This window comes from Epinephelus lanceolatus, chromosome 16 (assembly GCF_041903045.1).
Source record: "Epinephelus lanceolatus isolate andai-2023 chromosome 16, ASM4190304v1, whole genome shotgun sequence".
NCBI classification, from domain to species: Eukaryota; Metazoa; Chordata; class Actinopteri; order Perciformes; family Serranidae; genus Epinephelus; species Epinephelus lanceolatus.
This window is the reverse complement of record NC_135749.1, coordinates 8581948-8726126: the sequence shown is the minus strand read 5'-3', so window position 1 is coordinate 8726126 and position 144179 is coordinate 8581948. Positions and strand designations below refer to the sequence as shown.

The 144179-nt window shown below is 41.3% G+C and overlaps 4 protein-coding genes and 3 long non-coding RNA genes across 8 annotated transcripts in view; 3 read left to right on the top strand and 4 right to left on the bottom strand.

Moving 5' to 3' along the window:
* The window catches only part of LOC144467318 (uncharacterized), a 47168-nt gene extending 26516 nt beyond the window's left edge, over nucleotides 1–20652 (top strand). Inside the window, exons 2-3 of the long non-coding RNA XR_013493587.1 lie at nucleotides 13527–13591; nucleotides 19678–20652. This is a non-coding gene — a long non-coding RNA (uncharacterized LOC144467318). The remainder of the gene's footprint in view (nucleotides 1–13526; nucleotides 13592–19677) is intronic.
* Nucleotides 12166–15883, bottom strand: edn2 (endothelin 2). Its single transcript, XM_033636599.2, has 5 exons — nucleotides 15688–15883; nucleotides 14631–14784; nucleotides 14373–14486; nucleotides 13671–13754; nucleotides 12166–13566 (listed from the first exon to the last, which is right to left on the bottom strand). Exons 1-5 carry the CDS (start codon nucleotides 15752–15754, stop codon nucleotides 13467–13469), a joined length of 519 nt encoding a protein of 172 aa, XP_033492490.1. The 5' UTR covers nucleotides 15755–15883; the 3' UTR covers nucleotides 12166–13466.
* An 11460-nt stretch (nucleotides 20653–32112) lies between the features above and the next one.
* LOC117250329 (uncharacterized) lies at nucleotides 32113–33263 on the bottom strand. The gene is made up of 3 exons (XR_004501081.2): nucleotides 33194–33263; nucleotides 32907–33053; nucleotides 32113–32669 (listed from the first exon to the last, which is right to left on the bottom strand). It is a non-coding gene; the product is annotated as an uncharacterized LOC117250329 (long non-coding RNA).
* Nucleotides 33264–36973: 3710 nt separating this feature from the next.
* On the bottom strand, nucleotides 36974–86692 carry hivep3a (HIVEP zinc finger 3a). Of its 2 annotated transcripts, none has more exons than XM_078175700.1 (7): nucleotides 86561–86692; nucleotides 51939–56155; nucleotides 49399–49577; nucleotides 47117–47286; nucleotides 46946–47020; nucleotides 41506–42119; nucleotides 36974–38328 (listed from the first exon to the last, which is right to left on the bottom strand). In XM_078175700.1, the coding sequence occupies exons 2-7, from the start codon at nucleotides 55773–55775 to the stop codon at nucleotides 37798–37800; spliced, it is 5406 nt and encodes a 1801-aa protein (XP_078031826.1). In that variant the 5' UTR covers nucleotides 55776–56155; nucleotides 86561–86692; the 3' UTR covers nucleotides 36974–37797. The 2 variants fall into 2 exon arrangements, with proteins under 2 accessions (XP_078031826.1, XP_078031825.1); XM_078175699.1 differs by lacking the exon at nucleotides 86561–86692 and adding an exon at nucleotides 62925–63088.
* A 4242-nt stretch (nucleotides 86693–90934) lies between these two features.
* On the bottom strand, nucleotides 90935–99115 carry serinc2 (serine incorporator 2). Its single transcript, XM_033636265.2, has 10 exons — nucleotides 98983–99115; nucleotides 95596–95757; nucleotides 95055–95242; nucleotides 94825–94904; nucleotides 94174–94311; nucleotides 93740–93909; nucleotides 93397–93487; nucleotides 93115–93277; nucleotides 91821–92030; nucleotides 90935–91732 (listed from the first exon to the last, which is right to left on the bottom strand). Exons 1-10 carry the CDS (start codon nucleotides 99019–99021, stop codon nucleotides 91594–91596), a joined length of 1380 nt encoding a protein of 459 aa, XP_033492156.1. The 5' UTR covers nucleotides 99022–99115; the 3' UTR covers nucleotides 90935–91593.
* Nucleotides 99116–102864: 3749 nt separating this feature from the next.
* pkib (protein kinase (cAMP-dependent, catalytic) inhibitor beta) lies at nucleotides 102865–133212 on the top strand. The gene is made up of 3 exons (XM_033636425.2): nucleotides 102865–103113; nucleotides 129335–129488; nucleotides 131296–133212. Exons 2-3 carry the CDS (start codon nucleotides 129347–129349, stop codon nucleotides 131376–131378), a joined length of 225 nt encoding a protein of 74 aa, XP_033492316.1. The 5' UTR covers nucleotides 102865–103113; nucleotides 129335–129346; the 3' UTR covers nucleotides 131379–133212.
* A 3859-nt stretch (nucleotides 133213–137071) lies between these two features.
* LOC144467376 (uncharacterized) lies at nucleotides 137072–138533 on the top strand. Its single transcript, XR_013493614.1, has 2 exons — nucleotides 137072–137648; nucleotides 137794–138533. It is a non-coding gene; the product is annotated as an uncharacterized LOC144467376 (long non-coding RNA).
* The last annotated feature ends 5646 nt before the right edge of the window (nucleotides 138534–144179 follow it).

Below are 144179 nucleotides of genomic sequence, written 5' to 3'. Positions count from 1 at the left end.
TGTTTGTTCCAAGCAGTTTTTGGAAATAACTGAACCTTTATTAAAAGTGAAAGAATATATTTGTAAGCCATGTTTAAAGGTTCATGTCATCAGTAGAAACCAGAGGGCATGAGACAGACTGACAGGGTAGAGAAGCGGCAAAGTTTTGAGAGACACTATAATGCATAATAGCAATAATACAGAATAACGCTGCTTGTGTTACAGTTTTAATTTAGCCTTTGGGAAACTGGACTTTCAGACTATGTCGAAATCAAATGGGAAAAACAACTTCACAGAGCGTGCTTTGACCTACTTTTACATATCCTAACCAAGCTAATCTTTCTTCATATTATTAGCTCATTAGTGTATCTCTATCATGGATTTGTCAGGAATGATGTCACTCTGATATCCAGGTTCATACCTTTAAAAACACCACCCTCGCAGATTGAGCTGATAAGTTGATCAAAAGCAGGAATGGCAAACATAGAAAATAAAGGCCTTTGCACATCAAGTCCGTATTTTTAGTCCGGAAATGACGTAAGTCTAAAGATAAATATAACCTCTCATTGCGTCAATCCTTTTGACTCCCCAACTTTTGTTTGTCATTTAAGTTTTCGTAACTGATTCTGTTTTCTACAGCCTAGAGATTTGTTTGACTACGAACCTGTTTAGAAATGTGGTGTAACCTGCGGGACACATACATCTGCAATAAAAGAGAAGAAAATGGCGCATAGCATGTCTGTGGAGACAGAGGGGGATGACAGCTCAGCCCCTTCAGGTAGCTGTGGTGTCCAATGCATGATGTGGGCAGAGAGTGGTGACAGCCAGTGAAGTACCTTCAGTGAATAGAAGAAAGAGAGCAAGCGTGTCTTTCTATTTTGTCTCGAATTCAAATTCTCGCCACCTATAAAACAGCCCCCTGGCGACCCTTAACAGGATAAGTGGTTACGGAAAATGAATGAATAAGGAAATATGCACTTGGTGTGCAAAGGCATTTACTTGGTTACACCTAAAAAGCATACAGTCAATTTTCCTAAATAACAATGTATAGATGAAAGTAATTCATCTTAATCACCACTTAAGTGGCAGTGTGTTTTTCTGCCCTCTGCCTGTATTTTTTGATTTCCTTCTTATTTTGCTGTGTTCAGACATTCCTGGGTCATTCATAAAAAGGTAGTGACCAAGGACTGCACGCAGTACGCATCCAAGAGGAAGCTATGGAAATTGTGGATATAGCGATGTCAAGCCCCAAAACAAGAGTGACGCCTGAGTCAAGCAGGAGTCCATTCATTCCTGTAAGAACCTCTGTGATTTCGAATGTGTTTGCAAATGTCCTCATTCAGTTTGTTTTTTTTTACAGTCCAGGATATGTGTCAATGACCTAGAGAAAATTAAACTCTTGCCGGTGGTTAGCTTAGCTTGTTAGAGCTTCGGTTTTTCCATCTTACAACAAATTTAATGTTCCTAAATAGTACAGCAGGTTGTGTGTACATACCATAGATGTGTTAAGAGACGTAGACACAGCGTTAAAGGCAGGACCCCATTCATCTCTATGAAAGTTGCACATGAAGCCAAAAAAAAGCTCTATTTCTGTGGTACGTTATGACTGCAGTGCTGCTTCTGCATCACTGGGCCCATAGAGCAACCGCACTAAGGACTTATGCAGGCTGACGCGGCTACTTACAGTTAGTGCTCCACTAATTTGAATGGGAATAAAATATTTTAATCCTGTGGCCCTTCTAGACTTTACAAACATTATCAGAAGTCATTTCACGGGGGTTGTGATGCTCAAAAAATGTATCCTGATTTACGGACATCTCTTTCCCAATGTAAGTCTATGAGAAAAGGTCTTTTTGGGCCCAATGGCATAACGTGGCAGGTACAGGAGTTGTAATTCCACTGTATGGCCACTACGAAAATTGGCTTCAGAGTCCGGCACACTTCTTGAGGACCTGGTACACACCAGTAGTGTAGGCAGGATGGGCCGAGTTTGAATGTTGTGTTTACAACCAGTGACTGACAATCCTGCATACTGTACCTTTAAGAGGCTCTGCTGGGATGATATGAATCAATATGCAAAACAGTTCACTTGAAGTAAAAACTATTTCCGTCAAACGATCTATGACCATCACTTCTATTTTTGACAGTCACTTCTGTTTGACCTTTTTAGGATGACGCTCTGTACTAAGTAAGTATCAGATGACAAAGAGCATATCTTCTGAAGAATGGTAAGAAGGTTAATCTCTTCCAACGGGCAAACAAACGCTGCTTTGTTAGATGAGGTGTGAGGTGAGGTCTGTGGAGGTTTAGGTCTGCAGGAGTGTGAGCTTCTCCAGCAAATCAACAAGCACTGCATGCCTGTTGCCCCATTTCAGAATGATTAATGGGCAGATACGCTGCGTCATATTGATCCTACGCTCACTCGCTGTCCCTGTCGCTGGAAGTGGTGGGAGGGTGCAAAAGATTTATGGCCCACATAATGGTTGAAATAGGTGAGGAAGCACTTAATAAACAACCAAGTGGATACCCCACATGGAGAAGAATGAGGGTAGAAATTCTTCTTGCATGACTTCCGCATGTTTGTCTGCCTGTGCAGGTGGATATGCAAAACAGTTCCATTTTGGAGATTGTCTGTGCAGATGACATAATTATGAGTCAATTTCCTCTTGATTTTGAATACCAAACACATTAAACAACTCTGAATGCAGGACAGTCCCTTTTTAACAGGGAAACAGTGTATGATGCTAAAGTCACCTGACCTTTGTTCTATTTAAACAACTTTTAATCAGACAGCTGTCGTCCTGACTGATAGCGAAGAGTTTTCTTGGAGTGAATTTCAATGTTCTCTGAAGTCTTTCAAAGAAAGCAGTTGCTGTTTCACAGATTTTTTCTTGACTGACTTTTTCATAAAGACTGGGGAAGCTGCAAATCAGTGTGAGCTGTCACGACGTTCCAAAACTCACATGCATTCAGTCATGGGTGGAATGGGTGTTCAGCTTCAGCCGTTGATAGTCATAACACTGTGTGAGTTTAGTGTGCTGTTATTTCACCATGACTGATGTTTCCACTCTATTTTCAATATTGCCTCCTATCACCTTTATAAAAATTTTAAACATTTTTTACAGACCTGACTATGATTTACCTCCATTATACAGTCTGGACAGTGTCTGTCTAGATCATACTCAAAAATTGCACAATTTAACAATGCAAGTTGGCATTTAATTAATTTCATGTCTCCACTATGAATGTATTAGGCCAGTGGGTTTCAAACTTTTAGTACCCAAGGCACACAAAAGGGCAAGCTGAAATCTGAAGGCACAACTGTATTTACATCCGTGCGCAACAGCTTCTATAACGTGTGTTATCACTTTCATCACGACATAAGACAATAGAAATAAGAATAAGATCCGCTAGCTACATGTCCTGAATATGCTGTGAAAAAGTCTGGTCTCTGTAGGGTGCCCAAGCTCCGCAAATGGCAACAAAAACATTTTGGTCAAGGCTGCACCAACCAGCCAGCGCGAGACCAGCAAAAGCAAGCACACACACGTGAACGCGGTGCACAGAGAGGCAGTTAGAGCTACAGGCTACAATGAGGCTAAAAACAGCGTTCAAATGACGTTTTTCCAAACAACTTTTTATGTCGGGGCTTCAGGACACTTGGGTCACTACGGACGAGCAGTATGGAGATATTTTGTGGTTTCAATTATGTGTTTTTGGACGTTTGAATCTGGGGTGCCGTAAGCCTCCATTAGGTGGAGTTGTGTTGCTACCCCCTCTCCCCTTGGATCTCCGGAAGTGTTGTGAGGACTCTAAAACTTCACCTGATCCTCCATCGGCATGAGGGTGAGTAGATACTGGGTGAATTTTCATGTTGGGTGCACTATCCCTTGAACAGGTGTGTAAATCCAGGGTAACTAGCAGCTATCGCTCATTCATTACAGAGTCACGGAGGACGAGGGGGGAGCTAGCTCCGTTGTGTTTGATAACGTTGAATGTAAACAGAAGTGACGTCACCCAACGGTGCTTAGCGTGCCTTTAATGAGGAGAACTATCAATTATTCTGCTCTTAAAAGCAATAAGTTGTCCAAACATTATAGAAATATATTTAAAGAAATCCCTGACAACAAATGAATTACCTTTTTTTTTGTATGCAAACTTTTTTATTTATCTATTTTTTTTTATTGATTTACTTCTTAAATTCTGTTTAAGATTTCTTCCTTTCATTTTATTAACTAATCTTAACCACTCTTGTATTTAATTTTACAAAAACCTTGATAATCTAATGCTGAATATGTTATCAGCACTGTTTCTTGGAGCCCTCATGTGGAGTTTGCATGTTGTCCCTGTGTCAGCGCGGGTTTTCTCCAGGTACTCCAGCTTCCTCCCACAGTCCAAAGACATGCAGGTTAATTGGTGACTCTAAATTGCCCATGGCTGTGAATGTGAGTGTGAATGGTTGGTTCGACATCCCATTGTTCCAACCATATTGAACACATTGTTCTGAAGTCCGTTCCGAAATCATCATGATGTGGTTAAGGTCTGGCTAGGTTTAGGCACAAAAACCACTTGGTTAGGGTTAGGAAAAGATCATGGTGTGGGTTAAAATGAAAAAGAAAGTGACAAACACATAAGCTGTGAGCCTGCTCCGCCTCAAGCCTTTCCCAGCTGACCCAGAGCCGCGCACCATACACCCGCCGTGAGCTGTTCGGCACCGCGGACAGTCGGACTAATGGGATGTTGGACCAATGGGCTGTTGGACCAATGACATGGACCCGAATGGTTGTCTGTCTCTATGTGTCAGCCCTGTGATAGACTGGTGACCTCTCCAGGGTGAACCCCTTCACCCCTAACAGGATTAGCAGTTATGGAAAATGAATGAATAAATGAATGAACTGTATCTTGTTTTGGTCCTGATATGTTAGATAAAGTTTGCACACAGCTACTGTATGCTTGTTCACTACATTCATGTTAAGATCATGCAAACGAGTACACACAGCCTTTGTCCGTAGTGTCCCAGTGGACGTGCATATTAATACTGTCCTTCTGCCCTTGCTGACACCGATCTGCCACAATCCATCACGTATTCACCTGCTGCATTTTACCTATCTGATTGCAGATGGACATCGTCAGGTGCCTGAATGGACAATTAAGATTTGGATCAGCAGTGTCGCACAGACAACTGGCTGTTCACAGACTTGCATAGGTTGTTTATTGTTGCAATGTGATCAGCTATCACTGTATCTGGTGTACGTGTGCCCGCACACAGAAGAAGATGCGATGACAATCTAGAGTATAATGTGAAGAATGCCGTCCAGTACAGGCATGCTGATGAGCTGTATTAAGAAGAAGATGTCTGGAGAAAGTATGTCTGGTGGTCTGGGGCCATTTCTGCTAGAAAAATGACAGACAGGTCATTTCCCTGCAGAAACACTGACCACACAGACTGTTACATATACATAGTGTACACTGTTAAATACTGAGTGATTAGATGGCTGCTGCTTAATGAGGCTCACCTTTCAGCTTGGTGAGGAAGCATCCAGGAATGCCTGCTATTCAAAACAGCTATGTCACTGTTTATTCACTGGACTGTGAGCCAGTTCTTTGAAGTCATGACACTAAAGAATGAGTTACCCATTTATGCAGTGAAACAGCATCTCCTTCTCTCCCTGACCAAGCCTGCTTCCTTCCTGCAGGACTCGGCTGTTTGATTATGACTAGACTTCATGTTTTGGTATCAGCAGGCATGTTCGAACCGGCGGTGCTGATAGGCCAGTCTGTCCCCAGTCTGTCCCCGAGCTGCTCTGGTCCCAGCAAACAAAACCAGGAAGATGAGGAATGTACCGACGCCGGCTTTTACTGTAATCACAGCGAGTTGGGACAGGAACAGTACAGCAGCAAGTGAAAAACAAAAACAGTTTATGTGTTGCAACGTTTTATAGTGTACAAGTAATGTCATTACACAAATCGTCAAATGCTTTTGGTTTTATTTGTAGTAGCGCAAGTTCTAACATCAAATCCAAATCCAACAAAAAATGATGATGCCAGTGATCTGAGCCCCCCCATCCCTATTTTCTGAGGGGAGGGGACTCTGTTTTTGGGAGAGCCACGAGGGCGCCCCCTCCCCTCGTGGCCCAATTGTTGAAAAACATGCGCTAAAGTGCCCTCCTGGGAGCCAAAATGCACGCTAAAGTGCCCTCTTGGCAGCCAAAATGCCCTCCTGGGAGCCAAAACGTGCACTAAAGTGCCCTCTTGGCAGCCAAAGTGCCCTCCTGGGAGCCAAAACGCACGCTAAGGTGTCCTCTTGGGAGCCAAAACACGCTAAAGTGCCCTCCTGGGAGCCAAAACATGCACTAAAGTGCCCTCTTGGCAGCCAAAATGCCCTCCTGGGAGCCATAACACACGCTAAATTGCCCTCTTGGCAGCCAAAGTGCCCTCCTGGGAGACAAAATGCGCGCTAAAGTGCCCTCCTGGTTGGCAAAACACACTAAACTGCCTTTTTGGGTGGAAAAAACACACTAAACTGCCCGCTTGGGTGGTAAAAACATTACTGTTGCAATGACTTTTATGTTGGGCCCTTTTTTGATCTATATTGAGCCAGAACTATATCTCACAGAGCCAGTTTGGATTATCTGGTGCTAATATGGTGTTAAAATGCACTAGAATACAGGAAATGGCATCTACTTAATTGAAAATTTTCTGGGGGAGGACCCCCAGACCCCCCCCACAGATTTATTTCCTTCATACATCCATGTCTCTGTGTGTTCTTCACAGTCCAATGTTGAATTTACACAGTTCTTGTGGATGTTGATCCTAACTACAAACTAACTTGAGTAGTCTGTCTAGTTAGTCTGTTTTAAGGCTATATAATATGCCATTTGTGTAACATATAAACATGTCTAAAGTACCCCTCGAAAACATGCAGAACTTAGTGCCCTCTTCAGTGGCGAGAACGCGCTGTATGTGCCCTTTTTTTTCTTTTCGCCCCTGCCCTTCAAAAAGTCTGTGCAAGCCACTGTATAGTCTACATCAGTGGCTCCCAACTGGTGGGGCTGAAGTCATTCTGAATGGACCGCAAGTGACTTGTCAAGCATGTCAAGTTTGTAAAAAACACACTTTATTTTTAAGTACAGTGAATGTCAAGCGCAGAGCTTTCATTTTTAAATGTTGTTTCCTGCTGTAGAGTGCGTGACTGATGGACAGCTACTTGACAGAGACAGCAAACTAGCTCAACGACATGTCCAAACACAAGTATGATGCTGAATGTATTAAACCGTGGACCTCGAACCAGAACACTGACATTATATAGCCATCTTTTCACTTTTTAATACATTTGAAAGTAATAAAATGGAGAGACAGGACAGTATTTGATTTTACCTACTCACAACAGTTGAGCAATGGCTTTTGCCGGGGTATGGTAACACAAGTTGGACAAACCACAATCAGAACTGCAGTTCAGCTATGGGTGTATTACCAAACAGGGCCGCCCAGGCCCAGGGGCCCAAATGCTCAGGGGACCCCTAAGCCAGAGTCTTTGTGAAGCTGCTGTTACTAACTTTGCATTTCTTGTCAGAGGGCTCAGTCATCATGTCAATAACAGAGGCCACAGAGTTCTATTCCCACAGTTTATCAACAGGACTTTAGAGGGGCTGAGTTCTCTCTGGGCCCTTCAACTCTGTCGGGACAAACAACAGCATGTTGTACCTGCCCTAGGGGGGATAGGGGGGCCTTTTACATGTCACAGGGACTCATTGTGTCATAATCTGTGTATGAGTACATTGTTATACTAGAATAACTAGTACTAGTAGTCTACATAATGGCACTTTGTTAAGTCTATTTATGATTCTGATTCCATTTGCTAATGATTATTTTGGACTGCTATGTGCAGCTGCCTGCTGTCCTGTGAAAATGCAGCAGAAGTTCAATGGACTTCTTTACCTTCTTTATTGATGAGGAAAATCTGATCTAATATCATCTCATGTATTTTTAATGTCAAAGCTGTCAAACTACCTCACATCTCTTCTTCTATAAAACCTTGTAACTATAGCACATGGTCCAATAACTTCATAACCTCAGATTTTCCATGTGTACACACATTTAAATAGAATGAATTACAGACTGTCCTGCAGCGACATTCATTCATTTCTCTTGGTGTTTTTAAAGCTTTATTATCTGATGTTTTCTTTGTGGTTGGCTGGACGTGGGGCTGTCTGATTATGATGGTTTCTTGTTCTCAGGTCTTTCTTAAAAGAGAGATTTCATTGTCTGTGAGACAAAGTTTTCAAAACAAAAGATTTACAACCCCTCATTATCCCAGTAACTTTCATACAACCCCTATAAGACATTTTATCTCTAAATGCACAGCGAGTACAATGCCCTAACCTAAATGTATAAGCGTATAAACAACAGGCAGGAGCCCAGTGAGTCTTACACAAACATTATAATCACATAATCATGATTTACCATCGGCCAGCATGTCGGGGAGAAGAAAAATGAGGGCAACAACGTGGAATAAGGACTAAAACAAAGCACAACAATGGAGCTAGTGCTATGACAACAGGGTGATTAAGGTTGCAATCTCAATTCCACATTCAGGTCATATCAGTTCCCTGAGCAAACAGCAGTCATGCTCCTGTTTTTCCTTTTGTTTCTTTTCCTCTCCCGGTTCTCTCCTGTGCTTAAGGAATTCGGGAGGAATGCAGAAAAAGCATCCTGTTTTCATTCCACACTCTTAGTCAGCTATTCACACTCCGTGGCATATGCTGGGGGGGGGGGGGGGTCTGCGAGTTCTTAACTGACGTCAGGGTAAATAACCATGATGTCACTACACAGGGTAATGAGACACAGGTGCACATTATTACCATATGGCCTAGTTTGCTTTTGCATCCTGCAATACTTCCTCTCCCACACAAACACAAGCCAATTTCATTGCACAAAAAACACAAACAAAAACATACTAACCTGTGATTGACTCTGAATGGTGCTAATGCATGACTTATTGTTATCTGCCATTCCATTAACACTTGACCTACAACCTGGGATGTCCTGTAGATAATTGAAAGTCTCCAACATCCTCTATAATAAACACACTCTGAGCTCACGTCCCTCTTACAGAACAGCCAATCTAAAGTAAACATCATTGTATGGAGCGACAAGAGCACAGACTCAACATGATAATCACCTCACGTTCCATTATGGACAAAGATATGCTATGTGTAGCGACTACATACTTCATCAGCTTTCTGTGTCACAGACACACCTGATTTTTCTTCTGCACAGTCGGGCTAAAGTGAACGCTTTAAAGAGTTCAAGTCATTTACTGACTGCAACATGCATCAGGAGGCTGTGACCATTTCAATCTTCTTTAATTTGATCTTGATATAGAGAGAGTTATACCGTCAATCCACTGATTTAATTCTGCATAGTACCTCCGTTCATACTAAAGGTACACTTATGGCGGTTTTGCAGGATGCTCTTTATATTCTCGAGTTCAGCTATGCCTAAATGCGTAGACTGGTTTCTTTTTGAACCCGTTTTATATCTCTGTTGTCTTTTCCAGCGGCATTATGCAACTGTCCACAGAAACCTAGCTCCAGGACATCATGTAATGCAAGTCCTTGGAAATCAAGTAAGGAGAGAAGCTGCACCTTTGGGACTTGTTAACACACTGGGTGAATTTACCAAGAGCAGTTTCACACCTGTAGATTGGTTCACAGTGACTTTTTACAAAGAACCACCTGTAAACATGAAGTCGCACGGACTGAAATGTAACTCAGGCTACTGTCGTCCTGCATGATCAAAAGATCAGGATCACTGTGGGGACGTCAGATTCTGGTGACAGGCAACATGTCATGCAGCACAGGTGTGTTCAGGCAGATACTGTAGCAAAGCACATTTTCAACTCTGGTAATTTGGGAGAATTTGACTGCTGCACTGTTTGTCTTTATCCACCCCAAACTACCAATGTACAGCAGCATTGCAGAGGGTTATTACTGTACAGGTTGTTGCCATGCAGTGTTCGTACATAAGCCTACAAAAAGTAATGCACCAGAATTTGCATATTACCCATGTAATCTGGAAAGCTGTAGTATAAAGTGCAAAAGTTCATGTTAGGAGGCAACACAGGACCTTCGCCAGGAGATCAGTGTTTGTGTCTCATGTGAAAGCAAGTGAAGTTATTTTATGGTACGTTATCACGTTATGGTAAATGCATTACATTACGTACATAACATGACAATGCCCAACCATGTCTCTTTTTCTAAACCTAACAAACAGAATTTTACTTGCCCGATCCTAACCTTTGTAACTTTGCTTAAAAGCCAACCACATTTCTTTTCCTAAACCTAACCTATGGAACTTTACTTTCCTAAACCTAACCTATGTAACCTTTATGTTAAGTTTGTAATGTGACAACCCAACCACATTTCTTTTCCTAAACCTAACCTATGGAACTTTACTTTCCTAAACCTAACCTATGTAACCTTTATGTTAAGTTTGTAATGTGACAACCCAACCTCATTTCTTTTCCTAAACCTAACCTATGGAACTTTACTTTCCTAAACCTAACATATGTAACCTTTATGTTAAGTTTGTAATGTGACAACCCAACCACATTTCTTTTCCTAAACCTAACCTATGGAACTTTACTTTCCTAAACCTAACCTATGTAACCTTTATGTTAAGTTTGTAATGTGACAACCCAACCTCATTTCTTTTCCTAAACCTAACCCATGTAACTTTACATTAAGTATGTAACATTACAATCTCCAACCACATTTTTTTCCTAAACCTAACCTATGTGTCCTTTATGTTAAATACATAATGTGCCAACACCCAACCACCTAAAGCTAACCTATGCTAACCTAACCTTACTTTCCTAAATCTAACCCATGTATCTTTACATTAAGTATGTAACGTGACAATGCCAGCCACATTTCTTTTCCTAATCCTAAACTACATTGTTTTACTTTCATAAAACTAACCTACATAACTTTACATTAAGTACGTAACTAATGACGCCTAACCATGTTTCTTTTTCTAAACCTAATATATGTAATTTAAAGTTAAATTCATAATTTACTAATTTGTGGGGGGCTAATTTATGAAATATCACACAAAACATTTTATAAGGATTTGTTATACCATGGGGTTGGTGTATCATGCTCTTTTTAATGGACTTAATTAGCTGTCAAAGTACACAGAGTAGGACACAAGTCCAACACACTGCAGTTTAAAGTGTCCTTCACTTTTCACTTTCATGTGCTGATGTGCAGATTTATTACAATGGTTACCAAATGATCTGCATGACTATAGGTTAAATGGTTTGTACACATTGCTTATATGAGATAATTTCCTGAAGAGTTCAGAAAGTACATTTTATAATAGTTCAGCTTTTGAAATCATGTGAAAATCAAATTTAAACTGTCACAAAATCCTGTGGTTGGGCCGTTTGTTTTAAGACCACAAACAAACCAAGACCAGTCTTTTCAAGAGCTCTTGGTGTTGTTGTTTGATCTGCTCCAGAGTTTGTTTCACTCAAACCAGACAGATTTGTTGTCAATCTACCATAATGTGAGGCTTTTTGGTGAGCATCAGGAGACCTGTTCATAAATAATTCCATAATTTATATATACTTGCAAGAATAATCTCAAGGAAAGTGAATGAAACCTCAACCAACATTAAATAAAGGTAGACAACTATTAACCAGCTCTTGAAAAATGGAAAATAACTTTTTTTTCTGTAAATGATTTACTGGCTTTGCTGAAAGATCTCTGATTTCACTGTCAGATTTTCTGCACTGGTCATGTTGATAGGTCGTCAATAGACAGTTTGAAAAGCAATTTTCTTCATTTTCAATTTCCTACCTGATAAAACAAGAAGAGAAGTTTTGGATATAATTCATAGACTGAAATCCTCCACTGCAGATCAATATTGGGCCTTTTTCACAATCCAGTCAGTTTCCTCTTGTATTGTCATGTCTTACAGTTGATAAAAGTGGTGTCACACCCAGATACTTATCGAAGTTATTCTTTTGTTTAAGTCCGGGCAAGCCTTAAGTTCCTAACAAACAGGGCCATCAAACAAAAGAACATAGACAGATGGTGAGTAAGCAATTTGTAGGTGTGTGATTGTGACTTCAGTGAGTGACAGCAATTAGTTATAACTCAAATAATGACATCATCATTCTGTTACATAATATTTTCTTGCATTTTTATTTTCTCACACAAAATTCAGTGCATCAAACAATTATAAATACATCTCTGAATAAGTTAGAGAATAAATAAATTGTTCTATTTACAATTCAGCATTTAACAGTAAACTTCTAAGCCAGTAAACTATCCATCGTTTACAGCACTGAGATATTTGAGGGTGAATATTTTCTGAAACACGGCAGATGGAGTGAAAGGAAGAAGAAAAAAGTGCAGGCCACAGATAAATAGATTGCAAATAGCTGCATAACACAAGTCGAGGGTCGTCGTGTCCTAGTGGCTAATTACAGAAGAATTAAGAGAACATTAGTCAGGGGAGAAAAACAATTGTTGGATTTTTTTGGCACGCTGCACATCATTGAAACCTTCTGGCTTATCTTCAATCAAAACATTAAACAGGAGCTATGCAATAAACACTCCTGCCAACACAATAGACCTACTGTTGTTGTTATGCATGGAGCGAGTTGACTGTATGTGTGTGTGTGCAATGGACCTTGTATAAAGCTAATTGTTTGTGGGATGAATCCCAAAGAGATGACCTTCATTACACTAAGGCTGTGTGGGCCAAGCGTGATCGAGCTGCCATTTTCAAGTACTGCCTGATCATTAAAAAGCAATTTGCTTCTTTGTCCTAAACACTAGGCAGGACAGCAGATTCTAGCTCTGATACAGAGGAATATTAAACTGAACCAAAGGTCTACAATGACACAATAGTTTCAAGGACATATGAGTAAACATTGACAAAGAATTTCCAACTAAATACAGAGTTGATGTGACTGTGGAATATGTGATGATCCTATAATCCTCAGTGAAGGTGAGTTGTGGGTTTAAAACTGTCCATTCAGACGAGTCATAAGAGTTATGTCCACAGAAACCAAGACTGGCAGATCAGAGACCGGTCATTGTAAACTTTCTTGATTTTGGTCCACAAAAGGATGGATAAAAGTTTCCATGTTCTTGGCTACAGTTGATCCTTCCTTGGTATCTGTTTAGTTCAAAGAGAGTTCAAGAAATGACTTTAAATGTCTCCACCCAACATTGTTCCTGCTTTAAGGCTTCTGGCTTGGTGAGCTGCCGGTCCTCTGATGCTTTGTTGATCAAATGCTTGACCGACTGCCTCTTTTGCCTTCCAACCTTTCACCTCTGCAGCCCTAGAGTTGTTATGACTTTTGACACAATTCGCAACCTTGGTTGGCATTGAATGTAGCTGGAGGAGTCAGTAACCCATGGAGGTTGAATCCATTGAGGTTGAACCACTTCTGGCATTCACTTAGTCCTCTACCTCCTTGTTAAGCTCCTCAGCCTGTTTACTCCACTCAGTTTCTCATGTGTTGACAGAATCTCCTGTGCGATCGCAGTGTTGGACTTGACCACAGATCTGCAGAGAGAACAAAAGAAAACGGGTAAGAGATGCTTCACGTCTGAGAAATGACCGTCAACCTGCACAATATACATTTAAAGGTTAAATTAATCTCCATGTACCTGAGAGAGGCCAGCAATTTATTGCTGTTTGTGCTTGCAGATTCTACCGATAGGCCCACAGCAGTTGAACTTGGAATCTCTGAGCTGTGGAGTGAAACAACAACAGCATTAAAACAAGGACATAACCCTTTCAATGCCTCAGGAGTAAAACCTCTACAGATGGAGGATATTGTCTGGCATTATTATGTCCATTGAAGCAAAAGTAGTTCAGGGTCAACTAAGCAATTTCCTTGGAATTCCAAACTAATATATCTTTAGATGCCTGATGGGCAGAAATGTAGGGCGTGCCTTTTCTAAATACCACCAAGGATAACATCTAGAGATGGTGACTAGTCCATACAGGTGTTTTCAAAGACGCAACAAAAGTTCCCTCGAGCAAAAGCAGAAATCTAAACTTTCCAAAAATAACTGCACTGCCAATAAACTGTTGTGATTTCTCTTAAGGCCAACAGGGAAATGCGGGCCATTCTTTGCGCTTTGACTACTACCCCTATACTGGTGTAACATTATCGCACACTGGATCATTTCGCCTCCTCTCTGACTCGGCATCACCCGACTGTTGAGGCTCGTCACACATGGCTGACAGTGGAAGAAGACACAGAAAATTCTTTGATACTATCTGGCAAAGTAGGGTATGTGATGGGACAGCCTTGCTTTGCTGTAGATCAAGGTAGAAGGAAGAAGCAAGGTAGGGGCACTCACCTTTTGTGGCAGAAGCCGGAGCAGGTTTTATCGGCTGGGTTGAGGCATTCACACCGTTCAGTGGAACGGCGGCGGCGCGACAGGGTACTTCCAAGGCCGTAAGGAAGGAGTTTACTGTAAAGGAAAAATGAAGCATTTTAGGACAGTCATAATGGAGTTAGTTAGGATCAGGTGGTTAGGGGTTAGGTTTTACTCAGTCTCTTGGTCTAATAGCAAATGCAGTTCTCTAAGTGTGTCCAAAGTGCTCTGCAGCCTCACCTTGGTGTGTTGACCCAGATAATATCCAGGTGGCAGAAGTAGATGCACTCTTTATCATCCCAGTTGTAACAGGAGCAGCGTTTGGTCCTGACTCTGTGTGGATGTGGAGCCTGAGCTGGCAGCTCAGCCTGCTCTGATAAGGGGAGTCCACAACCTAGAAAAACACAAAGGATCCCGAGATTAAAAAGCGCCAACTAATGCTTTGCAGTATGACTGTGCAGTTCATGACTATCACATGTAAACACATAGAGATCTAGTTGGCGGGTTAACACCTACTTGTGCGGTTAGAAAAATAAGATTGTGATTAATGTTGGACAATATTCATTATATTATACATCTAGGGACTCAATCCAAGTCAAACAGTCATGCTGTAAGTGCTTGTATCAATAATGCTGTGATATCAATGTGATTACTTTTCAATTAAGTTGGGTGACTTATCAAAGGGAAATATTCTCTGGAAGGGTGAACCCAGCTCTTGTATTGTTCTTTCTGTGGTGACTGGCAGAAAGTCAAAGGCTGCTGCTGGCTTCATACCAGCATCTTCCTCTTTTCCTCATCTAATTTGTGCTGTTTTACTATATTGTATCATTGCTTATTTTGGTAAACCTTTATCCCTTATCCAAAAACCTTTATCTAAACCAGCCAGATTGTCAACATTGGCAGGGAGAACACACATCAAACAGGGGGTTTGGGGGTCCTCCACCAGTGAATTTTGAGCATCAAAGAATTTCTTGCACTGTGGTGAATTTTTTTGCTGCAATTTGTCCCTTTTCTGCATCAATTGATAATGTAATTGTCATCAATTCTGCCAAAATAAAAGTCCTCTGCTACTTTAATGTTTTTATCAGGGGAGACAATGTACATGTTCTAAATGTTTAAAATCTACACCTATGAAACCAGCCAAGAAGAAACTCATAATTCATTACATGCAGAGCCAAAAGGAATATATTATGAAATCAAATTAATACATTTTTACAAGCTCTCGCCCCCACAAAAATCTGCACAAGTATTTAAATTAAATAATAAAATTCCAAGAAACCCAAAAATTCTTACTCACCCTCTTGCAGAGCCATGCAGATCACAAAAAAAGCCAGTGTCTTGCACATGAAGGAAGCCATCATCATGTAGCGCCTGATGTCCTGATGTGTAAAAGCAGCAGCAGTCAGTTGACACACTTCAAGAGGTGCAGCCGAGTCTTTACAGATGTGTGAGTTGAGGCTGGAGAGCAGCAACAGGTGCTTTGTGTTCACGTTCCTGCCAGGACATCTACTTATACCCCCCCTGTGAGTGATATCATGATGGCCCCTCCTACCTCTGTGTACTCGTCACAGCAGTGTTGTTACACAATACGCACATACTCCACCTGCCCTCCTCACATTCCAGAAGTGACCTTTACATGCAGTGCTGTCAGCGCCCCCAACAGGCCAAGAAATGCAGGGAGAACATGTCAGGGATCAAATGCTGAGAGTTTTACAGGTTGTGGATTTTCCCCTAAAGGACTTTGTATTTTGCTGGCATTCAGTATATTTCAGTGGAAGTTTCATACCTAAAACAATAGTATTTAGTGTTTTTCCTTTAGAGGTTCATTTGCCAGACGTCCCTAAAAAGCACAGGGATCATCACTGGACATTAAACCTAAACTAAGAATGTACTGTACTAAGACTGACACTGACACTGACATATCAGACTAGAAGTAGTATGTGGTTTAAATTCAATGTCCTGAAAGTAAGTCCTGAAAGAAATACACAGATCTCTTTCTTGTAACAGAGATTTTTTATATCAGTGGAAATTTCTAGGGAAATAAAGGTAAAATTAAAAAGGAAATAAAATGAAAAAATAGCAAAATCGCAAGGTAAAAATCAACAGTACAGTGTAAAATCCTACATTTACAATCGTACTTACAAATATACATTAACAAAAGTAAAAGTAATTACAGAATGTCGTCATGGAAAGACATCAAATACTATGACTTTTTTTCATGATTTTGAATGACATACTATACTATGACGTTTTTGATGATTTTGGACGACATACTATACTATGACATTTTGTCATGATTTTGGACGACATACTATGACTTTTTTTTCACGATTTTGGACGATATACTATACTATAACGTTTTGTCATGATTTTGGACGACATGTTTTACTATGACGTTTTGTCATGATCTTGGACGACTTTTTTTCTTGATTTTAGATGACATACTATACTATGACTTTTTTCACAATTTTGGACGACCTATTATACTATACTATGACTTTTTCATGATTTTGAACGACATACTGTACTTTGATGTTTTTTCATGATTTTGATTGACATACTATACTATGACATTTTTTCATAATTTTGGACGACATAGTATACTGTAACATTTTTTCATTAGTTTGGACGACATACTATACCATGACCTCTCCATGATTTTGGACGACATACTATACTATGACATTTTTTCATGATTTTGAATGACATACTATACTATGACGTTTTTTCATAATTTTGGACGACATAGTATCCTGTGACATTTTTTCATTAGTTTGGACGACATACTATACTATGACCTCTTCATGATTTTCAACGACATACTATACTGTGACATTTTTTCATGATTTTGAATGACATACTATACTATACTATGACCTCTTTTCATGATTTTGGACAACATACTATACTTTGACTTTTTTTTTCATGATTTTGGACAACATACTATACTGCGACTTTTTTTTTTCTTGATTTTGAACGATATACTATACTATGATTTCTTTTCATGATTTTGGATGACATACTATGACGTTTTTTCTTGATTTTGAAGGATATACTATGACTTCTTTTTATGATTTTGTATGACATACTATACTATGACGTTTTTTCATGATTTTGAATGACAAACTACACTATGACTTTTTTTCATGATTTTGAATGACATACTATATACTATGACTTTTTTTTCATGATTTTGTACGACATACTATACTATGACGTTTTGTCATGATTTTGAACGACATACGATACTATGACTTTATTTCATAATTTTGGACGACATACTATACTGTGACATTTTTTCATGATTTTGGACGACAAACTATACTATGACGTTTTTTCATGATTTTGAATGACATACTATACTGTGACATTTTTTCATGATTTTGGACGACAAACTATACTATGATGTTTTTTCATGATTTTGAATGACATACTATACTATGACGTTTTTTCATGATTTTGAATGACATACTATACTGTGACATTTTTTCATGATTTTGGACGACAAACTATACTATGACTTTTTTTCATGATTTTGAACGACATACTATACTATGACTTTTTTTCATGATTTTGAACGACATACTATACTATGACGTGTTTTCATGATTTTAGAAGACATACTACACTGACTTTTTTCATGATTTTAAATGACATACTATACTATGACTTTATTTCAGAATTTTGGACAACATACTATACTGTGACATTTTTTCATGATTTTGGACAACATACTATACTATGACTTTTTTTCAGAATTTTGGTCGACATACTATGACTTTTTTTCACGATTTTGGACGATATACTATACTATGACGTTTTGTCATGATTTTGGACGACATGCTTTACTATGACGTTTTGTCATGATCTTGGACGACTTTTTTTTTATTTTAGACGACATACTATACTATGACATTTTTTTCTTGATTTTAGATGACATACTATATTATGACATTTTTTTCATGATTTTGAACGACATGCTATACTATGACGTTTTGTCATGATTTTGGACGACATGCTTTACTATGACGTTTTGTCATGATCTTGGACGACTTTTTTTATTTTAGACGACATACTATACTATGACATTTTTTTCTTGATTTTAGATGACATACTATATTATGACATTTTTTTCATGATTTTGAACGACATGCTATACTATGACATTTTGTCATGATTTTGGACGACATGCTTTACTATGACGTTTTGTCATGATCTTGGACGACTTTTTTTATTTTAGACGACATACTATACTATGACATTTTTTTCTTGATTTTTGACGACATGCTATACTATGACTTTTTTTTCATGATTTTGAACAACATACTATACAATGACGTTTTTTCATGATTTTGGATGACATACTATACTATGACTTTTTTCACGATTTTGGACGACCTATTATACTATGATGGGTTTTTTTTTTCATGATTTTGGATGACATACTATACTATGACTTTTTCATGATTTTGGACGACATACTATACTATGACTTTTTTTCTTGATTTTGAATGACTGACTATACTATGACTTTTTTTCATGATTTTCAACAACATACTGTACTATGACGTTTTTTCATAATTTTGGACGACATGCTATACTATGACTTTTTTTCATGATTTTTAACGACATACTATACCATGACCTCTTTTCATGATTTTGGACAACATACTATACTTTGACTTTTTTTTTCATGAGTTTGAACGATATACTATACTATGACTTCTTTTTATGATTTTGTATGACATACTATACTATGACTTTTTTCATGATTTTAAATGACATACTACACTATGAAATTTTTTCATGATTTTGGACGACATACTATACTATGACTTTTTTTCATGACTTTGGACGACATACTATACTATGACGTTTTTTCATGATTTTGAACAACAAACTATACTATGACTTTTTTCATGATTTTGAATGACATATTATACTGTGACTGTATTTCTTGATTTTGGACGACATACTATACTATGACGTTTTTCCATGACTTTTGAAGACATACTATACTATGACTTTTTTTCATGATTTTGAACAACATACTATACTATGGTGGGGTTTTTTTTAGTAGGGGCTCGGCATAAGTTCAATCAGGAGGACTTTCTTTGTGCTCATTCATTCACAACTCTCTCCATCCCACTCCTACTGCTTCCTTTTATCAGTTGACTATGTTTGTTCACTCCTTTATTTACTCAATCAAACCTTGCCACGATTTGTGAGTGCCATTCAGGGTGCTACTGGAAAATCTTAAATCTGCTCTCTCTTCTGCTGCTGTCAGCCATCATTTTAGGCAGAATCATCGTGCCCTCCTCCACTACGTTGACCTCCAGCCATTGTATCCAGTCCAGGACAAGCTCAACAAAGGCTCATTCCTCTACTCATCCAGATGATCAGCACTTCTCCATCTTCCTCTCATCTCATCTTCACCACCTCTACCACCACCAGCCTCTTGACCCTGGGGGGGGGGGGGGGGTCCAGATTCAGCTATGGATTCCTTACCCTCCTTAAATCACACTATCTCTACGGGGGTCTAATCGCCAAAGACTTTTTTACAGTTTGCATTCTGATGTGCACGTTAATAAATATTCTATGTACTATAAAAACATGTCTCTCCTGATTGAATTAGAATATGACGTTTTTTCATGATTTTGACGACATACTATACTATGACGTTTTTTTCACGATTTTGGACGACATACTTTACTATGATGTTTTTTCATGATTTTGGATGACAAACTATAGTGTGACTTTTGTTCATGATTTTGGACAACATGCTATACCATGACGTTTTCTTCATGATTTTGAACTACATACTGTTTATTTTTTATAATTTAGGACAACATACTATACTATGACTTTTTGTTTTCATAATTTTGGGTGATGTAATGAGGCTCGGCATAAGTTCAATCAGGAAGACTTTCTTTGTGCTCATTCATTCACAACTCTCCATCCCACTCCCACTGCTTCCTTTTATCAGTTGACTATGTTTGTTCACCCCTTTACTTACTCAATCAAACCTTGTCACGATTTGTGAGTGCCATTCAGGGTGCTACTGCAAAATCTTAAATCTGCTCTCTCTTCTGCTGCTGTCAGCGATCATTTTAGGCAGAATCATCGTGCCCTCCTCCACTCCGTTAACCTCCAGCCATTGTATCCAAAGTCCAGGACAAGCTCAACAAAGGCTCATTCCTCTACTCATCCAGATGATCAGCACTTCTCCATCTTCCTCTCATTTCATCTTCACCACCTCTACCACCACCAGTGTCTTGACCCTGGGGGGGGGGGGGGGGGGGGGGTCCAGATTCAGCTATGGATTCCTTACCCTTCATAAATCATACCATCTCTACGGGGTCTAATCGCCAAAGACATTTTACAGATTGCATTCTGATGTGCACGTTAATAAATATTCTGTTTACTATAAAAACGTGTCTCTCCTGATTGAACTACAATAGCACGTTTTTCATGGTTTTGGACGACATACTATACTATGACTTTTTTTCATGATTTTGAATGACATACTATACTATGACTTTTTTTCATGGTTTTGGACGACATACTATACTATGACTTTTTTTTCATGATTTTGAATGACATACTATACTATGACTTTTTTTCAGAAATTTGGATGACATGCTATACTGTGACGTTTATTCATGATTTTGAACGACATTCTATACAATGACTTTTTTTACATGATTTTGAACGACATACTATACTATGACTTTTTTTCATGATTTTTGAGGACATACTATCCTAAGACGTTTTTTCATGATTTTAGAAGACATGATACTATAACTTTTCTTCATGTTTATGACCCACATACGATGCTATGACTTTTATTTTTTATTTAGAATTTTGGATGACATACTATACTTTGATGTTTTTTCATGATTTTGGAAGACATACTATGCTATGACTTTTGTCGTCCAAAATCATGAAAAAAAGTCATAGTATAGTATGTCGTCCAAAATCATGAAAAAAAGTCATAGTATAGTATGTCATTTAAAATCATGAAAAAACATCATAGTATGTCGTTTAAAATCATGAAAAACATCATAGTATAGTATGTCATTTAAAATCATGAAAAAACGTCATAGTATAGTATGTCATTTAAAATCATGAAAAAACGTCACAGTATATTATGTCGTCGAAAATCATGACACTGTCAAAGTATAGTATGTCATTTAAAATCATGAAAAAGACGTCATAGTATAGTATGTTGTTCAAAATCATGAAAAAACGTCACAGTATAGTATGTTGTTCAAAATCATCAAAAAACGTCATAGTGTGTCGTCGAAAATCATGAAAAAACGTCATAGTATAGTATGTCGTCGAAAATCATGACAAAATGTCACAGTATAGTATGCGTCCAAAATTATGAAAAAACGTCATAGTATAGTATGTCGTCCAAAATCATGAAAAAATGTCACAGTATAGTATGTCGTTCAAAATCATGAAAAAAGGTCATAGTCGTTGAAAATCATGAAAAAACCTCATAGTATAGTATGTCGTCCAAAATTATGACGAAATGTCATAGTATAGTATGTCGTCCAAAATTATGAAAAAACGTCACAGTATAGTATGTCGTCCAAAGTCATGAAAAAAAGTCATATTATAGTATGTCATCCAAAATCATGAAAAAATGTCATAGTATAGTATGTCATTTAAAATCATTAAAAAAAGTCATAGTATAGTGTGTCGTCGAAAATCATGACAAAATGTCACAGTATAATATGTTGTTCAAAATCATGAAAAAACGTCATAGTATAGTATGTCGTTGAAAATCATTAAAAAATGTCATAGTATAGTATGTCATCCAAAATCATGAAAACACGTCATAGTATAGTATGTTGTCCAAAATCATGAAAAAATGTTATAGTATAGCATGTCATTCAAAATATGTCGTTCAAAATCATGAAAAAAAGTCACAGTATAGTTTGTCATTCAAAATCATGAAAAAAGTCATAGTGTGTCGTCGAAAATCATGAAAAAACGTCATAGTATAGTATGTCATTTAAAATCATGAAAAAAAGTCATAGTATAGTATGTTGTTCAAAATCATGAAAAGACGTCATAGTATAGTATGTCGTCGAAAATCATGACAAAATGTCACAGTATAGTATGTCGTCCAAAATTATGAAAAAACGTCATAGTATAGTATGTCACTCAAAATCATGAAAAAATGTCATAGTATATTACGTTGTTCAAAATCATGACAACACGTCATAGTATAGTATGTCGTCCAAAATCATGAAAAAATGTCATAGTATAGTATGTCGTTCAAAATCATGAAAACACGTCATAGTATAGTATGTCATTCAAAATCATGAAAAAAGGTCATAGTATAGTATGTCGTCCAAAATCATGAAAAAATGTCATAGTATAGTATGTCATTTAAAATCATTAAAAAAAGTCATAGTATAGTGTGTCGTCGAAAATCATGACAAAATGTCACAGTATAGCATGTCGTCCAAAATCATGAAAAAACGTCATAGTATAGCATGTTGTCGAAAATCATGACAAAATGTCACAGTATAGTATGTTGTTCAAAATCATGAAAAAACGTCATAGTATAGTATGTCGTTGAAAATCATTAAAAAATGTCATAGTATAGTATGTCATTCAAAATCATAAAAAAATAGTCATTGTATAGTGTGTCATCCAAAATCATGAAAACACGTCATAGTATAGTATGTTGTCCAAAATCATGAAAAAATGTTATAGTATAGCATGTCATTCAAAATATGTCGTTCAAAATCATGAAAAAAAGTCACAGTATAGTTTGTCATTCAAAATCATGAAAAAAGTCATAGTGTGTCGTCGAAAATCATGAAAAAACGTCATAGTATAGTATGTCATTTAAAATCGTGAAAAAACATCATAGTACAGTATGTTATTGAAAATCATGAAAAAAAGTTATAGTATAGTATGACATCAATATACATCCTGTATTAGTAGATTCATATTTTGGATTTAGAATCTGAATCTGCAATGTAACTACTGACTGATATTGTCGAATAAAATTAGTGGAGTAAAAGTACAATATTAGCTTCCTAAATGTAGTGGAGTCCAAGTATTAGGGAGCATAAAGTGAAAATACTTGAGTACAAGTACAAGCACCTTGAAACTGTGCTTAACGTACAGTGCTTGAGTACATGTACTTACTGTATCACCACTGATTAGGACATAGACAAAAACTGAGTGCAGTAACAACAGTGATTATATAAGTAGTATGATGTCCAAGTTGAGTTTTGTGTGAGCGTATGTTTTTGTCTGCCTGTTTGTAGATCTGTAAGCAAAAGATTGTGAAACAAAAAGTGGCAAAAAATGAGGTAACAGAAAAAAGAAAGAAGAAGAAATGAAACACCGAGCTTCTTTAACCACATATTTTACTCAGACGCTTATCATGTCTTAATGGTTCTCTCTCCTGTGACTCGGAAGACAGCTGAGTAAAATATCACTGTTTCCAGCAGCCCTTCAGTCACCAAACATGGTTGCTTTCAGTGACCTGTTGCTGCATTTCCAGCGGGGATACCATCACAAAAAACGGTTGAAGTCTCCTGCCAGGATTGTGGCCCTGAGACCAGATATTTTAAGCTACAACATGATCTTCAAGTGGTTTATTTGCCTCCACCTCGCCACACATTGACCACAACAATGTCGAAACATAAAGAAATGTCAAGTTCCAGCATATCTGTTACATAATGATGTACATATGTAAGGTATTCATGGTTTCCAGAAACATAAAATGCCAATATTTATTCTGCAACAAATCTGCGATTTCAAGTATTCATGAAATGTGAAGGATACGTATTTAAAATGATGACATTCTTCCTTCCTTTATTCACCAGCAGGAGCTTCAAGAAATTATAACTACTGACAAATACATTAAAGAACACTTATCTTTATCTGCTTGCAGCTACATCCTACTGTATTTATTATTCATTCACTGTCTTTACCTCATACATTTTAAATAGGAAATCGAAACAATCAGTTTTCATTTATCCTGACTGATGAAAAGGCGGCCTGTCGTGCAGAGTAATAAGTACAGGGTGGCAGCAGATGATTGTCACAGAGACAGGAGGTTATGTGAGGCCATGACATGCCTTCTTTTCTTTTCCAGCAGCGGATGAGGCTGGAGGCGGCAGAGGAAGAGATGAGCAGTGGCAGTAGAAACAGATGGAGGGCTTGCATGTGCCGCACGGCTGATATGGGGATGATGAAGTCAAGGAGAGCTGTCAGCACCCCACACAGGAAAAGTGAGGTCATGGCACAATCATCGCTCACGCCCCTATACTGTCACACAAACAATATCCCAGCACGTAATGTGTTTTGACCTTCATAAAGAGATACGCAGCCACCTGCCACATCAGCTTTCTGTAAGCTACACACATAAACCACCATGCGTATAGTGCGATGACACACACAGTCACACTGTATCTGTCAGTTTACGCTGCCTATCTCTTACCAGAGACAAAAACAGACATCATGGATTTGACCACAGCTTGACTGCATAAACGGGTACAGTGTGTCATGCAAACACCCTCAGGTATTCTCTGCTATCAGCTATAGAATAGGTTATATAATCCAAATCCACAGGTATGCACATTCATAAGGAGCTAATGAAGTATGTGAATCTGATAACTGGATACCACAGGGAAGAATGGATGGATTAGGATGAACTTGGAATGAGACTCAGACAAAGACACGGTCGATGCAAAGAGCAAACCTGACAGCCACATATTATGTCACAATACAGGCAACCCAGCAGACATGTTTAAAGACTTCATATCAGGGCAATCAGTCAGGAGACAAAACAAAAGTGAATCTGTTTCAAATGTTTCTGTTTCATACTCTATGATGCAGGTGCAACTTCCTTTTTATGGAATTTCCCACTTTTCTCTTGAAAATTTAACAATGACATCTAAATATAGCCCGTCATTCCTATCAGTTATTTATGTTGATTATAAAAAGCCCCTTTTTTCAAATTTTCACTTTAGTATTACTTGTATTACAGGTCCAGTGTGCGAGATTTAGGGAAGTTTATTGTATCTAGCAGTGAGGACTGCAGATTGCAACCAGCTGCAACCAGTGTTCTTTGTTTAGGAGGTTTTTACCAGGAGCCTGGAGTGATTCTTATATTCTCCAAAAAGGGATAGCCTATTCACAGTTTATTAATTTAAAAAAAACAAAACAAAACATTTTTACATTTCATGTCATACGGCCTATCACCTTTTGCTTTAAATTTTGCTGAACCTCAGTACCTCAGTAGCAGTGGCTTGTCTTGGAGCTAAGCTAGCTATGGATTCCAGATCAAGAAAAAAGTATTGGGAGGACAATAAAAAAATTTAACAGTGCATGGATATATTTATTTCCATTTACCACCAACTCTTCAAAGTTACAGCACCAAACAATCATAAGTAGCCCACTGCAGTAGCCACATTGTGGTAAAACACATTAATAAAAGCTCATTTAGACCTTAGATTATAAGGCTCAGGTGTGTTATGTGGCTCCAGGCAGATTATTTAAGAGCTTTATTGGCCAAAAAATGGTTCTATTGATAGTAAAGGTTGCTGAGCCCTACACTAAACTCTACACACTGGACCTTTAAGCACCGCTAGAATCTAAACCCTTTAAAATTCTATGAGTAAAGTTACTGTTTTCTCATCTGGTAAAATGAGCCATGACATTGATGAGGAAAACTTTCCTTATCGTTTTCCCTGTAGTGTACAACAATCAGTATTCAGAGTAAAAAACATTGTGCTCCATAGAAAAGTCAGTTCTATTGAAAAAATAAAATCCTCTGGAAGTTCAGGAGTTTCTATGAATTTTCTATGGGTCAGTTTTTAGTATAATGAAATGGATTAGTGTGACACACTCCCTACCATAAATGGTTTTAAATCCAACCAATAACAGAAACCAGACCAAAAAAGGCGCTAAAAAACAGGAAGGAGTTTTAAAGGCCATTCAACTGAAGAACGGAAACAAATATTAAGGAATTCTACATCAGAGCTTCAGCAGGAACACAGAGGACAGAGAGAATCACCGCCACAGACAGGAAAACAACACTGCTGACACATACGTATGTATGGTCATGGATTATAGGGGTCAAGTGGTCGGGGGAAATGCCAAAAGGATGTCACAATGCAGAAAGACTGGCATCTGACCAACTATTTGTTACAGTGATGAAGAAAAAAACTCATCTAAAGCAAATATTTGTGCAGCGGTGCAGACTGGAGGAATGGGCTCCATCTAAAGGAACCCCTTCCCCTGCTGCTCTCTGCAGACAAGGCAGCAGACAAACACGGTGACTCTGCAGTCGCAGTGTAAAAAATGTGCCCTTATCTATTTCTCACCTCCGGCTGCTGCTGAGGGCGACGGAGGAATGTGCGGCGACGCGATGATAAACAAATAGAGGAACCACGATTGCAGAATCCTTTGAAATTCCTCTAGGATGAGATTAAACGCACAAGCTATGACACAATAACACACAAACACATTCAGGACACAGTGGACGGGTTAAAAATGTGCATGCTAAGGCCATTGTGAGGTTAGAAATGCGTTCTGCCACTCTGAGAGTGTGGTGCTCTGAATGTACCATTCGTTATTCAGAGCACCACACTCTCAGAGTGGCAGAACGCATTCTGGGCACTCTGTCTGTGAAGACGGAGCAGCAGAACGCAGAGCAGAGTGAATGTTTGATTAACTTGAACCGTTGGTTCATTCATGTAGAAATATAACGCTCCGTTTCTTCGACCAACAGAGCGCTTATTTTAGTGTAGAATGTCAGACTGAATTTATGAATGCACCATGTCAGGTCACTCACTCTCCGGGACAAAGAGTATTATTGGAAAAAGTGAACACTGACCAACGGGACCAGACTGGCCGACCTGTATGCTCCCACTCATTGGATGGATGATGTTACAGGAAGTCAGTCTTACAGCCAATTTCCACCAGATGCGTGTTGGTTGCGTCTCCGCTCCGGCACGGCAGCAGAGCCGATAGGATTCCATTCTAGTCAATGTGTGTGTCTCCACCGGCTGCGGCTGTGCTGCGTTCCGGCTCCGTCACAGCTGCGGCACTCCGGAGCCCTCCGCAACAGATACGCAGGACTTCTATTTTTGCTGGACGCCGGAGCACAACGCAGCAATTCAGCACAGAACAGATCGTGCAGGGCAGGAAGTCGTGCACAGAAACACAATAAAACATCCAGTTAATTTTCAAAATAAAATACATAGTGTTCACGGCGGATCATATTTCCCTGCACTACACCTTAAAAACTACATAATGGGCAGAGGCAGGCCTGAAGTCAACAGGTCAGAGGTTTTCAGACGTCATTTCACCCCGTTAACACCATGGACGAGGAGATATTAATCATGGCAGTGCACCGAGATGTCTTCCGGCGGAGCTGCACCGCACCGCACAGCAAACGCAGCCGGTGGGTATTGACGGACAGCGGAGCACGCAGCGGATAACCAGCGCTGCCGTTCTGCAACGGACATGCATCCAGTGAAAATCCGGCGTTACATGGGGGACGATACTTGTATGGTTTCCTCCAGTTTGTTTTGCAATCAAAGCTAACGTTGGCTAATGTGCTAAAAAGTTAGCATTACATACATATTCCTCTTAATCCCTCCCCAGTTTCTGATGAGGTGGACCTGATAATCCTTAATACACATAACATTATTCATCCCTACAACAGGAAATACTTTTTCCCTAACCTGATATGAAGTGTGCGCTGCACATGTGAGCATTTTTGATGATGGCCTCCGTCCAGTCCTTTCATCTTATCACATTTAACCATAGTTTTTGATGACGGGCAGTGGCGGCTGGTTTTGAGCCAAGACTCCTTCTATTCTGGCTCCCAATAACACAACAAGAACACATCTTAAGACTCCTATGTAGCCTACAGCCCTGTGGGGGAGAGTCGTGTTTTGCCTCCAGCTAACAAACTGATGTCATTGTGGCATTGGCTCTAAAAAGGTCTATTGAGGTTTGGGCAAAAAAAAAAAAGGAAAAGGCGGCTGGCTGTATGATGCACATTTAGACACAGGGAGCCACTGGAGACGGGCGAAAGAGCAGCATGTGGCTCTGGAGAAACAGGTTGCCTACCCCACCATAGCCTATGTAGGTTAACAGCACTGAGCATCCAAACAGGTTTGTGTTCGTTTTTCCTACGGGGGGAAATATAACAACACATTTTCTACAGTATATGAGATCAGTAGGATTCATTCATCTTGGCTTTCCTTTAATCATTACCACCGTCAGGAATGTGACACCACATCAGACAAAAATGCAAACATGTCATCCTTCTTCCTTATGGGTAAAGAAAAAATGTGTGGAAGACAGGAGGCAAAGTTGGCAACTGCTGGTGGAGTGTGACGTAAGAGAAAGGCAGGGAACAGTGACTGTCTCACACACACATGACCCCTATATGAGTGAGGCGGACAATATGTGCCAAACCCCTGATGGAGGCTTTGATGGCAGCATCAGACAGAAACTACCAAACTAAATACACTGAGACAGTTTCAGTGTAATTGACATGAGTGATGAGGGCGTCTGCAACGAGCGGTCACCGTCTGATACCAGTCAGACCAATTAAGGTAGAACATAGCTGATGGAAACTCTGAGTCATGTGATGAGTTTGTTCAGTGATATGATGATTAAGAAAAGTGTTGAACTGAAACATCTGTGTTCTATATTAATCCAACCAACACTAGAAGAAGGAGAAGAAGATCACATTTTTTCACTATGTTGTCATGTACACACAGGCCCCAAGTACACACACATGTACCCAACCCTCAAAGGTTTATAAGACACCATTACAATGACGTTGCAGTATCGATGAGAAGTACATGCTATTTTACAACTAAGTCCAGAAACAAAATACTCTGTCTTCTATCTCAGACCCGGCGAAGAAATTCAGCTACAAAAAAGGTCCCTCTCTGAAACAAAACTCAAATTCTTCATGATCATCCAACCAAAATAAATCAACATAGATAGAGATCATTTTACTGAAAAGTACATTCTTTAAGTCGTCATATACGGGACAGTACAACAGGAAGTGAACCTCATTCTCAGCTTCACCTAAATTACACAACAAACAAGTTCTGTCCTCCTCTGAGGCGGCGTTACACCCTCCAGTCTCTGAGGCTAATGGTGACGTTCCTGAGCACAGCTGTGCACATAGGTTCCACACTGCACCTGTTCTTTATGAGACAATAAGTCAGTAGCAAACATGCGAAACATTCCCTCCTGCTCTCCTGATGTTTGGAGGTTCCCATCCTGTATCTCCACTAATGGCCAGAAGTGTAGTAAATGTATGGACACCCAGGAAGGATCGAATCGTTTTATAATGCATTGTGTTATAACTTGGATGTTCTCGGACACCCCAAACACCAGAGGCATCGTCACACACAGGACACACACATGAATGACAGAGTTGTGTGTAAGTATGAAATCCTAAATTGCCTCACGGTTTAACTTTCAACACTGACAGTCTCTGTAAATGACATGCTCGTCCGGCGTCATACAGCGTATATTTGTCATTTGAGGAAAAGGACAACCAGCACATTTGAAGAACGATGAATCACCTAACATGTTTAACCACAACACATGAAAACAAGATTGGAACTCAAAATCTTAAACATACCGGTGTTACTTTACCCAAAACGTGCGCTAAAGTGCCCTCTTGGGAGCCAAAACGTGCGCTAAAGTGTCCTCTTGGGAGCCAAAACGTGCGCTAAAATGTCCTTTTTGGAGCCAAAACGTGCGCTAAAGTGCCCTCTTGGCAGCCAAAATGCCCTCTTGGGAGCCAAAACACACGCTAAAGTGCCCTCTTGGGAGCCAAAACGCGTGCTAAAGTGCCCTCTTTGGAGCCAAAACGTGCGCTAAAGTGCCCTCTTGGCAGCCAAAATGCCCTCTTGGGAGCCAAAACACACGCTAAAGTGCCCTCTTGGGAGCCAAAACACGTGCTAAAGTGCCCTCTTTGGAGCCAAAACGTGCGCTAAAGTGTCCTCTTGGCAGCCAAAACGTGCGCTAAAGTGCCCTCTTGGCAGCCAAAATGCCCTCTTGGGAGCCAAAACACACGCTAAAGTGCCCTCCTGGGAGCCAAAACGCGTGCTAAAGTGCCCTCTTTGGAGCCAAAACGTGCGCTAAAGTGCCCTCTTGGGAGCCAAAACGTGCGCTAAAGTGTCCTCTTGGGAGCCAAAACACACGCTAAAGTGCCCTCTTGGCTGGTTAAAACATGATAAACTGCCCTCTTGGGTGGTAAAAAGCCAAACTATATCTCACAGAACCAGTTTGGATTATCTTGTGCTAATATGGTGTTAAAATGCACTAGAATACAGGAAATGGCATCTACTTAATTGAAAATTTTCTGGGGGAGGACCCCCAGACCCCCCCAGGGATTTATATCTTTCATACATCCATGTCTCTGTGTGTTCTTCACAGTCCAACGTTGAATCTACACAGTTCTTGTGGATGTTGATCCTAACTACAAACTAACTTGAGTAGTCTGTCTAGTTAGTCTGTTTTAAGGCTATATAATGTGCCATTTGTTTAACATATAAACATGTCTAAAGTACCCTCGAAAACACGCAGAACTTAGGGCCCTCTTCAGCGGCGAGAACGCGCTGTATGTGCCCTTTTTTTCCTTTTCGCCCCTGCCCTTCAAAAACTCTGTGCACGCCACTGCTGCCCTGCAAGCTTGCTGTGTTTACATGGCAACTCGCGCGAGACTCGAGAACTAGCACCACCACTAGCCATCAGCTAGTCTCGCACAAGTTGAGAAATGATGCTATAAAAGTGGAATAAATTACGTTATCCTGTTATCCTCCGATACCCCGAACAAGTTTTGTGGATTAAAAAGCTACACTGGACGTCTTGTCAACATGAGGGTCAGTAAGTACTGTCTGTATTTTCTTTCTAAAGTGGCCATTTCCTTTAAGCCTGAAATTGATATGAGTTGATCAGAATTTGCTATATTTATTATTTATTAGAAAACTATTTACATACAACAATCTCAGAATTGAGCTTCAGGTAATTTTTGATCAAAATCAGTGTTTATTAGCACTTTTGCAAGAGGAAACGTTGGAGCCAAATGCCGTAACATTTCATATCTTTCCAGATATTTTCAGTGTTTTATTTGTTTTGTACCTGACATTTTAACAGACGTCTGACTCTGGATCGTAACAGAGGACACATGTGTGACAAAGGAAGTCTAAAACTGTGTATCAGAATGCAGAGATTACTGCAAAAACAAAACATTTGTACAAAACTTCCAGCCTACATCTGCACCCTCCTGTGTCTCAGCTCTGCTAGTTATTGGCTACACTCCTCCAGGTGGTTGCTTTTAATGTACCCCGGGTTTTAACAGATCTGGGGAAAACTGCATTCTCCTACTGTGCACCTTGGACAATCTCCAAAAAGATCTGAAATTAGAAACACTAATATCCATTGATGAATTTAAGGGCATCATAAAGAACGTGGTGACAGAGACATGCTTGTTTTTTTGTACTATATATCGTATTTGTTGCTACCTCGGCCAGGTCTCTCTTGTAAAAGATATTTTCAATCTTAATGGGTCTTCCTGGTTTAATAAAGGTTAAATAAATAAATAATCTGATCATGGAGAAATTTGGCTGTAAAATATAAAAACAGGACCCCATGCATAAATAAAGGAGACACTCATTTTTGGTTTACCCCCATCGACAAAGCTTTAATATGCCCCTGAACTTCTGCTGACTCACATCGTGTTGAAATTGCCACTGTGGTTTTAATATAAATGGAGGAACATGCTGCAGAAAATGAAGGTGATGCATAATTTAGTTGTGCATTCTTAAGAATATTTCAGGAACAAGAAGAGAAACTGAAAGTGATCCATTTCTTTTTCAAATTTAACCAACTTGTGGCGACAGAAATCATGTTTATGTTCATCAGCGTTATTTTTTCTGCTTCTCACTAACAACAACATCAGATTTTGTTGAGATATTGTTGTTGTCAGTGACCTGTTCAAGTGTTACCATGGCACTGTCGGGTCATCCTGCTTTTCCAAATCCCGTTTGGTTCCTACAGGTGACAGGAATCCCCTATTCATTGAAGTTTGTTTCGTTTTACACCAAGAGGATGACATTTCCCCAAAATCTTCTCTTCTGGTGAACCTTATCACAGCCTTTCTCCTCTGGAAATACGTCATAACATTTAGTTAATAATTGGCAGTAATCACATTGCTGTGGGAGTCTTTGGCTGTTATTCGTGTTGCTGTGGAGCCTGATCCAACACACAGATAGACAATGGTCTGCAGAGTGTTGTAAAGAGGAAGAGTACTCATACAACAATAAGTGAATCATAGGTGTAGATATAAAACAGTCTCTGTTTATCTTGGTTTGTATCTGTGGGCTTTGAAACTATGTGAAAGTTCCCTTTATCTGATTATCCCTGCTATATGTGTGTCATGTCCTCCTGGATGATTTATTCCAGGAGAGGTTTCAGTGCATGCTCCAATACCTTCAGTGTGTGACGTCATCCCTTTCAGTAAACAGGCAGTGATAGCCAATGTGGACATTAAGCTGCTTCGTGCTGCCACCCAGTGGTCACATGTGACACCTTCAGGTCTGGGAAACAAAGACAAGCTGCCTGTGCACCAAACCAGCACTGGGGAGAGGGGGAAGAGAAATGTCATGCACAACATGATGAAAATAAATAGATAAATAAATAAATAAAGGCTATGAAACAGATTTTTAAAATAAAATTTCCATTCTGGGAAGTGGAATTTCAACATGAAGTCGTCTTACTACAGCCACAGGGTGGGACCATTCATCACCACAGTGTCTGGAAGTTCTCTTTCTGTATTCTTTCATCTGCCTGAAATTAAATTGTAAAGAGCAGAAAAAAAGACAAAAATACAATTCTGTAAACAACCCTGAAAGAAATAATGTTAATGTTAATCCTGTAGGTGCAGTGAATATGTCCAACTAAACAGGGAGCTCTTACTAAATGCTAAAAATGCATTTTTCTCTTTAAAGTGTCAAATCTATGGAAAAAATATTTTTTTAGCATGTTGGAAGTTTGGTTTTATTCACCAACTTGTAGAAAAGATTTCCACACTTACATCTATGCAGTGTTTTACTTTATTCTTGAGCAACCTGTGGATCTGGAGCCACATGTGTCCTCAACGGTTTGTCAATAAAAAGAAAATAAATGTTATTTTTTAACATCTTTATTTTTCATACATCATTGTTCGAGGACTGAAGTCATTTTACATTCTCCAACTGTAAAAGTATATATATTAATTAAAAAAACACATTAGCATTTCTTCAAATAAAATGTGCATCATATGTCTATGACCTGGTGCCTTTTCCTCTAAATTTTGCTGAACCCTACTGGCGATGGCTCGTCTTGAGTCTCCCTAGCAAGGCTAACTATGGATTACAGATCCATGAAAGGAAGACAGAGAATTTGTGTGCTTTTCCCGCCCAACACTGCAAAGTTAAAGTAGCAAATAATCATGAATAGCCCACTGCAGAGGAGCCATCTTGTGGTAAAAGATATTAGGGAATGCTCATTTGGAGCCATTGGTAATGTTGATACCTTCATTATAAGGCAAAATATGCTTTGCAGCTCGACACAGATATTTTTTTCCTTTTTTTGGCCAAAAATAGCTCTTTTAATTGTAAAGGTTGCCGACCCCTGTATTAGACCTTCATCAGGGCGTACCCAAGTACTAACATTTTGTGTTGCTCAAAGCATTGAAAATTACATTTAAAAGAAATTCAACAGCAGCATCTCTTTGTTTTTAATTCACACAGCACACTGTGAAAAGTTTTTATAGACTTTTTCTTTGGTAGAAATTAGTTTCAGTGTCTTCTGTCAGTTACTGAAGTGACCAAACACTAAAGCAGCAAGTTATGGGCGACTGTCTTCATGTCACTGGTGTGTACAGATCAGGGATCAGCAACTTTTATTATTAAAAGAGCCATTTTTGTCCAAAAAAAGCAAGACAACAGAACAACAACAACAAAAACTGTGTGGAGCTGCAGAGCTTATTTGAGCCTTCTAATGAAAGTATCTAAATGAGCCTATCAACACTACCAATGGCTCCACTGAGCATTCATTAATATCTTTTACCACAAGGTGGCTCCTCTGCAGTGGGCTACTCATGATAATTTGCTACTTTAACTTTGCAGTGTTGGGCGGGGAAAGCAAACAAATCTGTCAGCACACTATTTTTTTTTAATTTGGAATCGATAGTTAGCCTCGCTAGGGAGACTCCAGACGAGCAGCGGCCATTAAGGTTTGGCAAAATTTAGAGGAAAAGGCGTCAGGGTGTAGACGAATGACACATTTTAGTTTAAGAAATGTTAAAACATTTTTTCAGTTGAAAGCTTTTACAATTTATATATATATATATATATATATATATATATATATATATATATATATATATATATATAAAGTACTGTTGAATACCTTCAGAATGTCTCACTCTCACTTTCTGTATTTTTAATAAGTGGATTTCTGGGTGTATGGCTCTTTAACCCTTTGAAACCTGGAGCAACATCACTTTTCTTGCGCTGCTTTCAGATGCCTTTCTCAAGTATTTAAACCTTTGAACCCTGAACACATAGGTGTGAATTCTTTCAAAAAATATGCGAAAAAAGGCAATGAGTAACTTGGTAGGAAATGTCCCACAAATTGCAAAAAAAAAATATAATTTAATTTGAAAATTATTTTAAAAAATAGGGAAAAAAGGAAACAAAAGTCAGGGGAAAACTATATTTATAATTATTTTTATCACATTTTGAAATTATGTTAGAGCATTATTGTAATTTTTAAGCACCCTTTCCATGTCATTTTATTTTTTAAAAAAAAAAAAGTTTTTTACTTCACTTAACTTTGCTTTTTTTGCTTTTTTTAAACTAATTTTCCTGTTTTAATTTATTCTTTCTTTGTTTGTTGCCTTCTTCCCATGTTTTTAAAAGAAATCAAGCTACTTTGCTAAGGTTTCAAAGGGTTAACCCTGTAAGGCCCACAGCTGCAAAATTATATACATTACTTTTTCTTAATTTTTTTATTATTATTATTTTACCACGTTGACACAGACAGTGGGTCCTATTGTTTATCCTTATGGCGCCAGTAAAGAGAGCTGTCTTTATTGGTCTGGCCCATTGGCCATGAACTCACACAACCTGCAAACTTTCCTTCATGTTCATTCCTCTGTTTAACTGAACTGGATTTGTCGAGATTATTTATTTTATTTCATTTTTGTGTGTGATCATAACAATGCCTAAAACATGACAGAGTTTAGTTGTGGAACACATTTATCGAATTTGTCTGTTGTAATTCTGCATACCTGAGTCAGAGTCAAAACAGCATGTGCACCTCACACATTACACGGGGATATTGCACCTCTCACATGTTCACATATGGACAAATACAGTAATACAAATATCCTTCTGAGACCCTGTGTCCATATGAGCACATCACATTTTGGGTTTGCTGCACCCGATTCTCCATGCTGCTTAACTTAACACCTGTTGTCCTCGTTCATGGACACTTTCTTATGCCATCTAGTGGTTATGAGAGCACAATACACTAATCCATGTAAAAAAAAAACTGCCAAGTCAGTCTGCAGCCGACCCCAACAAAAGTGGACAATGTCCAAAACCTGATCACATTTAATGGGTGAAACTTGTTTATTTATGATTATCAATGTCTGTAGATGTTGATATGGCAACAAATTTTAGCAACAGTAACAAGTTAAGACCTGTTAATTAGGAAGTACTTTACGGACAGTGGGACTTTATTGTCGTCACATTTGAGGATATTTCGTTTTTTTACTTATTGAGTCCTACTGATCCCAAATAGCTAAGAGAAATTAAAAATGTTTACCAAAAAGCAGCTCAGGTCTCAGGAAGATATACTTTCTTTGATGAAACACTATAACTAAGTTGTTTCTCTGTTAAAATTTTGAGTTTAGACCAGAATTGAATAATTAAATAAGTTATCTCTGGTTGCAGCATTTGAAACTATCTGTATTTTATTCATTAAACAAAATAAATGTGTGAAAGGCAGAAACAGGTTCTGGATGTTCTGGATTTTTTGGGGGATGCTTGTTGCATTGCTCAGGGACAGGTGCGAATGCTCCTGAACGTGGGGATGCTGTACTGGTTTAAATATCAGTATTTTTCAAGGTATTGTCTCGTATTTAGAAACTCCAGTATTACAATGAAACTAGTGAACACCTACACTTACAGTTTTTCATCCACTACTTTGAAGAGCAGAGGTGTCAATGAGCTACAGAGGTCACTGCTCCGGGTAGACTGATTGGTCCATGTCATCTTCTTCTTTCACAGAACTTAACAGTTATGGTTGTATCGCCGCCTGTTGGTTCAGCATGCTCTTGACAATACTTCAATTATGTTTTAATTTGAATTGAGATGTTTTTTATGGACAAGAACGAAGAAGGATAAAGTACCTGTATCTGTGCGGACTGTGATCCTCGTACTTTCAGCCTCCACTTCTACTGGCAAAGAAGAACAGTGATTAACTCACAAACCACACACAGAACACAGTTTTAATATAAATCTGTAAAAATGAGAAGTTTAATGGTAAACATGAAAATGACAGAGTGATTGTATCATTTATAAAAGCAACAACACAAAAATACATGTATCTGTTTATGAAAAAAAACTGTACCGTAGCTACCATGTACGTGAAACAGGTTTCCTCTGGATATCAAATTATTTGTCAGTGCACTCCAAATGTCTTGATCTGAAACTTCTTTTCCTGAAGACATTAGAAAAGGAGGTGATCGTAACCCTGCTTCTTTGAACACAAACAAAGACGACAACAACAACAAAAACAACCTGACAAATCATAATAACAACAACAATAATAATAATAATAATAATAATAATAATCACAGCCTTTAAGAAGAATGACATTTCAAACCACAATCTTGACATAAAATTGCACTTCAAAATACTGGTCGGGATGAATAAATATTTGTAGTACCTTTCTATATCCATTTTGGTAATACAGTACATTAACACAGCAATAGTATATTAGAGCTGTAGAAGGGTTAATAGGGAAACTGATTAAAACTTTGTCTATTTTCATTCCAGCTGCTTTTGCATATAGTACAGAATTTGCATAATAGCACATAAATAAATCAACACCGATGACATCAAACAAGAGGGTAAAAAAAGATTTACAAAACATACTGCATATCTAACATAGTGTCTATATATATATTGTTCATATAATTACATAATAGCGTCATTCAGAAGCGGTGCTCAAGTGCTCTTGCCTTTCGTACTCCATCTCCGAACCAGCGCTGTTTTAACAACACTCTGGTTTCAGTCTTTTGCACTGTCCCTTCAGGCTCTCCCTCCTATCAGAGTTGTGTCTGGGAGGAAGGAGCCTTTTTTTGGCCTTGGGTGGTCTCGGGGCAAACACCCCTCTCTGTAATATGTGCGTCTGTGTCGACCTCCGGATGCCTCATCTCTGTCCTGGGACTCGACTGGAAGCACCCTCGAGTGTTTCTGTGTGATAAAGCGTCCGATCGGCTGCTCCCGGACGCTCCCTCTGATGCCTCGGGCTCCTGTGGGCTGGCTCGACTGCCGGGCGACGTCTCTTTGAGAGTATCCTGGCGCTGCAGCAGAGGAAACCTCCCCTTTGGAGCGTCACTCAGTCTCCAGGATGTCCCTGCGGGGCTGGATGTGGCTGCGATGGGGCTGCTCACCAGGCTGTACATAGGGAGGGTGGACCTGGGCTGAATCATGTGAATCCCCCCGATGGGAATCAGGAGATTCGGGGCCCTGCCTGGCTGCTGGGAGTGCAGAGGGAGGTGACTTAGGAGGTTGTGGGCTCCCCGAGGGCGTGTGGGATGTGGGCTGATGTGGGTCAGACCAACCTCATCCACAGACTACAACAAAACAGATTAAATTAAAGTTGAATGGTTCTGCTGGAGAAATTAGGTCACTACAGCAGCAAAATGAATAGAATACAGTAAAGACAAGACAGAAGGTCAATGAGGCAGATTTAAAGTGCTGTAGCAAACAACGACCATAACTGTTGATGGTGTCGATCAATAGCAATGACTCAACGGTTACTTGGCCTTGGTGCTGAGAAAACAACTTTTAAAAGCAGAGTTCTGGCGAGATGCTGCGAGTTAGCGACCAGACATTTTGTCTCTGGAGGATTAAAGAGCCTTGTTCCTAAGCAATACATGCGCATCTCAAGAAGTTTAGCCAATATGTTAAATTGTGACTTGATATTTCTTTTGGGAGTAATTAGCGAAGAGCTAGCATCTTTATTATCTTTCAACCTGGACCCTATGCTCCCATGTGTTTTGAAACTGGTCCAACATTGAGACAGAAGGCCGCAGCTAGCAGGGACAAAACAGGCTGTAATGTCATCCCTGCACCGTCGATTTACGTCCATTAAAAGTGTTCGTTTTTGCCACTGACAGGCTCAGATTGTTGATAGAAGTGTCTTACAACATTACAGAAAGGACCCTACAGAGAAATTAAATGCATTTCTGTTCTTTTCACTTGTTCCGGTCTGTTTTGTATCTCAGTCTTGCTAACAAGATGTTCTGAAATCTCACGAGAGGTGACTTGCTGCAGGAAGACGACAGTGGAATCGTTAGTGAGAGTTGGAGAGAGAAGTGCTGGTAAAAGTCTGTTGTGTTGGAGCACAGATAACATATTTTACTCTTACCTAAAAGATTTTTAGTGTCATGGCAGAATATTTAGCTGATTTCAGCAAAGAGAAAAAGTCTGCAAGGTGTTTGAACGAGACTTCTCCTTTAACTTAATTTTGATTTAACACAGTAACAAACAGACCAGATTCTGACGGGTCTTAAAGGATGGAGCGGAGCAAAGTAAAAACAAACTATGATGTCAGGCAATATTGAGAGGATATGTCGATTTAAAACAGCCTCGATAGCAACTTTTTCTTACTCCTCACTGCTCAACTCAACAGTTTGAAAACAGCCTTAGTCCTGCCTGTGATGCTGATTGGCTACCTGAGTCCCACCACAGCTCTCATTGGTGTTTTTTAATTTCAACCAAGAAACTGTTTCATGTCACAATGTGTGATGAATCAGTCAACTTGAACTCAGTGGAGTGGGTGGATTCAAAGATCTGACTAGACTGTGGTCTATCAACTGAATTTAGACGCCCCGTGCCGCCATCTCCTGGAGCTCCCCCGCCTGTCTGTCAGCCAAAATCTGCAGTATCATCGATGATACATGACACGTTCTGCGTCGATATTTAACTAGGTGTGTGTCACACTGTGGTGACACACACCTAGTTAAATAATGACAAAGTATCCCTTTCAGTACCTGGGATTTGTTGTTTTGTTTTGGTTCTTTATCGTGGTATTAAATTGGGTATCAAGAATTGTGGAATTTCACTGGTATTGGTATCGTATCGCGACATGCCTACGTTACAGTACTAAGCCCTGTTTCCACCAAACATTTTCAGTATGGTACCTTTGGATCCAACAGTAACCCTTCAGACATGGTACCTAGACCCTAGTGTTTCCACTGCAAACAGTCCTCTTAACTGTGGGCGGGGTTGTTGTCACTCACTGCTCCATCCAGCACTCGCTGTATTTCCTCATCAGCGGTGACACAGATGCAAGTCTGCACCTCGTTTATCGTCCACAGAACGAGGCTGCACGCCAACATAAAACAGGCTGCAGTGAGATGGGATATTTAAAAATAGCTGTTTTATGCATTTAGTCCTTCTCAGGCAAGATCAGGGGTTTAGTGTTGCTGTAGCCCACAAGAACAAAGGTCCATGACATTTTTTTTCCTCCACTCATTACTTAAAGTGTTTGTCATCCAAGCAAAACAATAAAAACTAAAGTAAATTATTTTTCTCAAACTACAGCTGCTGTGAGAGGCAGCAAAACATCATTTACTTTTAAAGTTATAGTTCATTCATATATGTTAAACTTGCCGTGGTGTGAACAGTTACATGAGCCTCAAAACCAGACACAACTCAGCCCTGAGCAGAGTGACCGTCCTCTACTGACCAATCAGACTGCAGTGTTCACAGCTCCACCTTTTAGTACCACATCTGTGTGCTAGGTACCCCAACAGAGGGGGGACCAAACATGGGGACGGTTCTGTTGGTACCATCCACAACTTTTCACAATGGAAACAGAAAAAATGCACACTGGATCGAACTGGACTGAAACATAGTGCTTGGTGGAAACGGGGGTTTATAATGGTGCAAAATAATATTGAAGCAATCAAATTACTAAAAATACACATTCATATAGTATATGTACCAATCAAATATTTAGGTATATAAAAATGGCTCCCCTTACCAAATACAGCCAGTTTGCAGGTGTAGCTGACATGTAAACAAAAATGTCTATGTGTGCAGATGTGAAAAACAACCCTGTGGAGAATCTACTCCTATGAGCCCTATAAGTGTGAGGAGGAAGTGGTGAGGTTACACCATAACATAACCACAGGTTTGGAGTCGACATGTTTTTTTTATTTGATGAGGGTGAACTGAGATATTCACCCGAGGTGTTTTCGTCGTCGACATGTGGTTCCAATCTCTGGTATTTAATGATTGACCAGCTTCTCGTTTTATCAGCGGCTGCCCAGGGAAAACATGTTGTGTCTATTTGGGAGCTCTCCTGCATTATTTTAAGGTCCGGAGCTGCAGGCATCGGTTTGAGTGATATAAAACAAGAGAGATGCCTTTCCTTCCTTTTCCAATAAATATGCGACTTTAAAATAACCTCATATGTACCAGCCTATCTATATTTGTTCTAGATGTTGACTTACTGGGATTTAACTGAGCCACACAAGATTAGCTTTGTGAGCCAAAAGCTGATTTATTTAAAACTGCCGGCTAAACTAACAGAGATGGATCAAGTCACAGGTGAGTGAAGACTGCGGTTTGAACAAAAGCCATGGTTTAACCAGCGATAATTATACACGCGACAAAAAGAGAGCATCATGACAGGTTCAGAATATGGAAAAACAACAATGGTTGGGTTACGCTCTGTGTAGAAAACTAATGAAGATGTTATGTCACAATGTTTTTTTGAGAGAAAAGCTGAAGTGACTCACCCGTCTAGCAGCAGATGGTCGGTCTCTTGGGTGAAAACAGGCTTGACAATGAGCAGAGGTGTCTGCCAGGGATCCTGGAGGCCCAGAGGACTCTGATCCATGGGACTGGACTATTACAGGAGAAAGACCTCTAACAGGGGAGACTGGTCTCAGAGCAGAGGTGGAGACGTGACAACTAGATGGGGAGGGGGAGGACGGGGGAGCAGGGGACTGGCAAGGCCTGGGTGATGGGCTGTGAGCTGGGGACGGCTCCCTCTGTGAAATCAGGGGTTGAGTACTTGGAGAATGGCAGACTCGGGAGGATGCCGATGATGAAGCGTCAAAGCGTCTGCGGGCAAACAGAGCCCTCCTGACGCTGGCTGAGCTCCTCTGGGTAGAGTCCTTGGGGGGAAGCTGGACGGATCGGCTGGGTTCAGGTTCCATCGGCAGGCCTCCTGGACGAGGTTCCTCACTATCAGAAGTGGTAGTGTGAGAGCTTTTAGCCACCTCGGACCTGTTGTCGTCAACACGTTTGCCATCTTTGTCCCCTGCATTGTCATCTTTGTCTTGTCTGAGATCTGAGTACTGAAGATCTTTTTGTTTATCTGGGGGAACTGGACGTTCTTCACAGACTCCTAGGACAGAAAAAAAATCTCCTTTCAACACATTTTCTAACCAACTCCATTCTTTAGTTAAAAAACGTCAATATCAAACCCCACATATTCTCAAGATCTATGAGTAAGACAGCAGTGGGAGACTGATTTAGACAGGATGATGAGTGGGATGAAGTTTTCGACAGAATCCACTCCTCCTCCATCTGCACCCGTAACAGACTTATTCAGCTAAGCCCATTCACTGAATACACTGGACCAAGGTTGGGCTGTCTGAAATCAAACCTCACGTCGGCCTCCTATGAGATAGATGCAAGCAGGATCCAGCTTCACTGAAACACGTTTTGGGTTTGTGCCACATTAATTACCTCCTTGAAGTCAGTTTTTTAACACTGCCCCCATCCCCACTCATTGCTCTCCTTGGCCTCTCACCCAAAAAGTATTCCACTCTCTAACTCCCACAAAGATGCCTTGGTCTTCTCCATCCTGATCGCCAAATAGATGATTCTCATAGGCTGGACGTCCACTTTACTGCCTTTCGTATAAACTGGATGAGGAATTTAATGAGTTGCTTGCATCTTGAAAAGATTAGGTATACACGACAAAACAAGGCAGAGAAATTTCAATTTATTCTGGACCCATTATCTCCATCTTCTTTTCCTACTCCTCTGCCTTTTGTTTTATTTTGTTTTGTCGTGTCAGTGGCGCCCCCAGAAATCTGAGGTGTCTTGAGGTGACAAACAAAAACCAAAAGCCATGGTTGGATTTCAGAAATTGTATTGTGCTCTTCAAGTATAAAGGCTAGTTGAAAACTATGTCAATATTTAGCATTAGGCGCACTGATAAATTTAAGTCCTCACTGCACCAATATGTAGACATGAAACTATATAGGTGTAAGTGTGCTGGGTTGTGTCCAGTTATTACCAGCCGAGTACATTTTTATTCTGGGTGTAACGTATAAGAGCCTCTCCCATGTTTCTCATGGCAACCCTTCTCCCACATATCTTCAATCTTGGACGCCTAAGATCTTGATATGCTGCTGACCAATATTTACATTTCTATTCAAACAAGTGTGAAATGTTTAAGCTCATTCAAAGTGGCAAAGTATGTAAGCCAACAGAATTACTGCACTGTTTGAGGCTATTAATCAACTCAAAGTCTGTGAGCAAGAAAATTCACGTGGCTCAAGTTACAGCAGTGAATATCACTGTGAGTGGGCACCAGTAAAAGGACTGCTTGTGATCTTGTAACCAATGAATAAGTAAATACAGTCCCAGCTCTAGAAAAAGGATAATTAAATGTTCTGTATGTGACATTCAGAGGTATAGGTATAGATACAGATAAAGATACAGTGCAGTAATGACGTCTTAAGCAGACTACGGTTCTCTAGTTTCTCGGCGCGGCGCAGGGTGGCGCAGGGTGGTGAACCCCGCGCAGAGCTAGTTTCGAGCAGCGCAACCCGAGGCGCGCTTAGTTTGGCAGTTTAGCAGACCGAGGTGCGCTGAGATGGGTGTAGCAGCGCAGCAGGGGGAGGTGTCGACAGATCCAGCTTGGCGCAGTGACAGTTTCATGCCAAAAGGCTTCGCCAAAGGTGCGCTAAAAGCTCGCCAGCTGAAACCAGGTCTACTGTCAGCACAGGCAGAGCACAGCCGGTGTAAGCCAAAGTTTGGCTGACTGGCGGACAGTGTGCACACGTCACCAAAACCTCAGTTTCCAGAATGTCAGGCACATTAACGATGCAATAAATACCCCAAAACCACTATTCAATGCAACTATCTGCAATCAGCACATAAATGTATCTCTATATCGACTGTCCCGTCACATCTGATGTCAGATCAAAGGGGATTGGCACCGTTTGGCACGTTTGACACGCGTAATGGAAACCCAACTTGATTTGATTAACACAGCTACAAACTAATGAGTTCACATCCCTCTCAGCCAACCACAAACAACCACAGCATCAGATAGGGAGTATACAGTACAGGCCAAAAGTTTGGACACACCTTCTCATTCAATGCGTTTTCTTTATTTTCATGACTATTTACATTGTAGATTCTCACTGAAGGTATCAAAACTATGAATGAACACATGTGGAGTTATGTACTTAACAAAAAAAGGTGAAATAACTGAAAACATGTTTTATATTCTAGTTTCTTCAAAATAGCCACCCTTTGCTCTGATTACTGCTTTGCACACTCTTGGCATTCTCTCCATGAGCTTCAAGAGGTAGTCACCTGAAATGGTTTCCACTTCACAGGTGTGCCTTATCAGGGTTAATTAGTGGAATTTCTTGCTTTATCAATGGGGTTGGGACCATCAGTTGTGTTGTGCAAAAGTCAGGTTAATACACAGCCGACAGCCCTATTGGACAACTGTTAAAATTCATATTATGGCAAGAACCAATCAGCTAACTAAAGAAAAACGAGTGGCCATCATTACTTTAAGAAATGAAGGTCAGTCAGTCCGGAAAATTGCAAAAACTTTAAATGTGTCCCCAAGTGGAGTCGCAAAAACCATCAAGCGCTACAACGAAACTGGCACACATGAGGACCGACCCAGGAAAGGAAGACCAAGAGTCACCTCTGCTTCTGAGGATAAGTTCATCCGAGTCACCAGCCTCAGAAATGGCAAGTTAACAGCAGCTCAGATCAGAGACCAGATGAATGCCACACAGAGTTCTAGCAGCAGACCCATCTCTAGAACAACTGTTAAGAGGAGACTGCGCGAATCAGGCCTTCATGGTCAAATAGCTGCTAGGAAACCACTGCTAAGGAGAGGCAACAAGCAGAAGAGATTTGTTTGGGCCAAGAAACACAAGGAATGGACATTAGACCAGTGGAAATCTGATGAGTCCAAATTTGAGATCTTTGGTTCCAACCGCCGTGTCTTTGTGAGACGCAGAAAAGGTGAACGGATGGATTCCACATGCCTGGTTCCCACTGTGAAGCATGGAGGAGGAGGTGTGATGGTGTGGGGGTGTTTTGCTGGTGACACTGTTGGGGATTTATTCAAAATTGAAGGCACACTGAACCAGCATGGCTACCACAGCATCCTGCAGCGACATGCCATCCCATCCGGTTTGCGTTTAGTTGGACGATCATTTATTTTTCAACAGGACAATGACCCCAAACACACCTCCAGGCTGTGTAAGGGATATTTGACCAAGAAGGAGAGTGATGGAGTGCTGCGGCAGATGACCTGGCCTCCACAGTCACCGGACCTGAACCCAATCCAGATGGTTTGGGGTGAGCTGGACCGCAGAGTGAAGGCAAAGGGGCCAACAAGTGCTAAACACCTCTGGGAACTCCTTCAAGACTGTTGGAAAACCATTTCAGGTGACTACCTCTTGAAGCTCATGGAGAGAATGCCAAGAGTGTGCAAAGCAGTAATCAGAGCAAAGGGTGGCTATTTTGAAGAAACTAGAATATAAAACATGTTTTCAGTTATTTCACCTTTTTTTGTTAAGTACATAACTCCACATGTGTTCATTCATAGTTTTGATGCCTTCAGTGAGAATCTACAATGTAAATAGTCATGAAAATAAAGAAAACGCATTGAATGAGAAGGTGTGTCCAAACTTTTGGCCTGTACTGTATATTCAGCATCTGTCATCTTAGAAAAGTCAAAAGAAAAGAAACAGAGTGAGACTGCGAGAGAGAAAGAGAGAGCGCGCGCGCACGAGAGAAACGCAACATTGATTTACAATTGTGGTGACCTCCTCCCAGGCTACCTTTGCATCATCAGTCTGTGGAGGTCTGCTCGCAGTTCCGTATATTCGGACACTGCACCTGGTTTCCCCCCAGTAACAGTTAGCACTGTTAGCTGTTAGCATGTTAAGAACTGTGCTCAGGCAGCTCGTACGCTCTAAATTTTGCATAAAACCCCTGAAGTCCAACTGAAATCAATCTATCAACGAACCAAGGTATAACACAACCTTTTCTGAAATGTCCACAATCAAAGATAAGGACTTATTAGCCAGAAAGCTAACATGCTATGAAGTTAACGTGGATGCTAATGATGAGCTAATAAGCCAAAACTAGCACAACAAAGAGAGCATAAGACATGTAATTTACAAGGTAGCTTGGTATTAGAAACAAAAACAAAAGGTAGTTTGATTTCAGTTGGACTTAAATATTCAGTGAACATGTTTTAACAATAATTTTGTAAGTTTTTAGTTTTCAAAACGAGCAGCGGCAGAGAAAAAAAGAATAATAGTACATCCAATCCAAAAACACAGCCCAGTCACAAGGAGAAAATGTTGGCTTTGTAGATTTCTGCAAACCACGGACACTCTACATTTTTCATATATGTCATATTAACGTCTCTCAACTGACGTAGTATATGGGCTGACTTTGTCACCTGGAGGTGGAGGGAATGGAGGATGATGTGCCACCTTGGCGAAATGCCTGCCAAGCTGCAGACCACTGTTTGAGGCCAACAAACGACACAACTGGTTGTTTCTTAGAGAGTCATTGCTGCGTTTCCAGCAGTTTTTATCCACCAAACATGGGTGTATTTTCACTGTGCTACCAGGGGGGATAGTGCCACGTTTTTACAGACATAGCTGTGTTTTCTGCTGGGACTGTGCGACCAAAGGTGGGCATTTTAAGCCATAACATGATCCTGTCCAAACCCTAGCCAAGTTGTTTTTGTGCCTAAACCTAACGTGTTATTGAAAAGTAAAGTTTCAATCTATTATCTACATAACGTACAAATGTAACATATCCTTGCTTTGCAGAAATGTACCCTACCAACAGTTATTCTGGCGACTGGGTTGCAAAGAAACCCATCAGCACTGGCACTTTTAGCTGCATAAAAACAACCTCATAAAAATAAATAACATAACATACCCTCCTCTGTGCCATCTGGGTAACAACAGGTGTCTTTTCCATGTGCCTCAGATCTCAGGTGTTCGATGAGGCTTCCTATAAAATATGAAACAAAGGCTGAGCTCATAATGGATGCAGAGTTAAGACAGACCTCATAAACTCACAAACAAACAAACAAAATCCTCTCCTTACCTTTGGCTTTAAGAGAAAGGTTACACTGTTTGCAGTTATATGGTGGGGGTTCTGTGATGTGACGGGTGCATTTCTGCAGTGTACTGGTATTCTTTGGGTGGAATCCACAGTCCTCACATTGGCACTTGCCTCCACCTACACCATGTGTGATAGCATGCTTCCCGTTTGATCTGTAGGTGTGAAGAAAGCAAGAGGTTTCAGTTTCGTCCTCAGAGCTTTCCCCTGTCAGTTGTCTATTGATGCTGCTCCTCTTGGGATGATAGTCACAATCAATATGAGTGTAACTGGAGCTGACAGACAGGCTGCAGGCCCTTTAGCACCTGTAAGCAGCTTTTTAGTGCCTGTATTTATCCAGTGTAAGTGCGCTATCTGTTTGGCCTTAACTACACAGTGAACTCACACAGTGAACTCACACTGTGGCAGCTGGGCCCGGGGTCCACCCCTCCATGTACACTGAGGGTCCCTCAGCGAGGCACCCACTTCAGCTTCATGAAAGCAGCTTTCATAAGCCAAAACCAGACCCCCACCCTCCCACTGCCTTGTAACCCCATCACAGCTCACACCACCACCGAGTCCAAACAAGGGGGAGCCTACGATGTGGCCCAAGGTCCAGGGTCTGCTGCAGTCGGGCCAATAAAAACAGTCTGAAGAGGGAGGGAAACCCTGGCCCAGACCAGCTGCTGCTCCAAATAAGCATGAAAAAACACAGAAAGTGAAAACACATTCCTACGACAAACAATCATTCTGATTATAATCGGCTCTTTTTTCTATTTTCACTACAGGCTTCACGGCTGGATAAACTCGGCAGGTATCATAAACGGTGGTTTTTAGTCTTGAAAACTTTCAAGTTAATGAAAGAGAAACAGTTTTTCCGTCATGCTACGACACTATACCTCATATACTACACTATAAATCAGCCATATTCACTGGCTTTTCATGCAACACCTATTCACACCCAAGATTTAAGGCTAGGTGCCCTTGCCTTCCCCCTCTGCAACAACAACAAAAAAAAGGCAATGTTCGACTAGTTTGCAGCCTCAGTTTGGTCTTTTTGTCCCACAGACAGACTGAACAGACAGCGAGGGAGAAAGCGAGCAGGCGTGAGGATGACTCACTCTTTTAGGAAGGCTGTGAGGAGCGTCAACATGAGTCACAACAGGGATTTGTTCACAGACACACTCCCAAACCAAAAAGAGACACACAGATGGCACCTCTCTGCACTCGCCTGCATCGCAGCAGTGTTTATTTCTGATGGGTATCAGAAGTACTGAGCGTGTCTGGTTTAACCTTGGTGCAAATTAATTTGAGAAGACGTGTGCGTGTGCAGACAAAGCAATAACAGAACTGTGTCCACATGAATTCACACCATACATGTTTGCATAATGCCTTTTACTTAACTTGAGGGTCGGCCATTGAATTAAATTTGCTCGAATAACAAAAAAGGCGAGAGATATACAGCGAGGGGTCCTGAACTGTGAGTCTGGGGCAAAAAGCACAAAGTAGAGCAGGCTGTGTTGGCCATAAATAGTTTGAACACATTGTTAGGTCCATTTCAGTGAGAGTTATTATCTGGCAATACAGCATTAAGCAGAAGTATGGTTGCTATGGTTACTTGCGTTTTAAGATACCATTAAATGTACTGTACTGCAAACTGATTTAGAGCGGTGGTTAAACTGTAGGTTGGGTGTTTATTAGAGGTGTTATGTTATACAGATTTAAAAGACACAGCCAGCCAATCAGAGGCAAGTATTTTCTACAGCAATGAAAGAAAAAATAAGACTTTTGCCCATTTACAGTGACGGACTGTGTTCAGTTACATCATCATCTTTCTTTTACACAGCTTGTCTGCATCTACCCAATCCCATTCAGTATGGCTCCCTTTAAATGACCGATGTTATGTATGTGCACGTATGTTCAGTATATCTTCCGCTCATTCCATTAGTGTCAGTGTAAGAGTATGAACTTGCTGTCGCTCCATGTGAGTGGCTGTGACGGTCTGTGTAAATGAATCTCCGCAAGCGCAAAGGAAGCTAGGTAGTTTCCTGGCTTCAGCCCCTCAACAGACGGGCTCTGTTGGTGCAGACGGCCAACCCTTGGCCCCTCCAACATGGTGGACAGACCAACGGTTTCCACAACATACCACAATATGTGACGTAAGCCCTCAACACTGTTAGTTATGACTGACTTAACACTGTAAATATAGACAGCATGTCATCAGTAACCCTAATGTCATTTAATTTTGCATCTTGCATAGTGCTGAGCTGTCACTAGTTCATACTCACCCTCTCTCAGAGATCCAAACTTCAGGAGGGTGCTTATTCCTGGAGCACGACTGCGCTTCCTCCTCATTCTTCTTCTCTTCCTCCCTCTCCTCTTTTCTGTCTGACCCGTTGTTGTCTGCTGACTGCTGTCCCTTCCTCGTTCCCTCGTGGTCCCTGCAGTACGACTGGCTGTTGTAGACCTACACCCGAAAGAGACATGGGCAAATTCACCAACTCTGCTCCAGCATGCCCAGGGAGACAAAAGTTGGGAAGTCTCATTGAACGTTGTGTTTGATAGCATTTGTTAAAGCACATATACTGTTTGCCTTTTGGTGTCATCACTGTAAAGATTGTTATAATCGTGTCATCAACATGAATTTAGTGCTGAGAAAAGTCAGCAAAGTATCTTCCCTGCCTTTCTGGGGACTGAGGCTCCGAGATACAGTCTTGCAATGCTAATCCCCAGTTTGCTGCACTGTCTATACTCACCAGAGGAAGAAGCAAAGAGGCTTACTATGCTAACCTACCAACTATGTAAACTATGCCAAGGATACCCCTGAAACTTGAATTTAGGCTGGGTGGCACCAATGAGGATTCATTTTTAAACCGAATTAAATAGTAGTTTAACTTAAATAATGTTGCATCAAACTTGGGAGCTATCTTACAATGAAGATGGATCCAATTTAAACCTCTCCTTATAGATGAGATAAGTTTTTACTCGAAACCTAGATCAAATTTAATTCTGTTGCACCAAAACTTTAACCTCCAATTTAAAATGTGATCAAGTATGAACTTTAAACCTACACTTGAGGAGGTTTACCTCTAAAATGGCTGCCTTTTGGACACCGACTAAGCAAAATAATCTAGTTCCATAAGGGAAGCTAAGAAATCGACTCAACCCAACTGAGTTTTATATTGCTGCTGTATTCCTCTCAAGATTCTAGTTCAGCAAGGAAACTGTTGCGGAGCTAAACAGGAAGAGTGGACCAACTGTTCAACATGGCAGTGAAGGACAGAAAAGTTAAAACTGTCTGCCAGTTGCTGCCAGGCAGACTCTTTTTCCTTGCTGTGCTGTTATCCATTTTTTAAAAATCTTCTATCATTTGGCCATTAAATTTTTCGCACAGGAGAAGAAATTAGAGCCTCTCTGATGAGCCATCATGAGTAACGTTAGGCAAGCTAACTGACTTTTTAGCTAGCTGGCAAACAACGTAACATTCTGTTAAGGAATACAGCCTAATGTTAACTATTTTTGAACAGACCGAATCACTGTGATGCTAACATCACTTCCGGGTAGACAACTGGCAATTTAATTTCAGAGATATGTGACATTGGCTAACTTGTTCATTTCATCTGTCATTTTCACTGTAACTGTAGCATTTACAGATATATAGTTAAACACGGTCGTCCGACCTGCTGATGTTTCTGCTGTGCTTATTTTAGGTGCTATGTTGCTTTGCTAACATTGATGAAATCTAAGCAACGTACTGCTGTGGACAGAGGCCACCTAAAAACCCTCACCTAAGAACAAATCAATATCTGTTTAAGTGTATGCTATACTTAGAATATTTTCTCCACATTACCTCGCACCTTAAACCTTAATGAAGTCTGGTGTCTTTGAGATAACGGCTTTAGTTCCCCATCAGGAAGGGCTGTTTGTTGGCAAGGTGAAGGGGTACTTTACCTTACCGTCTATACTTTAATATACTTTAAATACTTTAAATATAGCTTACACTTATATAGATAGTGATTTTAAAGTGGGCCTTTTTAGGTAGCTAAAGACAAACCAGTTGAGATGGCTTTTGCCCAGCACCTTTTAATTTTGTGTACGTGACACGCAGTGTAAGGAAGGTTACTTTTGAAATACAATTGGTTACAGATTAGTAGTTACTCTGTTAAAAATGGAATAAGTAATATACTATTTTAATTGCTTCAAAGTAATGTAACGTGATTAGTTTTTGAATACTTTTATAACGAATGTTTTAAATTGGGCAATGAATGTGAAAAGTTCTAGCAACATCAGTGCAAAAGCACTCGAATTTGTTCAAATGGCTTTGCTGATCTGCGTTGTCCTAAACATGCCAAAAGAAGAGATTTCTGCTCGATGAAGTAACTGTAACTGATTACAATTAAATTTATTTTGTAATTTAATTACCTCATTTCATTTAATGTTACTCTCCAACACTGATGACTCGGGGATTTTCTACTCGGAAGTTATTGTAAACAAACATTGTGACCTGGACTGGAAACCTGGATCTACTCAATTTAAAATCTAGTTTTGTTAAACTCTGATTACAGCTAATCTTAAATTAAACCAATCCTTTTTGGTGGAACCCAGCCTCAGGGTCTATAGAATAACTTAACCTTGGGCACCAATCATCTAAATGCTGTATCTTGGTTTCAAATATGCCTGTCATCCTTTACTGCAGATCATCTACCCTCTTTCAGATGTCCACATCCATTTACATTTTGATTGGTATAATAATTGTGAAATTCCTGGAAATTCTCGTGTACATTTTTATATAGATTGAATTGTAATTAGTGGTTAGTGCTGTAATTACCTCAGTGGAGCATGGTCTTTTTTCGTCCTCGTGCTCCATCGACTCAGTTGTCCTGACTGTCATGGGGGATATAGTGTAGATGGAGGGACTGAGCCTCTGCTTGCAGTGCAGCAGAGAGAGAGCTGTCTTGCTTGAGAGGCCAGGTGGGTTGGGGTCATAGCCGCTCGTGGACCACGATGAATACACTGAGGGCTTCTGTTCGTCCAGAGTAGAAGGGTTTGGTTTAATGTAGTTCAAATAGCACCAGCTATTACAGGTGCTGGGCAGCAGACTGGGGTATGATGGTCCAACATGTGTGATGGGAGAACAAACACTGGGTAGACATGACTGAGTCTCCCTTTTGAGTTCCTGATTGCATGGGTCCACTGATGCCTTGTCAACACATCCCACCTCCCTCTCCCCTTCCTCTTTGACTCGTTTCTGCTGCTGCTGTGACTCAGGCAGGAGCTCTATGCTGTTTGAAGGGGAGAGCATGCGCTTGTTGCCCCCTGAGCCTGATATCCTCAGGCCATCGTCAGACCACGACTGATAGTCTGGACCCATGCTCCTATGGTTTCTGTAATCAGCTGTTGGGATACTTATATTGTGTGACACAGCATCGACTGCCTCCTGGGGCCTGGGGGAGGTGGACTGGGAGAATGTGGTGTATATGGCACATGCTAGGGTGAGGGTGTCTGTTTGGAGGCGCACTGCTACTGCTGGAGATGTGGCTGGCCTCAGTAATTCCAGACTGGAAGTGATGTGAGGGACAGAGTGCTGGATGTGGGAGTGACTCACTCGAACCTCTGGATATTCATCATGCAGTAAGGGAATCTCTAGCTTCAGCCCTGTAGACATGGGGAGGTAGTGAGCTCTGGCTGCCCCTGATGGTCCGTGTGTAGGATAGGGCTGTGATGCCTGAGAAGGCGGCTGCTCTGTATGTGAGGCCTCCTCTTTTACAGGATCTACGGATGTGGCTTCTGTGCTGCCTGTTAACTGAATATTTTGACTGAGTTTCCACTGAGAAAAGATCTCTTTGCACTGTAATCTCACTGGATTACGCAAGACCATGTCACCTGATGAAGGAGAAGCAGGGGACCTGCTGCAGTACACAGAAGTCGGGCTTGCTTGAGAAGATGTGGTGGAGCTGACATGTTCGGGACTACGTCTCGGTATGGTACACTGTCGCTCCTCTTCCTCTTCATCTGGATCTTTTATAGCGGTGTGTCTCATAAGGAGACATTTTCTTCTTTCCCTCCAGCCAACTGCAGTGCGCTCTGGGGACAGGCAACTGTAGTCAAAAGACTTACTGCGGGTCTCAGCCAATAGGACGCTTGGTTGTGGGTCATGAGACGCCTGTTCAGATGCTGAGCGCCTCATCTCTCTGTGCTGATGCACCCCAGGCACCGTCAACATGTGAGGAGCTCTTGATCTCCTCAGTGGTGTTGATCCTGCTATCTCCATGTCTGGTCTGTTGGACTCTTCAAAGGATGTGGAGCGACTGGATGCGTAAGATGCGCTACTGTCCTGACTAGGGCTGCGGGGCAGGGATACAGAATCAAAACTGGATTCCCCAGAGGACTGGGCTACCTCAGCTAGACGCAAGCGCTTCTTCTTTGGAGGAAGCTTTTCAATGGGGAGTTGGGCCAGAGAAGGGCTTCTCTGTGGCCACTGAAACTCATCAGGTTTCTCTGAATGTTTGGCGGTGGATATTGACTCTATTGAGGTTGTCGTGCTCATGTTGGAGTCCTCTGTGACCAGTATTTCTGGAACCTGCACACTGTGTTGACGGACCAGCTTTCGAGTTGTTAGTTTTGTCGACTGTTGGGGTTGTTTCTGAGGCACTAGTTGATATTCTTCATGAGGTGGAGAGGTTTTTGTCGCCTCAGTGCCTTGACTCTCATTGCATAAAGATTCTTGTTTTTCAAATGAACTAGTATGTTGAATTACTGAACAGGTCTGTAGTGTCGGTCTTCTGGGGCCCTCATAAACGACACTGCTTTCATCTTTACACTGTCCTGATAAGAGGGCAGGAGAGGGTAATGAAGGAGAAGAGGGGTCATCAAATTCAAAACTCTCTTCTTTCCTTCTTTTACGCATTGCTGAAGCTCCTGCTCTGACTGCGTGGTTAATTAGCTGTGAGCACCCTGTTTGACTAATTACCACCTCATTTCTGGGATGATGTGCTAGGCACAGACTTTGCTTGTGTTTCTTATAACCTTCCCAATCTTTGCATCCAGTACCACATGCCTCACACTCATATGGCTGCGGTTGGCTTTGTTTGGGGTCAGGCACGGTGGTAACGCTGTCAGGGTAAAGTGAATGGGAACCCTCATGTTCCTCTTCTGTGAGTTCGGCACCAAGTGGGATTTCAATAGCTGGCTGCCGTCTTAGCATCCCAAAACGACGGGCCTGCGTTTCAGAAGGCTTTCGTTCATCAAAGGACTGAGTTAAGCGAAATTTACTGAGGCCGCCACTGGAAGTGTCAAATGAACTAGCTGCAGACGGCATTGAGTGACTTCTCACCAAAGGGGCAGTGGATGTTTGGCCAGCTGGCTGCTCCACATTTAAGGATGGATGGTGAAATTTTTCACATGGAACTCCCATGGTGATGGAGCCACTGTTTTTGTAGCCCAGATCTCCGGCTTTGGGGCTGTGAATAAGCGTTTCTTTCATAGATGAACTCTTTTGAGACTCTGAACTATTTTTCCTGGAGAGTGAGAATCTCCTTGGCTTTACACTGTCAATTTTACTGGTGTCCACCACTGCTTCATTGATAGTGATAAGTTTGGTGATATGGTCGATGACCTGCTTCTTGGGGACTGTGAATGGGATGCTTTTGTCCTCCTGACCAGAGGGCTGCTGGTTATGGTGTCGAGACATCCTCTGTAGGTGTCCGAGACGCCCATACTTGCCGAGGATGATCTCTGCATAGCTTTTGGCACTTGTGTTCGGGGGGCTGTCCTGTGACTGCTCTGTACTTTCAGAGCGAGAGAAATAGCCTGATTCTGTACTGCCTTTACTCCCTAAAATTAGAGATGAGGTCTTTTCATCAGACAAGTCTCGAGGACCATGTTTTCCTCGACTCAGACGCAAGGCCAGTCTCTTTTTAACTGCGTAGGAGTCATCGTTTCCTCCAGTGCAGTCTTTGGCCCTGTCTGTTTCGTGACTCTTGATTAAGGCTACACTGCCTTGTCTTTCTGTAAGGGAAGATGCTGATGATTGCTGTCTGGTTTCATCTTCTGACTCAGTGACTTGCTCCTCTAAAGATCTCGGCTCTCCTAAAGCCAGACCTGCCTTCACCCTGTGGGTGTGTGATTTGCGGTGTTTGTACAAGTTACTCTTGGTCTTAAAAGAGAAGCCACATGGGGCGCAGGGATAAGGTCTTTCACCTGTGTGGGAGCGAATATGTTTCTGCAGGACACTGGGCTTTGCACAGGCGCGGCCACAGTAAGTGCAGACATATTTGCCCGGTCTCTGAGGCTTACGCTCCCGTTTCTGTTTTGGGGTGCCCTCCTGGGATTCTGGTTTAGACTGGGTGGGGCCACCTGCTGAGGAAGGTGGGGCTCCTGGTGACAAACTCGAAACTGTGGTTGCGGTTTCATGTTTCTGTTCGAGCGCTGTATCTGAGTCAATGCTCTGCCGCTGGTGCCTGAGACGTTTACGTTCAGGATGCTGTCTTCTGGACTGTTTGGGTTGCTGTTGTGTGCCATGGGGCTTCGGTGAGCCAGTTTGCTGTTGCCGACGGGGCTGGGAGGGAGACTTAGGCTGCGGGCCTCGGTGAGGTGACTCTGGTTGACAATGTTCTTGACCTCCGGACTGCTCCCCAGTCGTCAGGCGACTATGCAAGGCCTCCATAAAATGGAAGGACAGCCTCAGGTAGACACGTGGGATGCGTCTGCCTGTGCCAGGCTACAGAGTTCAAGCCAAATCATTAACTGAATAAAGGGTTTAATGTAAGTGAATTCTATCAAATTATATCCACTTTAGTTGGCTTCATCATTTTCACTTGTTTTGCTTAAACTTTATTGCTTGAAAGCAAAATGATGCCATCAAATGTCAAATGGCGGCATCAAAGAATTCAGCTGTGATATGTCATGTGCTGTGGAGGAAGTCCTGTGCAACGCTGACCTAAAGTATCCCATCATGAAGCACTCAGCCAGCCTTGCTGCCACACAGTCTGACGCTCAGTTGACTCAGCTCAGTATATGATTCTTCTGTCTTCTCAACATGAAGATCTGTGAAGACAAACAACTCATTATATAAAATAGTGCATACAATTCAACACAGATGACCTCCGACCCTCCACTTGCCAAATATAGATATTTATGTTTCATGTGTTACATAATCGCTGTATGTGTCATAACATTCAGCTTTCACTTTCCCGCGGCTGCTGAATGCTGTTGAATTAGAATGGTTTATGTAATATTTTTGTATAAAAATATATCAGCATGCAGCACACAGAAATGATGATTCTGCTAACATTCCCAGAGAGCGGCACTATGTCCAATGACTGTGACAGGAACATTTCAATGACAGCATAATCTGAAACTGTCGAGGTGTTCAATGATTTTTAATCAACCGTGCATTGTTATTTCAGAGCTGTGGACCACAATATTTTTCTGTTGGGCTGCTTCAGATATCCCACCCACTCTAGTAAAATGAGTCAAAGCAAGAAAAAAAAAAACATGCCCCATGAAGAGTTTGTCATTTTCAGAAGGAGAAACAAGGTAGGGGGGAGTTACTCACATTAAAATTTGTTGTCATAAAAGCACCTTTTTCTTTTTTGGTCTTAATGAAATTGCTTTGCATTAAATTTTCTTTCCATAATTAATTACACTGGAATTAAGTGAAAGACTGTGGCATGTGAACCTGGCAATGTGTCACAGAATGCTCTAATTAATGCCGCATGTTTGACATGTTGTGTCCTCACATATCAGACCACACTTCCTTCAAAATGATGATCATCAGACAGTGCTGCAGCACAGTGCTGCCACATTAAATTATTAAGTGGATGGTTGCTTCATTACTTTACAGCGCATCGCATAGGTCGTTTTAGCTGTGATTTTAAATACTTAAAAAAAAAAAAAGCCAAGCCAAATGAAGGAATGATGGCTGTTAGCTGTGAGTACATACACAAGGTGACTCAGTGGAGGCACTGAAGAGAACTCCCAATGTTTTTTTGTGCCAGCATACTGAAACAGTAAACAAGGCATCCCACGCACTGACCAGCTGGTTTCTACACCCACGTTCTGGTGGAAGACGGCAAAGCTGCTGGATTCCGTCCAAATTACTGATAACAGGTTGATAACCATCTTTGGTTTAACTTGTGGGAAGAGTATACATGCCAGTCTTGGATGACTATAAAACCAACATTACTTTTCTGCACATCAAAAAACAGGTTTATTATAAAGGTATATTATCTCTGTACTTTGCTGAGGACCATTCAGACGCCTAAATGTCTTGAATTTAGACTAGGAAGCGCTAAATGTAGGTCAGACAGGTAGTGTAACTGGACTAAGAGCTTTTGGAGGAGAGTCAGAGACTCAGTCGTCTCACTGAAAATAACGCCTCAGAGTTCAGACTGTGAGACGTTCAGAGCCCCCGCACACTCTGCATGAGGGTGACAATGACTGGAGTGAAATAAATTTCAGATGGAGCACTTGCAGTACAGAACTAGCACCTTAAACCGACTGACATTTTTTAAATCACGCAATGCATCTGCTCATTTACACTTGCAGGTGTCGTACTTGTTCTTCAGTCAATTTAAGACTGTTCATTTGCACCTTTCAGGGTGTTAATGAACCTGGCGGGCAAGTTTTTCTCTTCAACCCTTCTCTCCACACGGATTCTGTTTTCCCCCTCTCTTTGGCTGTCAGCCTCAGTGATTCTCTCTAGGTGAACTGTTGCAAGGCTCTGCTAGAAAACACACATCTGGATGTAATGTTTTCAGAGCCGAAGTCAGACAGATGTTTGTTAGGGCAAAATGCTATATATTTACTAAGAACTGAAAACCAACATCCTTCTATCACAACAGTCTATCAAAAACCAATATATCTCTCCTTAAAGCTTCCGTATGCCACATGTAGCGCATTAATATAGCAGCAAACCACTATTTGCTCTGGAGAGATTTAGTGAAGTAATGGCATCCTAAGCAGAAAATGAAGTCATGCTATCCCTGTGTGTGTTGTAATCCTATCTTCTCTGTGGTTTGTTGTGGTAAGCCGGGCCAGTTGTTAATCTTAGCGCACATGTGGATCCCTCTGGCTGGGTAATTGCCACCTCTTTATACTGCGTTCATATGGCGGTTACCGTTGATATTGGGACATCATTGTCGCAGAAGAGTAGTACTCTCTGCAGTTTGCTCCTGATTAACAGCGTTACCCCTCTCGGTGCTGTTAGTTACTTAGCATTGTTTATGGAGTTAGCACCATTAGCTGCTAGCCACCAGCTCAGCCACCTCCATGTTGAGAACTGTGTCCAGACAACTCATTTACCCTGAACTTCACACCCCTTAAAATAGAAATTCGAGCTGCACTAGGGATGTCTTTTAACCACCAGTATTTTTGAGTGGTTACACATATTTGTCTAAAGGTTAATTTTGCTATTGTTCAGTTCAGTGCACAGCACATCAACCTGGTCTTGGGGGAGCAAGCTAGCGACATTGCTCATTCGGCGCTGCTAATGTCGTCTGGATCCAACAGTGTGGCTATGTAAGCATCATGCCCCCCCCAATCTCCCCCAGGCCAGCCCAGTAAGAAGGTGGCTCAATTTTGAGCCGCAAACCCCCTTTAGCATTGTTTACTATGTTATCACTAGCCATGTTTCCATCAGCCTGTTTAGATGCGCATCTAGAAGTATCGCATTGGAAAATTATGATGGAAACTCCCAAAATTCGAATTAAAATCCCCTGATTCGCACAAACTAAAATACGCTCACTTTAGCCGGGTTTTGGTTGATTCGAAAAAATGTTGATTTGCAAAATGGGGGATGGAAACAGTTATGTTCGAATTAAGTCTGACGTAGCGCACCTCTCTCCATGGTGATATCCACACTCCGGGTCGGGAAGGCGGTAATGCATTTACAAGCTGGTTGCCAACCGCCAGAAAATGTAGAGGAAGAAGAATGCGAGACTTGTTTTGTTTCCGGTTCTGCGGAAAACTCGCGTGAGTTCGTAGTTTTCACCAAAGTCCATACATTTAATGGAAACACACAGGATTCATATTTCTTTTAATGCGCATTTCCCAATGATTCAAATCACTTTTGGATGGAAACATAGCTACTGTTAGCTGTGTTATTACAGTTGGCAGTGTCAGTGTGGCTAGTGGTGCTAACATAGTTAACAATGCTAAAGGCGTTTAAGTGGCTCAAAATGACATTGCTTACTCAACAGTATTACATGGGGGAAAAACCAAAGGGTGGCCAACACATTTCCGCAACAACGGCATCCTGCCACCGGGACACACTGTTAATAATGGTAATCACTGAATGAGTGGTATCGCTAGGTAGCTCCTACCCAACCCAGGTGATGTGAAGTGTAGAACGGCCAAGGCTAATGTAGCTAACCAGTAAGGCACTTCAAAATGCAGCACTAGTGCTCACTGGGTTAATGGGGTGCTGGACTTAAAGGAAAGGCCTGTTGTATTTTACATTATTTTGTATTTCGTTTTTCTTTAAAATTAACCAGCGAGTTACCTTTTAATAGGTGTCCAGCTATCGAAAGCAAAATTAACATCCCTAAGCTGCACATGAAAAAAAAAAAGTCGTGTCAATTCTTTTGTGGCTCTCGAAGGAGTTGCACAAAACGTGATAACTTGCCTCTCAAGCTGTAAAATGAGTCACTCGAGTAAGCGTCAGTTGGGTCTGAGGATTAAAAGATCGAAAATTCAAAAATTGGGGTGTGGTGTTAGAAAGAAGTGAGCTTACCAAACCTCCATAGTCCGCTCATTTGTACTTGAGACTAGCAGCCCAGAGCTACATTACATTAGCTGCAACTAGCATAACACACACAAATCTTTGCCCACACTGTCAGCAGTCAAGCTGCATTGTGGATAATGTATGCACCAGGTTTGGGCAAGAATGAAGAATGCATGAAATAAAAAGACGATATCTATCTAAGAGTGCAAAGCCAAGTGGGTGGAGCACAACATCCTTTCCAAAAAAACAATAGGTCTTTTCTCAGCAGACATTCTGACACAACATATACAATTAATGGCTTTGTGTTGTTTATGTGTTCCAGTAAGTCACACCAGTGAGTCAGTGTGAACAATACCAGGTTCATGAAACTGGCACCCCTCAATGTAATGCAGCCATCATTATTGCTACTAATCATGCCTGGGCTTTTCCTGCAAATGTCTGCCATGAACAACAGCCCATCACAGCCTATAGAGCGTACAGTGAGGGGAAAGTTGATTGGTTCTCCATAAGGCATTAGGCAGTGATATAAGTGATTTGTGCAATATAAATTAATGCATATCCCAAAAATCTGTATAACCTACACAATTTAGAAGTAATTTTCTGATGTATTTACAGTGTTGGGATGCAGTTACAGTTACAATCTGCAGAGTGAGCTAAAAATCTGCAGGTACTGAAACACAACACCTCAAGCTGAGTTAAAAAAACAAAACAAAACAAAAAAAACCAACTCATATAAATTTGTGAAATGCTGCATCCATTCACACACCACACAGAAAGAAAATATTGTATAAATGGCTTTTTAAAAATCTTGTCAATTTCCTCCTCTCACACTAATGGGCACCCAGCGGTGGTTCCTATGGTAACGGCCCTAAACCATGTGGTAGCAGATGGAAGGAGAGCTGGAGGGCTAAATTTATCTTCCAGCATCCTCACTGACTACAGAGAGAGGGAGAGAGCGAGGCAGGCGAAGGTGCCTCCCTCCTCGAAGCTACGGTCTTTTTGGAGGAAAAAAAATCAATACTTTGGGAGTCTTAAATTCGTACTACACTGCTACTCCTCCATTCTGTCAGGAGGAACCAGAAAGGGAAATGCACACACGGGGGATGACAAAGACCATTGGACCAGTATCCATGAAAAAATAAGCTACATTATTTCAAACAACTGAACCAAATACAATTTTAAACCTTTCTATTGTTAAGCTTTACCTAAAAAGGCAACATCTTAAAGTGGAAATAGACTAGTTTTGTGCTTTAACTTATTATTATGAAGTACATGTTGATTGCATAATGCAATAGCTACAGAATAATGACACCATCTTTGTTAAGACTGGTTTCCTATTAGCCTTTCTTTTAATATGCAATTCAGTCTGCCACCACGTATGATCTCGTGGGAAATGAAGACTTGATTTGTGGCACAAAGTAGGGCTGCACAATATGCAAAAAATTGATATGTGATATTGATATGTATCGCGATTTTAGTGGGAATTATACCGGAATGTAATGGTCACTGAAAAAAAAAAATGTAAAAGTGATGACGATGTGATTTTTGCTGAGGTCTGTACCAAACAAGCTTGATCCCTTACGCATGATTTGTCGGCCAGAAAATTAACATAATGATATGTTGTGACATATTTTGGTATTGCGATTTTGATAACCAGTGCAGCCCTGACACAAAGAAACCACTGTGAAACTAAAACAGGACGAGGACAGCACTTTTGTTTTCCGCACTGGCTATCAGTGGCTACTCTCATTTACCACACAGTATGAAAGTAAGTTCTTTGCAGTTACTTTCTCGAGTCACGAAAATGGCAGATGGTGAAACAACTTAAGTAACTGTGGAAGATTGCTAGGCTCTAAGGAAAATAAAAAGCGATCTGATTGTTTTTGCGACAGTGGCAAATACTGGATATGGATACTGGCTTAATTATAGGTCACTCAAAGGTCTGGTGTGTATGATTTCATAGGAATTAGAGGTGAGATTGTAGAACTGAAACTTCTGTGTGCAAAGTGTTGGCGATGTGCAAACGTAAAAATGCTAACAGGACTATCTAAAGCCAGTGTTTGGTTTCACCATGTGGGCTACTCTAAAACAGCATGGTGTACTTTGTGGAAGAGGAGCCACTCCGTATGTATATATAAACAGCTCATACTAAGGTAATGAAAACCCAACAATTCTTATTTTCATGATTACACACTAAGGAAAACATAGTTATGAATATTATATACAATTTCTGCCAAAAGATGGTCTAAAATCCTACAAACTGGACCTTTAATAAGTGGTTTCTAAAATTAGTTTCCAATAAAAAAAAAAAAAAAAAAAAATCACCCTCAAAGCATCCGCATGTTGAGGCAAAAATTAGGAATTTCATTGACAATATTATGATGAAACGCAACGCAAACAGAAGCCAACATGAACTTCATCTTGCAGACTCAAGCAACACATGCCCTCATCTGTTGTTGTTTCCAACACAATGTCAGCTGAGCTTTAGCAATGCCGTCGAGTCAGAAGGCGCAGCTTCATCAGCAGCCTGATAGCGGCGCTCTCCGGGGACGGAGGAGAGCCCTCAGGGATCCAGTGCACACACAGCCGTTCCTCTGTGTGCGTGTGTGTACGTGCACCTCGAGAGTGCTCCCCAGTCCACAGGGGGACATGCCAAGCATAGGAGGTTGGATGCACAACACAGGGAGCTCATTCACTCCCAGTCTGAGCTGTGAGCTTTAATACATGCACAGCCCACGGACCACTCACTATATGCACTCTCCCTCTCCTTCATTCACACACAGACACACACACACACACACACACACACACACACACACGCAAACACCCTCACTGCAGAAGCTGCACTGTCTGCATATGTTTAAAACGGCAAAAATATTCATCTCATCTCAAATGTCTCCGTTTGCTCTGATTCCACAAATGATTCTTGCTTTTCCACACCTCTCACCGGCTCATTGATAGAACAGCCTTTTGCAATAACAAAGACCTGAATGGAGAAAATCCCCCAGCCCTCACGTCATGTCAGTCACACCACCACACACGCGTCAAAATCACTGCAGATGACAGAAAGCATATGAATGGCTTTTTTACCTGGTAGCAGGTGGTGTTGTCCTCCGATTGTGAATGACTGGAAACGAGGAGAGCGGAGAGAGCCAGAGGGAGGTGAAGGGAAGGAGAGAGAGAGAGACAGAAAGGATGAATGAGAGTGACGGTGAGGAGAGAGGGGTAATCGAGTCTCCGCTCTACGTGCACTGGGCTGACAAACAGGTAGCTGAGTATATTATGCGTATGAATGAGGAGGAGGGGACACTTTCTCCTTGTCTATCTCCACCTCTTTCATACACCCCCCCCAAGTGTCTCTCTTTCAGGTCAAAGTGAAGTAGCAGCTCCTTATTTGGAAGTTGACGTAAGCTTGTGTTTCTTTTGGCAGCGATCTCGGGCTGCACAGCTGGCAGAGCGGTGAGAGGTAGAGGGGCAGGGTGAGTGGTTGGTGTTTTAATTTGACCGGGAAAAGGGGGCGGAGGGGGTTACTTCATATTTTTAAAACACAGTTTCCCCATTCAGGTCTCACTTTCCAGCATAGGTGGACAGCTATTGCTGCTGCATTTTGAGAAAACCCTGGAAAATTTGAAAACATATAAGGACCTGAATGGGGGGAGGAAAAAAAAAACGCTGCACAGGGATACAGTTTTTAAGAGCAGCTCTGGAGAATGTCCACACACCACAGCACGGCGTTCATGCTCCTGCCAGGGGTCCGGCTGAAATGAGTCCAGGCAGCTCTGACATCACTCTCCGCTCTTTTATGCCATGGGTTTCCCCCCCCTCCGCCAACTGACTTTTTTCAGCAGGCTGAAAGCTTGCAGACATGTGGAGCATTGAGGGAATACCAGCCGGTGGGATAAAGGCAGGCGGTCAGCCGCTCATCTGGAAAAGGGGAAGCTAAGAGGGGAATGGAAGAGAGCCCAGGGTGTCCATCCTGCACCAGGCAACAGAGAGTCCTTGTGAGAAGGGCTCCAAATTTGAAAATGGTACATGACGGCTAGCTCCCATACTGACATGTCTGGATTAAGGCTGCTGACGGACAATTTGATTTGACTTTTTCTTTCAAACACACCCAAAACTAAATGTGCTGCCAACCATCTTACACACAACCCAGACAATCTGGACACTGACTGGGGAAAACAGGGGTTGTTTATGTTCTACAGAACTGATGAGGGAAAGTAGGAACAGGTGAGCAGGTGGGTGGGAAAGGTCAGATAATGGGAATGGCGGGAAAGGCTGGACGTGAGAGTCAGGTGACTAAGACAGGCGGAAAAGTCAGAAAAAAGTGGTGGACACGTAGAGATTGAGTTCAATTGTCCACCCTTCAGACTTGTGGAGAGATGGCATACTTAGCCCCCATGGACTTCAGTTGGATGCACTGTGACGAGTTCACTGTCATCACATGAAGTCTGCGAGGGTGGAGACTGCATACCGCTGATGAAAGCATGGAAATGTTCCAGCGACAACTACAGCCCTGTACACAGTGGTCGTTGCTGTCATATTCCTATAGTGGGGATGTCAGTTTTGGCTAATGTTTGCGTTCAGTAGCCCGACACCATTAGCCAGTAGCTAATCGGTTGATTTTTAAGAAAAACAAAAAACAAAAAATCGTGAAATACAAAAGGCCTTTCCTTTTAGTCCAGTGCTACACTGACTCAACTAGCTGTAGTGCCACATTTTAAAGCACTATCCATTTAGAGGTGGGGAAATGGTCTGATGGGAGCAAGCTAGTGGTGCTGCTCATTCTGTCATTTCCGCTAATAACGCTGTGCCCACCCACCAGACTCCTCCCATATAGCCTTGGTGAATAAGTGGCTTCTTTTTGAGCTGCAAAACCTCTTTAGTGTGGTTAACTCTGTTAGCACCACTAGCTGTGTTGACACCGCTAACAACACTAACAGGACTAATAGAAGCTAACAATGCTGAAGGCGTTTTGTGGCCCAAAATTAAGCTGCTTACTCACTGGGGCAGTTTTGTTTGGTTCGGTCTGGGGCTGCAACTGGTGGTTTTTAATTATTGATTAATTGTCTTGTATTGTCGCAATTAATCAATCATTTGAATACCAGAAAAGAAAAATTGCCATAAATATTTCCTGAAGCCAACAGTGACATCTTCAAATGCTGTTTTGTCCAACCAATAGCCCAAAACCAAAAGGTAGCTCACCTTGCATGGCAGCTGGATTCTCGCGATATTACTCGAGAATCACAGGATATCGAGATCACATGAAAATCCGTCTTGACAGGCTTCGAGTAATGTCTTTGTGTCTGACCACTTATTAACATCCTGTGAGGAGCAACTGGCAGCTACAGCACGGTTAAGGTGTGTGTGATGACACAGAAAAGTGACTGTTCGTTCAAAACAACAATGATTGCTCTTTAGCATAGACACTAGACCAAATTTAGAGGGGAAAAATTCACCAATAGTTGATATGGCAGTAATATATATTAAATTTTTGAGCTGGAGTTACAATAGATCTTTTCCTTGTGGATTGTTCACCAATATGACCATGCAAAAGTTCTTAGAAGGCTATGTTCATACTAACTTTTTTAGAGAGCAAATGAACAAATGGCTGAATTTGCTAGAGACCTGGCTTATCTTTGCTTTGCACATATTGCAGACAACTATATATGCCAATACAAATATACCTTTGATAGGCCCATATTAATCCGGCTCTAACTGAAAGATAAGTGAAGTATTCTTTATTGGAAAAGGTGTTGACGCTCTTCAGTGATGACGACAGCAATAGAGAGCTGGGTCATCCAGTCACCTGCCAAGTACTTTTTAAGTGCCTGCCCCTTTCCAAATAGTTTCCAGTGACAGATTCTGTCAGGTTAAGACTGCCTGACCAGTTTAGGATTTGCCCAGCAAATCCTCATAAATGAGAAGCTGGAAACCTGACAGTTGTTTTCATTTTTGCTTGAAATAATTGAAGAACAGTTGACAGTGCTGTGGTAGAAATTCACATACATTACAAACTCAGTTCTGGGTGGTCAAAATTTGCATTAGTGTACAATAATTCCCCCCCCCAAAAAATATGATTATACTGGAATGTTGAATTATTTGGTATTTGGCAACACCTGGCAACTCTACTTCCCACCGTGGGTGGTAAAATCATCCCACATTGGATTTGACTGTCTGTTCTTACATTTGATATAAGAACAAAAATAAACATGGTTAAGAGCTGGGACTAGAGAGAAATACCCATCATATCAGAGGTAGGGTTAGGTACTGAAAACTGAATTTGAACTTGTTCTGTAAGAAGTATTTCACTGCTGGGAAGATGTCTTTTCATAAAACTGGGCTGTCTATGCAGAAGAAGATGCAAATACTTTTGAAATGGGTGCTACATAACTAGAGGAAAAGGACACTGGCATTCGCTTTGCTCAACAGGTAGAAAACCCATAACTACCAGAAGGCACTTTACCACACCGGAGCATTAAATGCTCCTGCTGGTGGGTGGTAATGTGAGTTGGTTTTGACCAGCTAGTCCAAAAAACAATATGGTGGAGGGCTGGTAACAAATTATCTTGTATTACAGTTAATTACAGTTATACTTATAAACTTTGTGTCCGTGGTGGCAGGCGTTTAAAAATGAGGAAGTACATTTAGAGCCAGCAAAAATCATTCGGATGGTGCATTTGCGAACTCAAGCTGCCAAATAATCCTCTGGAAAGAAGGAGGGGACTTCACCACAGTTCGTTTGTTGTGAAACAAAGCTGGTTATCCCTTTAATATATAAAACATATTCTGAGAATCCTGAGAATCACTCTTAACTGTTGAATTTTGGGCTGACTGCATGTCTGTCTATGTATGTCCTTGTGAACACATCAACACGCATGTATATTAACACCTGCAATCGTTATTTTAAGGGATTTTTTTTTTTTTATAAATAACATCATACACACCTTGCTGTTATGATAGATTACTGTTTATTGAGGCCTAAATCTTCTGAAAATAAAAGTGGTTTTTGCTTTCAACATATTTTAGTTTGTTGTCATATTATTTGACTATGACATGAGGACTAATATTGGCTCAGTAAATCCACCTTACTCCACTTGTCAGCCTTTCTGGAGGTGACAGAGCTGCCAGTGTTGAGCTCTTTCACAGGGTAGGTTTGCCTCGGTGCAGCTGGGGCTCGTCTGGATGGCCTTGTCACAGTGTGAACATCATGCTACCAAACACGTTTCCTCAATAGGAATATCTCTTTTTGTTTGGAATGTAGGGCGGTGAAGGGATGGAAACAAAAAGATAAGGTCTCACAATAATGTCTACTCTTTCCCAAACCGCACAGTGTGAATTCATTTTGAACCTCAAGCTATACAATACATTAACATTTAGCAGTGGCTGAATAAAAATGATGGGCTATTTTTAAAGATGCAGATGCAGAGGGTAAATCTGCCTAATTTCACTTCAGCCACCATTTTATTTACAGAATAGCATTTATTCTGCTTCTAAAGCAGAGATAAACCTGTGGTGGAGAAGAAAGGGTCTTTCAAGGGAAAAAGCACACACTAATGCTTTGCTGAAATTAAAAAGGTTTTTGTATACTGTGAAATTGCAACATGAGAAAGGCATGCGTTTATGTAAAAAAAAAAAAAAAAGAAAGAAAAATAATTTATGGGTGGTCACACATAAAGCAGGTCAAGCACCCTACCTCTCTCAACACAATGCTTTAAAGTAAAGCCTTGTGTTTTCATTTTGCATCGTCCATCTCATCAATCACATAATCTCTAATAGTGATCTACTTTACACCAGACTTCAGCAGGACAAGGCAGCGACAGATAACCTTCAGACTAACAGAGCGCAGGATTCAAGTAAAAGCCTGGAGGCAAATCAGGCTGTTAATGCCTCTGGCTGGATGGAGAAACACTAAATACATGCTCATGTGCTGTTTGTTGTACTACTCGTGCATGGCTGTGATAAACGCAAAAAGGGCCCGGTTTGTAGTGAATGTCTGAGGAGGCAAAAGGATGTTTAATCTGCACCTCCCAGGACTTGAAATCAGACTTTGGGCATCAATAGCAAGTTGTTGTCAAGTTGAGCTACCTCACCAGTGTGGAATATAAAGGTGAGAGCTGCACATGTATTAACAGGCAGGTAGTGTCAAAAACTTTACAGAGATTTACTGGTGCTTAAGGCCCAGATCATACAGAAAGGTGGAGGCGGCTTTTTGTAATTGTTTTTAATGAGAATGAAGCTTTTTGCTCTTGGTTTTTGCACTGCCACACATCCATGTTTTGGCCCTTTAGATACCTTCCATTATTGCTGGAGCATTCTGAACTCAAGTTGAAAAAACTTCAGAAGAGCGCCCCACATCATCTCCGCTATTTTTCCATTGTCCAAACAGATGATTTGAGAGCTGTGCCTCCTGTGTTGGTCACAACCACAAGTTTAGCTACCGTAGAAAGCAAAAGCGTTATCCTCTTCCTATTTTTGACGCACGTCCTTTGTGCTGACTGATCTTTGATTAACTCCTGACTAACTTGTAGCCAGGGATAACCTCCATCAAACTGCAGGAGGACAGCAGTGACTGGTCATTATCTGATTTGACCTAAAAGGCCAACATTGGCAAACACATATATCTCTCCAACCCTGGTTGGTTTGTGGTGGAGTCTCAGCAGCAGCATCCAAGCTTCCGTTCTGGTTGTATGGTGGAGGGGGACAGTGCTGGCTCCATCCTGCTGTGTCACAGAGGGAGTTTCTGGGCACTGAGCCACCTGTCAGAGGAGAGAAAACACAGGCAGTGTCCTCCTCAGCTTCCCAGCTGTCCAGGGCTTCACGTATGGCCCTTAAACACCACAGAGACAGCCAAATCTGTCACCGCCGCTGCCTCCCACAGTACAGGGTGGTCTTTACCAACTCAGCCTGTAGTGCTTAATGACCTCTGAAATGCATTATCACTGTCTGTTGAAAAGTTGGAGCTGCATGTGTGATGTCGAATACATCCATAGGAGTGCAGACTGTAGGTTCAGGGTATAGACAGCAAAGCAGAAGGGAGCCTTTTTATGTACCGTGTGTGTACCTGGCTATAAAAATAACAGTGTCTGGATCTAGAAGGTTGAGTATGCGTGTGTGCATAATATGTGTGGAAACCCAGCCAATAACTCCCAACAAATAACCAGAACCACAGGTCCCCTTGCCTCCCTCCAGACGCCCAGCCACAGACAGACCAGAGACCCCCCCTCCACCATACAGCCAGAACGGAATAGATACCCGTCTCAACCTCAAGCTGGCCTGATAGCCACAGAAAACAGCAGTGTGACCAACACATGGTAGGCTGTGCTGCCGCAATTTAAAGAGTCCACAGAGAGAAATAGCCATCTGAGCTCTAAAAAGTATCTGGAAAAAAAGAGGCTCTGCTTGCTGGACGAGCTGACTGTCCAACAGTAGACCATGTTGACAGATGTTGTGCAGAGCTCCGCTGTGGTGGGGCGGTGCTGGTTCAAACCCTACTACCAAATGTTCCAATAACATACTAATTCCATGTATGTACAAATGTACCTTTATGGACCAAAGAGGCCTGTGTGTGCACAAGGCGCGATAATTAAGATTTTTACTGTGCACCACAGCACTGTAACCGGCCCACTGCCTTTTAACACACTCCCAATTCTACATACCATGCTTCAAAATACATTTTCATTTGTCAAGTCATTTATTAGGTTTCTGTTTTCTTGATTTTTTTCTCGTCACAGCCAGGATTTTATTTGTGGTCCTAACGAAACGGAAAATGAAACCCTTAAGTACACGCTAACGTGACAGTAGGACTGTCAAAAAAAATTTGGAAGTTCAAAATATATTCAAATATATATTTTTTTATAAGTTTGAACCTAAATTTGATAATTCAAATATCATTAATAATTAATTAATACTGTTAATAATGTTGTATATCATGGCGAATCATGCTCATACACAAAACGTTCATTTCGGACCCCTATAGGCCTACGTCAATCAAGCGCGCCAACTTTGGGGGATCAAACCAAAAACATTCATTATTATATATTAGTAGGAACGGTGAAAATAGCGACAGTTGAGGGGGAGGAGGAGTTGATCCCATTAGCGAGCAGCAGAAGTTCTGTGTGGGATTTCTTTGGATTCGTGTCTGTCAATGGCAAAGCGGATAAAAGCCATGTTAAATGCAAGCTTCGCAAAGCACCCTCGCTTTCACAAACTAGTGCATCTGTGTGATGACGAGGAGCAGATTGTCTAGAGTAATGTTCAGGCGGAGATGGCTCGCGCACAAGCCGGGCCAGAGAGGGACGCAGAGACGGAGGGAGAGGCATCAACGGAGGAGCCCGCTGCGCCAACGCCACCCACTGCGCTGTCCGCGATGTGTGACCAGTTCGGGGAGACATACAGAGTGTTGCACCTGCTGCCTCTCTGCAGCTTTTTTTTTTTTTTCTTTTTTTGTAAAAAAATAAATAAATAAATAAAATAAGAAATAATAATAATAGTAATAAATTTGAATATTATTCAAACTCTACAAAATAAATTCGAAAATATTCTAACTCAATTTCATGGTGCTTTTGACAGCCCTACGTAACAGTGACCTGAAACAGGAAATGGCTAGACATGGATTGATGATGACAGCACTTCAGGTATCACTGTTCCCATTGAAGAAATAGTCTGGTACATTACCCCCCAAATTAAACAGACAGAATTTATCGTGTTTATTGGCAAGTCTACTGAGTGCTGGTACACCTTTAGACAGAGCCAGGTCTTAACAAATATCTGCATATTTATGCCCAACCTGTAGACAACAGGACAACACTTAGTCACTGAAAGCATTCTGGTTTCCGTTTGTAGTCTGAGTGGTTTGACCAGTCAAGTTTCAGCAAAAGGTAAACACTATGTGTGGAGAGACGAAATGCACTGGCCGAAATGTAGTCTTTGAACCAATCGACTATTGTCATGATGACGATTTAGCTTTATATTCGCTTTTATTAAAGGTATGTGCATTTATATGCAAATATCTGTTTATAGAGATTTGCCGAAATAACCGGCACAGAGAAGACAAACTCGTGGCCACAAAATCCTCTTGCTACACTGGAGCTCACAAAATCTTGGTCCTTGCCCCCAAAACATGTTTCTGCCAGACTGATAGCTGGGTTCTAAGCAAGCCCCTTGAACTTTTACATAGTGGCCCAATGTGGAATTTCAATGTCTGTGCCTTTCACATGATGCTGTGAGACCCAAAAAACATTTTCACATAGACTTAAATGGTAAAAGAGAAGTCTATAATTCAGTGGATACATTTTTTTAGGCATCACAAGTCCTGGGAAATGACTTCACTTCCAATTTAATCCATTCAGTCCGATCACATTTCTAAAGTCTACATGAGCAAATACACAAATAAATCTTTTTATCCGAATTCAAAAGAGCAGGAGGCTAAAACGCAAGTTAGCCACCCAGCCGACGGAAGTTTGCTCAGTTGCGGTAAGTCTCTAGTACTTGTTCTAGGGATCCACGAGGTGGAAGATCCAGGTGTCAATCGACAACCTGATCAACTCTATGAGGAGGAGATGTGACGCACTGCATGAGGCCAATAGTGGTCACACCAGATACTCACAGATTCTCTGGGGTATCTGTGATCAAAAATGCATTTCTGTAGCACCAATCAAGATAAAACTGAAAATTTGAAAGTGGCCTTTTATTGTGACCATCCCAAGACACACCTGTGTAGAAATGATTGGATTGGATTTTAACAAGTTTGCAACCAAAATTTAAGAGAAATTAGTCTTTAGAGTGCATAAAAAAGTCATCAATCTTTAGCCATTTGTGAAATATGGGAGCAAAAACAAAAGTGTCGCATTTAACATTTTGTTCCGTATCTTCATTATGTTGTTTGATTTTGTTTCAGGGCTGAGCAGCGGTTTGTCCTGTCAAACTGTGAAACATTAACAGCCAAAGTGGACACTGAGAGCTGTCAACACAATCAACTAAGAATAGCTCATATATTCCAATGTGAATGTCAAGACGTTTGTTTTCTGCTCACTTGTGCAGGAACTTTTTGCCAAGTGTTAAAGCATAAACGTGTAGTAATTACCACCTCCTAATTGCTGTTTCAGCATATGTGGCAGTTATTTCATCAAGTTTGACCATTGTTTATATTAGATCATCTGAGTGTTGGTGACACATAAGCAGTACTGCCATTGCATCATAGTTTGTAAACAAAGCAAAGTCTGAGAACTGCAAACTAATCGTCTGCCAGTGAATCTGTGACCAGTTGTCTGATGTGACTCAGAGTTCTAACATTAATGTGCATTTCATTTTTACTGATGCCTTTAGGAGCATTAATGTTACTGGATGTATTTTATTTTAAATCACATGCCTTAGTGTCAGTAATAAGCACTGATAAATGCTCCATTATCCTTGTCAACATTTACAGGAAGCTCATGTGCACGGACAGATGTGCAGCATGGACCACCAAAGTGTTGAGCAATCTCTTTACAGTTTCAGTCAATCATGCTCCGCATACTGATCTGCACGGGTGGTCCACCACCAAAGCCCTATTTTGAGCCAGGAAAAACCCTGCTTACAGGCCGCGGGAAGCTGTGCCAGACACTGGCTGATGTTCCTGCAGTCCCTTGGTCAGCATCGCAGGCCGATAAAAGTCGATACTTCTTGGCCTTAAATTATACAGCAGGGGAAAGGATTTGAATCACGAAACACATACTGTACCTGTGACTTCCAAATAGGGACACAGTTTACGATGATCATTGTAAAATTGCTATTAAAGCCAGTGTATCTAAATACTGGAAACTCCATTTCTGCTATTTAAAGGATAGTTAGGTTTTTTGAAGTGGGGTTGTACTACTTATCCATAGACAGTATTGGAGTTTGGAGAAGCAGGCTGAAGTCAAAGATGGAAGCTACGCAATCTACTGCTATGAAGGGGTTAGCAACAAAACATATTATAGCCATGTAAAAAAAAAATCGATGTCTGTTAAGTGTACGCTATATTTAGACAATTTCCAGTGCTTCCAGTGCTGTCAGACAGTGATCCAACATTAAAATGAAGCAGTTATATCACTCAAAAAGCCAGACTCTAAGCCAGACTCCATTGAGAAAAACAGTGATTTAACATTGCTGAACACAGGAGCTGCTGGTCTACCTCTGCCTTGAGCAGTTATTCTGTTTCTGCTATTGTTTTACTTCGCCATTTAAACGGGTTAGTCTGGATTCACAAGAGTCACACAATTACACTGACTAACTAACTGGTCAAAGCAGCGGTAGACCAGCAGCTCCCTTGTTCAGTGAGCTAAAATTACTGTTTTTGTCAATCGAGTCTGGTTGCTTTGACGAGAGCATAGATGGGGAACTGAAGTCGTCAACAGCTTCCCCATCAGAACAGGCTGTCTGACGAAGATGCAAAGCAGTAAAAATACTCTTAATATATCGTACACTTAAGCCCTTTTTACACTGCCAGATTTTCGGCGAATGTTGAGCCGTTTTGCAGGCAAGCTACGAGCGTTTAGACACACAGAGCCGGATTGGCGAGTTGATCCGAGGTGCCCAATTTTCTGCCGCGTAGGGTAGACATATTGGTGGAACCTTTTTGGTTCAAAGAGAACAAGGCGCCCTTCCGCCACGGGAGGGGCTGTTGATGACTTGTGGGAGGAGCTGTTGATGACACCACATGTGTGAGCCACTGGCGGTGGATAAACAGGAAACAGCTGATAGTAGGAATGAGCAGCTAGTAGCAAGAGGGAAACGCAAACCTGACAGACACTATAAAGATGAGCAACTGGGGAGACAAGGAATTGCGCGCCCTCCTTGTCCTCGCAAACAAAGAGGCCATTAACCGTCAGATGACGAAGACGGTGAAGAACGGGCCAACTTACGAGAGAATCGCCGAAGGACTGACCAGCCGCGGCTTCCCTCGGAATACGTCACTGAGCTACACGTTTTGTTACTTGCTCACGTCCCCCATTGCCACGAAAAAGGCAAATTCTGTATGAACAAAAGTAGGTAGGCGGCATTTTGCTGCACTCCCTGATTTTGTTTTTATACTGCCAATGCTGAAAGAAGACTGATTGGGCTTTCCTGCAAATTTGCACAATTCCTATTTAAAAAGGGCTTTTAACTGATATAGATGTTTTAGGGTGAGAACTGTTTTAACGGGGCTAAAATTAGATTTGTTGCTGACCCCTCCACAGCAGTAGATGGATTAGCTTCTGTATCATACTTCAGCCTGCTTCTCCAAATTATGGGCGTGCCGACTGACATCGACTGTATGTAATACCCTAACTATGGATAATTGCCCTATACAACCCCTCTTCAAAAAATCCAAAATAGTGGAAACAGTAAAAATAGTGTTAAATTGATATTTACAGACTCACTGACAGCAGGTTCATTTACAGAAATGTAGGGAACACGTATATTTAGAGCAGCAGCAGCCAAATCAGGAACAAGGAAAGAGGCACAAAGAGCCATAGAATGGGAGGCATTGTGTGAGCAAAGAGTAAGCAAGTTAAAAATATTTGGAGGAAATGCTAAATATAGGACAAATGACCGGCCACTTACTATATTTGTCCCGACATCTAAGTTAGGCGAGTGTTTGTGGTTTCAGGGAGTGAGTGTGGGTTTCGGTAAGGCTGCTGACTGAAACTGTGACACTGTTTGTATACACTCATCGCCATCATGATGACAAAGATGTTTTTCTAAAGGTTACACCTGCAGTCAAATGAATAGCCAGCATCACGTACGACTGTGTAAATCAATATCTCTGGAGACAGAAGGAAAACAAGATTCACATGACCTGGTTGCATGAGGAATTGCACCTGCCTACATTTTCTAAAGTAAAAAAATAAACCTCCGTGTGATTCTTACAAAAGCAAAAATTTCTCAAAGTATCTATTACATTTCCCTAGGTGTGTACTTGGCTATCATAATAGCAAACACTTTGTTTGTTAATCCACTTTAAAATGTAAGAGATATTGATTTTATTTTAGGAATGACTGGAACAACAATCAAACATGGGTGTATCGCAACTATGATGAAGCTGCTGCAATTAGTGGATTAATCAATGAGTCAATTAATTAAAAATTCATCAGCAACTATTTTGCTAATCACCACATTTATTAGTTCCAGCTTTTTAACGTGGGTATTGGCTGCTTTTCTTTGTCATTTCATTAAACCAGTGCTGCTGTGCTACTCTTAATGGTTGAAGGGGCGAAGTGTGACAAAATGAGAGCAGACGAAAAGTGCGAATGCCAAAGAGGAATTGGTGCCTAAAAAACATGCATATTTTACTCCTATCTTACAGTGATTTCCTACATTGAAACATGCAGGTGTGATTTCATAGAAAGCATCTTTAGGATTCCTCGCCCCTGATGAGAGCTCTGGAAAGAAGTTAATAAGTGGACCTTGAGCTGGGAGTGTTTTGTCCAACTATTTTCTAGGTCAAGGATGAATTTCCGGGCTTAACTTTTAGCCAACATGGATGAGAATGCTGCCAAGTTGCCACGTCAGCACATCCATCTCCACAACAACTGAGCAAACTCCATCTGCTGATGAAGGCTGTGAGGTGCTGGATGACACCTCAGGAAGTTGCTTTTAAGTGGCGACAAGTCAGAAATGAACTGCTATCAAAACACAAAAACCTTTCTATGATTTAAATTGGGACCAATCTGGTTGAAGGATAAAGCGTGTTAGACTGAATCTACATGTCAGATTAAACATATAATGACAGTGTTATGGCTTTGGGAAGAAGAGGCAGTGGTTTAGGTCGGGGTGCCATAAAGAGGCTTCAAACCAAATCACTACCAATATCAGAGCAGTGAGAGTGCATCAGTGCATGAAAAGAGCCAGGGAGAAAAGTGAAATCAGGAAGCTAATGGAAACCAGTGAATAGCTGATAACAACCACATGCAAAGTCTTCACAGGAGCTTGAACGTGTTCAGCGGGCAGTAACTCTGCATGATGTGATATAACTCAGATGGATCAATACTAACGCTGTTGAGCCTGATGCATCTGGCTGGGCTGTGCGCTGGGTTAAGCAGGATACAGAGTACAAAACAGTACATCCCAACCTGCTTTTATTTCAAGCAACAAAAAAAAGCATGCCAACTTTTGTGGCAAACACAGCTCGGATAAAACCATCCGAATACAATGAGCCTCTTTTTTTTTTTTTTTCCTTGAGCCGGGCTGTAAATGCAAACCAATCTGCTTGGATCTCAAGGTGATGTAATGCAGGCAGAGAGCAGCCATATGTTCTCTTATTTCACCAACAGTGAATCAACAGACAGGGGTGAGGCAATCTGCCAAAGAGGCTGCCTGTCCAAGAATCTATATCTTCCACACAGAGAGACAGGGAGCGGCTAGTGTTACTGTAGGCAGACGTAATATTTTGACATACACTCACGATGCAAAGCAATAATTGGGACGTGGAACGTGGACGTGGGACTCTGCGTGAAGCCAGGCTATCTACCAGCGCTGCAGTCTCAATCACGGGAGGATCATGGACAAAAGACCTACTGTGGGACAAATCCAGAAAAATAGACACAACTGCTGTTACATAACAAAAAAAAAAAGCCTGTGGTCTAGTGCCACACAGTCCTCTGTGCTCTCAGAAAATACGACCTTGATTGACGATGACAATGTCAACAGGAGTAAGCAGAGGATAGCAGGGGACACGCAGAGTGGTGCGGACGTCATTGTGATGCACTCCGGTTAGGTTCCCTGTGCTCTGAAATACTCTCTCCTCAGAGAGTACTATAACTGCTGCATGTGTCCACGCTACAATAAAGCTGCTATAATCAATATTTTTATACAAACACTGTGTCATCTGTGTGTGTGTCACTCTTAGTGACAAACCATTGATTTATCACCTAACTCTAAACTTCCTCTCAGCTCCAAAGAGCTTTTCAGCATCTTTCCCATAGACTGTATATCATCGCTGTTGACCAGAAACCTTGTATCTCCATATTTGGCCTTTTTGTTGTTTCATAAATCAATGCTATTAGTCTCCCTTTATGTCTGTATGTGTTTGTTTTTACAAATATCATCCAATGAAAAGTATTAAAAAGAGCTTGTGATTAAATTTCATAACTCCATTGGATCCTCAAACTGTCGGCAGATCCTCATAGCTCCACCCCACCTGCGCTGAATGAAGTGCTGTAATTGAGCATCTTTGGTGCCACACACAGTGAAGGTGAAGTCAAACAGTAACAAGGCGATTTTATCTGATTTTACATAAAGAAGGGGATGTTTGTACAGCATTTCCTTTTCTCAAAAAACACTCTATGAAGGCTAACATCACTAATTGCCACCAGACACTGTGATCCCCGGTGCTGGGGTTTGCACTGGCTGAATTCAAGAGATTTTTCAAGAGAGATTTTGGCCAGATGTATTCACCAACAGAAAAAACTGAACACTATGTGTTAGTTATCACTGCTCACTTTGTCTGTATAGTTAAGCCTTGCCATAATAGCTTATCATAGGGCTTAGGAGGTTATTCACTGAGCGCTGATCCTTTCTCTAGAGCACAAATTTCTTGTGTTTATTTGAACAATAAACTTTGTAACCTGTAATGCAATGCACTTAATGCCTCAAATGCAGCTGTTCCAAAAACCTTGTAACTCTATATGAGATTGATTTTGATAAAATATTTATAACATATAACACATGCAAGACGCAATAAAAATTTTGATGGCGCAGTGTTCGGTTACTTTAAAAACACAGTGAACGCTTTATGTAACATTTTTGGACATACAAGGCTTCCAAGTTCCCGCTCATACACCCGTCGTCCAATCAATCGTGAACAGGACCATTGATCACGAGCACACTAGTCTGGGGCCATTAGTGGCCGTTTTGGTAAGGATCCGGAACCAGGGCGAGTGAGACAGGATCCGGAATTCGATGGATGTGCCTTTCCATCAAAATAAAAGCACCAAGCTAATAAAAATGCAATGAAACTTTTTAATTCAAAGAATATAATTTACAAGAAAAGCCCCAAGCCATTAAGTTAATCGATTTTCTTACACCCCTCATCACCCCAAATCGATGGTGTGCCAGAATTTAAAGTTTTACTTTGGTGAACACTTTTACTTTGATGAATTTGGTGAATTCTGCATCCGCTCTCTAGACCCGAACCAGAATCCAGACAAAATTCAGAGTGAATGACACGAGGCTAGGGCACACTGACTGGCACACATAGCTGACAATCATGACATCAAAGCCCCATTTATAGCACCTGATAACTAATTTAAACCAAACTTCATCAGAAAAATGAACACTTGAACAAACATAAGCCTGATAAGAACTACCTAAAATAGCAGAAACTATCTTTGGGTAAACTTTAACGTGTACATCAAAGTTAGTTTGGTCCGATCCGCTAACATGGAGGGGACTTGGTTTATGACCTTTACAGCAGCCAGCCACTGGGAGGCTGTTTTGGCTTCACTTTGGGGGAGCCGTCATGTTGCCATCTTTATATACAGCCATTGGTCTTTCCTACAACAGAGTAAGGCTTGTGAGGGCCATGGTAAAGTCTGGACACTCCATTTCTTCTTAATTAAATTAAGGCAAACTGAGAATTGAATTTGAGAAGTGATTAATTGGTTTGAGTTATTTTGTGAGAGAAAAATAACGTATGAATTCTCTGATTCCAGGTTAATAAATGTGAATATTTTCTGTTTTGTTTACTCCTTTATAACAGTAAACTGAATATCTTTGGGTTGTGGACATCATCTTTGGTTTTGGGAAACTCTGACCAAAACTTTTCACCACTTTCTGACATTTTATAGACCAAACAACTAAACACTTAACTGGGGAAACAACTGAAAGATTAATCCACAATGAAAATAATCATTAGATGCCATATAGCACATATTTCAGGTCACTCAATTTCTTGTTTTGGCTTCACTTTTTGGGGGCTGTCATGTCATCCATCTTTATATACATATTCAGCTCTATGGAATCCAGTCATTATTAATGCTAAGTTAAACTATGATCTAACTAACTACAAGAAGAACATGTTAGAGCATTAATAATAATAGTAATGCCATAATGACTATCATACACAATTATTATGTGTACATTGTGTGAGTGACATATTTCAAGAGAGCAGGGGCAGCGTAGGACAAGAATGTGGGTACACTTTGTGGCTTATGAGTGTGTGTGTGTGTGTGTGTGTGTGTGTACACTAGGTGATTTGTGAATGAGAACTGCAGCTGACAGGCCTTCTGCCTAACAGGCTGCTCTCTCTACGGGGGTCACAGAAACCAGAGGCCTTTCCACCTCGCAGAGCAACCCAAGCTGGGCCCATACGCTCGCCTCCAGGGTCACTGACGGCATCCAACCCCTTCCAGCACAGGGTTGCGGCTCAGCCAACGGCCTGACAACTCGCTGCGAGTGCACACATGCTTCGATTCCCATGCACCTCTACATACACACACACACACACACACACACTGCATGTAAACACGACACTTAACACCCGAGCATACGGCGTCCACAAAGCACACGTGCAAGCTTTTCTGCCAACACGTTTCCCTGTGCACAAGCACATGGGCAAGCGAATGCGTAGGCGAGGATGTAAACACACACACACACACAAACTCACACAAGCGAGTGTGTCCTTTCATTAACAAGGATGAGAGTCAATTTCCGCTCCCGTCGTCTTAGGCCGGTTGCCGGCAGCGAGGAAATCTGTTCGCTGACGGCAGTTTTGACATTTAAAGCTTGTGTTTCTGCTGCTGGGGGAAGTCCTAAAGATTGATGACCAGGGCCACCCTAAGGTCCCCTGCTGCATGACTAGCTGGAATGTTGTCACCCTTATCTACGCATGGATGTACGTGTGTGTGTGTGTGTGCACTAACACATCTTAACTTGCATGTGAGTGCTGGTTACATGACACATCTTAAATCATGAACACAAGGTTCTGCAGGAATCTATGATTTATTACTGCTGTAGTTGCTTAGAGTTAAAAAAAATTGTATTTTCCAGGTTGGAAGGCAAGAGCTTGGGGTTTGATGATATATTACATCGGGAAGAGATTTGTTCCAATAAGAGCAATGCTAGTTCAGCATTATGTACAGTATCCACTGTAGGGAACGGTGAATGATTATTTCCTACTTCCTGTTTAAACTGTACTAGATAGTAAGAATTAATGTTGTGGTGTCCTGAGCTGGCTTCTTATGACTCAGAGGATGTTTGGACACAGATTTAATTTGTTTACTCATATGAACCTACAGATTTAATGTTTAAACTGTTTAGACTGCACATTGATCCTCAATACTTATATGGTACCAACTGACCATGTGTGTCCATACAGAAGAGCTGAACTGATTAATCCATTAAAATAATCTGCATCAAATTCTATTAAAACAAGTTTCCAGATTATCAAATATGAATATTTTCAGATGTTATCTACAACAGTAAACTGGATTTATTTTAAAACTTCAAAACTATTAATCAGATAATTGAGAAATTTACTGGCAGATTAATTGATAATGAAAATATTTGTTAGCTGCAGCCCTTCAATGAAGCATTAAAACTGTAACGTGCATTAGGTTAAAGTTATCTGGCTTTGCTTTCCAACTTTTAACATTTGAGACTTTTGGCTTCTTTTGTTGAATGTAGAAAAACATGCCCAAAATAAAGGTCATCATTAGGGCTGCAACGATTAGTTGACTAATTGATGACTAACTGACTATTAAAATAATCGGTGACTGTTTTAGTAGTCGACTAATTGGTTTGAGTCATTTTTCATAAAAAAAAGTACTATAAAAGTACCCCAAAATACTCTTATTGCAGCTTCTTACATTCAAATATTGGCAGCTTTACACACTCTCCCATGACGGTGAACTAAAACCCTTTGGCGTGAGTACGAAACAAGACATTAGATGACATAATTTTGGGGTTTGGGAGAGACAAGTCTCGCTCACCAGACCTTTCTCAAGAAAAGAAAGGTCTGGCTGGGCCGACTCTTACTTTAAGATTGGAGAAAAAAACGCCCCGGCTTTTTTTTTTTATTTCTTTCAACCAATCACAATCGTTCTGGGCGGTGCCACAGCAACGGTGCGCTTGCAAAAATATTGCCAGGGGGGAAACAGGTTTTGGTGTAACACGCCCACAAAAATATCACCTACAGGACGCGAACCATGGCAGACAAATGGCTACATCCCTGCAAGATCAAACACCGCAAAAGTTAGTAAAGGACGTGTTGAAAACTGCTACACAACCGGAGGTGGTAGGGCGGGACTTCAGCGGGTGGCTCGTTCCGCCCAATGAGAGGCTGATCTATGCAGCGAACTTCCGCCCACTCAGAGTAGGGAGAGACAGTCAGCCAGACATTTTTCAACATTTTAACACATTTTTTGATAAAATGATTAGTTGACTAATCGAAGAAATAATCGACAGATTAGTCGACAGTGAAAATAATCGTTAGTTGCAGCCCTAGTCATCATATGCTTAAAACAAACGAGTTCGTAAAGACATGTTGACTGACCACGTCTGAAGGAAAGTCTTCTCAACAGCCACACTTGAAGGCAGGATGAAAAGCTTGACGTCATGTGATAATCGTACAATTATAAGTGAGTTATTTATGAGTTTAAATACAAGCATAACCGTGCACACTTTCTGATAGCCTTTTCTTGTAGGCACTCATGGTGTTGCACACGATTTACAAAAACTGACAGAGTGACTTCCTTCAAAGCGCACTGACCCTTTAAGGAATTGCAAAAAAGGAACATTTTTTGGTACTGCAGTGTAATTCAATTACATATTAACTCAAGTAACATAAATATTTGAATTAAGGAGAGCCAGATAATACCTACGTGGTTAATAATATAGTATTTCCTGTCATAAATACATTCACTTTGTCCTCACAGGGTTCAGACAGGCATGATTATAAAGGACAATTCCACATTTTCTCCTGGGTAAATACATTTCTACTCTCCCACCGAGAAGATTGTTTATGATTCAATAAGGTTCAGGTTGTATGTGTGCTTGGCATGTTCTCCCTGCGCTAAGTGCCTGGAAGAGTGATACAGACAACATCAGTGAAGCTCTAGAGATACAAGTACCCTCACATTTCACCTGCTACCAAGGACACTGTAATGACTGACATTTGAGGGATGAGGCGCCCGCTGGTGACTCCATAAGAACGAGCTGCATGAATATCAATGTTGTCCTCACCGGCTCTGCTGCCCTTGGCTGAACAGAGGGACCTTTGACAGGGCCGTAGCAAAAACCCAGAGTGTATGCCGTTTCATAATGCAAAAGCACGCCGTGGGACTTCAGGACACGCTCTGAGACTCCGCACACCGCATAAATGTTTACCATACCACCACTGTATGTGTTATGAGCCGGGCAGGGTTAACTCCGAGACTGGTTGCCCTTTGAGCCACGCTGCTCATGTCCAGTGTCAAAAAAAACACACACACACACCATTCTGGCTCCAGTGGAAAACACAGTGAAAGCCATTTGGGCTCGGGGCCTATCAGTGCCACAAGAAGGCCATTATGCTCCCACTTTAGCCCCCATGAAACATCCCGATTGATAGAGGCAACTCTAACCTACAGGGATCCATAACAAACAAACAGGAATGTCGATAATGGCGGTGATGATGGTTTTGTTTATGCTTGACACACTGGATGACACATCAAGAGCTTGGTAAGTTGTTCTGGAGAAAAGTACTGGCAAAACACATTACGGCCGGCGCCATCAATATTTTTTGGCAATACTCACTTTTCATCACTTATTTATATAAAACAATAATGATTCAACCCATACCCTGATCACGAGATTCACACTAATGGGAAATGGAAGTCCACTCTAGCATATAGGAAGTTATGCATTTTATATTTTCCGTTTGAGGCCATTAAATAGGTGTCAGAATGAGGAGTTCATGCGAGCAGCAATGGTCAACATGGCTGTTACAGAGACAGATCAGCACCATCAATAAAACAATGAGCGATTAGCAGAGACGGATACAAAGCTGAATCACAAGTTGCATGGCACCATTTTAAAGGGGCACTCCAGTACTGCACTTCCACAAAGCTGAGGCATGTAAAAGTGGGGCTGGGTACTGGGAAGTTGAATCCAAAATGCCAAGTACCAGGTGCTTGTAAAAGCCTGCCTAAACAACTACACATTGGCGCTCTTACCAGACTGGACAAGACTGCATTAAGCAATATATTAAGCTTTGTCTCCGCACTATGATAAGATTAATAAGAGTTGCTAGCACACAAGTCTGGGTAAGGCTCTTTCTGCTCTGATTGCTAACACCTGTTTGCTGTCAGTGCAGCCGCCGTCTCTCTGTCGCCCAACGACACGCTCGCTACGACAAACACAACGCACTGAGCTTTACTCTTATAACACCAGTAATTATTCTCAACCCCGCTGTATGTTTTTCTCCAAGAAGCATGGATGTTCTTTTGTGTTTCAACTCGTGTTATTTTAGGATTGACCGCCATTTCATCTACAAAGTAAACGAGCCTGCCTGCGTCTGTCTTTGCGCGACACGCTCTACTCACAAGCATGCGGCCTGTTTGACCACACCCCTCAAGAATCACTAAGATCCAAAATCAATAAGATCCAAACGATACCCGACTCTACTCAAAATAGTATCAGAGAAAGAAAACAGGAGTCAAACTACCCTGACTTCTCGTCCCGAGTATGGGTCAAACTCAAAAGCATCGGATGCTACAATTCCCGTACTGCAACTCAATAGCATCCTTTGTCAGACCCTCACTGATGACATCATCTGGTTTATTTTTCCAGACTTGGAAAACCTTCCTTCAGAGCCACACGAGACATTATATAACCATTTTTTCAGGCTTAGTGGTACATCTCATGGCGAGTAAACTGATCGTAATGGCTGAAATCAGCGGCGTGCTCCTTTAAATATGTATATTCATCGTACTCCAGACAGATCTCTGACATGAAGAATATATTCTGTGCTTTGAAAAGATGCACGAGGTCAGTGTTTCCCTGACCAGTCTGTCTACAACAACAAACGACAGGAGCTGCCTCCTGTTCATCATCTGTGTGAGTGATTGATGCAGGGACACAGCATCAAACCTGACTGCTGGAACACAGAGTTGTGGAGTGTTGTGTCCCTGTGCATCCTTCCTGAGGTGAAGGACAACTCCAGGGGAAGAAAAATGATCATAAACAACCACAGTCACAGCTACTGGCTTTTCCATGGAGCCTTGGTTTGAGGATAGAAATTCTCAGTCTGACAAAAGAATGGCAAAAATGTGACCCCATCACGATGGAGTGAGACAGCAGGACGACATGATGGACTGACAGGAAGCCTAAGGTTCAAGTTAAGACTTTATTGTAACTGTGCAATGATAGAGAAATCACTGTACTCTAAGTCATATGCATCTGACTGTGTCTGTGATGTACAGCGGTGCATTGCTGCCATCGTGACAACAAAATATTTGCTCTGTTTCTTTTTTATTTTTACAAGAAACCTTTCTTGTGTTACAAGATCTAAAATGATCAATCAAAACTAATATCAAGTCAATTAATCTGTTAATTAAGCAACAGAAAAATTAATCAAAACAATTTGGATAACTGATTTTTAATCATTTATTGAGGAAAAAATGTGAAATATTCGCAGGCTCTGACTTCCTTAATGTCAGGATTTGCTGTTTTATTATGTTTTTCTAAAATAGAATAATACAAAAGAATGATTAATAGATTCATCAATGAAAATAATTATCATCTGCAGACAATGCTCCCTCCCTCCCATGCATCATATTGATCAAATACAGTAAACCCATTCAGATATAGTTCTGAGCCTTTGGAAAATGATCTTACTCTAAATCTTATGATAAACCAATCAAGTTCACATGGAGGAAATGGATATTAAAAAAGCCTTGTTGTATCAAGTGTTTTTGTAACAGAGCAATGTTGCCAGCCACAGCTGTCCTCAGATGCCCTCTAATCCAGCAGACATCATTGCAATGAGGAGTGTTTTGGGGCTGCAGCGTTGATCCGTACAGTAGGTCATTCTCTTGCTCTTTGTAGGCACACCATCATCACCACCACCATCATCATCATCATGCATATTTGTTTTGAGTTCAACCGGGAATACAAATAGTAAAACCACAGGAGTTGCCAAAATCCACAGAAACATGGGTAAAGCTTATCCACTTGGCCACAACACTGACATCCAAATCAGCCCACCAATTTAAGCTCAGTTGTGATTATGTAATGTTATCGGCGATTTGATCCTGCAGCCCCACACACACACACACACACACACACACACACACACACACAAAATCCGCCCTGAACGGTAGCCTACTGTTTCTCACGCATGATGTCATGTTGGATTCCTTGCAAGCAGGTTAGGCAGAAATGTCCGAGCAGCAGGAAGGCATTATGCAGGCAGTGCTGGAGCCCATAGGTTTCGTTTTCTGTTGCCAAAGTCCGTTAAACGAATCACGTATTTTAGCCTAAATGTGCTTCTCAACAAGATGCATGTATAAAAAAAACATACATATTAGTGTTTTATATACATCGAGGGTCTATTTGTTCATTCGGCATTCATAAACACAGTAAATATGGATCTTTAGTGCGTGTTCTCACAGTGCAAAATAAGTGCACAAAAATGGCTGGACGACATAAAACCATGGGTGAAATAAGTGCTAGATAGTGGGTGATATATTTGCTAAAAAAGCACCAATAGTTTATAAAACGTCATGTTCAGAGCGGGCATGCGCGCTCACAGGCGAATTAATAAAATATATTAAAGTGCCAATTTTTTGAATGGAGGCTGGTTTGTTACAAACGGGGCGCATAGCGGTGATGTAGCCCACTGCAACACAACTGCTGAGTAGCCCAAAGCCATTACTAATACATATATATGATACACACCTGTGTGTAACAGTGTCTTTTTAAGATTTTAACATGGTGTAACCGGGTGACAGGCGACAGCTGCATATATTTGAGACACATAACACCTGCACCCCTGGGTTATAAAGCAACAGCAGCGTCACTACTGGGCAATATTGATTAAGCCAACATTTGAGCAGCCGTGGAGTCAGACTACTCCAGTATTTTACATAGTACCAGAGACAGAGCCATGCAGCTCTGTTACTACAATCAGCGTCAAGCTCACAGGAATATCAAAGCACCCAAATAACCGGTTTTCAAAATGAAGCTGCATCACAACACCAAGCATCTCTACCCATGCTAGTGTTTGATACAAGGATCTGCTCTGTATTTTAACACGAGTATTTCAACATCATCTCAGCTGACCTAAACGCCCAACTGCGTCCTGAGCCCATTTTATTCAAAGAAGCAAAATCAAGACGTTTATTTTGAACAAGAAATCTCTCCACTTCCTGTCTCGCTGGGTAAAATTATGGCTGACTTGCCGCAGCTCTCCACCTCCTCCTCCCTCTCAAACAATGAATGAAGCCAGTTTTAGGAATGGACAAGCCCAGGATGAGCTCAGGTAGCTGGACACCCTTCAAACATGTTAGCCGAAGACACATCACAGACACTGGACATCACTCCCTCTGAGCTCCGGTCACGCTGTCCATCCTAACGCTAGCTACCATTATCTCACCATTCCGAGCAGATAGCGACAAGAAAACCATGCTGAATAATATCACCCGTCCTGCCACGCATTGTAACATATCATAATAAAATAAAACTGCAAAATACATGCTGATACTCCCATCAACGCCTCACTGACAGCATGTGTGAGCTTACATTACCTGCAGGATGCTCAACTTCACTTCTCTGCGGTGCGGCCACGGCTCCACCAGCTGCGTCAAGTCAGCGCAGGTTCGTCAAGCCAAGGCAGGAAATGTCCACATATGGCCTTCAGAATAAAAGCAGGGAAATACAAGGCTTGGGGCGTGACGGTAAGCAGGGCTCTAATACTGAAGCAAAATGCGCTCTTCCTGTGTGTGAGTCGGCTATTTAGCTTATATGTAGCGTTAACTGCTGACTACATTCAACTGTTTTCGGTCGTAGCTTCACTGAGTGCGTCGTGTCTCGATAGCCAACGGCTACATTCTAAACCGGAAACACCTTGTTTCACTTCAGCTAGCTTGACACAATGCTACTGGCATCTTCAGCAACACCTCAGTCAACTGTAATTATGCTAATTCACCATAACACCTCCAGCTGCTGATACCTGTCTCCCTAATCTCTCAGTACACGTCTGCTGTAGTTGTTCATATCGTGTTTTAGCTTAGATTAGCTTGGCTAGCTGATACCGGCTAACACTGTGAGGGGTCCGGTCCAGATGCTGTGGTGGTAGCGGGACGGAATGAATCCTCTTGAAAGTTGATGCTGCAATTTGCCACCGCGCCAGCATCATCATTGTCAATGTGTGGCTGACGGGAAACATAGCGTTTCCGGGCACAACTTTTCCCACAAAAGCCAGGGAACACATAAACGCAACGCTAACATTCAAATGTGAAAATAATACAACGCCATTAAGCGTACATACACAAGAGAAATACAGCTACGAAACGCTGGCTAATAATTAATAACGTCGCATATAATGCGTCACGAGTCATACGAAAATAATCAAGGCTGCTGTGTTCATAAAAAGTGACCAAACCTGTCCGTTGTCAAATTTCTCCGCAGTTATTCTGAAGAGAAAGTCGCCTGACTTCCGGTTTGTATGCGTCTCATTCCGGTTAGCTTGACATGACACTACCAACATCCCGCCACAGCTGCACGCGGCTGCCTGAAACCCACGCGCACTACCGCGAGACCCCGCCCCCTTACAGTAACATTAGAATCACAAATAGTAAGAAAAGCTTCATTTCTGCGCTAATTTGAGATTAAAACAGGTGTAAAAGTGTCTGATTAAGATGTTTACATATATTTTTTGTTATTATTAATATTAAATTAACATTAAATGTCCTACTATTAAGTTCACTTTTATTTTTTATAAATATTTTTGACTGTCAGTGTGGCAAAGTCTCTTAAACAGCATTTAACATACAAGTAGACAAAAATGTATAATTAAACACACAAAAATAAACAAAATAAATTGTTAAATATTCCTTTCTAATATCTAATCACACCCACATCGTATTCTGTGAATGTGTGTGATTTTGTCCACTATTATTAAACCTGTGATAACAAGTGAGACATAAACATCATACAGCTGTCTAATGAAGACTACTGGGGCTGCCCATAAAAACCTCCATGCGTCAGGGCTCCATTTAGCTTGTTTTTCTACCTGGTTGCCAGGTGTTTCCTGCCCTCCGCGGAGGAGAGGTGCGGTTGCTGTTGATGGTGGTGATGGTGAAGGTCCCCCAAGGCAGAGGAACATAATGAGCTCCCAATGAGAGTGTGATCCTATAACTGGCTTATGCAACTGATCAGAGCCTAATTCAGCGTTATATAACAGCATTAGGTCAGCTCGCTGCCCACAGCTGGGCCGGGGACTACCACTGTCACCGTCAGCCATAACAATGCGGGGCGGATCACAACTTGGCTCACGTCTACTGTTTCTGGATGGTCTGGGTGTGTAAAGACAGTGCCAAGGTGTAGCAGGCGTGTACGTGCACATCACTAACCATTAAATGCTACCTGTGTGAGCAGGCTGGGTTTCTGGAGAAAGAAATGGGCCAAGAGAGAGATTACTGATATAACCAGTCACTGTGCCAAATTAGCCTGCTTGGTGTTCGGTATGTCAAGAACGCTATCAGCTCAGAGGGAACACTTCCACTGACTGCTTCCTGATGTTACCTCTGTGGATCATCTTTTATGGGGTAAAACCTGCAGGTCAAGAGTGTAGGATTTATGGGGTTAAATTGGCAGAAATAAAAAGGTTTAATTTAGTGTATCACCTGAAATAAGAATCGTGTTTTCGTTATCTTAGAATGTGGCGTTTATACCTACATAAGGAGCGGGTCCTTGTCCACAGAGGTCGCCATGCTGCACTGCCATGTTTCTACGGTAGCTCAGAACAGACAAACCAAACACTGGCTCTGGATAGGGCCATTTGTGTTCTCATGTCCGTCACCAACGTTGGCAGCTCCTCTGTGATCAAAGCATTCAATGTGAAACTGCTTTACTCAGTGTTTTTATTGGTTTAAATCAGCAGGTCTGGCGTTTTGAAGAGGAAGTGATCTCTTACATTCATGAACATCTGGATCTTAAGTAATCAGAGATATACGGTGGTCACACATCAGCGGGTGCCAGGCTTATGACCCATCTCTGACATGCTAAACAGTGTAGGAAAACCAATGATTTGTAATGTGAAGCTGCTTTATTCAGTGTTTTTACTGGTTTTTAATCACCTGTTTCAGAGAGGAGGAGACCTCTGTTGATATCTGACACTCCAATAAAAACCACCTGAACCTTATTGGGTAACACTTTACTTGAAGGTATCTACATAAGGGTGACGTGACACTGGCATAACTATGACATGACATTGTCATGAACCCGTCATAAACATTATGTACATGTCATAAACGTTTATGACTGCTGTCATTAAGTGTCATTCGGTTTTTGTAATGACAAGTTAACGTTGTTTGGGTTGTCTTGATTATGACAACTTGACACTAATCAAAGTGACATTACCAGAAGATGTCTTTGTCATGACAAGTTGACATTAACAAGAAATGCACCTCTCATTATAAGGACATCCCAAACAAATTTAATGTCAACTTGTCATGACAAAGACAACTTCTGGTAATGTCATCCTGGTTAATGTCATGTTGTCATAATCAAGACAACCCAAACAATGTCAACTTGTCATTACAAAAACCAAATGACACTTAATGACAGCAGTCATAAACGTTTATGACATGTACATAATGTTCATAACAGGTTCATGACTGTGTCATGTCATAGATATGACAGTGTCATATCTTATGTCAATCTGGAAATCCATTGGTATAAAAAATAAATAAAGGATTTTTTTTCTTCCTCTACAATGTAAATTGCAGAATCTGTCTTGAGAGATTACCCTTATGTAGATACATTCAAGTAAAGTGTTACCCATTATTGAACACTAACAGAATTCTAACCAGGAGAAGTTTCAGCTGGTTGTAATCTACAATCCTCACCGCTAGATTGCACTACATCTGCCTAAATCTTACACACTGCTCCTTTAATCGTTATTAGTTTGGTAAGTTAAGTGGATCTGACTATGACAATCTCTTCCAAACAGAAAATGGCTAATATAAACATGATGACAGACTGAATAATGTTTGTGAGTCTCCTTACTTAACTCCATCACTGTGGTTTATGTGGTGCATTAGAAGTGTTGCAAATGCATTTCATTCATTGGACCACGACGTAACTGCAAAACACATCTGCTGCACATACAGCATCTGCAGCATACAACCAAGATGGCTGCTCCTCCTCAACTTTGCTCTAAATGTTTATATTTGTATCGTATATTTAGTTATATTTTTGCCCTATGTTTTTTTCTTGTGTGATTTTCTTTTGTTCCAGATTTTTAGTGAAACTAAAATCTGGTTGTAGTGTAATGGCTCATAATGCATGTAAACTGATTTTATGTGTAATATGAAAGGAACAGATAAGAAAATCGAAACAAGCAGCGGATGTCATAAAGAGTATCCCATGTTTAGGAAAATACATTTTGACTATCTGGGCAGAAATGTACACAGTAATGTTTCTGGATGTCCAAGCACGACGTCAGAGGCCGGTCATTTGTTGTTCCTCCCCAACACAAGTCTTGAATGAATATTGTGAAGTAAAAAGTGTTGTGTTCAGCCCCTCGGCTCATGCTGATCTTGTGATAGGGGAAAACACATTCCCTCTGCATTACTTGCCAAATGCGTGTGTGTGTTTGTGCGTATGGGGATCCTGCATCGAAGGAGCACAATAAATCACACTTTAGCAGGATCATGTGATTAATGGAGGGAGGGCAGTGAAGCATTTGGAAATCCCTGCTGCAGACTTGATGACATTGTGTTTGCCTCCTCTAAAGAAAGCACGGGCCGACTCACAAAGTCGAATGTATAAAAAGAACAGGTTACAACACACATGTACAAATGCACTCTGCATAATGAAACCTATCCTACACAGGGGAGTCTAACTTGATGGACAACAGCCCCACCTACAGGACAGAAATGTTGCATACAATCCGATTAAAGATATTAAACAATGTCAACTTTATTGATTATAATGAAAAGTGAACATACACTATATTGAGGAAGTAACTTAACAGTGAAGACAGAACGTCCCTTTAAAGATATCAAAAACGTTCCTCCTGAATAGCTTGTGTGAAAAATATAATAAGGCACTCTTGTTATAAAATCAGGCAATAGAACAAAGCTGTGTCATATAAAATTCATAACTAGGAAAGAGTTAATCTAGAAAATCTGAATACCTTTCCATAAAATCAAAGTGAAAGCCCAGTAGGAACAGCTAACATACATGTAGTGAACCAAAGCTAAAATATCAAAATGTTCCCCGAAAGGTTAATTTGGTCTTGTCCTGTAAAAGGCAGTTAGTGCTCTCTGTTAAAATATTTGTAACAGTGGAAGAAAAAAAATATAAAAAACAACCTGAGGTGGAAAAACTGGAATGTGTGATTAAAGCTCAGCTCAAACATTTTTATGTTCCCGCACAACTGCTCGTTTCAACTTGAGCTACAACAATCAACATTTAAGCTATCAACTTTTACATTCTCCGCATTTAAATGTGGAGTTGGAAGCAAATCAATCAATTTGAGGCTAAAGCTATCATTCTCCAAGGTGCAAATAGCAAGAGGCGAGTGGCCACATGTTGTCAGACTTCACCGTTTTTAGCTGAAGTCTCTGTCGGGGAGAACCAGCGGGGCCACCAGGGTCCAGAGGTAGATCCCCAGGCCGAGCCAGCTGGAGCAGATCTTCACCCACACGGCCGGCATGGTGCTCTGCATGGTGTCGTAGTCGGTGTTCGGCCTGGTGAGCCAAAGCAAAACCAGAGAGAAGTCAGTTTTGCAGCAAGTCTGAAAGGGTTTGCCGAGGACAACAAAAAACAGATACTCACTTGTACCAGTTGGTGAGGGTCATCATGATGTAGAGGGAGGCCAGGAGGAGGCTGAAGTGGAAGAAGGAGTAGCTGTAGGTGACGCCGTCCTCTTCGTTGTCCACCGCCCGTCGGACTCCGTCTTCCTCGACCACCATGTCGGCGGTCAGACCCTGGCCCTCCTCAGTTTGCATCAGCTTGTTCACCTGGGTGTTGTTGGAGGAGCGGATGCTGCGGCGAGCGAGAGCAAATGAGGACCAAAGTTAGCGACCATCTCTTTCTAATTCTGCATGCTGATCATTTCTTCTTAATAAAGATTTCCATGTTTCCAGGTTGAACTTTATCCTGGAGGCTTATGTCAACTCACAGTCTTTCTTTATGCTGTAGCAGGTTTGGTTTTTTGAACTACCACTGACAGGCTCGGCTTGTTATTGGAAGTGTCTGACAACATAACATTATGACAAGGATCCCTACAGAAATAGACTTTTTTTTTTGCTAAAGAGTGACTAGAAACAGCCTCGAAATTGCTATTGCCACGGCCACAAGACTCCATTTAAATAAACAGTCATTTAAGCATGCATGGAGCCAGCATAGTGTTCTGCCTACTCAGTTTTTTGACACACTCACACACCAATGGAACAGCCATCAGGAGCAATTTGGGGCTCAGTGTCTTGCTCAAGGATACTTTGACATCGACTGGAGGAGCCTGGGATCGAACCACTGATCTTCTGATTAGCAGACGGGCCATGGCAGCCCCATTTAATTAAGTTGTTAGAAATTAAATGTATGTGGCAGGTTGAGGACAGTAGGTGAGTGGGTACCTTATACATCCCCTTCATATAGTTATTTTGTGGTAGAAACACTAGGTTGCTGCCACCCATGTATTTGTATAGATAAGAGAGTTAGGTTTTTGGTTTGTGTTTTATTTTAGAGGTAGAGGTGAGTTGAGGCCTGGTTTTGTTATCTTGGCTTTTTTTATTTGGCACAACCACTTTGTCCCTTCCTCCCCCACATTTGGAGAACCTTGTGTTACATTTGTAAATAAAATCACTTTTCATTTTGTAACTTCCTCTCCAACTCCTTCAATTATCTGATTGCTGTGTTATTGTCGTCTTTTGCCTCCTGTTTTGGGTTGTTGTTGCCCTCCCTCTGCTTATATTATATTACTATGTGTTGCAAAAGTAAACTATACTATTCCCAAATAAGCTTTTTGTTTCAGCCATCTCACATGACTATTTCTAAATGTGTATTCTTATACAGGCAAATCATCATGACAACATGAAGCCTAAAAACACCAGCAATATAAGAAACATACCTGGCGTAAAGAGTACAGAACAAGAAAATGATCAGTCCCACGATGCCCTGTGCATCCCACCACTGGGTGTTTCCAGGGGCTGGGGTAGGAGGTGCAGGTCCTGGCGCTGGAGTTGGACTGCTGGGCTGGACCAAACTCAACAGACTGGGGTTACACTTGCGGTCTGAGTTCGAAAACACAGAAAACAACGTTTAAAAAAAGTTGAAAAGTAGTTGCAGCTACAGGGGTTTGTTTTTTGTTTCTTTTGTCAGTTGTGTTGCGACTCAGATTCATCGGACTTACTGGGGTTGTTGGTCATGGCTGACCAGGTGACATACATGGTGTAGAGGGTGATGATGGAGGCCTGGAGCAGGCCTGAGCTGGGCTGAACCTCCTGTAGAGATAATGGTATGGGGTTGAGTCAGAAAATAAATCATTGTGCCTGTAGAACAAAACTCTCTTCAGCGGTCAAGTGATTTTGTCCTTGCGTGCAGAGATAACAAAAGGTCACAGCTAGGACCAATGTTAATTTCATATAAGCTTGTCTTTGAAATTCGTAGTATTATACGTGAAGGATTAGGGCACAAAATATCAACAGTTAGTAGCTTCAGTCCAAAAATAGTCATCAACGTCCGTCTTCTATTACCTGAACTTTGGGCAGAATGGCCACGATGGACACAACAATGCAGAATATGAAGTTGAGACTGATGAAGACCTTGTGCTCGGTGCAGTCGTCAGGTTGGGTATAAAACACGTAGAAAAGCACAAGAGCAGTGAAAGCCAGGGCGTAGAAGGTGATGGTGAAGAAAAGCAGACCTGTGAGAAAAACAAATGTTGTTACTCATTTGCTTTTAGTTTTTAAATCTCCTATTGGGCTGGCTCCTGACTGTTTATCTGATATGTTGGTCAAATACATTTCCTCCACATCCCTGAGATCCTCCACAGCAGAACTACAAAGTACAGCAATGCTGCGCTCTGAAACCTAGAATACAGGCACTGCCTTTCAAATCGGACAAACACTAACTTCTCAACTTGCACTTAAAGGTTTAGTGGGGTAAATGAGGGAGTGTGTTCTTCTACCTGCAAACCAGCACTTTGGGTTTCCATTCTCTGCCTTCTCCAGCCAGACCTGGTTCCAGGAATGGGCGAAGTCCACCAGCAGGATGAGCTGGATGATGATGAAGATGAAAGAGCCCACCGCGCCAAAGTAATACCACACTGAGACCAGACAGAAATGGATTTGGGTTTAGAGGGTTGTTAGGCTGTGCAATGACAGTGGCATTTATTTACAACACCAAACCATGAAGCAGAACTATCAGTGCAGGTAATTGTAGGTCAACATGGTCAGTTCTGGTTATTATATATGAACTGATTAGCTCATACATGAACAATGAAGATCAGAAGAGACAACTGCGAGTTCTTCAACATTTCTTCTACAACATGAAGTGCAGTTTTATTTGATGATCACAAGTAGTTATTTACCATGAACCCAAAATGACGATAATCCATCTCTAAAAATTAGAAGCTATCTGAACAGAAGCAGTCATACAAAAAGTTTGCCTAAATAAAATAATAAAAATTGACATTTAAATCACAGACTTTCTGATCACAATTAAGACTCAGTCTGACCTTAATCAGAGAGTACTTGTATGCTCGGTTTAGATAAAATAGAAACCTGGCAATAAAGTAACTGATAAATAAAGACTCTGATAACAGGTCTGGGCTTCATACCTGTTGTGAACATGCCCTCTGGAATGAAGAAAGCGCCTACAGTTATGCCAAGCAGCACCAGGAACTTGAAGAACCAGAATCTGAGAGGAGAAAAGGTTATTCTAAGTACAGAAGTACAGAACAAGTATACTACAATCTTAGAGGTGCAGCCCCCACGTTTGGCCAGCAGAGTTCAGTATGCCTTCATCGTATACGACTGTGGTGCTGAGGCTGTGGTGCACAATACGTACCCATTTTGGATGGCGGCTCTGGGGTCCTTGCTGCTGCGCACTCGTATCATGATGATGGAGAAGAGGAAGAAGAAGCAGGCCATGGCAAAGCACATGCGGTACACTGACTTGTAGCCCACAATGATGTCACAGTTCACCTTGTTCTCTATGCCAGGTATGGACAAGCCACCAAGACAGAAACCTGGAATCTGATAGTGTGAAGCACACAAAGGAGATAATGGGTCAATGAACTAAGGATTAAACTGGGTCAACTGGAAGGCTTTTTGAATTTGGATGATCTTTAAAAAAGAGAGACTGCTGGTAGAAGAATAAACACATAATCAGAACATCCTGTCCAGCTTCTCTACAGTGTCACTGTTGCTGGGTTACAGCCTTATGAAACTAATTTGAATTATTTTCCTATTTCGTCTCGAATTGGAAATGACACGTGGGCTGAGAAAATTCAAAGATACTTGGGTCTTATGAAACAATTAAAGGTGTCTTATGTAACAGCCCAGTGTGGCCCATTAAATTTGATCTAATCTAGTCTCATTTGATGTACCTTTTTAAGATGTTCCTCCATGCCTGGGAGAATCATAATGACAGACACCATGGTCCCGAGCAGCAGCAGGAAGGAGAAGGCCAGCCGGCTGATGGTGGAGCTGTACGTTGACGGGCAGCATGACGACAGGAGGCAGGAGGCTGAGCCGCACAAACAGGACGCCTGGAGAACAGACGAGGGAGACGATTAGCTTGGGCATTTGTACAGATTCATATGTTTTATTAAACTCAAGGACAAGGGTGGGATAATCAGGGTAATGCATGCATGGCTTGCAACAACTGCGGTGGGTGGAAAAAACAAAACAAATAACACTGTGTCTGCTGTCAGGGCAACCATCTTTCTCCTTCTTTTACACGCTTCCAGAAAAGCAAAGACAAATGATGATTTACAGCAGCAGTAATCAGGCTTGTGATTAGAGCTGCCATCGTAACAAAGCTCTCCCTCTCTCAGTTTCTCATCCAGCGCCGTGGACAGGATCACTGAGGATTCCTGCATGATTCAGACACAGACTGCTGAGAGATGTTTGAAGCACTGAGGCGGAGACTGTAGCTGAGATCAGCCATCCTTCCCTAAATATGCACCAGAGTACACAGGCCCTTGGTGTAAACACTGTGACCGTGACGAGAAGAATACAGTTGCCATGGTTCACACTTGCCAAAGCCTTACTGCCTTGGCAACAACCACCTCTTAAAAATAACTAATAAATACAGCCAAGACAAAAACTACACAAATCACAACTTCAAGTTTACTTAGGAATATTACAAAAAACTCATGGTGATAACAAAGGATATTAAAAATCACATCACAAATACAAGGTGGCATTTACATGTCTTATTTTGTAAGATTTGATTTTAGGTATGGCTGCTTGCTTTTTGGCAATTTAAAAGAGCAGTGTGTAGGATTTAGAAGCATCTCGCTGTGAGGACTGCAGTTTGCAACCAGCTGAAACTTCTCCCATGTGCTGGGTGTGAACTCCTGGTTAGGATTCCTTCAGTGTTCATTGTTCAGAAGGTTTTTACCAGGAGCCAAATTATCCACAGAGGACTCCTCTACTCTGAAACAAACAGACCAGGTGATAACAACTGATTAAAACACTAAGCAGTTTCACGTCACAAATCAGTGTTTCTGCGATGCTGTGTGGCTGGTTGCAGACAGGACGATGGCTCAGCGCCGTCATCTGAGAACTGAATTATCCGCAGAGGTCTCCTCTACTCCAGAACAAACAGACCCGATGATGCTAAAAGCATGTAATTAAGCAGTTACATATTTAAAAAATCAGTATTTTTCTGACGCTGAGGGGATGCTCACTATCATGGCCGACATGAAAACGGAATTGGCCCTATCTAGGGCCGGTGTTTCGTCTGTCCATTCTGGGCTACTGTAGAAACATGGCAGTGCAACATGACGGACTCCGTGGACGAGGATCAGCTTCCTATGCAGATATAAACGGCTCATCATAAGGTGACAGCTCCTATTTTCAGGTTATAATACACTACAGAAAACACACTTATTATACTATTATTGTATTCTATTTTTGCAAATATATTCCCCCTAATCCTCACACTGAACCTTTAACATCTGAGAAGTTTATCTTTAAATTATCTTGTTTTCAATACTGAAATATATGGCACTCCTATCAAAAATAGGTACTGATGCCCAGGCCCAACACTGAATCACAGGAAAAGTGAAGGGAATACACTGAAAATATCATAATATAAATGAAAAAAAAAACACCCTCTAGATATTGATCTAAATGAGATCTGTCTACCTGTGGTAAAATTTACAACTGTTCCACAGTTGCATCTTTTATTAGTGACCTACTGCAGTGCTTCTCAAATGGTGCCATGATGCAAATCCAGCTGCGCCCTGGGATTCTGTGATAACCGCACGTTATTATTGCAATATTCAACTGCACCTATACAAAAACTTATGAATGGATTTTTAATTGACTATATCAGTACGTTGTACACACCCATTTCCTGATAAAGAGATAAACTCTACTTGCTCTCTAAATGCAAACTGATTTATTGTAATTTAAAGGCCTTCACAGGGAACCTATTTGTTGCGGTTCATGCCAGGGAATTATAAGTGTGTGACACATCACATTATCTTGCATTATCTTACATTATTTCTGGTTTAAATGAATGTGTTATTGGTGCTTTGATGTAAAACGTTTAAAATGGATTCTTAAATAATTGTGCTAATAAATATTTCATGAGTAATATTTGGTTGTCAATTGTTATTTGATATAAGTAAATAAGAACAAACATTTATGCCGTGGTAAGAGTGTTAACACACGTTATAGAGGCTATTGCGCACAGATGTAATTACAGGGGTGCCTTGAGATTTTGGCTTGCCCTTTGGTGTAAGTATACATTGTCTTGGAAATTGTATCCTTCCCCTGTTTGGAAGATGGTTATAACCTTTTTGTGGATGTATTTGGAATCTTCCTTTATTTTTATCATGTAGCTGATGATTATATGTTGACAAAGCAACAGTTGGATCTTCTGGATATGGGTGTATTTGACCTACAATCACTTGTCCCACACTTGTCCTTCATCACTGTCAGAGATATCACATATATGAGTGGGAAAAGTCCAATGTGGGTAAATAAACAACAAAAGGATCAGATTTAAACCAAGACAAGACAGATTAAGATGAGCACAAGAACACAGAAACCAGTGACGCCCTACTCCCGATGGGACGGCCTCAGAGCCTGGGTTAATCCCGGAAATGCGCCTCTCTACAAAACACCTTGCATATCTAACAGACAGCGTGATATTATGTTCATATTACTATCTGACTGCAGTCATATGAAAATACTGACGGTAGAAATTGGCCTGAAAGTTTAACGTTACTGTACATTAAGTCATATGACAGCACAGACGGCCCTGCTGCTCTCACACTAAACAGTATTCACATATCTGATATTAGCATTATTAAAATTAACATTTTAAACATCTTATATATATTTAAATACATTTAGCCGGTTTAAAAGTCAGTTTAAGTTGAATATAATGTTCAAAAAACGGCAGTTTGTCAACTTTAAATGTTTGGGTTGCTTATTTCAACGACTTCCTCACAGGGGAAGACACATTTCAAATTGATTTAACATTAAAGTTTATCTTGCTTTAATATGTATGCCACATTAAAACAGTAACTAGTGTTAAACTATTTAAATTAAATGTAATGTCACATGACACATAACGTTACGTCTGCAGTAAAATATCAGCTTGTATCGTTAGTTTCACTTGACGTTGCGTCGATATCATAACGCAGTGTTTTCTTAGCTAAACAACGCGCAGCCAACTTAGCCACAAAAATGTTAATATTACAAAATATACATTTGTTAAAAAGCGACACAACAACCGGTAAATGTTTACTTACACAACTGGCCAGGGAACCCAGGGCCAAACACGCTCCCATGTTGGTTTATTTCACGATGTCGATGTAAGTTGTAAAAGCTTTAAAACTTCATGAAGAAACTGTCCGATTCAAGATGGCGTCGTCAAGTACATTAAAATGAGTAGGCGGATGTCCGTGCATTCCCTTCAAAATAAAAGCTTTGTTTTATACATACACGTAGATATGTTATATAGTATGGGCATTAACACATTATTTCAGTTTGTTTCTTTGCACATTTTGAGGGATTATGTCGACATGAATCGCAACGTATTCGTGGGGGGGTATGAAAGCTGTCGTTGCAGAAGAAACCGTCAACATTGACGTTCTCAGTTATATTTTAACAGCGTATTTACTCTACTTCCGGTATTGTCTGGGTAAACTTGGAAATAATAATACTAATACATCTATGACCTCACTTTAGGGCGTTGCTGTTAACAGTAGTCTGTTGTAATACAACACACAGACTGTGATTTACATATTCGTCATTCCAAAGATTGTATTATTTTTAATAGCCTATTTATATATAGTCCAATCATCACCTCACACACATCACTCACTAAACTAGCCAGGTGTGTGTCACGTGCTGACAGGAAGCAAAATCAATTAAAATGTAATCAGTCAGCAGATGGTTTTATTAATTGCCTGTGTTTTATGCAATAAAGGTTTTTGCTACTTTACTGCATAAAAAGCAATATGTTCTCTTACACTGTATGTACACTGTATGGCATATCCACTGTTATCAACATTAATTGCAATCAAATTGAAAAGTATTTTACTGTTATATTATATCTATATATTGATATATGTGCAGGCTGGCTGTTTCAGAAAATGGTATTACTTGGTATAACTTATATTCTATAATAACCACACTGAGACAATGAGGTCTGTGTATTATTCTGTAGTTTCTGAGCCAGTAAATCATTACAAGAATATTACGATAATGTTGTTTCCATTTGTGTTGCAATAAATATTCATACTCAGTGATCCACACACACTGCTCCTCCTCTAAAGGGTCACTAGATCCTTTCTGTGGATACTTAAGGAGGAACATATCAGAAAGGAGCAGAGTCACAGTGGAAGCAACGCACATCTCTAATAACCACTGAGTAAGAAAGAAGAGGGGAAAATATAATTTAAAATGACATAATGTGATCTACGCTTCATTTAAACTGACTGATATAGTTAGAAATGAGACTGACAGTATCATAGGTGTGCAAATTTTAAATGTACACTATATGAAGAGAATTAAATCAATTAATGTTATACACAGAGGAATAGCATACACATATAATAGCTCAACAATAAGACCCTAATAGTAATATGTACAATGCATTGCTGCATATTTATATCTTTAATAGTATAAGGGGAAAGCATTAATCGCCCACATGCACACCACAACCACTGCAAAGTCACTACGGCCCAATTACACAGCCAGATTGAAGCAAATAGAAAAATTACTAATTAAATGTCACCAAGAAAGTAGCAACCAGTGAGTAAACAGGCGCAGCAGCAAAGGTCAGACACTGAGTTTAAAGCAACAGGGGGGGTAAACCTCCATCTGTTTGTGTCTGACCTTCAGAGACACTGTGAAGGCGCTCACCTGGAGCAAAGATAAAGCTTCTCCACGTCTTCTTTTTGCAGCTGTCTTAAGAGCAGAGAGCAAAGAGAGGCTTTGAACATCCTCAGAAGAAACCAGAATGTTATGCTAACATTCCTCGAGGGACTGACATTGGTTAAAGTGACCACTGCTGTCATCTTTATCTTTGATATGTTTGATATTTTAATAATAATCCCAGAACCCAATGTGTCTGCTTAGGCTGAATAGTTATCAGTATGATGTATTTCATTTTAATGTCCTGGAGCTCTCTGAGCCAGATTGTGAGGTTATTGTGCAGGTGTGTCAGTGGGTTAATGCTGGGCTACACTGTAGTTGTCATCATTTACTAAATGAGAATGTAAAAAGGCCTGTTGACTGAAACCATAACAGCCTGTGCTTTTAGTGCACCACTGTTTTTCTGTTTCTATTTAAGGTGGCAGTATCCACATCACATGTGCCAGTGCGTTTTATTGTCTCTGCAATAAGAATGAAAGAAAGAATGGAGATGAAAGATAAAATAAATTATCCGTATAATTTAGAATTGAGGAGAAATTAACTTGTGATCGAATTCTATCAAACGACAGGTGAAGAGGCGAGTCCATTCGTTAACACTGGAGTGTGAACAGTGCGCCCCTGACTGAGACAAAACAATGGTACAAACCTCTGAGCAGCAGCGGCAAGATAAAGGAGCCAGTTACACAGGAAACGGTACCAATGTGACTTCAAAATAAAACAAAATATTTTAAAAAATATTAACATTAAAAAACATTTTAAAATCTATCATCTAACATATTTTTAAATCATTATTATTACATTATTAGATTATTGTTTAAAACTGTATATTTCCTACACTGTCACCCTCTACTTGTACATAACAGTGATGTTAATAACAAAAATAATATTTGTACGATTCAATAGGCTACAAATAAATATCAAAATCTATACTGAGCTGAATAAGTGAACCTTAAACATTATTAAAATACTATTCTTGAAGCTTTACACTGTATCATGGTGATTTTTTAGCTGAAAAAAGCAGGAAACATGATGTGCTGTTTAGCTGTGAAGCTTAATTTTATTAATACTACACAATGAGAGGTTCAGGTCAGACAGAGAAGCTACCTTTAGGCATAAAGAGTAGGAATTCATATATTGTAGTGAATGTATTTTGAAATCAATATATTCTGTGTAGCTCTGTCGGTCTGAGCAACATATTATCATCACTCACAAAATATTTACAATATAATACAAATATTTATAAATATAGCTGTAAATGTTTGTTTTTTAGGCATAAATGTTAGGCTATATTTTTGGAATAATACTTAAAAAATGTATTCACATTTTATTTCTGTGCATATCCCGATGCCATATGTTTTTGTCTAGGTTGCATTTTCCTCATGGAAATAATTATCGTCGGTCTGAGCAACATATTATCACTCACAAAATATTTATAATATCATGAAAAGAAATATAAGTACATATAGCTTTTTGTTTGTTTGTTTGTTTTGCCGTAAATGTTAGGCTACATCTGTGGAATAATACTTAAATTATTATTATTTTTTTATTTCTGTGCATATCCTGATGCCATTTGTTCTTATCTAGAAAGTTCCATTTACCTCGTGGAAATAATCAAAACTGTGCTAATTTATTTGGAAATAAATATATTATGTACAGGTCTTAGCAACATATTATTATCATCAACTAAATATTCATAATACTATAAAATATAGATAGATAGATATATAGATAGATAGATAAATAGATAGATTAGATAGATAGAAGTATTTTTTGTTTTGCCATAAATGTTAGGCTACATCTGTGGATTAATACTTAAATTATTTATTTTTTATTTCTGTGCGTATCCTGACGCCATTTGTTTTTGTCTAGAAGGTTCCATTTTCCTCATGGAAATAAATAAAACAGTGCTAATTTATTTTGAAATCAATATATTCTGTACAGGTATGAGCAACACATTATTATCACTCACAAAATATTTATAATATTATTAAAAAAAATACAAAAGTACATGTAATTTATTTATTTTTTGCCGTAAATGTTAGGCTACATTTGTGGAATAATACTTAAGATTATTAATTTTTTATTTCTGTTCATATCCTGACGCCATTTGTTCCATTTTCCTCATGGAAATAATCAAAACAGTTTTTCCCTTCTCCTCTATCTCGACAGCTGCTCTGCTTTTACTTTGAAGGCCAAATCCCTTCTCTTCCGGTACGCTCCGGCCTCAGTGCGCGCACCTGACGCTCCTCCCTGTTGCTGCTGGGAATGAGCGCACAGTGAAGTGCTCGGCGGTCCGTGTGCTGTGAGCGCGGTGTGGTCCACTCCGCGGCGGGTCCAGCGGTGTCAGCTGTGATGAGGCAGTGTAATGTGTCGCACCACACGGACCCTCTGACACTCCGCACGCACTCTTCTTCGTCCCTGCAGAAGATGGTGACTGGCGGCTAGTTCCAACTTCGGACTCCGTGGTTTTTTTCCTCGGCGAAGCGCACTGAAATCACTTGGTGAGTGTCCGTCGTTGCGCACATACACTGTCACCTGTTCTGCTCCACAGGTAGGACATCAGGCCGGTCTCTGCTGCCTGCAGGCTGAGGAATGAGAGCTGGAGGAGAAGCTGCTTGTTACAGTAGATTATAAGCGTGCAGGGAGGAATCAATGAGGCTTGAGCCATTATGTGCTCTGAAAAAAAAATCTAAATAAAAGGAACTGAAAGAGCAAATCATCACGTGACCAACTTATCTGCCAACATTAATTATAGCCTATCTGTTAAAATGTAACCACAGCTAACAGTGGATGTTAAAAACAGCAGGCTGCAGTCAGCTCCAGCAGCCTACCTGTCACATCCATATGGGCTCTGAGCATTGTGTGTATCAGCTGTTGACATAAAAAAAATAACAACAGAGAGCTCTGTGGCAGATTTGAGTTAAGACAAGGTGCTTAAACTGTGACCTTCAGATGATGAATATAATATGAGAGGTTAAAAAAAACATAGTCGAAAACTAACATTTTTAATATTATGATGAAATAACCAAAGAAGAATCTATTAAAAACACCAGAAAATCATACTTTTGGTTATTAATTCACTCTAACTCATGATTTAAGGAGTTTAAAGTTGGTTCTCATACCTTAAAGGCCAAATCTAAAGCCCAGTGGACAGTATTTTGTGCCACTATGTTAAATGGGACTTCTCTGCCTTCTTTAAAATGGACATAATTCACTGTGAAATGCTGAAAACTAATATTTCATAACCTTAACAGCTCATATATGACATACTGTCATTACTGGCCAACCCTTACATCCACTCTTAAAGAAACTGACACTGAAATTTAAAAAAATCTAACTATATAAGTGTGTGTTTGTGATTTTAGCCCCTCATGTCCTATGCTTAGGAGTTCATCTACCACATTTTAATGAAGTCTGGGCCTGCTGGCATACCGGCAGCTCCTCCCTGTTTTTAATATTCACTTTAGCTCCATGGCACTTCCTTTAATTTTATGATTTCACCCTGTGTTAATTACATTTCCATGAGGTCATTTTTGGAAAGCAGTCTCATTTCTTGGGCTCGGCTCAGCGGTTGGCTGCCAGGGTGCTTTTGCTCTGCTATGCAGTGATCACCTGTCAATCAAACAGTGTGAGCAATGCTAGGACTTTTACTTTTTTGTGTGTTGCTGAAATTTGTGTCCTGGTTTAGTAGCCTATCATTTCTGGTCGGCCATGCTGGTTTTCACTGCTCATGGAAACCCGTAGAGATCTTCTTTTGTTCACTCTAAAAAACTGGGATCATAGAACGCATCACTTCCTGTGATTTTTCCTACTTTTAAAAATTGTTAGACAGGTGAAAGTTAAAGCTTTTACAACTGGCTATCAGTTAAAATCACTTAAATAAACAGTACCAACTTTTAATGTAATAAAAAGTATTTAAAACTGCATTCAGTTTTGTTTTTTGTTTGTTCTTTGTTGGTCACTTGGTGGCACCACAACAAGTTGTCATCCCCACCCTGTATAAATTAATGGATGAAGCCACCATGAAATCACCAACTGGTTCATGGACTTCAATTTAGAAGCCTCAAGTTTGGCATTTTGGCCGTCGCCATCTTGTTTTTTTGGAGCCAGAAGTGACCATATTTGGAAGAAAGGGTGGAGTTAACCCTAACGCTAGCTGTTAGCTTGGTTAGCACAGTGCATTTACAGCTTTGGTTAACTTTAATAATGCTAGCCAATTTTTGGTACTTAAAAAAAGGCTTAAACCATTAAAACAAAATGTGCAACTGACTCTTTGGAGGGTCTTTTAGTACAACCAAACACTGAACGAGACTTTTTTTTTAGCTGACCAAATCGTAACCATTGACTTTCATGAACTGAAAACACACTAAAATAGCGACAGCTGCAGCTCTGCCTATACTCTGTGAATCTGGGGCAACGCTATGGTTCAACCTGGTCTCATTCCGAAGTCGCTGAATATCAACACTTGGGCAGTGACATCCCGCGTCAGACACCAACTAAAAAAGCTGTCCTTTCACGTCAGTATGATATGCAGCCCGTCGCCGTTATTGTGTAATGGTGCCCGGCAGCGTCCAGGGGAAACATGGTGGGACAACAATGTAAGTTAAGGGGACGTAAGGTCTGAGTAGGGTGGGTGGGAGTGGTCACTTTCACCCAGGAGACCGGTGTTCACCTCCCGTAAGATTGTAAAGCCAAACCCTGTTCTTTTTTCCTAGACCCAACCACGTGCTTTTATTGTGGAGGAAAAACATGTCAACTTGCGGTGTTGTACTGACGAAGTGCTTTTATTTTGAAAGAGAGTGTATGCAAACTATACATTTTCTGTGAAAACAGTATTATGAAAGAAGAAAATGCATGTAACAGGCTGAACTTGACACTTGGTGCTTACTGTCAACACAGCAGTGACATACTGTAATATCCCTTTCTATAGCTTTTATGGCAAATGTACTAGCAAACAGGTGCTTATTCACACGTCCATCAGACACGGAGCAACATTCGCATTCATTTGAAGATGTGTTTCTGGCCATCTGAAGAATAGTAGTCTTTTCTTTAGTCCTGTTTTGGTTTCCATTAAGCCCTGAGAAAAATAGCTGGCTCTTGAGCAGCTAAATTATAACACTTCCTGTTGTTTGGTGCTGTACATGTCGCTGAAAGCACCTTCCTGCTGCAGCTGGAAGAGAGGCTAATGAGAGCAGTGAGAGTAAATCCAAACAATAAGCTAAAAGAGGCTAAAGAGGGAACTGTTGGGTTGAGTGATAATGTCACTCTGAGCATCGCCGTTTACATTGCGCACAGTAATTTGATCCATGATCGACAAAAAAAGTGACCTACAATAAATAACTATAAGAATTTTAGACAAACAGTGACCCAAATCGCTCTGAGGTTGGCAAACTGCAGTATAGATATAATGCTGGTGCAGGGGGAGCAGCAGTGTGTTATTCATTGGACTACAGTCAGTTGTAGTCAGATTCAAACTCTCTAAGTTAATATTTTTCATATGAAGTGAAGGAACTTTACTCCCACTGCTGTCGCCGTTCTGTCACCGCCGGGTGAATCATCTGACTTCCTATCATCTGTTCTCCTTCCACATCCTGCTCTTTCTTGTAAATCAGGCTTCATGTCACTGTGCGTTAACACAAATGATGGCAGACAGATGATGACATCACGCCGGGTGTGCTCACCCACCAACTCTGACTGTGCCGTCCCAGAGGTGCCAGCCTTTATCGCAAACCTCCTAAACAGCCACAGGCAGCCGTACCTTTATCTTTTACAGGGAACAAAGGCTGCCTCTGCAATCAGTAAACAGGTAACTGCTTTACCTATAAAATCTCTTTAATCTCCAGAGGCCTGTGCATTACTGAGCCGCTTATCTTCATCCCCTGTCTAAAACTTTACTTCATTAAAAAGCCAAGACACAGAAATAGACTTGGCCATTTGTGTGATACAGATATTTCTAGACCTGTGAAAGGCTTTTATTTTGTGTTTATATAACACCAATGTGCATACCACAAAGCTACAAACATCACAACTTTGTATATATACAGTAATGATACTATAGATTAATTATTGAGCAAAATTTTGCTTTGCTCTATTAGCATGAAATTTACTGCGGAAGTTTATGAACCACGAATAGTCAGACAGAGCAACAGAGCAAATCAGTGACAACCAAGCAATGGTTGTATAAAGAGACCTGGATACAGTGTTGGCAGTGGAGTCTTGTTCATTCCTGAGTCTTGTTTCATTCCTGAATGAAAGTTGCTCAGTGGCACATGAAGCCAAAAACATTCAGCTGCCACGTAAGGTTACCAAATGATCAGCACTGCTTCTGCATCATTGGGCCCACAGAGCAAGCGCACTTGAGACTTCCGCCGGATTCTGTCAGATCGAATGGATTAAATCCAGATCGTAAACTGAGTTGTTTTGTGTGGGCTGTGACGCTCCAAAAAATTAATCCACTGATTTACCCGCGTCTCTTTGACAATATAAGTCAATGGGAAAAAAGTATTTCGGGCTCAATGGCATCACATGACTCAGAAGTTCCCTGTTTGGCCACTACAAAAATTGGCTTCAAAGCCTGGCACACTTCCTGGGGGCCTGCAACCAACCCAACCAGATCTGTGCGTTCCAATACCTGTATTACCATACTACATAGTATGCCAGAAAAAGATTTAGTATGTCCCAATACATAATATGTCAAATGCAGTTTTTTTCAAAAATACCAGGATGTTCCACTACGTCCGGTCTGATTTTGCAGTATGCAAGCCAGCATGCTTTTCTGGTTGTTCTGACCCACAATCCTCTGCACAGATGATACGTCACATCAACTGTCAGAAGTCGCAGTGATGGATGACAGCACATTCAAGTGACTGATGACCAATTCATTAGTAATAATAGGGATATTAATTGTTTAACTGAATAAAATAATCATAAACCAACAATGGACTTCAGTTTGACACACTCAGCTAGTGGCTAGCAAACAGCTAATGTTAGCTAGTCACTCTAGATTTAAGTTTAATACATAGCATGTCTGCTAGCATCTCAGTTAACGTTAGCTCGGATTGGATTGGATACGTTTAGGCCAGAAGGTGAGATTGATTAGGGTTAGGGTAAGCATGTCAGGGTAAGTACAATAAAGCAGAGTAGGGCTGGTCATACCTTAGCCTTCCTGGGAAAAAAACAACAACGTAGCACTAGCATCTTAGCTGATATTAGCAAACAACAACAGCACTGTTATTATAGTACATGCACATGAGGAGTGGGGAGGGCAATGAAGTATGATGTGTCCGCAGCTGGACCCTTTTCAGAAAAATAGACACAAAAATGAGTACATGCCTGAATGAGATTGAGGCTGCTCTACAGGTTGTTGCAAGTCAATTTAACAGAGATAGTCAATCTTAAATTGGAGATTTTCTTTTGATCAAACTGCTGGGCAACTGACAGCAGGTGGTTTGGGCAAATAACAACCCATGAACATAGAAAACATTAAAATTTTGGCAGTTCGGTCTGACAATCAGGCCACAATTTTGCAACTTTAAGACTGATTTGTTTCAGTGAAGTTCTTGTACAGCGGCTCAAAGTTTGTCTTTTGTTTGATGAAGAAAGGGTTCCTTGAAAACCATCCCTCAAAGTAAGGTATCGAAAAATGCAGCATTTTTGTATCAGCACCAAAATTCAGGCATTGTGGAGACACTAGCATAAAAAAATTAGAATGATACCCAGCCCTCCTTACTCCTGCTGCTGCAGACTTGTACTGAAAATTAAAAGTGGAAGAACACATACTGTTCTTACATCTGCGGTCCGCTATATAATGGCTACTGAAGTACAGAAATGTGTGCTTCTCTTTTCAAATGTGTCTCCTCGCAGCAAGATAAACCACAGCCAAGTGTTGCCTGTTACTTAAAAATTTACCACCAGGCACCAAATTTAATTCCCATTGATTGCGGCTCTCTCCACTCTGAGGATAGAAACAGTAATTTGCCAGGCTGAATTCTAGTCATTTATTATTCCTATGTATTGACCGGTGACCTATAAGACTTTAGTCAAAGCCGGTGCTTCTCTAAAGCCCATTGCCCTTTACTGTGACCTATGGCTGGCCGCCATTTGGCTACGGCTACTTTTATCTTTCTTTCATTAAAACATGTCAGTCAATTCTTTCCCCTCCTGGGTCTGGAGGACATATAAAACTCCAGACATGTTTTGCAGAGATGTAGAGGACGGAGGATGATAATAGGAACAGAGGGGACCTGTTTCCTCTGACGCTGTGTTAGACTGTTCTGACCTCAACCTCTCCGTGCCCATTTTCCCAGCAGCCCAGCCCAACGAGAAGCAGGGGGTGGCAGCATAACTCAATACACTTCCCCCAGCATGCCTTCCCCTGACTCTATGGGAAAGGACTGTGGTTCGTCAATGTCATCTCTCCTGCTGCCAGCCTCTCCATACTGATTAGATGGGAAGGGAACAGTAGGTGAGATGGGATGGTTCCTCTGTGGAGACAAAGGGGTTATTGTTATTCCCAAGGCATCCATTCAGTCCACAGATCAGTGACCTTTTCAGTGTATCAGACCACACAATAGAATCAGCTGCTTCGTTTTCCCCCGTAATTACCGCACAGAATTCCGTCTGCCCTAGAAACAGGCACGGCATCTCAAAACGTTTTGTCAGACGACCATCTGAAGAGCTCATTCTGTTGATCGGCTAATGGAGGGGCCGCAAGAGGGTGAGAGGGGCAACTGCTGTTTTGAATAATGTTTCAATGGGCACCTTCAAATGTGGTTTTCATTGAAGATACCTCTCTACAGCTGCACTCGGAAACATTTGCATCTTCAAATGGCAACAAGAGAGCGATGTTTGAACATTTTAAGTATCAGCTAGAAACAAAACATTCTCCTTCCAAGTCAGATTGACTGTAGGGTTGTCTGAGAAGAGCACTGATGGCTAAATTACTGTGTGCAGTGTAAATGGGGTCCCTCGTAATGACAAGCCCAGAGACGTTTTCTCAAACGTAGAGCTTCCAAATTTCTATGCCTCTCTTTCGGCCTGTTCAGTTTGCCTCTGCATTTCATAACTGTATCCTTTTTGTTTCCACATTAAACAGCATTTCCTTGTCACTGTCATAATCACTCATTTTTTTTTAATTTTTTGTGTTTGTTGTCTCCTTCACAAACCGCTAAAAGTCTGCACAAACAGTTGATCTGCAGCGTAATACAGTGCACGGCAGAGTTGCACTTATGCGTAGGAACACAGAATTTCTATTACTGTGAAAATGTAGTGCCACAGTCATGGGGCAGGGGCTGTACACATGCCGTGTCTTTAACCACCTGGAAAACGCAAGGTCGGGCGCTGGGCACTACTCTCATGCCCACCTGTCAAGGACGTGGAGGCAGGTTGCATCTGAGGTTGCCAAGCGACCATAACCAGCACCTTATCACAGCCTACTTACCAGAAATCCAAAGTGCAGAGCTGATTTTCTTTCTGGCGCTGTTTTGTAAGTGTATATTGGACCAAAAACATTGTCCGTGAGACAGATGTAAAGCTCTGAGTAGCCCTGCACTAAAATGATCATCATATTAATCACAGACTGATCTTTACGGTTGGAGAGACAGATATCTGCCATGTGTACTGCTGTTGAGGGTAAATCGGCGTCCACTTGATTGATTTTTTTTTAAGTGGGAGTTTTGTAAGTTGGCTAAAATGCATTTTGCTGCTGCCCCCCATCAACAGCAGTACATTGCTTAATTTCCATTATGGGGCGCACTAACTACCATCTACCGTAGGTGTTACATTCACTATGGAGGAATAATTCATATAACACCACTTCAAAAAAATCCAAACTATCCATTTAAGTCTTGTCTGTTGGTTGGACAAAACCAGTAATCTCACGCCACCATCTTAAATCATGAAATTGTGCCAATTTATAAATCAAATAAGAACTAATGGTTGGTTTAATCCACATTGAAAATGATTGGGTATGATGAATTTAAATACTGATGATCTTTTAGTCCCAGAGAACGCAGGTGGGGCTATAAGACAAAGTGGGAATACTTTGGGATTTCCCAGGAGGAGCTGTGGAAAGTGTTTGGGGAACAAGATGTTCGTCATTCTCTGTTAACTATGGACCTGCATCAATGTTTGAATATGGACAGATGAGTGGAAATCCCAAGGTTTCTCCTGCTGGAGATGAAATCCCCTTCTGTTGCAGCTCCTCTTTTATCCCCACTGACGAGTGCAGCTTTAATCACAAACACTAACACAACACAAGAGGTTGACACTTGTGTTGATGCAGGGTGGCAGTGTGTGTGTTGGCTCTGTAGCATTTTTTGTTTGCGCGCGTGTGTATGTGTCTCTCTCAGCCGATGCCTCATTTGCCAGGGTTGTTGTCAGAGAGTGCTAGAGGCCCATGGGTGGTAGCCAGCATGCAGGAGCAGCATGTGCAGCCGCAGCCACCCAGGCTGCATCGCTCTTGCCACGATGGTCTAGTTCGGAGATCGCCCGGGGTGGAGGACGGCCTCGGTTACATTCCTCTGAACAACAGGCTTTGTGTTGAAATATTGATGTGACGGCAGCACACACTGTCCTCCCGGTGTCACACGTATTGGACATGTGTAGATTTATTCTCCTGGCCTTACTGCAGCTACTAGAGTGCATCTGATGTATGGATCCTGAAAGCTGACACTATAGTGATGGATGGACTACGAGCAAAAACAAGTAGGCTATGAACAGAAGATTGTTTGTTAGAACTTTGATGAAATATACATTTTTAATGTCATCTCCCAAATGCCAAAGATTCTCCGCTTGCAGTTTTTTGATCGAGAATATTTCTGCTTTTCTCTGTTTTATATCGAGGTAAAATCAAGATCTTTGTTGGCCTGACAGCTAACACTGTGAAGATGTCTCTTTCATAATTTTAAAAAGCACTTTCAGTGTGAGGGACGAATATCGAACCTTGGCACTGAATGTCTGGTCAGATTTGTACGGCTGCTAGTGTTTTGACAACAGTTAACATTTGACTCCTTTTTTAATGGAAAAATTGTTGTATAGAAAAAAGTACTGGTTCAGACTAAGTATAGTCGTTACTAGTGAAGAAATATATAATCTTAAAAAGGTACCAATTTTGGGCGCCCAGTAGCTCACTTGGTAGAGCAGGCGTCTCATGTGCAAAGGCAACATCCTTACCGCAGCTGCTACAAGGTCAATTCCAACCTGCTGCCCTTTGCTGAATGGCAGCCCCGCTCTCTTCTCCCGTCACGCTCAACAGCTGTTCCCAAAAATAATAACTTAAAAAAGTATCAATTTCAATCAGTATCTAATTGGCACCAATGTAAAAAAAAGTACTTTGTTTTTCCCCAAGAAATCATGCGACACCCAGGGTGTCAAATACTGATGCTTTATCACGGTCCTTGATGCTGAAGGCCCCCTTTATGACAGTGGTTCCCAACTGGTGGGTCAGGGTCTAAAAGTGGGTTGTAGGTCCATTCTGAATGGACCACAACTGACTCATGAATTTGTCAAGTTTGTAGAAAACACACTTAATTTTGAAGTACAGTGAATTTCCAGCTGAGCTTTTATTTTGAAGTGCCGTTTCCTGGTATAGAGTGAGTAACTAACAGACAGCTACTTGACAGAGACAGCAAACTAACTGCACGGCACGGTCAAACGCAAGTATGACGCTGAATGTATTAAACTGTGTGGACCTTAAACTAAGGACTAAAGAGAACTCTGGATGGCCCCGATGGCTGAACCAGTTGGGAACCACTGCTTTATGAGATCCACCTGACCTGACCTAATGCCAGTGTAAACCCATCCACAACAATGGCTGACGCTAAGAGCAGCTGTTGCAGCATAAAGACTGAAAAAGTCTGCTTAGAGTGGGGAGGGAGGTGAGCTGGATGAATCAAACAAAACTGGACTTTCATTTCGGAGATGGCAGTTCATGTCTTGCTTGTAACCAAAAGTCAGTGTTGTTTCAGTGTAACGTTACGCAATTAATGTACGGTTGTTAACCCAAAATATGATCTCTTTAAAACCTAACCAACACCTTTTGTTGCCTAAACCTAACTATCGTTCACAACATTAACCCCGTGTTACAATGTGCTACATTTGTGCGTCACAAAGGCACACTAAAGGGTGCCCTTTCCGCCTACTTCTATTACTGTGATGCCCTAATAGTTTTGTTACAGGTTCTTTATGCATTCTTGCGTGAACCATGGTAGAAAGGTGCAGTCGATGTAGGTTAAGTGTGTCCATATAGATAACTGAGGGAATATGTAGTGACGCACAAACACTATCATATTGCATAACTAATTCCTGTAGTTTGAGTCTTACAGCTATGTCTCATCTCACTAATAAACCATCCATTGTGAAATTAAAGTTGCAGTCTAAATGACTGATAGTTGGCATTAATCTGGTATTAAGAGCGCTGTAGAGTTTTAAGATGGGGAGCCCACAAAAGACGGATTAAAAAAGGAGCAGCAAAAAAAAGCAGCGAAGGCAAAGTTATCCTGACTTTTAGTTGCTGGTGTGCATCAAGCTTCAGCAGCACTGGACTCATAATGCAGCTCAATAGGGTCATTTTGTTAGACCCACTCTTCCTGGTAGGCAGCTGAGCTGTTATCAGGGTTATTTTCTCAGACAGCTCCTTCAGAGTTCGGAGTAATACTCCTATTGACAAGTAACCTGGCTTTGATGTGTAAAATCAGTGGAGTTCCCGTGTAAAGTCCTGCGATTGAACCAAACAGGTAAAGATAGGGGTGAAAGTAGGCCAGTCGCCCTAAAAGATTCAGTGCCAGCATGCAGTGAAAAAGCATGTTCAGAGATGCATGAAACTGGGGGTTGGACGAGGTTGGAGTAGTAATGCGGGCAAGAACTTCACCAATCTACGCTTACTTTCACTCGGTCAGATTATAATGAAAGTAGAGATACATTAATGGCAACAGTGTTGTCACGTGTGCAGCCACCACCGGGCACAAATAGGCCACTCTGTGGGGTCAGAGCGATGTGATGTTCTCATGTTTGACCTTTATAATAGAGCAAATTAGAGGGCCATTTGTGAATGCTCGGGATTAATTGATAACCGCAGCCGAATCAGAACATTTAGTGTAAAAGTCGTACAACCTTCGAAACAGTTTGTTCTTGCTCGACTTGTTCTGTTCTTCAGATCATCCCTGAGGCCTTTGCCAGCGCTGCCTGCACTCCATTCTCTACAGCTCTCTGTCAAGTGTGCTAATTGCTGTAAATAGCCGGGTGCTCTGTTGTTGTGATTGACCCTTATGAAACCCGCTCAATCTGTCTCATATTTGGCAACGTGGAAGACACTTTGTCGGCCTCATTTCGTATAATGGCTTGTTGTTATTGCACATTAAACTCAGTTAATTACAAAGAGAGCAGTTTGCTTTTAGATGCTTTTTGAAGGACTGCGACAGGAGGTCCTGTTTGGATCTGTGTGCTGATGTTGTGGTGCTCGAGATCGGTCTTGGTCTCAAGGTCTCAAGTCTGCTTTCTGAAGGTCTCGTCTCGGACTCGACTTTATTTTTACTTGGTCTTGTCCTTGCGAAAAGGACTCTGGATTGTTTTTCAAGACCGTTCAAGACCACAACTGTGGGATATCAATAAATTGGCCATGCAAAAGAAGGAGTTCTAATTATAGAAGGTTAAGTTGATTTCAGCTGCTTAGTGTTTGTATTAGCTCACTCATAGAAAACGGACCTGTAGTGCTGTTTATCAGTCTGGATTGTTTTGGTGTGGGTTGCTGTGTCATTGGCTGCAGAGATGTCTGCTTTCTCTCCAATATAATGGAACTAGATGGCACTGTTTCAGTGTTTCTTTCCAGAAATCATGACCCCGTTACTCAAGATAATCCACAGACCTTGCTGTGAGCAGTTTCATGTAGGAACTATTTTCTTCTTCTGAACTACAGCCGTATCACGGTGCAGAGGGAAGCGTGCATCTCCTGCTAGCTCACCTAGCACCACTGTGCTAGCTAATGTTACAGCTCGAGGATGAGCACGAGTCTCCAGTCCGTGAGTAGATGCATGCTTCCTTCTGCGCAGTGATACAGTTGGTGGATGTAGTTCGGTAGAAAGAAAATAGTTGCTACATGAAACTGCTCACAACAAGGTCGGTGGATTAGGTTAAGTAACCATGTCATGATCTCAGGAAAGAGACATTGCTGTTGAGTTTTTCAAAAGTATTTTTTGTATTTTTTGAGCCCCACAAGCCGAGTGTCATCTAGTTCCATTATACTGGAGAGACGGCAGACATCTCTGCGGCCAATATCGCCAATACTCGGCAACTCACACCAAACAATCTAGACGATAAGTAGCACTACAGGTAAGAGGAAAGATAGGGTAAATGGACCACTCAAAGCCATTTTTACACTTCGACTTGCATTCATCCATTCACACACATTCAAACCCTGGTGGCCGAGGCTACCGTGCAAGGTGCCACCAGCTAAACAGCTTTAACACACTCACACACTGATGGAACAGCCGTCAGGAGTAATTTGGGGTTCAGTATTTTGCTCAAGGATACTTCGACACGGGACTAAAGGAGCCGGGGATCGAACTGCTAATCTTCCAATAAGTAAACGACTTGCTCTACCTCTTTAGCCACAGTATTTTTGATTTTGGGGTGAACTGTCCCTTTAAGTGATTCCCCCAGATTTTTTCTCCTAAGGAAAATCTCTGAAAAATATTACTGCATTAACATTGGTAATAATAATGATCAGGATTTATCCATCCATCAGATTATTTCAGAAATGGGCAATATTGACTGTTTGTTTTCTGATAAAAGACCTGGAAAAGTCTTTCATTTCGAGACATTTCGCCCGCCAAACTGTACACGCACAGACCTGTAACGCAGGACCTTGACGCTTTCTCTCTCAAAAGCAAATTATCTACAAAGCAAAAGCCTGCGTGGATGCGTTTTTTTGTCTGTGAGCCCTGGGTTTTGAGACATGAAAGCAGGCAGCCATAGTGAGAAAAAGGGCTGCGCGGATCAGCGGAAAAGACGGGAGGATCTGCCCGGGATGTTTGCGAGATCTGAAGGGAGGCTGTGATCACGCTGTCTCATTAGATCAGTCTCAGCTCTCTGCTCCTCTCTCTCTCTCTAATGCTGCTACTGCTGCTCAGGAAAAAGAAAAACACAGCTTTTCTGAAAATCAACTGCAGATATCAGAGGCGCGCTTCACCTTCTAGCTTTTGTGCATATGTATGACCTTCTGTGCACCTGTTAATGCAAGCCTATTGCTTTTCTCGACATTCCTTCACAGTTGCTGTATTTGGCTTATAACCTGATCGTTTTTGCACTGCATGTATTGCATCTCATTATATTTTCGCAACAAGAATGGTGCATTTTTCGTTCGTTTTCTATTCAGTCAGTTTTCACATGGGTTCATTTTTATGCATTCCGACACGTAATATTTTCAAAGCTTACACCTGCAGAAAAAATCCCAGTTAGCATAAAATCTGATGTTATAACAAAAGACATCTCTGTGAGCAGAAAAAAAAACAATGCAGTATAAAGATAGTCTGCTTCTTTCTTGGCTCTCCTCCTCCACTGTATAGCTGCCTTTATAGCAATGGTGCAGTTTCCATGGCAGCTCGAGCATGTTAAGCTTTAGGATAACAGTGAAAAAAGTGGGGAGAAGGACAGGGAATAATCACAGGGTATGAGGGACTAAAAATAGCGAGGGACTTAATCCCAGGCATTATTTATTCATCTGAAACGTCTCGTGTCTGTGCCGGCTGTGTAAACATCATTTCTTCTGCAGTTCCTCGTCAGGCGGGCGAGCCGTTTTCTGACCTAAACCCCCACGGTCTTATTCACTGACTAATGCCATGGCTATAGGAGAAAATATGGCAACACAAAGACAACACAGCCTGGGTGGACATACAAGAGCTGGATTTGCTGTGATGAAGCTGTCTGGATTATTGCAAGCTATCTATTACTATTCCTACTTCCTGAATATTAGATGAAGCGTCAGAACAAGACTGCATCATAGAGAGTGACATGAGAAGAAAGCTAACATCCACAGTGACATTTGTAATTAAACACCTCTCCAGATGATAATGCAGTCATAGTGAATGGTATCACTGCCAGTTCACGTGTGACATGCACTGATTTGTAATGTATAGGCGACAGTGGAGCTGCAGTGTGTGCAGTGACTGTGGCTGTCACACTGTGAGTGTGTTAGACTGATGAGAAGCAGAATAGAGGTCAGCCTCAGGCAGCAGGCAGGGCCAGGCAGCTTGGCTCGCAGAGCTGATATCTATCATTGTCTCTTGTTTGGAGAGAAGAAAGCTTTGACTGATATGGCTTTTCAAAGGCCGGCACCCGAAGCTGCCGATAGTTTACGTTTTGTGCTGCTACTTTATATGTATTAACAGTTTATGACCACTTTAATGCCTAAAATAAATTTGGAAAAGTGAAAACACTGTTTCATTTTTATAGCTTCTGACACACTAAAATGTATGGGTCCGTAATTTCTAGGGCCCTCGACTAAGAATTCTCCTAGTCGACCAATAGTTGTCTTTTAGAGCCATTAGTTGACTAGTCATCTGCATGTTTACGATATTATTAAGTATTAAATTATGTATTTTGGGCGGGGCAACACAATGATGTGAGTTGAAGGTGTGAGAAAGAATAGTATCAGTAACATTGTTAACACTGTGCTACATTACAGAGAAATACAAAACCGTACTAATGAATCTTCATTAATATAGGCCTATATTTTATCTCCAAGTGCACATCACACACTGAGCGAGCCGCCTGTTAATGACGCTGTGGGCTAATGGGCATGTAGCTACTTCCATGTTTCAGATGATACGTCATGTTTGTAGTCGACCAATGAAGATGAGTTTACATATCACCTTGGGTTCGTCCTTCACCTTCTCAAAATGATCCCACACTTTGGATTTCCTGCCCGACATGTTATTAACTAGCCTGTGGAATAACCGCAGGTACCAGCCCTGGAAATTAACGTGACTCCTGTCTGACTGCTGAGCGTGGACACTTCCTGTGTCTGTCCTTTCAAATTAAAGGGTTAGGGTAGGGTTGTTGGTTTTTTTGCGACTAAGTGACAGATGAAATCTTTCTGACAAATGTCTCGTCAACATACGTTTAGTCGACTGTTTTGGGCAGCCCTGGTAATATCTGAATAATTTTTTAATAGAGACATGTTCATGTGGTACACTTTGAATTAATTACTTCTGCCAGTGAGGTTACATTTTTGATTCAGTTTGTCTGTTTTTCAGGATTTTGGAAAATTCACTGGTCTGATTTTTATGAAACATGGTGGAAGGTTGTAGCATGGGCCGAGCAAGAACCCATTAAATTATGGAGTGGATCCTAATCACGGGGGAAAGATACGTGAATAATGGCTTTACTGTGTTGTTTCTATTGTTTCTATTTAAGGTTTTGTAGTGTGATGTCTGGTTTGAGGCAGTGATTTTCCCTTATCCAAGACAGTTTGATAAAACTGGGAAACTTTGCTGATATTCAACCAGCTGTGTGTCATCACATTGTGTGCAGATGAACATTGTTTGACTTCCCCCGGAGATCCCTGAGGTCCAGGTGCTGGCAGTGGAAAGAGGGCAAAGCCAAACACCGTTCATCTGCACACACTGTGATGCCACACAGCTGGTTCAATATCAGCAAAGTTTCCCTTTATAGTCATTGTCTTGTGTGGCGATCAGCAGTGATGTGGTGGTTCACTATTACACTGTGATCTGTATCCTATAGTTCGGGTTTAGCTTCTAACTATCTTTGTCTTTTTTAACCTGTTGTTGCTGCTGAGTCAGTTTGACATCCTGGATATATCCTTCAAACACAGACTGTAGACCCCTCTGTCTGCTTCTCTCTGGAATCACTCTTTCATTTCTCCAAAAAGACTGGACACACACAAGCAGACAGAAACAGCTCTATGAGTGCCTAGAAAAGAGCAGAGGAGCAGATCAGGAGAAATGTCCTGCTGGTGTTAACGACCAGGTGACTGTTCACACGATAATTGACATATCAGTGTGAACATGACGTTAGTGTAGCCTGGAGAGTCTTTTATTCAGCGCTCAGTCAGGTTCGACGATAAACTGGCCAGGCTGACATATTGGTAGATAATAGCTATGTTGAAAGATAAGAAGAAATTGCAGCACAGAAATACCAATGTACTGTATGTTTGAGGTCATTTAGAAACACTGTCCACATTACAATTTGATTTTTACACTGTTAAATGTCCACCTCATCTTGGTTACATATACAAAACAGAAAAAGTCTCAGAGATCTGTACCAGGATTCTTTATGTTATGTGTTGATGTTAAAAAAATGCTGTTATCCAATGTTTTTAACACCCATATATCTGCATCAGCCTCCAAAGCTCAGTATCAGGCAGGCTGTCGTTCACAGCAGATCAGCCAAAAGAACAAAAATGTGAAATGATATTAGAGGTTTACTTTTTACTTTCTGTCATCAAGTCACCAAAGCACAGAATTTCAGCCTGCAGGTGTTCTCACAAGGGAAATTAAACAAGTCCTATTTGACGAAGAAGACCATTTTCAAGTCATTGCAGTATTCAGCCTTATAAAAGATATAATTTTTGAGAGCTGAGAATCAGACGGATTTTTCCTGACCCATTTAGAGAAAGGCTTTCTCAGCGCTTCGTCCTGGTTTATTGCTAAACAACACCGTTTCCAAGTGTCTGAAATCACTCAAGGAGATGAGAATGCAGAAAATATGACACATTTATTCTGGCATAACCACTGACTGTAGTGGACGTGACATTTTCAAATACCTTCATGCATCTGTTGCACAACACGCTGATCCTTAAAAGCTTCTTTTATGTAACTCAGCCATCCACGTGTCAAAAATGACCCACATATTGAATTATGGTTTTGATATTGTACCTGACTGCTGATGGTGTTTTTCAAGCCTGAAACCAATAAGCGGACCAGAATTCTCAAAATGGATTTGGCTAAAATCAGCTTTATAATCTGGTGAAACCAGCTGCTGCACCTGATAACAGAATGTTAAAGCTGCTCTCATCAATATTGTTCAGTTAATAATTGATTAAATGACTGGGAGCACTGTGAAAGTGATTGCTCATAGTGACAAACCCACAGAGAATTATCACCCGACTGCAGTTTCCCTCAGCTTTACAGAGCGGTTTAGCCTCTTTTAGCTCGTTGTTTTGTTTTACATCTTAAACTACTCCACATTTTTAGTTCGCTTTATTGTTGTCTTTGGTTTCGTTTTCAGCCACAGCTTAAAGAGAGAGCTCTATAAACCCTCTGTACACTACCACAGCAGATAGACACAGTTAGTGACAATCAACTAGCGACTACTACAGATTTTAGCTGGTGGAGACCAAAACAGAGCTAAAAATAGATATTATATATTGGACTTATATTGATTAGGTGGACAGAAACACCGCTCCAAATAAATATTAAAGCTTATGTTGCTCTGTGTCAGCTGGATTTGCTAACGATATAGTGTTTGCTAACACGTAAGGTATCAACTTATCTCAGTGTTGTGTTTACAGCTTGTTGTGCTGCCTTCAGATGGCCAAAAAAATGCTGAATAAAGGCAGAGTTACTGTAAAACTGCTTCGTTCAGACAGCAATTAACATGTGAGAACCATGGTGACTTTTGTCCAAAGAAAATCAAAAGTATTGGAACTAAAACTTGCGCTTAAACCTTTTCATGACAGCGCAGACACAGGTCGGCTCCTTTTTCAATGCGTGTTTATTGCTTGGCCGCACTGCTTCTCTGATGCATTCATGCCATGCCGTGAGAAGTATGAATAATATGAATAAACAAAACAGACACTGTGAATAAACATAGCACAAATCAAATGAAAATACAAGAGTGGCAAAATACAAGAACGGTGAATGGGAAACAAAAGACATACAGATAAAACAAATACCTCACTGCCTGCTCATCATGAAAAGAGGTAGAGTCCTTGAAAGTCTCTTTTACTGTCTGCCTTGCCTTAACAACTACAATCCTGAATGCACTACAGCAGAGACCACTAAGGTCTGATTATGTTGTATAGATAGATAGATAGATTAAGTAAAGTGTCTATTTTAGATTGTTCAAGGTGGTTCTTGCAGAGGGAATGATGGATTTATGTAGATATTTTTCTGGGACTGTGAGATGGCAAGGAGTTTGGTATTTTTGGTGGTTAACTGATTTATATTTTTTGTTAATTTTATTACTGTTCAGTTTACTGCACTGAGCACCACCCAGATTTGGTGGGAGACAAACAGCCAGGTAGCCTGAACATGCATGAACATAGCGCCCACTGCTCACCCTGTCTTCACTGGTTAGCTAGCCTTGGCCACTCTGCACTGCGCACCAGCCAGGCTAGCAGCGCCACTTATTTAGCTGCTACAACTACTAACGCCATCCCGAGCCAACAGCATTGTTGTGGAAACATTGTTCCACCCCCACTGCTAAGTAAGTGGCTCAGTTTTGAGCTGTAAAACCACTTTAGTATTGTTAGACATGTGTTCACTGTGAGCTCTATTGACACCATAAGCAGTGTCGGCACAGCTAGTGGTGCTAACATACTGTAGTTAACAATGATAAAGGGGCTTACTCACTGTGGTGACCTGGGGGGAGACCAGAGGTTGGCCACCATGTTTCAGAAGCATTCTGCCACCAGGTTGACGTGACCAGTGGTAACTGAATGAGCAGCGGCGCCAGCTAGCTCCCACCTGACCCGGCTGAGCCAATGGATACTGGACGGTGGGCAGTGAGCACTATGTTTGCGCATGTTAACACGGCTAGCCAGCTGTAATAAAAAAAGGCAAGACGTTTACATCACCAAACATTAAAATTTCACCATGGCAGCGCTAAAGCTTCTTGAGTCAATGGAGTGCCAGACCAAAAGGAAAGGCTCCTTAAATTTCACAGCATTTTGGAGCAGTTTGCATTATCTCCCCATGTCAGCGTGGGTTTTCTCCAGGTGCTCCAGCTTCCTCCCACAGTCCAAAGACATGCAGGTTAATTGGTGAGTCTAAATTGTCCGTAGGTGTGAATGTGAGCGTGAATGGTTGTCTGTCTCTATGTGTCAGCCCTGTGATAGTCTGGTGACCTGTCCATGGTGTACCCTGCCTCTCGTGCAAGATCAGATGTGATAGGCTCCGGCCCTACGTGACCCCTAACGGGATAAGCGGTTACGGAAAATGAACGAATGAATGAATTTGGGGGATGGGGGGGTTTGTCCTTAAAAATTAAGCAGTTAGTTACAGGTTAAGGGGTGTTGGGTTTCTGAAAGTTTTCAGTCATGTCATACAGGATGTGTCACATTTGTTGGTACCAAGGGAACATTTACTTGGCAGGTTCTTGAATGGAAATTGGTTTTAACATTTTCTGAACACAACAGAAGAGACAATATGTAATATATGTCGGTGCTGGTTGCCTGGATGCAGTCTATCAAGCTCTCAGCATCTCTTTCACTTTCTTGCACTGTCCGTGGTGCTGAAAGCTTCCATTCACCATCTGAGAAAATGTCTGTTGAAACAGGTTTTTTTTTTTGTCAGGGTCCTTGGACTTGTATTTCCATTTAAAAAAGCAGGCGCTCTCTCACAAAGCCAGCAAGGCTTCTTCTGAATAGAGCCACTCTCAGCGGCGTTGAGAGCACGGTGAGGTTTGATCGAGACAATAGCCTGTGCTCTTGTGGCCAGAATTACCTTTCAGCATTGAATGTAATGGGCGGTTCAAGTGCAGAGATGCAACAGACCTGCTCTGTTAAACACACAGAGGAAGACATTGGGGCTTTTTTTTTTTTATTTGCACACGTCAAACTGACAAGATATGAAAGAATAAGTTTGGCAGCATGATTATTTACACACAGCGGCCCTGCGATATGGAGGATGTTTCAAGCAAACACTGTATAATTTGCCGCTAAATTATAGAGGTCAGTGTGTTTAGAAAAAGCCCAGGTAGCAATTTGCAGCATTAATGAGCTCTTATTTAATCGAATAGCTGTTTGCAGTTTTAAAGAAGAAAAGAAAGCCTTTGTGTCCTCTACATCTTTGTTCCCCTCTGCGTAAACAGCCGTTAACCTCTGACAGTTCTTCAGTCAAAAGGCTTTCACCACTCCACCTTGTTGCATAACATACCTGCGGCTTGTTCCTGTGTCTGACTGTGCCGGAGCTGACATATTAGTATCTAGGTCAACTTTCCTGACAAGATAATCCCATCTAAACTGTTGTTGGATTATCAGCTAAAATAAACCTGTTCAGTTGATGGGTCACTGCCTGTTCAATGTTTAATCCAATGGCTTAATGAAAGTTACCAAACAGATGTCATTATCAGGACTGGAGGCTGTTATCGACACTGATAGTTTAGCTACTGAAAGCCAATGCTGTGCACCCAAGTTGTTCATATTTATCCATACAATTGCAAAGAGGGAAAAACCTCTATACTTAAATCTTCATTGTAGGGCTGGGCAATATGGAGAAAAATTAAATATCATGGTATTTTTGATCAAATATCTCGATATTATGATGATACCATAGATTTGACTATTGGTGCTTCAACAAAATATTCATGCAATTATATTTTTGGTAAACAATCCTCAGCAATATGGATATACGATGACTGACTAATTGGTTAAAGGCAAATGACAGCTCGAACAGTCTGGTAGGTTCAGAAAATGACATCACTTTTTTGTCGTCAGACCATCACAGGGCTGACACAGAAGCCCCTTTTACACTGCCAGATTTTCGACGAATGTTGGGTGTTGCGTTTTGCCGGCAAGCTGCGAGCATTTAGACACACAGAGCCGGATTGGCGAGTTGATCCGAGGTGCCCAATTTTTCGGGTCCTAGGGGTAGACATATTGGCGGAACCTTTTTGGTTTAAAAACAACGAAGCGGCCATCCGCCACAAGAGGGGCTGTTGTTGACTTGTGGGAGGAGCTGTTGATAACGCCGCACATGTGAGCCACTGGCGGTGGATTAACAGGAAACAGCTGATAGCAGGAATTAGCGAGCAGCTAGTAGCAAGAGGGAAACACAAACCTGACAGACACTGTAAAGATGAGCAACTGGGGAGACAAGGAATTGCGCGCCCTCCTTGCCCTCGCAAACGAAGAGGCCATTAACCGTCAGATGACGGGGACGGTGAAGAACGGGTGGACTTACGAGAGAATTGCCGAAGGACTGAGCAGCCATGGCTTCCCTCCCACGTCACTGTTTACGTCACACACTGAGCTACACGTTTTGTTACTTGCTCACGCCCCCCATTGCCCCGAAAAAGTCGCATTCTGTATAAACAAAAGTAGGTAGGCGGCATTTTGCTACACTCCCCGATTTTGCTTTTATACTGCCAATGCTGAAAAAAGACTGATTGGGCTTTCCTGCAAATTTGCACAATTCCTATCTACAAAGGGCTATAGAGACAGACAACCATTCACACTCACATTCACACCTACGGACAGTTTAGAGTCACCAATTAACCTGCATGTCTTTGGACTGTGGGAGGAAGCCAGAGCACCCGGAGGAAACCTATGCATACACGGGGAGAAAATGCATCCACACAGAGGGGCTCCCCCACCCTGGGTTCGAACCAGGAACCCTCTTGCCGTGCCATCATGTGCAAAATTATTCTTGAATATTATGTTCACTTGTCAATGCGATATCATCTTGTCAGTCATTTGCAATACTGCCTCTCATTGTTATATCATAGTCAGTATAGCATTGTCTGTCTGTTTTTGTCCACCATTTTAGTTCATTTTTAGTAACCCTTATACGTATCGTACTCCTATTGTAACTCTATTAGGCACTGGTTTTTGCTTCTGCTCCGTGAAAACACTTCTCTTTTGTTTATTTGTATATTTTGCCAGATATTTGATACTCTGTTGTTCTAAAACTGGGCCCAGTGAGTGACCCTGACCCAGCACACCCACTGGTTGTGAACGTTAAATTGTGGTTACTGTACCTAGTGTTAGTGTAATTTAAAGCATTCTCTGTCACAAGGATAAATAATGCTCTATTGAATTGAACTGAATCACACTCTCCAAAATCGAGGATGATATCTAGTCTCATATCACCATATTAATATAGAATTGATATATAGCCCAGTCCTACATTACTGCGTACTAAAACAAAGCTAACAGTCTGTATTGGCTGAGCAAACAGCTTCTGAAGGTGGACTGAGGCATCCAGGTTTTAAAGATTAAAACCCCTGCAGCTGCTGAGGAAAATCCTCCCACACTGCACTGAAAAGCTGTCACATTAGCTGTGGGAGATTGTGGCCAGTATCTGGTATTAAACAGAAGGTCAGTAAAGATGTGACATTACAGCGAGTCAATATTTCAGCCCAAGCCTTAATTATCCAGATTAACAGATAAATCCGAGCTTTTCAGTGACACTCAGTCATTCAGCTTGACGAGCCTGTCAGATAGACTGAAGCAGGATGGACAGACGAGATGTGTGAAGTGTCCTTCCTGCTTCTTGGCCCCGATTACACTCCTACTGTTGGACTTTGAGTTTAACTGTGGCCTCTGAACCCCTGGACAAAGATGAGCTTTGACACGTGAGGCCACAGAAGGAAAACTGGAACAATGTTCTGGCCTTCCAGGACGCCTACAGTAAGATCCAACTGAAAGGTCAAGTTTAGTGCTGCAGCCCCAGAACGGTTCACAAGACAGCACTTCAATTGAAAGACCTGAAATTAGAGTCCATTTACTCAGTGTTTTTATGTTCATGAGTGGACTTAAGTAACATGCTGGACTATGGCTGTCACTTTTATATTATATGAATACATATATATATATATATATATTATCTGTTATCATCTGTTGAATTCAAAGTACAGACTGTGCTTTGTACTCCTGAGTTGCTGGGCAAATGTTCTCTTTGCTAATGGTGTTTTCAGGATACTGTGATTTTGATACAATACCATCAAAAATATCAATATTAAATACTTTTTTCAATACAGGGAAGAACTGATATTGAGCGCATCGCCTACAAGTTAAGTTTTTAATGTAAAGATAAATATAACAGGGCTTTAATGTGACAACAACTTATTTTTTCTCCTCGTTGAAAAGTTAAAAAGTTGAGATTTTTCCATTGGATTTTGGATAGGTGTAGAAAATAAGCTCCTTGGCAAATAAAAGTTTATGATACTTAATTAAAGGACTATTTCACTGCTGGAAAGATAGCCTTTTATTAAAAGTAGGATGTCTATGCAGTAGAAAACGCAAATACTTCTGAAACTGGTGCTACAGAACCAGAGAGAACAGAGAAAAGGGACGCTTTTGCTCAAGAGGGAGAAAATCGACGACAACCAGATTGCACATCACCATAATGCAAACACGTTGGTTTGAGACAGTGGCGGCTGGCTGGCAGGAAACAGTCTGTTGTAACAGTTAAACAGTAAGCTAACACGTTTCTAAAAACATTTGAGACAAGACATAAGCAACGCAGTAACAGGATCGTAGTTTATATTTGAGCAGCGCTGTGTAGCTTAGCCTGCATTTTCACTATGCCCACTTCCTGTTCACAAACTCGATCCCCCACCTATAATGCTGTCCAGGAGATTTAACAGCTTAACCTCTAAAAACAATGGTCGTTCACAAATGGCCTCATGTGACTCTAACGACCAATGACATCATTGGCCTTGTGAAGACCTCCTCAGAGGTTAAAATACCTGGGTTATTTCCACACCAGTTTGTCAGACTAGTTCAAATCAGTTCAAATCAACTTTACTTATATGGCACTTTTCATACGACAGTAACACAAAGTGCCTCACAGAGGTTAAAAACAACAAAGATCCAAAACAGAAAAAAAAGCCTAGTTCCAGCCCAGTCAGAGACAAGCATGAACTGATGAAGCCTCTTGGATAAGAGATGAAACGTCTTCTAAGACAAAACTAAGTCCAGCTGTGTACGATTCAACTGCCTTGAAATAATATTGATTTATATTCAGTCAGTGCTGCCTAGTTTTACAGTTTGATGGGATTTTAGTTTGAGATTGAAGGAGGGAGAGCGAGGTGCAGGTCTGTCTCTTGATCTGCTTCTATGCTCTTTGTGTCCGTGGCGGTATGGGTGGCAGGCAACATGATAATGCAGAAGTACAGCCTGTAGTTCAAGCAACAGCCTGAGAGAAAGCGAAACCCCACCTGGTGGCATAAATTACGTCACCCGACAGAGTTTTTTTTTTGTTAGATGGAGAACAGTTCATTTTCACATACTACTCACATTGTTATGATACAAAGCTGGTTGAAAATTGTTGAAGTATCCTATTAGCTTTTTGACTCATTAGCCAAGGGGGGCTTGTAGATGAAAAAAAATCAAACAAAATAATAAATTAATAAAGGTTTCCATTCACTATAAGACCTTTATGTCAGGAAATATGTATATTGAATAAGGTATAATAACAGTTAATAAAGTACTTACATTATTACAATTATTACAAATGCATACATTGAATCTAAAGGTGGTGGGGGTGAGGGGATGCGCTGGACACCTGACCTTTAAATATTGGCTGCGGCCCTGATTTGACTACTATAAAGGTGTTTGACAGGGCACAATATTAAATGTGCAACAGCATTTAACATCTATGAATCATGAATGCATTAATTATAGTATCTTACTGTATGTTTATCCAGTACAGTAAAGCCAAGGGCGCCATGGTGAGAGGGCGGACATGAAATCATAGATTTCAAAACATTATTTTTCCTGTCAAATAAAGGCTATCGATCATTTATGCTAATTGTAGGTAGCACAGTTAATTTGATGATTATATATTGAAGTTCAAAAATGCTATGTGTCACCTGTAATCAAACAAAGCCAGACAAAGGTTATGATGTCATTGTGTTCACCCTGTACATTCCTCCCTGGACGTGTGGAGTCACAGGTGTGGTGGTCAACGTGTGATTATGTGATAGTGTTGGAGGAAAAATGTTTATGCTCATGGAATGATTTTAAAAATAGGCCACAATTTATTCCTGTGGCTCCAGTGAGCTCAATGGCGGAGCTACAATAGTGCTTAAGGCTAACAGATGGCCAACCTGTGGCCCTTTTCCTGGAGATCTAGATTGTGTGTGTGTGTGTGTGTGTGCGAGTCTGTATGTGTGTGAGTTTATAGCTGCAAGTGCGCATTAACTCACATGTCATTCCTTTAATGAGAGAGAGGAATGGGAAATGGGATTTTGCTCCACAGAATGGTATGGCTATTTAAAGCGAGGCAACACAACAAAAGAGGGAGACGGGGAAGAGAAAGTGAGATAGTGAGAGAATGGATTTGAGTCATATGTTTACCTGCCAGTGGTGCTTTTTCTATATAGTTGCCATGGCAACAGCGGCCCGCTGTATTTGTGTGTGTGTATGTGTGTGTGTGTGCTCACTGGGTGCTGTGCTTGTGTGTGTGTGTGTGTGTGACGAGGGATGTAATTCTGCCTGTCACCAGCGTAGCCTAGAGCTGACTCCCCAGCTGCTGGTTGCCATGAGACCAGACAGACACATCCTCCGCTTCAATAATAAATCTTTTCTCTTGATGCTCAAATCACTAAACAGAGGGGGTGCATTTTGTTTCCTGAGATATGTCAAGATAAGTGGTCACTGCTTTGCTCTGTATCATTCAAAATGTAACATATCAGTCAAAGGCAATGTCATTAAAACGACCAGTAAACGTCAGCTTTGGGGGAAATACCAGGCTAACTAGATCATTGGAAATGTACTTTGAGTCGGACTCAGTTACTGTACTGCACAGATGGTTTCCATATGCAGTACATGCTAACAAGGCAAAAGAACAGTGGCTTATTAGAAATGAGACCGTGTACCTTATGTCATGTATGTCAGTTTGATTTAAATCCAGCCCAAATGCACATCACAACACAACATTACAAATGCTTCTTTTGCTATTCGTTAGCTAGTTAGCTAGCTTTAGCAACCAAAGAAAATCTCGGCCAACTGAAATTTTACTCTGCAACACATTTATCGATGGGGGAAAATAATCTGCATGTATTGCTAGATTAATTAAATAGCATTGTGTGTCCACCAAGAGTTTTTATTCCTAAGGCCGGTGCATTCCTCAAATTCTTGGCCACATATTTACACTATACTACAAACGCCAGCAGCGTGACGAGGTGCTGGGCGCTGAACAACAACATTAACAATGGAGGAGAAATTAAAACTGCTGATCATGTAAAACCAACAGGTCCTTCCTCTCTCCCTATGTGCTTCAACCTCTTCTTCCTCCAGAGCAAGGACCACAGCCAGTACTCTACCTCATGCTGACATTTTTACTTATTTGTATATTACGTATCATAGCTACCAAAGCCTCTCGTCTGAAAAAAGGAAACCTCATCCTCCAAAGCGCTCTAGAACTCCCAGCTGTGTGTTTTCACGGCCTTAAGATGGCGTCCAAGATGGCCATCCCACATCGTATGACCTATATTCAAATTCTCTACACTGTAACTAAATAGATAATGTCAGTTTACAGAAGTTCCTCATGTATTTTCTATATAATTAATTGAATTGTCAATTGTCAGATGTTTTACCAACTTGAGTGGTTTAGATGTTTGCCGATGACACCACGCTGTGCATTATGTATAACTATAGGCGTGTATTCAACCTTCCAAACATTTTGACCCGAAGGAGATCCAAGAAGGATCGAAACATTGTCGAAAACTACTAAGATAACCACAGAGTACTCGTTCTTTCTTGTTGTGATCAAGGGAAGGCAACAGTTAAGCATCACACTGTCCCTGTTTTTATCATAGAGGGGTCCTGAGATGACGGAAGTAGAGCCAGTGTTGGACTTTGCCTCCTCGGGGCGCTCGGGGAGGAGAAATGCCCTGCCTGACATCCTGGGCTCACCAGCAGGTGTAAACCCCGGCGACCTGCCCCTAAAGCTGGCTGAGCTGTCCCTCAAAGGTAAAGTACACAATGTCTTCTTTATAATCATTATAATATTGAGCGCAAGGCTAAGTCAAACTGTAAGTTGACTTTGTAGTGACATCATGCACTGAGTAATTTAGTCTGAAAGGTTGCCTGGCATGAAATTATATCTAATTTTAATGGATCATATCTAACTGTTGGCATAGGTTATATTTAAAGTCTTTAAGATAAAGAAAAGATGATCCAAGCCTGACACTGCTAGCTTCCTGTGTAGCTGAGTGTGTTCTGCTGAGACACCCAGTCCTTCCGGCCTGGCCCTCGTCCATATACGACTGCCAGACATGCCAAAGATTTGTGGCTGAAGACTTTGGATTGATCAGCTCCAGTTAGAAGCATTCGGGCCATCTTTGGGTGCAGATTGCAACTTGGGAATTAGCGATAAGAGGCCAATTTCATGCCATAATCATCCTAAATCGTTCATCATGACTCTGGCATGAGTGTGACTACCAGGCGTGCCAAATTTAGATAACTGTTGTGCAGAGTATTTTTGACTGCATGGGGAGCAAGGACATGAGCATGCTGCTAAATCACATATAATGACTCAATTTGTCTTGCATTCTCCAAAAATTCACACTGTGAGGCCGTTAACTACATCCTGACATGTGGACGGAGAATTCTTTTCACTGTATTGTCGATTTATTCCAATCCGCCATCATTTAAATTTTATTTGTGGTCTCCTATTGTCGTTTCTCACTTGGACTAGGCTACACCGCCCCCCTGATCTGCTCCGTTTCATGAGCTTTCAGAAAACATGCACAAATACTAATGAAATGAACACAGAGCACAGACAGAAGGCTCCAACCATCTCTGTCTCAGTCTCTAAAGTTGAGCATAAACGAGCCCCATCAACGCCTTGAGGGAATTTCCTCAAATTTGGCAGAAACATCCACTTGGACTCAACGATGAACTAATTCAAAGGTCAAGGTCTCTGTGACCTCACAAGACACATTTTTGTCTGTAACTCAGAATTCGTCCTCGTACTCGTAGTCGTCGTCCTAATCTTATCCGGGTCCGTGTCGCGGGGACAGCAGCCTCAGCAAAGAAGCCCAGACTGTCCTCTCCCCAGCCACTAACGTCAGCTCTTCCGAGGGAACCCCTGAGGCGTTCCCAGGCCAGCCGGGCGATGTAATCCCTCCAGCGTGTCTCCTCCCGGTTGGACATGCCTGAAACACCTCCCAAGGGAGGCACCCGGAAGGCATCCTTACCAGATGCCCGAATGACCTCAACTGGCTCCTCTCGATGTGGAGGAGCAGCGGCTCTACTCCGAGTCCCTCCCGCATGTCTGAGCTCCTCCCCCTATCTCTAAGGCTGAGCCCAGCCACTCTGCGAAGGAAACTCATTTCGGCCGCTTGTACTCACGATCTCGAGAATTCAATGCGCTAATTACGATAAAATTTAACACAAATATCTAACAGGATAAATGGTGTTGAAGTGATTACATTTTAGATCCCAAAGGTGAGTTTCACATTGTAACATTATAATGTTCTGCAAAATCAGTTTTCTGGCTATTAGGTAATGTCATAACTCAGGAACAGAAGGAGAGAAATTTGGTCTGATTGGTGACTCTAATCTTGGGTGTACACCTTGAAACTGTGGGTATGTATTAGGGGTGTGCCATTTTATCTCCTTTACAATAACACCAATATAATTTTTAATATATGAAAAATTCATATTGTGAAACTAGCAATATTTTGACTTGTTGACATGTGACGTCATACTGTTACCCACGGCATTGGGTCCGGCAACATATTTGTTATTGTGTCTTTTTGGGGTTTGTGTGCAGATGGTCCTGGAGGAGCCCAGTCCCCCACGGCGGAGGGGCCTCCAGCACCGCCGGAGAGCTCAGAGGGGAAAGAGGGATCATAGGGGCTCGTTTATTTACCTCCCTGGAGACCTGCAAAGATAACCTGAGAGACGGGATGAGGAGCGAGTTGGAGGGCGACCTGTGGGAGGAATGATTATCGGACTGGAGAGTCAGTCTGTTTGTGAAGCAGCTGAGCCACGGAGGACGAGTGACGGACCGACTCCCCAAAGACTGCAGCCAGGCACTGGCACTATCTGAGAAGCGTCAGACATCACTTAGTCATGAACTAGTGAGTGTGTGTGTGTGTAGGTGAGTTATACACTCACCGCGGACACTGAGAATCAAAAGGACCATGACAGATTGTATACTGTACACTACTATTTTTGTATGATTTATTTAAAGAAAAACAGGAACCCATAACTGTAAAATGAACCATTCCCTTGCATTTCCTGCTGATTTTTGTTTTTTAGTGATGTGTGTTATTTTACATGAACAATAGTGGGAGGGACTCTGATAGCAGCCTGTAGTCGATCGAAGCTTTTTAATCCAGCTGGATGCAAAATGGTACGCGACATAAGAAAACAGTAGATTTAAGAGTACTGGGAGCTTTTTGTGTCGTCTTCTGCTTTTACACTAAATGTGTACTGTATGTTTCCAGATGTGAGGCTGTTGTACAGTATATCTACATTGTAAATGTACAGTTTTTACCCCTCATCGCAGACTGTTTTGATCCTAGCAACAACGACCAGGGATTTGATCCAATTTTTTTTTTTAAGGTGTCCATATGGTGCGAGATGATAACATAGAAGAACCTTCCGTATCTTGAGACATTCCTTTAGAGAATAGTGACCCACTGCCAGCAATGTATACACTGCTTCATTATAACACTGAGAAAAGTTGGAGATTTCTTTTTGGTTTTTGCTCAAGGCTGCTTTTAAAAGTCACTTTCCAAACCTCTTTAAAATGTGCCTAGTGGCAGTTCACAACCCAAATCGTGTGTTGTGTTCTTTCTCTGTGAAGTACTGTTATCCACTCTTTTGGGCTACTGATATTTCCTCAGTTTTAATAGGAGGTATCTTAACACATCTTTACTGCTTGAACTGTAAAATGAAAGACAAAACACTTTTGTAACATTCTGCAGGAACGCATCTGCAGATCCTACACTTTGTCAGGAAGAGCGTCGAGTTTTGCGTCAACTTCAGCAGGGCTTCTCGGGCTCCTCGCATGTGCTTCTTACAGCGACAGCAGCATATGCCCGCTGACTGGGCACGGGAGCAGGCATCAAGCAACACTACCGCCACAATGTGTTTCCAGTGCCGAAAACGGCTGCACACTCGCCTTCTGCCTCTCCGCACGGAGAAAAGTCTGTTCACACTCATCAACACATAAGCAGAGCTGTGAATAGGATGCAAGAGAGGGAGCGAGAAGGAGCGAGTCCACATTTGTCATCTCTCCACTCACTGCGACTGTATATATACTGTATTGTAGTATAACCCATGTGTCATACATGCTGCTTGTATGATTACCAGACTTTATTCACATACTGTACCCACAAAGAAATGGTGTTTTGTAATTGTCTCTATTTGAAGATGTTTTGCCGGTGGCTGTGTCTTTATGTGGATGTGTTTCACAAATGCAACAAGGAAAGCCTGGTGTGCCGCTGCCCAGCCTCTGTCTCTGATGCTGTACTTCTACTGATGCTGATGAGAAAGTGTTTGTGGTCCACACAAACTGTACGATCAGCACTTTTAATGGGGGTTGATGAATCAGAGGTGTATTTTGTAGTGTCCTGATCTCTAAGTGGTGCATATATTTTACTTAGCTGGATTGAATCCCATGTGTTGATTCTATCTAGTGGTGAAAATTGCCATATTAAACCCACAAGCTTTACATATACAACTGTGTGTTGGATAGTGTCATTTCTATGCAGTATGCAAGGCCCTCTATCCCAGTGCTTGACCTTTACATTTTGTCACGCATAAGTTATGCTATATGAAATAGGCTATGGGTAATATTTAAATGATTATGATATAATTTCAGTGTACAGCCACTCTAGCAGTGGAGCTCAGTGGAGGGCAAGGTCAGCTGGTCAGTGCACCACTTTGGTCCAGGCGGAACCTCAACAGCTATTGAATGGATTTCCATGAATATTTGTACAAATATTAGGGCTGTCCATTGATTAAAATATTCAATCGTGACTAATTGCATAACATTTAGAACATTATCTGCTCTAAATGTACCTGTAATGTACATGTAGGGATATTTTTCAAGTTTTTAATACTCTTATCAACATGGGAGTGGACAAATATTCTTGCTTTATGCAAATGTATGTTTATTATTATTGAAATAATCCAAAACAGTGACAAATACTGTCCAGGAGATTCTCGAGAATAACCTCAAAGGTATTGCATGCTCAAAAAAATTTTTAAAAAAAATGCTGGAAGCATCCCATGGCAAAATCAAGCCCAACAAGCAGCAACAGACGGACATATCCTCCATTTTTAATTTCTCCTAGCTATTTGGGATCAATAGGACCCAATATGTATGAAAAACTATATCGATTTTTTACAATATATTGATATATTTTCAAGCAAGATATAGATTTAAACAATACCGTTTATATCGAAACGCCAAGTTGCGCCACATGATGCATACCAGTGTTCATCTCTCCTCTCTCTCTCTCACTCACTCACTCACTCACAGTTTCTCCATCAACACTCAGAGAGACACAGAGCTGCTCCTGTTTAATGTGAAATAAATAATAAAAAAATGGACTGTGCCAGCATCTACAGGGTCAGATTTAACATGGCAGCACTTTGGAAGATGCCCGCCATTTTTGTCTGTGAGAACAGGTTTGCTACAGGTACACTAGTGGAGCAAGGTTCTGCAAGCACAGACTTATACAAGAGAGGAGACGTCATCTCTGGTCTCAGGGTTCCGTTCTGAATCCTTTCTTTTAACAGATTCTCTTTACTTGGTAGAAGGTCTGTTTGTCAAGAGGCAAACCTCGTCATCTCTGATGTTCTGGCCACTAGGGGGCAGATGAACTCCAAAATAAGGTGATAGACATGCTGCCCTTAAATATGATGCAGCCTTTACACTTTGTGAGGAGAGTCTTAATTCACATCTAAAATCTAAACCTGTTTATGTTGAGGTGGATGGGATGGACCAGCTGAGCACTGTTGATCTGGAAGGGTGAGTTAACAACTTTTCTTTTCAGATATTGATGATTTTCATTTTAAAAAGTACTTTCACATCTTCTTATACATGCTGTCATGCCTTTATTCTAATTCTCTTATTTGTAAGTCAGGGGTCGGAGCTTCAGACTTTCTGGGGGTGATACACACCAAAAAAATTTGGGGGCATTTCCTCTTTTTTATTGATAGTACAGGTAACACAGATTCTCAAACTGCCAAACTAAAAGGTTTAAATAGGCGAGTGGTAACTACAGAAAACAAAATAGCACCACAGTCTGAGGTAAAGACGAGTAGACTCAAGATCGGATTAAAGCCAGAGGGCAGAACAGTTGAAGCTGGAGGCAGATGTTTCCAATGAAGGCGTTAAAGATACAACAATATACAATATATTATTGTGCATTAACTCTGTAAACAACATCTTTAAAATCAGCGTCTTGACAGTGATGCTCATTAGACCACAAGGTGTTTTTTTTTTGTTTTGTATGCGGTTTTTTTTCTCTCCAAGACGACTTGTTGAATTTGATTTTCACATAAGATGCCTGTTTCACTCAGTTCAGAAATATTAGTACAAAAAGGATTTCTATAGTTAATATTAAATGAAACCACCAGCTTATTGAACTCAACATCAAACCTGAAGCTCACAGACTCTACAGTGTGTACTCGTGGTACAATTACTGACTTTGACCCCTCGTGTTCAGTGTACAGTTGCCACGGTGATGTCTCCCTCTTGAAAGAATAAAAAGTTAACATTGTGCTACTTCATTTATCTTTCTTTGTTACACAGGCCACAGTCTACACAATGGCCTCCTCACAACCAGAATCATATACAATGATGGTTTCCTCCTTTGTGACCAACATCACTCTGATCTGCTGCGAGTTAGCCTGACCTCCAGCCGGCGCTGGATCCATACAGTGCTGCTTTTGTTTCATCTTCAGGAGGTCGATTTGTGAATGATCAAAGACGTTAAGGAACATCGAAAACAAACAACAAAAAACAAGGTACAAAACAGAACATTCACAGTAAGGCATCATCTTAATAAGAAACTGCTACGACAGGGCAATACAGTGAGTACTTTTCCAAGGTTGAAAATAAATAAAGGTTGATCTAGAAATGCTAAGTATCGACAGTCTAAAGGAAAGAAAGTGCTAGCTACACAATGTGAAGAGCAAAAGGAACCAAAAAAAATCCATTCTCTCTGGCGGCTGCAGGCCTGCAAAGAAATTGACCAATCACAGCCATCCGGTCCGCATGGGAGTTACTGCTTGCTCAAATTTGCACTCTCTCTCTCTTACCCTCTGTCCAATCCCCTCGCTCCATTTTGACACTCCTCTGCTCCTCGTCCTGCCTCGTCCCAACCCCCCTCCGCATTTGAAAGTACGAGCGGTTTGTAAGGCCCTGAGCGATTCAGCTACACGAGTTTCGATATGGAAAATAAAGAGAGCGGCAGCAGCAAGCGGCCTCTGCTTGCCCCACCGGCAAAGGCCGAAAGGAAGCGTAAGTCTGCCTCTGAAAAGGCAGAAACGAAGAAGAAATGCGACAAATTGAGGGCTCAAAGCAGAGTAAACGTTGGGTCATCCTTTGACCGATGGAGAAAGCTCCGGCAAGATCTGGGCCTGAAAACTGATGCTGATACAGCGGAGTTTTTGTTGAACAGGTAATATTTCGTTTTTATTGTGGATGTTGTGACATAGATAACTGTATGCCAATGCTGGCTTATGACTGTGAAAGCTGCCGTTAGTTTTTTTGTGGTTAGACGGCGTCGAAACATTTTTTGTCTGCAATATGTTCAACGGAGACATTAGCCTAATTTTTAGCATTGTAAGCTAAAGTTGCTATCGTGTTTACACATTGTCACATCAGCGTGTTTCGTTAGGAGGCTCCCAGGGGAGGGGGACACGAGCTCGGATGGGAGGGATCATGGAGCACAGAGGGAGGGGTGTGTGTGTGGGGGGAACTGCCCATTGGTCCGACAGCCCATTATTCCGACATCCTATTGTTCCGACCATATTAAACCCATTGTTCCGAAGTCCGTTGTTCCGAAATCATCATGATGCCATGTGGTGAAGGTCTGGTTAGGTTTAGGCACAAAAACCACTTGGTTAGGGTCAGGAAAAGATCATGGTGTGGGTTAAAATGAAAAAGAAAGTGACAAACACATAAGCTGTGAGCCTGCTTCACCTCAACCCTTTCCCAGCTGACCCAGAGCCGGTCGCGGCGCACCATCAAGGTAGAAATACGCCCGCTGGGAGCCGTTCAGCACAGCGGACCGTCGGACTAATGGGATGTCGGACCAATGGGCTGTCGGACCAATGACATGGACCCTGTGTGTGGGGTGTGTGGGGGGCTATGGTCTAAACATAGACCATAGCTTTATGACAAGTAGACTTATGTAGTGCATAGTTTAAAGTTTACTGGAACAATTCCAAGGATGCATGACCTTGCTTTTCATAAGAGTCTTTGAAACTTTACAACATAGGTGTCCTGAACAGTGTGAAAGGATGCTATGGTTGATGATGGCAACAGTTTTCTTAATTCAAAGCTGCTTCTGAACAAAACAATAAAACCAGTACGGAAGTAAAATCCTTCTGAACGTTTCAATGTAAGGTCAATAGGCGGCTGTGCACATCAATTCTGGGTCTCATTGAGGAGGGATTGTACACACTTTCCTCTTTGTATCTCCCTCTTTTTCACGCTGTGTCTCTGAGCGTGCACACTACAGTTTCCACTGGCAATGTTTATTCTCACGATACAGGTGAACAACTTACACTCAGCAGTTGCCTGTGAAGCAATGAACACCTTAGAGGAGCTTTATCTCCACCTCGAGAAGGCTGTGGACGCAGAGGCAGAAGGAACGGGCTGAGCCTTGTTGCTGAAACTGGCTCAGACAACAAGTGCCTTAATTCACCAGCAGGCTAATCTCACTCTGGACGCCCTGGTAGAAAACTGTAGCCATGGACACACTGCGACTGAAGAGTTGATAATGAAACATAGTGTCTCATACTCCCCTGTCTTTGTCCCTCCAGTCAGAGACAGCAACATCTGCACCAGCTGGCTGACAGCCTGGAAGCGGCTCGTATTTTGACAGCAGGAAGGACTGTCTCAAAGATGTGTGTGGGCGGTGCACCACAAGTGAGGTGGGTAATCAGATGCTGTAGATTTAGAGTAACATTTTGCACGGTCTTGTGATCTTGCAAGTCTTGTTTCTTCGTTGAGTGTTTGCACTGTTGTAATTCAATTTTTCTGAACATTGAGCTAAATGAGAAACGTATTCCTCCACAGGCACCACGGACAAATAGTCCTCTTGGAACTGGTCCGCCACAAAGACTGCGTAAAACTGTGGATGAAGATCATTCCAGAAAACGAAAGAAGATGGCTGGAAAATATCTTAAAGAAGGCCAAGAACTAGAAATCAATTATCACTTTTATATTGTTATATTGTTGTTGTAACTTGTTGGGAATAGAATGATGTTATGTGTTTTACTATAAGTTGTGTTTCACTATATAAGTTTTAGATGTGTGAACAATGAGAATACTGAGATGATTTCAGCTGATCTGAATGTGTTTGCTTTGCAGAAGTGGAGAAGTACAGGAGAGGAAGAGACATGAAGTCTGAGGAGCACATACCGCAATGCTTAGATAATTAGTTTCATATATGGTAAAAAGAATAGAAAGTGATATACAGATAGTAAGGTACAGCACGTGTAGGGAGTTGTGTTGTTCTCTTGTCTTTCAAAACAGGAACCACGCCCCCACCGCCAGCGGGAAGGAGTCAGATTAACACAAGGCAGGGGCGTGGTGTGGTGAAGGAGGAAGTGGAACTGCCAATGAGAAGAGGACAACGCCTTGCGTGCACAATGACACTCTGTTACGCTCAAATATACTGGGTCAGGGAAAGGACAGGAGGTCAGACTTCGTGAACTGACACACCTTTGTTGTTCGTCAGGGACGTGAAGTTGAGACCCAGAGCTCTGTAATTTTATTCCTTTACTGCTTAATAAACTACATTAACTGAGACCGAACATCTTCTCCTATTGCTTCATTAAAGAACACGCAGGACTGAGCTCACACATAGCACATTAGAGAGTAGGATGAGACTCTTAGTCCAACAAACTGTTGCTAATGTTTTCTGTACAAATTTACTGTGTACTGTGTCAGAAAAAACACACCCCACACACAAGGATCAAAACAGCCCACACTATACGCACCAAACACACTTCTCTACATTAGACACATCATTCAAAACTAAAAGCCTGTGTGTGTTAATTACAGTGTGAGTATTGGCCGACACAACTGCTCATGTGACTAGCGAGCTTGCTGTTGAGAGTGTGGACGTAATAACTGCGCGCTTGGCCCTCTGACCTTCTAAGATAAGTGACGTGGGCAGTAATGGAATCTGAAAAGACGTGGTCAGCTGGACACGCATGATAAACACAGGTGTGAACAGTGATGTGTCTCAGCTGTCCACTTGTGTTCGGATCTCCAACAAGCATGGCAATACCAGGTCTACACGGGCTTTCAGTTCATCAGTGGTCTCTCTGATAATAATTCCAGAGAGAAGCAGACAGAGGGGTCTACAGTCTGTGTTTGAAGGATATATCCAAGATGCCAAACTGACTCAGCAGCAACAACAGGTTAAAAAGACAAAGATAGTTAGAAGCTAAAGCCGAACTATAGGCTACAGATCACAGTGTAAAAGTGAACCACCACATCACTGCTGATCGCCACACAAGACAATGACTATAAAGGGAAACTTTGCTGATATTGAACCAGCTGTGTGGCATTGCAGTGTGTGCGTTTCACTGTTGTAATCATTAAAAAGCAAAAGCAGCATGTGTATACATTCAGTAGGCTGTATCTTCAGTAGCTAGCTAGCTAACCCTACACTTTTCAGGGTTTGATTTTGGTTTTGGAACAGGGAAGAAACGTATATCTTTTTCCAACCTCTCCAGGTAACGAGTATCATTAATACACGACGTGCCCCAGGCACAACATTTAGCTCCAAATCCACAAAACCAGCCTGAAAATAAAGGAAATCTGTAAGACTGCATTAGAGTCAATTGTTGGTGTTGGACCCTGGTCTGAGCCGGCCGATGCTACGTTATGATTGGCCAGTCTGCATCCGGGGGTGGGACTTAGCAAAGGGTCAATTGTAACCTCGCATCACCTCGGTTTCTATTCACTCTGAATTTTGTCTGGATTCTGGTTCCGGTCTAGAGAGCGGATCCGGAATTCACCAAATTCACCAAAGTAAAACTTTAAATTCTGGCGCACCATCGATTTGGGGTGATGAGGGGTGTAAGAAAATCGATTAACTTAATGGCTTGGGGCTTTTCTTGTAAATTATATTCTTTGAATTAAAAAGTTTCACCGCATTTTTATTAGCTTGGTGCTTTTATTTTGACAGAAAGGCGCATCCATCGAATTCCGGATCCTGTCTCACTCGCCCTGGTTCCGGTTCCTTACCAAAACGGCCACTAATGGCCCCAGACTAGGTCAGTTGTAAAACTATAAATCATAAAATTAAGTTTCGAAAGAGTTGCAGCAGCGTGAAGCGTTAAGAGTTTCAGACCTGTATCATCAAGTCAGAACTAGTTAACGGCTAAAGTGAACACACATTTTTAGCTTTCTTTAAAAAAACATTTAGCGAGCTAGCTTCCCTGAGATCTATAGGTGGTGTGTTTCATAGCTTCGGGGTGTTCTTGACAAAGGCTGCATCCCTGATCCATTCAAAAAAAGGTTTGAATGGTTCTGCTGCTGAATTTTATACTTGTTAAAAACTGCAAATATAATTACAGTTTGACGACACAGGAATAACTCCAGCAAATAAATCAATGCATACAAGAGGAGATTTTCTCAAGTTGTAGCTTATATAGCTATACAATAGTGGTGGTTGTGCAGTGCTGTGTAGAGCTTTTATCAAACTGAATAACTAAATGTACACTTTTCTACATATCCTCCCTCTGCCAGGTGCTGTGCTACATAATCTATTCCATTTGATTGCACCATCTCTCTTGAAAGGCACTTGATATGGCAGCAATCATTTTCCACATCTTCTGAGGTGTAGAGTGAGAGTGTATAAGCAGCACTTGAAGGGAGCATGAAGAGAGACATGCATGCTTGCTGCTCCTTCCAGAACAGCCATGCGCTCCTGTTACATAACGCAGCAGTTACTGGTGGTGTGCAGCAGATGGAGACATTCACTAAATTATCATTCACCCCACATCACGCTCCCAAGCCGATGGGGAATTTCTTTGTTATGTCTGGTACAAAGAAAATGGCTGAAACACAATTTTTTCCTACAATATTTATATAAATATCATAATTTACACAAATGTGAAGGTTGTTATTGTGGTTTTGAGGTTCTGGGTTCACATTCCTGCACACATCTTTCAGTTTTAAACCCAGTAAGGAGATCGACTTGGACACACCCAGTGTCTCGATGCTCGTGTGGCAGGAGGGAGTGATTTGAAAAAATGGATCGTCTTTGAATGAGTTTGGTTTTATCCCCTGAAATACTGCACCTTACCTGTGGAGGAGGAGATTGATAATGACGGGTGTGTGTACAGAGTGTGTTTGGAAGCAAACCTTTGTGATCATGCAGGCTGGTTGTCTGGCTGCATCCCAGCATCCCTGCTGACAGGAGATGAGACCATGCATGCACCCAACGGCTCTTTGTCTCTCTGCAGACACAACCACAGTAAAGCACTTGTGCGTGTGAGGCATTATGTTCGTTAGCTGATGCTGCCGTCCGTACATTATGTAACAGAAACATTATTTATTAAATACAGTGGCTCTGCTGCATGTGCTGCATTTGTGTGCTTGTTATTGAAGTGAAACAGAAATGTGTAATCCATTTACGACTTATTGTTTTTGCTAAAGTATCCCTGGTAGTCTCCACCTCCATTCTCAGGCAGCCTCCTGTCCTCTGAGGTAGCGCCTTCACCCAGACTGCTTCTACGTAACTTGTTGCTAGGGTAACCTATCCTTGGGAGAAGCATGGGCCTTGTTGCATTGTATGCAGTCATGCTTTTTTACAGCACGAGCAAAGGTGAAGAATTGATTTGACAGCTTTGGCTGCAATGAGGACAGGGGGCATATGCATGATGTCAGCTGGGCATGGCAAGGTGTGCGGCCCTGTTAGCCTCAAGTTTTTAATTACTGTTATAAAATATAGAAAAAGAAACCAAAATGAGAAGTCAATATGGAAGCAGTATCTAATAATAGCTTTGGGTGTAGCAAATTGCTCTGTCTTAAACTGTGAAGCTGACTGTGCACATTTTTACAGATCTAAAATAACACGACTGCGAGTTTTTAATTCCACAGAAGACAAGCAGCGAAGAAGAAAGCTCTCTGTCTTCTTACATAATTGAATAGCATGGTACAAGCGGTTAGCTATTGGCTCTCCTCAAGGAAATTGACGTGTAATTGCCTCACAGAAAATGCACTGTGGTTCCTCTCACAGACAGGTTATAGCCAAACGCTCTGTTATCAATCGAAGCTAAGTGAATAAGCAGCAGCAGCAGCCTTTAGGTACTCCACCACCCGCTCCTTTTCAATCTCGATCTCCTTCTGTCTTTCACCCCTCATGACCGGGCCAGAGAGTGTGTGATCCAGCTGTTGTGGAGGAGACAACCAGTGGTAGAGAGGCGATAGAGACAGAGGACGGGAGGGAGGGTGGATGATAAGACTGCCACTGAGTCCGTGCAGACGTGGGTCACAGAGAGGATGCCAGGCAGGCAGCCCAGCAAATAGAAAAGCCTTCACGTGGAAGTCAACGTGCCATTTCCGACACACAGCAGCCTCAGGAGGAAACATGGAGAGAAGAGGGAAAGATGCAGGAGAGCAAGAGGCAAAGAAAGACAGAGGGAAAAAGGGAAACATAAGAAGCTTAATAAGTTTTGATTTACTTATCCTGTCTGGTGCACTGAGCCTAAAGCCTGCAGGTCAAAAACATATAAGTTATATTTTTAAAAGGCTCATTAGTTGCCTTTAAAACAGCTGGGCACTGTAGTTTTTAGCAAATGTTTCTAAAGTAGGAATAAATGGTGCATTTGTCAGGGACTACTTTCATCTGTCGATTAATACACATTTGGTGCACTAGTGTGTTTTTCTGTGTGTACAAGTGTACATGTTTATCATGGTCGGTTTATGTGTTTTATGGGTTTGTAACATATAAAATACTGGATGAAACTACCATGATGTCACCTCCAGTTTTGAAGCCTTAAAGTCATCATTTTGGCCGTCACCATCTTGGAATTTTGAAGCCAGCATTCACCAACTCTGGATGAGAGGGTGGAGCTGTGGAGGAGTCAGGGGTGGATCTGACTCATAGACTGTGATGACACAGACTGCCCTCACTCTAAACGGCCCCGCCCTTAAATATGCATCATTTAAGCCTTGATAAAATATAAATCTGTGAGTAATATAAAAATTCACCCCTGTACAGTTGTCATGAATGAGGAAATAAGCTATAGAGACCAAAACTGTTTTTGTACCAGGCTGTAAACTGGTTTTTCTGCTGTGAAGTTGGACATTTTAACATGGAGGTCGCTTGCTCTAAGAGCCAGCCTCAAGTGGTCATTCAGGGAACTGCACCTCTGTATTCACTTCATTTTTCAGTCCCGGAAGTTGCCTATTGGTTTAAACAACAATTGAGGTCTATGGCACAGAGGAATGAGGCATAGTTCAAGCTTTGGCTGCACAGACAGTAGCTATTAAAGGGATAGTGCACCCAAAAAAAAAATTCAGCCATTATCTACTCACCCATATGCCGATGGCTCAGGTGAAGTTTGAGAGTCCTCACAACACTTGCGGAGATCCAAGGGGAGAGGAGGTAGCAACACAACTCCACCTAATGGAGGCTGACGGCGCCCCAGATTCAAACATCCAAAAACACATAATTGAAACCACAAAATAGCAGTTAGAGCTACAGGCTACAATGAAGCTAAAAACAGAGTTCAAATTACATTTTTCCAAACAACTTTTTATGTTGGAGCTTCAGGACACGTGGATCACTACGGACAAGCAGTATGGAGATATTTTGTGGTTTCAATTCTCCCCTTGGATCTCCGCAAGTGTTGTGAGGACTGTAAAACTTCACCTATCCCTTTAAGGATATAAAATGGCTCTACAAGCTGTACATAGGCAAACGTGGCTTTTTTTTTTACTTGTACGTAAAAACTGTATAACATTTTCATTAGCCTACTGGTAAGGCTGCCTCCTAATGGCCAAAAGCTTCCAAACCACCTCACAAGCAGTTCTGATGAAGTATACCGGCCCCTTAAATGATGCAGAGGGAAACAAAAGACAGGTACAATATGCATAAAGTGATGCAAAACAAATGGATTCCTGTGGATGTATTCGATTCATCATGATGAGTGAATGTTCGTTTCTGTTAAAGTCACGGGGAACAGCTCAGAGACTAAGGAGCTGAACACCCTCTCATACTCAGATCAAATGACTGATGATATTCTGTGTCAACTAATTGAGTGTGTATCTACGAGCAAGTATTATCTGTCTATTCAAAGCCTGATATGACTCCTCTGTGCCATAGAGCTCAATTGTTGTCCAAAAGCTATTAAAAACACATCAGTGAGCCACGCTGATGCACTGGCTGACATGTTACTTCATCACCATAAACACAAACACACTGTAGTTCATTTGGA

Coding starts and splice junctions, on each gene's coding strand:
- edn2 (XM_033636599.2), bottom strand. CDS start 15,754: ATGATGATGGCTTCCTTCATGTGCAAGACACTGGCTTTTTTTGTGATC. Junction 14,785..15,687: donor CTGCATGGCTCTGCAAGAGG/GTGAGTAAGAAT, acceptor GTGTTTTTCTAG/GTTGTGGACTCCCCTTATCA. Junction 13,567..13,670: donor AAATTGCTGGCCTCTCTCAG/GTACATGGAGAT, acceptor TTCTCTCTGCAG/ATCTGTGGTCAAGTCCAACA.
- hivep3a (XM_078175700.1), bottom strand. CDS start 55,775: ATGGAGGCCTTGCATAGTCGCCTGACGACTGGGGAGCAGTCCGGAGGT. Junction 47,287..49,398: donor GTTTGGATCTCTGAGAGAGG/GTGAGTATGAAC, acceptor TCACACCTACAG/ATCAAACGGGAAGCATGCTA. Junction 47,021..47,116: donor CCTTTCTCTTAAAGCCAAAG/GTAAGGAGAGGA, acceptor CATATTTTATAG/GAAGCCTCATCGAACACCTG.
- serinc2 (XM_033636265.2), bottom strand. CDS start 99,021: ATGGGAGCGTGTTTGGCCCTGGGTTCCCTGGCCAGTTGT. Junction 93,488..93,739: donor CCATTCTGCCCAAAGTTCAG/GTAATAGAAGAC, acceptor TTATCTCTACAG/GAGGTTCAGCCCAGCTCAGG. Junction 93,278..93,396: donor AGCCATGACCAACAACCCCA/GTAAGTCCGATG, acceptor TTTCGAACTCAG/ACCGCAAGTGTAACCCCAGT.
- pkib (XM_033636425.2), top strand. CDS start 129,347: ATGACGGAAGTAGAGCCAGTGTTGGACTTTGCCTCCTCGGGGCGCTCG. Junction 129,489..131,295: donor GGCTGAGCTGTCCCTCAAAG/GTAAAGTACACA, acceptor GTTTGTGTGCAG/ATGGTCCTGGAGGAGCCCAG.